This window comes from Lytechinus variegatus, chromosome 8, assembly GCF_018143015.1.
Source record: "Lytechinus variegatus isolate NC3 chromosome 8, Lvar_3.0, whole genome shotgun sequence".
NCBI lineage: Eukaryota > Metazoa > Echinodermata > Echinoidea > Temnopleuroida > Toxopneustidae > Lytechinus > Lytechinus variegatus.
Genome location: NC_054747.1, coordinates 3,200,066 through 3,323,929, shown reverse-complemented (window position 1 = coordinate 3,323,929; position 123,864 = coordinate 3,200,066). Strand labels below are relative to the sequence as shown.

Sequence of the window (123,864 nt, the reverse complement as noted above, 5' to 3'; positions counted from 1 at the left end):
CTATGTCTGGATTGCGAGACACCGACGTACAGATGTGGGGGGGGGTTGAAAACATGGATCCCAAAATATTCACAACCGAAATTGAGAAAAAGCAATAAAAAGAAGGAACAGCAAAGAAATATACCTTTATCTGACAGTATGTAAAAAATATAAGAACAAAAATGATTTTTTTATTATTATTAAACAGGTAACAGAAAACTTGTTAACTCGTACTTCAAGTTGTCTACTTGATATAGGCCTATATATATATATCTATTCCGGATTAGATAGATTAATTCAATGGAAAAGCATATTTGTCTTCCTCCATTTTGTTTCTTTTCCTCCCCAGCCCCCATCGGTATGCCACTCCTCCTCTTCCTCCTTCTATCTCTTCTTCCGCTTCGTCTCTATTTTCCTCTTAATCCTATTTCTCTTTATCTTCCCATCCTCCTCCTTTTTCTCTTCCTCCTCTTCTTCCCCTCTTTCTCTTTCCCTTCCTCATATTCTTCATCCTCTTGTTTTTCATCCTTTTTATCCTCTCCACCCCTCTTTCTCTTCTTCTCTCCCTATTATTTTCCTTTTCTGTTTATATTCCTCTACCCCATCATCCCTCGCCCTCCTACCCATCCCCCTCTACTTCACCCATCTTCTCTTCCTCCTCTTCTTCCCCTCCAATTATTTCTCTTTCCATTCCTCATATTATTCATCCTTTTTATCCTCTCCCACCCCCTCCATCTCTTCTTGTTTTCCCTTTCCTTTCTCTTCTTCCCTATTATTTTCCTTTTCTGTTTTATATCCTCTTCCTCTACCCCATCCTCCCTCGCCCTCCTCCTACCAATCCCCCTCTTCTTCACCCATCTTTTCTTCCTCCCCTCTTCTTCTTCATCATCTCACTCTTATTCTCCTGCATCCTGCTTCTCCTCGTCTTTTTCCCTTCTCCACCTTCTTCTCTTCCTCTTTCCCCTTCGTCCTCAACCTCCCCTGCTCGTCCTCTACCCGACTACTTCTTCCCCATCTTCATTCCAATGTTCTTTTTCATCCTCATTTTTTCCTCTCTCTTCGTTCTTCTTTTCCTCTTATTTTCCCCTTCTCCTAGTGCTCCCCTCTTTTTTCTCTTCCTCCCCTCGTTTTCTTCTTTTTTCTTCTCTGATTGTTCCGCATCCTCTCCTCTCCTTCCTGTGTCTTTTCATTGCACAAGTCTGAAATGCGAAATAAAAATTGGTGGCGGTAATGGATGATAGTAAATCCCTCTGGAGAGCTAATCTAGTGTCTCGTCACACTCCCCTTGGAGTGATACTAGGGACCAATCCTTTTGGAGTGAACTGTAAATCCTTTTTAAAGTCCAGGGCACATGCAGTCACTGTAAAAATAATATTGGGCACAATTTTAACCAGCACGAGGGTAATTATGTATCCAATCAATTTGGGGCAGTATTTTACCCAATGCGGGAAGCATATTGTCCAATACGGTTAACAAATAAGCAGCAATTATTTTAAAATGAGCAAAACTGTCATCACAATGGATAAATAAAAATGCCCCAAAGAAATGCCCTATGTTGGTTGGATACATAATTACCCTCATGAAGCATTTTTACCCAATATTTTTTTTATAGAAAGTAAAGAATTGGTCCCTAGCATCCCTCCAATAGAAACGTGATTAGGGACGATATAGATTAGCTCTTTTGCATTATTTTAGAGAGAAGATAAAATCCTACCATTTTGCCAACAGAAAAAAAGAACTCGATCCAAGCACGGTGACATTTACTACGAGTTACTTTATTTTTTCTGGATTTGTAAAATGTGATCAACTGTGTAACATTATACGACAATTCAAAGGATGGATTCAATTATTAATCATAAAATGTGTGGTGAGATATGTTACCAGGTTTAGAACATTCTTCTCTGAATAACACGTGTTGCTTTATACTACTGTTGTCTCAACTTAGACTACTAAAATTGAATATCATCGCTTTGAGACACCTCTTTAATCATGATCTTATTATGAATTTCTTTATTTTACCAGAAACTCCAATCTGCATTCCTTGTATTGTATTGTAAGATATTTTAATCTATAAATTCCGTCCCTTACATTACTAAGGAACTTAAGCCTGAAATGACAATGAAATATCATTGGTAAAATGATTCCCTTGCTGATATGAAAAAGCAAGTCAAATTACATACAAACTAGTTATATACTGTTAGTTGTAATTCATGGATTTTTATCTTTTTCATAACTGTTTTTCCATTATTAGAATTAGATTTGATTTCCTGGAAGGGAATGCATGAAATAGGGTCAAATAAGTTAAAGAATATTAGTGTCATAATGATTTGTTTCTTTCCAAATTTGAGAGAGTAGAATTAAATACAACCATTTCATTATAATACATACACAATACAAACAAAGACAGGTATCTTGAAAACTAGTCCATACACATCATACACAACTAATTATAATCTCATTATCTATATTCAAAGAAAATAATTGCACAAAACTGCATTGAATTGTCACTGAATTACGAGTACTACATTACATATTCACAGTGATTAGGTAAATGTTGCCATACTCCCACTGTCAGGGATGTAAAATAAATCCAGGAGCCTGTGACATAAAACTTACACAGCAAAAACTGTGGTGTTAACCGGTGAACATAGAGGACCACACCAGTTATTTACACCGGTGTTAAATTGGTGGTGTTAGTTTTACACATATAGGTGTTATTACAACACATATGGTTGTTACATTTACACTCTTTGGTGTTATGTTCAATCTCTAGGGTGTTATTTTAACACCTCAGGGTGTGGTCCTCTATTAACACCAATTGGTGTCAGTTTTTACAGTGTAGCTATTGATAGTTGGACTGACTTCTCTGATTGATAATACACAACAATCAAAGCAATTGATCGTAGAAATATGGCCTATAGTCAATCGCTATGCTTCATGATACAGGGCCCGTATCAGCTGTGAAAAATAGTCTGCTTTTATAGAGCACTTAATTTATATCAGAACAACTGCTCCAGGTGCTTCAAAAATATCATTACCCAAGTCATTGGACTTTTGACCAGTAAATGTCTAAATTAAGATCCAGGCCTTAAATGTCTCGTGTGAAATCTTGACTGATTTTAATTCAAATCGTTTTGATTCAAACCTCGATCCAGATTTATTGGCCACTTTTCACAGCTGATCTGGATTTATTTTCAATCCATGAAATTTTGAGAGTACAGTCACGAGAGGAAGCAAGCGATAAAATGGTATTTCCTTTCACCAAGCAAAATTTACTAGTTCTCAACATACTGATGAGAATGAAGTAGCATGATGTATTGCCCGACATAGCAGGATGTGTGTTCTATTTGGTTATATTACACCAAAAGAGCATAAAAGAATGTGACCTCCCACCCCCAAACCACAAGCAAGTCACCCACAATAAAGTGAGATTATTTATCGAGTTTGAAAAAGCACATCCTAAACTTTGAATTGATATACTTTGTTGAAGTTGATCAACAATAATTCACACAAGTACTTGGCTGAATGCAAACAAAATTCAGAGAGCTTCACAGAATAAAGAGAGAAAAAATGTTTTAAGTTCAGGATTCACTTAACCATGAGATTTGCAGCAGTGTAATATTAACAAAATTTCCAGAATCTGAAAAAGGTATCAAATAAATCTTTTTTTCCTTTTTTTTAACTTAACTCAAAATTTTGACAGTAGAAAGAAAAAGAATAATTCTTTCAGGCGGCTAAATCTTATCATTTCAATTTTGAAGACCAAAATGACTATTCACTGATGAAAATCTTCCCTAATCACTGATGGTGACTTTCTGTTGGCTTTGTGGTGGCTGGTCACGTAATATCATACCGATATATATGACTCAAAATATCTTTATTTATCGCTTGCTTCCTTCTTGCAAACTGTAGAACAGATTACTGTCCTAATATATGAAAAAGAATCTTCAGAAAAAACACCAACAAGGCACTGTTGTCCTTACAATAGGATGTAAAAAACTTTCAGTCCTTTGTACAAAGCTTCTGTCATAGTAAAGAGAATACCATTTATTCTGTTTATGTCATGCCCACCCTCCGTGGAATGGTACTAGGGGTGGACTGGATATAATTTGGGGTGATGTCTCAACAGGAAGTTTGACAGAGCTTAAAGGGATCGTTAACTTTGTGAGCAGTTGATTTAAAAATTCTCAAAACTGAGACGAATCATGTGTATGAGTGCCTGTATTTGTCCTCAAAAACCCTGAAACAGACCACAATATATGATGAAAAACTGTTTAGATATAGATACAAAGCAGCAATTTATTAGCTTGATTTTGAGAACCGTCTAGTAGATGGGTTCAGCTTATGACCAGTTTTCTCCAATTCAAAAAGTCCGTTGGCTATGTTGACTGCCTTCCGCTGTGTGTATCTCTTATACACACCCTATTATTAGCTGCACTGTACATTCAGTGTATACCTTGTACACACTGTGTGTTTGTCATGCTGTGTTCATCTAGAGTTAATGTGTTGTGTTGCACAGATTCGCTTATACACATACCGGGTAGTCATTGAAACCAACTCCCAATTGTTTTCAAACTTTGGTTTACATCTCCAAGGTTGTAAAATTGATCCTGTATATATAATACTTTGAAACTTTGGGGATGGTGTTTTCACACTATAAGCCTACTGTTCAGCCCATTTTCAAGAACCAAATGAGAATTTTTTAAACCAGAACAAAGTGAAATGATCACTTTAATATTTGCAGTGGCTTGCACTTTTTCCCGATTTCTCTCCCACCACTTTAAGTAGGGTGAAAACCACATTAAAAATGTGATTTGCCCCCCCCCCCCATTTCCGAAAATTCATCCGACAAGATGACTCACTGAAGTGATTATGGCCAAATTTTTTTATCAAAAGATACAATTTCTGGCCAGCAAGTGGTTTCTTAGAATAGATGGTATCATTTTCCTTCTTTAGTCTTTAGCACCTGGGTAATATGTACACAATGGTTTATGTATAAAGCTCCACGGGATACAACTAAAGCCTTTGCACTTTTACTACCAGGATATGATTTTCAAAAAAAAGATTACACTTCAAGGGTTAGTGTATTGATTGTTTATTTCACATTATCTAGGTTATTAGTATGATCTATATGCACGAGGTACCGTTTGAACAATCATAATATGCCCGAGGTGTGGCTGAGGGCATTTGTACTGTTTCAAAAGTAACAAGTACGTGTGATTATTATTCTAATGCCTGAGCAAAATGCTGTGCATTATTTGTTTTATAACACAGTGATTTGGATCCTTGTTATTTGGTAAACCATCTTTATCTCAAAACCATGACTGGGCAATAGAACTAGTCATTAGTACCAGTCATTTAGAAATTTGCATATTAGCTAAAATAAATGACTGGTCATGTGACAGATTCCAGCCAATCATATACTGAGGATCTACATCAGCATTTTATAATAACAACTAATCCTTGTTCATTCAATTGTTTTACGAATTCTTCAATGACTTAATAAATACACGTACAATGGCAGTTCCATGTAGTATGAAAGCCTACTTTCTATAAAAATCTGGATTTTATATTTCTTTGCAAAGTCATATTTTTATCTTAAATAGATATTCTAGAATACATTTTTTTCTCTACATGTACATGTATACACAGTTTTATACATGTTAGTCGCAGTAAGTAGTCATGTATAACAAGAAACTCTGTTCTTCAAGTCCTTGCTTTGAAATATGAAATAAACAAATCACACATGATAAGTCACAGATAAAATTAGTGGTGCACGTTCTAAGAAAAACTAGAGTGCAATTTAAAAGTATTAACAGCTAAGGCATGGTGAAAAAAAAATATGTACATTCATGATGAGTAAACAATTATTTCTTTATCAAATAAAGAAAACTATTTCACATCTAAAACACCAATATGTACTCTATGGTTTTTGTTTTTGTTGTGTTTTTTCTTTAACTCTCCTTCTAAACTATTTCAATATCTTGATTTGATATGCCTATTCCCGATAGAATCTGATACTACACATACCACAAGCAAACACATTCATCCAATCTGCAGATAATGGTAGAATTATAAAAATTATCTTTTCTCTTCACATGTTTAGTAGATTTATCCATGGACACCAGTACAGAGGGTTATCTTTTGTGTTGGGGGGGAATGCAACAATAGATGCCCCCCCCCTCCCTGCGAACAAAGGATAACCCTCTTCAATGACAACCATGATTCATCAGAAAAATATCATATCAGCAAGATCCGTCATATTTTCATTTTTAGATGAAATCTCTGTATACCTTACACATACAAAGTAGGCCTATGGTACTCCCCTTTTCTCATTTGATACATGTCTGCAATGGGCAATGTACACACTCACTACTCCCTGGGGAAACAAGGTAGATTTTAGATTTCATCAAGATACTGCAGAATTATGTAAGCAATTTACCTACATCTGGGTGAAGAGTGGCAATTTTGTCCACAATTTGAGCTGAAAATATTTGCTGCAGCACATTGGATCTTTGCATAAATTTGCAAACTAAAATGTATTGAACTATTTGTTTACCCCCTTTTCACTTTTACTTACTTTATGAACTCTGATCAATAAATCTTGACAACTCCACATGAGACTAGCACTACTAGATCATTCTAAGTTAATTCACAAACCATTCATCTAAATATGGTTGTTTATTCCAAATTTGGTCAAAATATTTCAATTCAACGATATAATTTCACTAATATCATTTCTTAGCCATTCAAGAAATTCACTCATGTTATTAAATAACAACACACCGTCTTTACATACATAAATACATTAAATGAAAATAAATAGATGAGAAAAAAACAATTTGTACAAACCTCAGGCGTGTCGGAAACTACAGACAATTCTCAGCAAAATACAAATACAAGATATTCATAAGCACACCATACATCGTCAATCTGGATTGAAAAAAACAGCTTCTATCAAATATTGTCAAACCTATTCCCTCTAAAATCAGAATTGAGGGATGAAAAGTGTCCATTTCTAGTACTTATGAAATATACTTCAATCTTTATTTCAATTGTAAGAATGATGACAAATCTCCATGGAAAGTTTAAACAGAAAAATGCAACAAACATCAGAAAATAACACATGGCAAGACAAACAGGGAAAAAAATTTACACAGATCATTGATTTATGATTTCCTAATTAGATGCCTTTCCATAAATAAGCACACTCTAAATTCCAAGGATTTAAAACAAACTGAGATCGACTGGAAAACAGTGACCAGCCACATATCAGATTTAGATGAAAACCTTAAAATATAAAGCTAAAAGATTTGAATTCAAATCTTTTCAGATTTAAAGGTAAGTGCCAGCTTTGGTAACGATATAAAAATGAGTTCGTACAGAATCTAATAAAATGACCACCAAAGTGTCTGTTTGTGTAAACAAAGAATATGTGCCAAAGGATTCTGGAAGAAATTGTGTAATTGCTGAGAAATTAGCAAATAAGCACAGGATTCGGGTCAAGCGTCGGGCACGATATTCAAAGCAATAGTAATACACTGTCCCACGTGCGCTTATCTGTGTTGGTGATCTTCAGTGTGAATATTTTTTCAGCGTATATTTCAAGATTTCACAAAGTTCAGTTTATGTGACTGTACCAGATCTAGATCCTTGATGATATACTGACAATTAAGCCTGGTTTTACAGACTTTCTCATGAAATCAGTGTTTACTGCAACTCAGTTTATGTGACTGTACCAGATCTAGATCCTTGAAAATATACTGACAATTAAGCCTGGTTTTACAGACTTTCTCATGAAATCGGTGTTTACTGCAACTCAGTTTATGTGACTGTACCAGATCTAGATCCTTGATGATATTCTGACAATTAAGCCTGGTTTTACAGACTTTCTCATGAAATCAGTGTTTACTGCAACTCAGTTTATGTGACTGTACCAGATCTAGATCCTTGATGATATTCTGACAATTAAGCCTGGTTTTACAGACTTTCTTATGAAATCAGTGTTTACTGCAACTCAGTTTATGTGACTGTACCAGATCTAGATCCTTGATGATATTCTGACAATTAAGCCTGGTTTTACAGACTTTCTCATGAAATCAGTGTTTACTGCAACTCAGTTTATGTGACTGTACCAGATCTAGATCCTTGATGATATTCTGACAATTAAGCCAGGTTTTACAGACTTTCTCATGAAATCAGTGTTTACTGCAACTCAGTTTATGTGACTGTACCAGATCTAGATCCTTGATGATATTCTGACAATTAAGCCTGGTTTTACAGACTTTCTCATGAAATCAGTGTTTACTGCAACTCAGTTTATGTGACTGTACCAGATCTAGATCCTTGATGATATTCTGACAATTAAGCCTGGTTTTACAGACTTTCTCATGAAATCAGTGTTTACTGCAACTCAGTTTATGTGACTGTACCAGATCTAGATCCTTGATGATATTCTGACAATTAAGCCTGGTTTTACAGACTTTCTCATGAAATCAGTGTTTACTGCAACTACTGGCATTTCTCTTTAAAAGTCAATGCTTAAGATAAAGAATAAACCCAATATTCTGCCAGTCACTATTCTTAGCAGATCTGGAAATAATTGAATCCTTTAAATTTAGAGTGTAAGGAAATGGACAAGACATTATTATTATTTTATTTTGCAGAATATCAAACAAGTCAAATACAATGATGAAAAATAATTGTTACAATAATACAGTAACACAAAAATAATAGAACACTGGATTCACCCGGATGAGCTGCCAGGCATTGGGCAAAGTTAACCAAATAACTGTAGTCCGCGGACCGCCCTAACCCAAACATGGTCAAAATGATTGTTTTAATAATAATAACAGAAAAACAACGAAATATACTGGTGAAGATTTGATGCAAAACTGTCTCAGAATAAAAGATCTAGATATTTTTGAACATTTTCTGTGTTACACCACAGACAAGCAGCATCTCTATACATCATGTCATTACTTTCAAGTGACCTTGAAATGTGTGGGGGTTTTTATTTGTCTTAGGGGGTGTTGCAAGAAAATATTTTTGATCAATTGCAAATATTCTGTTGCAATTTTACAACTGATAGATAAACGTTAGCTGTAGCAAATCAGACTAAACTTCTTGTTTCATGGAGCAAATTAGCAATCAATCACTGATTTGTAATTAACTACAAGACGTGTGATTGATTTAGAGACCAACAATAGATACATGAAGTTAATGATCATGGGCTTTATTTTCTTTGACACAAAGGGCCTTAAAGAAATGAATGAAATTATAGTACTAGTACAAATCTTGAGAAAAACAAGCCACTAGGTAATGGAGACAAATCGCATCATTTTGTTTTGAAAACAAAGATTTAAACTCCAATAAAAATGAAATATAATACAAAAGTGAAACCATTTTCAAGAGGCATTATCTACACTGGATTTTCCCCAAAAGCAAAAGATTATATCTGTTCTATCATCCAAGAATTATTTTTGATCATTCAGTCCTTCAGTTAGTTTCAGAAAGTCGGGTCCGAAAACATTGTGCATCCACTTCCTGCCTATTCTATTCATTAAACAGCTAAGACATACCGGTATTGCATCAACATCAAGCTATACAGCCTACAACAGAACACACACAGCAAAACATGTGACCTAGATCAACAGCAGGACCCATAATGCATCTGTTCATTAGGTTTCACTTCCTGTTCATGCACGACAACCCCTCAGATACGAGATGGAATACCAGTGTGATCTCCAGTCCACAGAACTCACTGCTCTAGGGTTTATAGTTGGGTTTCTTCTCCAAAATGGGCGATAATTTTCATCAATATGCTATCCTACTGAGAGCCAAGGGATTCAATTTGTGTAATATAACAGTTGCTAATGGTGCAAAGTAGGTTCGTTTTTCTTGGGGGGCTATTTTTTCCAACATGGGGCAACTGCTTAATTTTGGGGCCATTTATTTCATTGAAAGGGCTACTTTTTGTGCATCAGGGGCTACTTTTTTTTTGCAGCAGGCAGGCAGGCAGTGATGCTGTAAAAGCAAATGTCACTATTCTATCCTATGTAGAATATTGATTTCCTAAATGGTCTTGAATATTGCTCAAGGCATATAATCAGGCAACTTGACAAAAGGGTGTCGCCCCAAAGCATTCCTTTTTGGGAATCTAGGAGGCAGTTTTGGTGGTATCGGTTTGGGAGTTACAAAGGAAAACAAATCTCTTACATCAATGACAGGAGTAGCATCCAACTATTACCCAGCCGTCAATAGTGAATTTTATGCCTGCTAATTTGACCAATCAGGGGCCTCACATCTGCAAAAGGTGTACATATCAAAAGCTAAATTTCCCCTATCAATTGACCTCACAGTCAATAGTGAATGTTATACCTCTTAACTTGGCCAAACAGAGGCCTAGAATTAGCAAAAAGGGGTTCAGATTACTATAAGTTATTAAGATAAGACAGAACAAGAAATTGTCCCAGAACCAGCGTGAGAAATCAGGGGATATACAGGAAGAATTGAGGGATAAGTTGTCTCGGGGGCCTCGGACATACGCAGAGCAACACCAGCACTCTAGTGCTCACAGGCCTAATTCATTTCCCATAGACTTGTGTGTTAAAGTGGCACTTAAAAAGAATTCATAAAAAATAAGGAGAAAATTCGAGGGTTGAATGCTTAGTACCAGTGGATAGGATAAATCTCTGACATTCCATATCTGACCAGATAAGGGTACCTCGACCGGCTCATTTTAAAAATAAATCAGCATTTATGAAGACTACACCTGACGGGACCAAATTCATCACTTGAGAGAGTAAAATGACCCTAATTCTTCCGCCAGTAAAAATATAGTTCCATAGTAGGTGATATATCTTTCCAATTTGGAAAAAGTAAGTTCAGTAGGTACCCTCCCTAGAATCAGTGTAGATTGTCAGTCATATTCATTCATTTTTGTCAATCAGCAATATCAAATTTAAAAATTGAGCAATGCCTGTGCAACCTGTATTCAAGAGTGAATTATACAGAAGCAGTTGCATCGTAAACCGAAAGTTTTGTAACTGCGAAGCAGAAGTACACCTCGGCGAACAACAATCACACATTAATGTCTTGCCAACAGACATTAATGACGTGCATGACTTTCAATTCCTTATCCTGTCAACGAACTCATGGCATTTCAAATAAAAATTCAAAAATATTGTTTGTAAACACCATTTGCTGAACCATCCAACATTCACCTTTACATTTAAGGAAGGCATGCTATTCATGGAATTATTTTTCTGTTTAAATATGATTTAGTTGATGATTTCAATCGATATTTTGTTACAAAAGTAGGTTATTCTCCACACAGGGCATTCTTGACAACCATTATCAATTTTTATTGGTCTGTGTGCACTTTTCAAAAATTAACTAAACATCATTGCCAAATATAACTCAAAATTAGTTTACTGGTGAGAATATCCACTATTGGTCTATAAAAAGCTGTTGAAAGTCGACTTACAAATATTTGGCAAAAAGAAAAAAGTTCTAACAAAAAATTATACATTTAACTACCATTGTGAGTTGAAACATTGGCTAAAGTACTCGTCATGTCTTCCTATTTACACACAATTCCTTGGTTTCCCTACTGCAGTCCCATCCATTCATTATCATGTCAGTATTGCTTGATACCTTATCTCTCTCGTATAACATTCTAGTCTAATACGTGGTGCTGATAGTGATCTGATCCACGGAACTCTGCAACGCATTGTTCAGATCCTCGCCTTACTGTTGAGAAGGGGAAATAAAAAAGAAGAAACAAATAATGGACGAAACGATAATTGTTGTAATACTATAAAATCCCTGGACAATATTACCTCATTGTTTTTTTCAAATATAACAAAGACTTACAACAGTTGTATCAAAGTGAATAAAAATTATAAAAAAAAACAATCAAGATGGCTACTGTACATGTACAACTTGCAAAACACCAGTAAACCTTTGCTGATGTGGTTTACGGTACACCATGTGGAGTGTTATAGAAGCAGTGGATAGAAGAAGAGAGGAAGTGGATAGGCGAGAAAGTGGAGATTTTGAGAATAGAGTATTCTTTCTTGAGAATAGTCCTGAAAAGGACTGTAAACCAGAAGGAATGTTGAGTGAGAACAGCTTGAGTAGTAGAGCTGATGAGGAGATGCTGGCTTGCGTCGGCGAGTAGAGATGATGAGTAGTAGAGAGACTCGACGTTTCGGACAGGTTGACTGTCCGTCTTCAGGAGTGTCCTGAAGACGGACAGTCAACCTGTCCGAAACGTCGAGTCTCTCTACTACTCATCATCTCTACTCGCCGACGCAAGCCAGCATCTCCTCATCAGCTCTACTACTCAAGCTGTTCTCACTCAACATTCCTTCTGGTTTACAGTCCTTTTCAGGACTATTCTCAAGAAAGAATACTCTATTCTCAAAATCTCCACTTTCTCGCCTATCCACTTCCTCTCTTCTTCTATCCACTGCTTCTATAACACTCCACATGGTGTACCGTAAACCACATCAGCAATTGTACATGCCACCATGCAAACCTTCAAACAACATCTGACCAGTAAACCTGTATAAGCACAATGAAAATAACCTCATTGTATGGCAAGTTCCCCCAAGTCTGCGCAGTCCCCCTTGTCTGCGCACACGCGTATCTGTGCAATTCTAGTCAAAGAAAATATGCAACGAGCATGAAGAAACACACATAACAACATAAGAAACACACAATAGAAATATAATATTGACACTTTTTGGCTCCCCATAATTTTAGCAGAGTTAGACCATGGTCTAAGTTAAACCTGACTTCAGAATATGGGCCATAGACATAGCGTAAATTGCCACTGAGGCTATACCAACTTTGTGTACTATTGGTTTGGTCTTGGCCCATATGGTCTAATCCTAGCCCTGTTCCTCTCTTAAACCTTAAGTCTAATTGCCAGTTATTCTGTTTACCATTTTGTTTAATTTCCAGATAGACTATACCCCACTTTGTCTAAGCCACTAGGTAACACCATTTAATATTCAGATTAGAAGAACTGCTTATGAATCAATTTTTCAAATTGACAAAGTGCAAAAGTGGAAATCAGACAATAGACTTAAAATAAAGCTGGACATAACCTAAGTAGACCAAATTGATAATTGACAAAGTTGGTTAAGTTTTGGTGTTAGATAATCTGTGAATTAGACCGTCTTCTTATAGACCAAGAGAGTTTAGCCATGATGATGTTTGACAAGCTGGAAATGTGACCATCTTCATGTAGGAGTTTAGCCATGGTGATGTTAGATTATTGGAGAGTTAGACCATCTTCTTTTAGGCCAAGACAGTTTAGCCATGGTGATATTAGACAATATGAGAATTTTACCATGTTCTTGAAGACCAAGTGAGTTTAGCCATAGAGATGTTAGATTATGTGAGAGTTAGATCATCTTCTTTCAGACCAAGTGGGAATAAACTTGGTGATATTTCAAGATCAACAAATTAGACCATCTTCTTTTGACCAAGTGGGTTTAGCCATGAAGGTGTTAGGCAATCTGACAATTTTACCATCTTCTTGTTGACCAAGTCGGTTCAACGATGGTGATTTTAGACTATCAGAGAATTAGACCATCTTCTCTAAGATCAAGTGGGTTTAGCCATGGTCACGTTAGACTATCTGACAGTCAGACCATGTACTAGTAGACCAAGTGGGCTTAGCCATGATCATATTAAATGACCTAAAAATTTGACCATCTTCTTGAAGGCTAAGTGGGTTCACCCATGATGATAGATGGTGTCAAAATTTGACATCGTTTTGTAGGCCAAGTTTTGCAATGGTGGAGAAGATCTGGAATTTGACCACAAGCTAGTAGACCAAGTGGGTTTAGCCATGGTGATGTTAGACTATCTAAGAATGTGACCATTTGCCAGTAGACTAAATGGGTTAAGCCATGATGATGTTAGACGACCTGAAAATCTGACCATCTTCATGTTGACCATGTCAGTTCAATGACAATGTTAGACTATCTCAGACTTAAAACATGTGCGCGTAGACCAAGAAAGTTTAGCCATGGTGATGTTCGTCTAACTAAGAATTAGACCAATTGCTAGTAGACCAAGAAAGTTTACCCATGTTGATGTTAGTCTAACTAAGAATTAGACCAAATGCTAGTAGACCAAGAAAGTCTAGCCATGGTGATGTTGGTCTAACTAAGAATTAGACCAAATGCTAGTAGACCAAGAAAGTCTAGCCATGGTGATGTTAGTCTAACTAAGAATTAGACGAAATGCTAATAGACCAAGAAAGTTTAGCCATGGTGATGTTAGTCTAACTAATATTTAGACCAACTGCTAGTAGACCAAGAAGGTTTAATGACCATTTCTTAGTAGACCATGACTACTCACCTCACATTTTTGATGTGTCTGTCTGTCTGTCTTTCTGCGTGTCACACTGTTGAGATGGGTTGTTGTTTGTCCGCTCTGGAGCTAGTTCCCGATACATTACTCTCTGTATCATCCACTGACGGCCTACGAAGCTCAAACTCGCCATAGATTCCTATGTCCCCTGTAAATCAAATATACAGAAGAAAAATGTCGTCCATTATACAGGAGTGCTCACAAATAAAAATAAAAAGCCGAGATTAAAATAGCTACCATACTTTTGTACAGCAGAAAGCTAAAATAAGCTGAAATCAAAACCAATAAAAGCTTAAAGAAGAAACGACGCCGAGGAGGAATCAAACTCAGCTTGTTTTACGGCGCTTTTATTCATAAATAGCACCATATACAGCACCGGGAATGGTATTGAGTGTTTTTTAAATCATTTTTTCATCCTTTAATCATATTCCATAATTGGTAGCAGAAAAAAAAGTGAGGTTCGTAATTCCTAAGGTTCGTTAATCCGGAAATGAAATGAGATTCGTAATTCCGAAGGTTCGTTAGTCCGAAAACGTAATGATTAACGAACCTTATTTCATTTTTGGACTAATGAACCTTTGGAATATCAAACCTTATTTCTTTTTCGGATTATCGAACCTTCGGAATAACGCCACAAATGTTCGGATTAAAAAACCCTTTTACGTTTTTTCGGATTAACGAACAAAGAGGTATAGGCAATTTACGTGTTTCGGAATTACGAACCTTCAGAATTAAGAAGTGTAACCAGATTTTTCAGGGGATGCGTTCCCCCTTGAAATTGGGTTGATATGCTATACTTTAGAGCTTTGACCCCAATCACCTTCATTGGTGTGAGGAGGAGTTAGGGGCTTTTTTCACTCTCTTGTTTTGTTTGTGAGTGTGTGTGTGTGTGACAAATTTGTTTTATCACAACCTTTTGGTAGGACCTCTTTCTAACTTCTAATCAACTTTTTTTTTTCGAACCAGCACCCCCTCTCCAAACATCGTTCCTAGCCCCCTGAACCTCTTTTGGGTAAGAGAGATGAATACACTTTGTCAAAAGTTGACAGAAAAGTAAAAGCAGAACTGTAGAAGGTTGTTTCATCGTACACACTGTACATTCCAAAGCATAGAATTAGCAAAAATATACAGCTTTTTACAGGAAGGCTAAGCAGATAGCATAGAATACAAATTACAATAATATGTAAAAAATTTAGATATCTATAGAAAAACATGGAGAAGCAAACAGATAAAAACATATTTAGAGAAAAGAACACATTCTGAAAAGAATGCAAAATCACGTTTTTTTTCAAGATAGCTATATAAAAAAATAAGGTTCTTCATAATGAGTATTATAAGTCAATGAAGTGGGATGTATTATTTTCTATTATTATTATTATTTCATTCTATTTTTGCATTTCAACATTTACATGATCCTTTATATCTTCCTTATGGAGCCACAAACATAATTCAAAGCCTGCATTGTTATCCTCATTTCTTGGTCTCCACTGATCGATCCCCCCCCCCCCACTTGACCAGCAAGCTTGGAAAACAAGAATACTGCAGTAATGGCGCAGTCAAATCTCCCCTACGGCAGCCGTACGGCGTGTCAAAAACAACCGTATTATTCATTTTTATTCACACTGTAAATTTTATAGCTGGCACAAAAAAATGTTATGTCATTTTAATTCAAACCTACAAATATGTAGCTGGTACAAAAAATGTTAAAGGAACTGTTTTCGACTCGCCGTAGGATGGATTTGGCTGTGCCATGAATAAGGTAAAAAGAAATTTCACTATCAAGCATCAACACTATAATATAAAATTGTCCACAATAACTTAAACTTTACTCTGTCTGCTTGGAAAAAAACTAAACAAAAGAAAATGCTTCAAAATTTGTTTCAAAACATACATGTAGCCCCATCATGCTTTGATGAATAAGAATCAATTCATGTAATTCATTTGCTAAAACAATTTCATGGTGAGCAAATAAAAATAAAAAAACAGACAGCAAGAGTAATAAAAAAAAACAGAAAAGCTTAATATGGCTGGAAATGGATGTTAGAAACACTCCTCATACTTTTGACAGACTAAATCACTTTGGAAACTAAAATATCACCAACACAAACAATTACATTATACGTGTGTATGCATGCTCAGGAATATCTTTTACACAAGACATGCATGTTATGAATAATGGTGACACCTTAAATGCTTTTCTTTGTGTTTAACGAGTAACATCAATGTAAAGAATAAGCACCCGTATTCTGAAGTCAGGTTTAACTTAGACTATGGTTCAACTCTGTGCTAAAATTATGGGAAGCCATATTGAAGTGTCAAAATTTATATCAAGTTGAATGTTTCTTATGTTTACTGTGCTCTTTCCTGATTCATCGATGGTGGAGACAATCATCTATTTATACTTCCTAGATAATTATGAATGATTTTAGAGCCAAATGAGCTGAAATTTGACATCTCTACCATTAGTGATTTATATAACAATTGGCTATCCATACTTAAACCACAACTTAAAACCTGAGTTTAAGTTTAACCCGACTTCAGAATACAGGCTTCCAGCAGGAATTCTACTCAGCACCTCTCACAACATTTTTCCTGGAAAGATTCTGCTCAAAGAAGCAGTTTGGGTTTTTGACTAAGGTGCCTCAATTTAATTCCAATTCCGTTTGATTTCAATGCAACATAGAGGGCGGTAAACAACAAATGTTCACAACAATCGTCACATTCTGTTAAATGGGGAAGTCAACTGTGGTATCAAGTTTGTTTTGACATTTCTAATCATATGACAAAGTTTCATCGCAATGAAATTTATCACATTATTATCAACTCATTTCATTTCATTGAAATTTATCATTATTACTGCTATTTCATTTCATTGAAAATTCTACCACATGAGAAATACTAAGTTGATCAGTGGTCACATGTGGTAGTACAAAAATATGACTTCAAAACTTGAGTCTCTATTATTCTATGATGGGTTTTTCCCAAAACTATCAATATATCTGTTATATTAAAACAAACCTGATGTTTGAGTGAACTTCCTTTTTAATGAGAGTTTTACTCTGAAATCAAGACGAATTATAGGAAAAGAAAATAATGGCAATGTGAAAGTTGAGAGAGGGGGGTAGAGGTAGGAGATACGGCAGAGAGAGGGGGGACAAGGAGAACTCAAGAAGAAAGAGAGAGATAGAAGAGGGAGAGGGGGGTGAACAAGCGAATGAACAAGAGAAAATAAATGAGAGAGTGGGAGAGATGGTGGATAAGGAGCACCCAAGAAGAGAGTATAGAAAGTGATGAGGAGGAAAGTGGGAAGAGGAGAGGGAGAAAAGGGGGAGAGGGGGAAGAAGAGGAGAGACAAGAAAAGAGATAGGAGAAAGCGGGTGAGGGGAGAGTGAATAGGCAAGAGAGAATGAAAGAGGAGGAGGAGGGGACAGAGGGGGAAAGTAAGGAAAAAGTGAGAGATGTGACACAGGAGACTGGAAGAGTAAGAGAAGAGAGAGAGAGAAGGAAAGAGAAAGAGTTTAATTATTACCTGTATGTGTTCTTCCATCGTTGATACAGTCTTCATGCGGGACACAACAGTCGGGAAGGTTTGAGAAGGGATGGAACACCACAATAAAAACATGAGTTGCAACAAGGCTAGTAGAGTGGCAGCCACGGAACAGAGATACAACTAGGGCTGGATGGTAGACTAATGAGTTGCAACAATAAGCCTAGTAGAGTGATAGCCATGGAATAGAGATAGGACTTGGGCTGGAGGAGAGACTAATGGCATGCTAGAGGTGAATGAACTTTTCACAGGTGAAGAAAGATAGAGCAGACATCTAGCTAGGAATGGGGTTGTTCATACCTCAGTCACTTCTTCTCTAAGGTGGCCGGATGGTGAGTCATTTTTATTCAAGCCAAATTCATATATGTGTAAAATAGCTGGTACAGAACATGTTAAAAGTTAAAACGGCTGTATTTGACTCTCCGTACGACCACCATAAAACAATTGTGACTGTGGTGTTAGGGGAGGGGTTAGAGAGGGGGAAGGGGGTAGATTCAGAGGGAAGGTTGGATTGGGTGAGGAGGGGCAAAGTTTGGGGTTGGTAGGGGCTGGGTTGCTGCGAGAGTAACTGATGAAGGCAAATACTTGAATGTGAGCTTAAATGTATGTGCTTCAGCAGGGTTTTAAATTGTGGGGTGATAACAGGTGACATGAAAAGGAAAAACATGATAAAAATGTGGGATTTTAGTTAGTATATTAGGGCTAGTTTAAATATGGTCAAGATGATGATAATAATAAGAAAAATACATTGCTTGCATAGCACATATCACGCCCATAAGCATCTCAATACGCTTTTTTGATTAGGACAATAGACAAAGAAAGAAGAGTGGATTAAAGCTGTTATGAAAAAAAGATGATGAATCAGATCATTTTTGCATTTTCTTATAGAAAACATTTTTTTGTAGAAAACATTTTCATATAGAAGGAGGTGTGAAAATGATGTGTCTGTTGATAATTGCGTGGGCGCGTCATGGTCTAGTGGTTCTGACTCTCGCCTTTCAAACAGAGGGTCGTGGGTTCAAATCCTAGCCGTGGCGTGTTTTCCTTCAGCAAGAAATTAATCCACACTGTGCTGCGGAACTGAAGTGGCTACCCCAGGTAAATATGCAATCATTATCATCAATATTATTATTATCATATTTAATGCACAAATAAAATTTCCTTCAATATTGTGACAAAATTCCCATTCATAGAATTCATATCAAGAGACATAAGGAGATGAGTGCTTGTGATGCCACAAAATTAAAAATAAAAACATAACTCCTTAAAAACAATTTCACCAAACTTTTGCTAATTAATGCATTTTAATTCTTGATCCGCTTTTATTAAAATCAATCTTATGTCGGTCTGAACTTCCCTTTAAAACAAATGTTTAATGTGGATTGAAGGGGGATAACAAGCATTTTCAAATATCCATTTCAAGGAAAGTGCATGTACAATCAATGTTTCTTTTATCAGATTGTTTGGTAATGATTACCAATGTTGCTTGGCTTTTATTTATATGTTTGCCTGTTTGTTTTACACGACAAATGAAAGGTGTACTATGTAAGCAGCGTACTTTTCAGTGAAATGTGATTGACAAACATGAGCATGCTTTCACCATCGATCACATTATTATGAGCATTTAAGCTTTCTAAGCTGTTTAGTGAAATAACCTCTACTTACAGTACAACAAAATGGTTGAAACTTCACTAGTCAAATTTTAAAGTAAATACACAAACAGAAACTGAGTACTTTGAAATGACATATTTTGATGCTTTTATTTCATTCAATTCTATAGTTCCTTATAAAATGGCCTTGGATCATTATATAATTTTTCAGTATTTTAATCTAAAAATTATCATTGTCATAAAATGCCTACGTACTTCTCACACCAAGGGAGGTTTTCAGAAAGAGATAAGTATGATTTAGAGGCGCAATTAAAATTCCAGGGGGGTGTTTCACAAAGATTTAAGTATGACTTAGGTCGCACATAAATGTTGACGCGTACATGATATGCAACGCGCAATCTTATTGATCAATACACAGAAGTGTGTGTCCTTTTGGCATGATCTGACCAATTTGTCATGCCTTTTATATTGTGCGCAACTAGACATTTAAGTGTGACTCTAAGTCATACTTAAATCTGTGTGAAACACCCCCCTGATATGCGCCAAATGAAAAGGCATCACCACCATTGAGGACGTCCGCCATTGCGATTAATCAATAAGGCTGCAAGTTAAATGATCTCATGTGTGCATCAACACTAGGCATGACTGCACATGTAAAGGCCACCGCACATCTTACGACTGGTCCAGGTTTTGCTCATTATCTAAAAATGTGAATGAAAAGTATCTTTTTATTTGAGGTTCATATAAACTGAAAGAATATTGATATAACAATTTGGATGATTACAAACCTTTATTTTGGAGTAAAGGCCAAATTATGTTTCAAATCGTAACCAATCGTACGATTGCGATGACGTCATTATGACTATATATTAAATTTGCTTTTATTCTGAGAAGGAAGATAGCATAGGACAGATTGGAACATAGGTATTTGTACAATGATTTAGAACATTACACAGTAAGATATTCCATGTTTCAATAATAGCATCAAATTCTACTACCTTTTTTTCCAAAATCGGGTCGCAGACCATTCATAAGGTGTGCGGTGGCCTTCAGTCACACTTAATTCTTTGTGAGAGATGTTTATGAATCACCAAATTAATTCAAGTGATAAACATACCTGCAGCTGAGAATTATTCAAAAGAGCTTTATTCACAATGACCTGAGCCCTGTCTTACAAAGAGTTGCGATTGATCTGATAAATCACAACTATTGAAATCCAATAACACCATCATCTACAATGTCGATACAAGTGCTTTCTATCTATCTTCCTATCGTGAAGCGTCGTGGCCCAGTGGATTAGTCTCCGGACTTTAAAACAGAGGGTCGTGGGTTTGAATCCCAGCCATGGCATAATTTCCTTCGGCAAGAAATGTAGAAATCTTAGTAATTACAGCTGCTAGTGCCAAGCTACAGCTGGGGGTAATAATATCCAAGTCCTTTGCAAGCGCATAAAGACATTATTCATAATTGTGATATAAGCTTTACAAGAACTGTGTATTATTATGATCTACAACTAAATACTTGTGCATGCATCATTTCTTTCACACCAAGTTTGTGTCTCATACAGCTGTCCGTAAGTTACCAATGACTTTATGAACGACTGGTGATCCTTTCTTATGGTAAATGACACACAAAAGATTCACATTGGCATTGATTTAGTTCCTAAGAAATGGACACCAATCGCTCGTAAATTGTTCGTAACTTACACACAGCTTTATGAAACACACATCCGATATGCTCCTCTTCGTTTCCAAGGGACATAGTGCACAGGTCCCATATGAAGGATTATGACATTGATGGGATGTCCATAGGTGAGATTAATTGGATCAATCACAACTCTTTGTAAGACAGGGCCCTGATACTCCATAAGCAGGCACTTTTCCACAGTACATGGAGCTCTATGTACAGTAAGTGATTCAGAAATTTGATTTCTAGTTCCAATAAAGTATGCGAGAATATAAATCATTGATAACAAATACATGTAAAGTTGTGCTCAGAAGTTAATGAACCTCACAACGAAAAAGCACTCCTTTACACCAAGTGTTAAAATTAGACAACACTACATTATTTGGCGAGCACAGGGGGGGGGGGCATTTCATGAAAGGACTTGTCGGACATTTTATCCGACAAGTACCAGCTTATCCGACAGTTACCATAGCAACAGTGCCTCTCAGCCAATCAGAATCAAGGAAAGATGTCAGATCTGACAACTTGTCGGATGAAAATATTGATGAAACTCTCCCCTGAGCTCAGAGAAACAAACTTATTGAATGTAATCATTTTTCACCTGACTTCTCAATGAAATATCTAAAACATGTCAGTAATTGAACACGTTAAATATATTTATTTTCTGGTGGGGCTCACTAACCTTTGAGCCTATGTATGACATTCTTGATTCTTGTATATTTTTTTCACATCAGGGGGGTGTTTCACAAAGATTTGTTGATTATGACTTAGAGTCGTACATAAATGTCTAGTTGTGCACGGTATAAAAGGCATTGACCGCATTGGTCAATCATATCAAGAGGACGCGCACTACTGCCTACTGATCAATAAGACTGCGCATTGCATATCATGTACACATCGGCATTTAAGTGCGACCTACATGTACGTCATACAGAAATCTTTGTGAAATACCCCCCCCCCCCCCCCCGGTTATGAGGAAATGTTCCTATCAGATGTTCAATATAATGACCCTTGCATCCTTTATTCAGAGCTTCTTCCTTCAACATAAACTGAGGTACGGTATTCATCACAGTTAATTTTAATGATTGAATGCAAATAAGAATAATCATCATTATCCCATGTTAAAAACGAGCCCCACCCCACGATCTGGGGAGCGTTTCATGAAAGGACTTGTCGGACGTTTTATCCGACAAGTCCCGTTTTATCCGACAGTTACCATAGGAACAGTGCCTCTCAGCCAATCAAAATCATGGAAAGATGTCAGATCTGACAACTTCTCGGATGAAAATATCCCCAGGTGTTATTTTTATAGCAGGTGTACGGGGCTCTATTATATAAGTCCCATGGATTTCTTTTTTTACGGGATTTTTTTTTAAGGAAAATTTTGACATTAGTTTCCAGCGATAGTAGATTCATCATTCATAATAGGTTTCATGAAAACAGGGCATTAATAAATAGTGTGGGCTGGGCATACATAACATTGCATGAAAGACAATTCCGAAAGATCCGGCATTAGAATAGAAAAAAAACCAACCTTTGGTATACCTTATGAAATTAGATAAATTTAATATAATCAAGGCTTTAAATTTCATTAACATTCATAAAAGTACATTGTTAACTGTACAGTGAAATTGATTAACTAGTTCAGTGTACATTTCCAAATATCACAATTGCTACAATGCTACTTATTACCACAGTTCTAATTTCTAGATTATAGATAATTTCTTATGAACAGAAATAAGAATGATTCTCTTCACGATACGCACAGATTGTTTTACTGCGTAAAACCACAAGGTGTTTAAATTAACACCAGTCAGTGCGTCGAGAGAAATGCATAAAGTAAAAACAAAAGGTGTTAAAATTAACACCAGTAAGTGCGTTGTGAGAACTGCATGATGTAAAAACAAAACTGCACCAACCAGGTGTTAAAATTACACCAAATGTTGAGATTGAACATAACACTAGATAGCAATGATTTAACGAACAGAATGACACCAATTGGTGTTGAAATTGACACCACACTTGGTGCAGTATCATGTCACACAACAATTAATAGTGTAGATTTCAATTAACACCCCTGATTTCTGCAGTGTACACGTTTTCTTAAAAAATCATTAATCGACAATGCAAATTATTTCTGAGTATGATGTTCTAGAATGTAGCAATATCAAAAACTCCCCTACCCCCCCCAAAAAAAAAATGTACACAAAAGGAGAAAAAAATACAAATTATATTGAGACCAGCTCATTTAACTTGCGCATACGAAATGTAATAAATATGGGTCTTCTCTCAGAACATTTACAAAATAAAGGCTTTTAAAAATGTACCTACACCTATAAAATGGCAAAAGATATGAAGCAAATGTAGCATTTTTCTGGGATTTATGTAAAAAAGCCATCAAATTCTTGAATGCTTTTCAACACAGGGAAAGTTCAGTCACCTTATCAATCACAGAATCAGATAATTCACCCTAATTAAGAAGTGTGAAAACAAAATGTATTGATTTGAATCTTCTTTGAACTGAAATCAGTTAATCAGTTAAATGCTACCAGTAATATAATCGAGAGTGATGTCACTAAAAACATTTATACCGTGTATTCAAAAATCAAAGCACATGTTTGAACCTGATTTAATATCTAATATTACCATTTTTGGAAATCTCTCATTTGTAATTTTAGTACCACTATAAATTCATAATTTTGCAAAGCAAGGAATATTGCTTTGTATTTAATTTTATTACTCATTTCAGTTGGCATGATTATCATAATAATAGTGCATATCATTTCCAAGAAACATTCCTCATTTAGCAACCCAAACTGATGACTAACTTAGAAGTCAAATGATGATTTTCAGCAAAGAAATTTACTGATAAATTCCATTAAAATCATTTGATGAAAATTCTTCATTTCACACAACAAACTAAGTGACTTCAAATATGATTTTCAAACATAACTATCTCAACCTAAATTATTTTCAATCATCTATTCACTTTCCATTCACACTCTAAATTCCCAGAATTAAGACTAAATCCAGATCAAAGGGTGAATAGCTAGCCTGCAGGTCCCGGGGGGGCCACTTCCATTCACGAGTGGATACCATGCGCGACCATGGGTCTCGAAAAGCACCCTAAACATGTGATTTCCATATTCAGAAAATGCACCCCTTAACAAGTATTGGCGTGTGAAACCCTACCCTTAACAAGTATTGGAAACAAAACGATACTCTTGGCAAATATTCCCTGAAATGAACTCCTAAACAAGTACAGGAATATTTCATTGTTACGGGTCCTTCGGTCGTCGGCTTACCTTATTTGGTTTAATACGACCCCACTTTCTACACCTCCCGCAAATCGGACTCTAAACACGAAGTGTTGGGGCAAAAAGGACATCCTTTATAAAACATTTTAATTTTGTTTTATCATCCCCGCAAATTCGACCCTAAACACGTAATTTTCCTAGTGAAATAGATACCCTTTTTTCATTATTTTTGTGTTTTTGACACCCTTATCACGTTACGTACGTAACGTGCCCTATCATGAAAAAGACATCCTTTTTACGTGTTTTTTTGGTCGCACATGGTATCCACTCGCCAATGTAAGTGGCCCCCCCCCCCCCGGGCTGCAGGTACAGACCCTTATTTCTGCAGAGTCTGAATTTGATAGTGAGACTACATGTATGTATATTCACGATGTGCTGTGGCTGGTTCTTATTTAAAGAGAAATGCCAGTTGTTGCAGTAAACACTGATTTCATGAGAAAGTAAAACAAGGCTTAATTGTCAGTATACCATCAAGGATCTAGATCTGATACAGTTACATAAAATGAACGTTGTGAAATCTTGAAATCTACGCTGAAAAATGTTCACACCGAAGATCACCAACACAGATAAGCGCACGTGGGACAGTGTATTATTATTGCTTTGATTGTCGTGCCCGACGCTTGACCTGAATCCTGGGTTTATTTGCTAATTTCTCAGCAATTACACAATATCTTCCAGAATCCTTTGGCACATAGGCCTATTTCTTATTTATACAAACAGACACTTTGGTGGTCATCTCATTGGATTCTGTACGAACTCATTTTGATATCGTTACCAAAACTGGCATTTACCTTTAACACAGACAGAGCCTTTTGGTGTCTAGTCTTCACCCTAAACCTGTTATTGGTTAAAGATAAATTCCACTTTTGGTAACGATCTCAAAATGACTTTTTACAGAATCTAATATAATGACCACCCAAGTGTCTGTTTGTATGAATAAAAAATATGTGCCAAAGGATTCTGGAAGAAATTGTGTAATTGCTGAGAAATAAGCAAAATAAGCGCGGATTCGGTCACTTCCGTCGGGTCTTTATTCCAGCAATAATAATACACTGTCCAATGTAGGCCTAACTGTGTTGCTGATCTTCAGTGTGAACATTTTCAGCGTAGATTTCAAGATTTCACAAAGTTCAGTTTATGTAACTGTACCAGATCTAGATCGTCGATGATAAACTGACAATTAAGCCTGGTTTTACAGACTTTCTCATGAAATAAGTGTTTACTTCAACTACTGGTATTTCTCTTTAAAGTGCCAAATATGAGTCTGTCTTTATAAACAAGTGAACAGTACCCAGCCAAATATCAGATGTAAAATAAAACCTTGTGGATTGAAATATAAATGTAAAAGGTTTTCATCAAATCTTTTGAGATTTAATTGTTTAACCTTTGGTTAGAAAATATATCTAATATTTGGCTCATCACAATTAACAGCCAATTTAGATTTTTTTTCAAGTCCATGAAATATAAAGTGTACATCCCACGTAATAAAAGCATATATCATGAATACATATTTCTGTAAATTTCTACAATAACAAATAAAAGAACTCTGTAAAATATCTCTAGTCCTTTACAAGGGCAAATAACTTTTTAGTACAGTAAGACTGTCAAGGTCCAGGTTAGTGTCAATCAAAGAAAAGATGACTTGGTTACCATAATCCTTCCATGTTTTAACAATCTCATGATGATTTCCAGCCTATTAAAAGTAAATATCGTCCGAAGGGATAACAGAAGGAATCAGAGTCTATTCCCCTAATCACACGTTATTGCCAAATTAAGATAACATTATCATTATCGATCTCCATCCGTCACAGATCTAAATACTCCTTTAACTCTAGTGAAAACTAATCAATCATCACTCACGATCTATAACTACTTGAGTCCACGTTGTGCTATGGATAACAAGTTACGATTTTGTTACTGATCATCCCTGATTGTGAGTGGGCAGAAATCGCTAGTATTAACAATGTGCATTGTTCACAGGTGGCATTAACGTCTAAATGACATGTTACATGTACTTAGGCGATAAATCGCAATTGGCAATAAAGTGAACAACATGCGACTGATCGCCTCTTGATATCTCTCGCAAGTGGTAATAATGTCTGAATAACATGATACTGAAAGCCTCTAGCAATCTCCTGCATGTAGTGATAATATCTGAATGACATCACCTATTGCAATATATCGCAAGTGACGAAAAAGTCTGAATGACATAATACTGATTGCCTATTGCCATCTATTGCAAGTGGTGATAGCTAACAGGTGTACATCAATCTACTGATCACCACTGGTGAATGATAGCGCTATCGATCACCAGCGCTGATAATGTCTGAAAACATGCCATGTCATGAGAGATTTAACCGAAGTTTGAAGGTGATTTTCTTGTAAGGGGTGGACATCGGCAGAGGGAAGCGTTTCAGGGAGGGGTGGAGTAGTCACATGGATAATGGGCGTGGTCTGGTATCTATGTTGTCATGGGGACGAAGGTGAACCTCGATATCCTCTTTAATATGGAATGCAGAATGAATGTATGTATTGCATGTATTTCGTCCATTGCAAAGATCCATTTTGGATGATTAAAATGTAAATTATATATGGTTTTTAATTTATTAATCAATGTTGATATGTGAAAGTTTGTTTGTATACATGGGTATGGTTAGTTTATTTTTTGTATTTGGTATACACAATGGATGGGACATTTTGTAAGCCACATAATAAACATAAAAGACAGCATTTCCAATACCATTATAAAAAAGCAAAATCAAATTATATTTTCACGTAAATGTATGCATGAAACGATGGTGAGGAATTAAAGTTCAATGGAAGAAGAAAGGATTTATTAAAGATGTACAAGAATTGTTGATGACGGATGACATGAATAAATTTGTTCATTCGTATTTGATACCGTTTTTATCAGTGCATTAGAATATATTAGAAGCAGGGAGGGATTGTGGATACAGTAAAAATTAATAAATTGTAGTAGAAGCAGGACAAGAGTGATCAGAATGGTTATATATCAGCATGCAGTATGAAACAATATAACATAAATGAACATAAACATTATTAGTTTTAACGTTACCAAGTTAGGAGAGAAAAAACATGACGATTAATAATAATATGGATGTCATATATGATTCATGATGGGTTTTAAAAAATAATTTTAAACAGTGAATGGTACAAGAATGGTAAAACATGGGAAGATGACGGGTTCATGAAGATAGGATGGAAAGATTGACGGGAAGAAGGAAAAAGGTAAGGGGAAGGCAAAGAAGAAAAGAGAAAGGAAAAAAATCACAAAACATGTGAGAAAAAATGAGGGGTCAAATTAATGTCAAACATCAAGAGCATGCATACTGGTGCAAAATCACATGAAGGATAATAATTCTATTCCAAACTATTATATAAAACTTTATCTACAATATGTATGATAAATAAAACCATATTCATACAAGCAACTATTGTGCCAGTCCATAATAATTGCATTAAAAAAGTTTCCATTTACTTCAAAGTTAAGGTCCTACAGCAAATTTATTTCAAAATTCAAAATTATTTCGAAAGAGAGTATTTCATTCTAGAATGTTTACACACTCCAATTAAAATGTGTAATTCAGTCAAAATGCATCTGTATACAACCAACTACACTGTATTTCCATTCACAATTATGCTATTCTCTTTCAAGCATTTAGTGATTTTCAAACTTTTGCTTTTTTTTACTCTCATGGTACAAAACAAAATGCTCTTCCTATCAAAAGATTTAAATGTCATCTCTCTTGCAAACGATATCAGACTAAAATAAGCTAAGATATTAAAGAACAACATTTTCTTATTATTTTCTGTGTCAGTGGGTATATCAGTATTGGGCAGGCAGATGTTTATATAATTAACTCCAGGAACCCGTCTTACAAAGAGGTATGATTAATCTGACTAGCTTGAACTATAAGGAAATCCAACAATGTCTTAATTTTTTTCTCCAGGAAATCTGCATGATGTCGTTTGTAAACACAGAGAAGCACATTTTCAAGGAAACAATGAATGAACGATCATACATCACATCTGGAAAATATTTTGAACAAACATGCATTTTAGATGTTGGTGTGGCTGGCTTTCCATAGTTGGGGATGATCAGATCAATCGTAACTCTTTGTGAGACGGGGCTCTGGTCTCAAATTTGAGAGATTCCTACAGGTGCTGACTACCGTTGTGACAACACTGATAACCATACAACAACAGTCACGGGATCTTTAACTTGGGTGATTGGTCACTGCGACTTGAAGATGCAAACATGCAAAATGGCTTTACCAGCAAGTTTGGGCATTACGTTCAACTGGTATAAGAATCTTGCCTATCTCCTAAAGCAACTACCTTTCTGCCCCCCCCCCAAAAAAAAAATAATAATAATAATATTAATCATAAACGGGGGACAGATAATAAAGATTTTAAAAGTATTATCCAGTCCTACAGTTTAAGGGGATTGTGCATGCACACATCTTTAAATGTGTTTTTGAATCCCTACAAATCCCTACCAAAAAAAGCTAAACCTAAAACCGAATCAAACAGGTCATACGTCTATACCCATATCCAAGCATAATGCTATAATCATAGGCATCCAAAAGAGGGAACTGTTTTAATAAGCTGCAGGGATGTAGTCAAGGCTGGCCTCAGGGTGACATTTTGCTGGCCTTGGTCTAGGCCTTGGGCCAAATCTCTTGTACAGAGTATATGGAAGAAGGTTTCATCCTGCGGCAAAATTACTCAGAAGTACCAGCCTCCACTATAGGCCTGCTAACCTGTCCAAGCTGACCTAACCAATCTCTTTTCTATCCATGTCAAACAAGCATGCATAAAAAAACTAATGTCACCCACAAGAGGGCGCTGTGTAACTAACCTGTGCTAGCTGACCTAGGTTGTCCCGATGGTACTGTAAGATTCTGTCTATGGACGACAGGTTGGGCTTTACCCTTGGCTGCTTTAGGTTGTAAGCTACCCTGTGAGCTGTACTGCCTCTCTTTACTCTTCTGACGCTTCAAGAAACCAAACAGTTTCCTCTTACTTCTCCTTGGTGAGGATTCTGAACGAAAAATCAGTACCAAGAGACGGCGCTAGATATCAAACAATTCAAGATTTACATTTTCACAAGAGTTAATGGCTGAAAATATCTTAGGCAACTAAACTTTCGAAAGAGACGATACTCTTCTGAAGCTTCACGAAACGTGTTTCCTCTAGCTTCTCCTTGGTGAGGGTTCTGAATCATTCAGAATGAAAAATCAGTACCAAGAGACGGCGCTAGATATCAAACAATTCAATATTTAAATTTTTACAGAAGAGTCAATGGCTGAAAAAAAATCTTTGGCAACTGGACTTTTAGAAATGAGGTTGCTCTTCTGGCGCTTCAAGAAACCTAACAGTTTCCTCTTACTTCTCCTTGGTGATGATTCTGAATGAAAAAGAGTATCAAGAGACAGCGCTAAATATAAAAAAAAAACATTCAAGATTCAAATTTTCACAACAGAATAAATAGCTGAAGAAAAGATTTGAAAACAACCAGGCTTTCTGAAGTGAGGTTGCTCTTTCTGTAAGAAAAACAGTACCAAAAGAGAGCACTAGATACCTAAAATTGATTTTTTTTTTTTTTTTTTTACAGAAGAGTCAATGGCTGAAAAAATCTTTGGCAACTGGACTTTTAGAAGTGAGGTTGCTCTTCTGGTGCTTCAAGAAACCAAACAGATTCCTTTTACTTCTCCTTGTTAAGGATTGCTGAATAAAAAAGAGTATCAAGAGACGGCGCTAGATATAAAAAAAAAACATTCAAGATTCAAATTTCACAACAGAATAAATGGCTGAAGAAAAGATTTGACAGCAACCAGGCTTTCTGAAGTGAGGTTGCTCTTTCTGTAAGAAAAACAGTACCACAAGAGAGCGCTAGATACCTAAAATTGATTTTTTTTTTTACAGAAGAGTCAATGGCTGAAAAAATCTTTGGCAACTGGACTTTTAGAATGTATAACCAAAATTCAAGATTCAAACATTTACAGAAGAGTTAATTGCTGAAAAAAAATCATTCGAACTAAAGTTTTGCAAGTGAGGTTACTAGCGCTGCTGGTCACTGGTAATGGTATTTCACTCTGAGTTTCTACCACATCCGGTTGTCTTTTTGCCAGTTTCTTACGACACTGGGTACAGATTTTCTGTGCAAGAGTTAGGTATAAATCAAAGTCATGCTCGGTGCCGATGTTCACATGATGTTTATTAACATGCAGTAGCCCACTTCCTCTTTTATAGCATGATTTGACCAATAATGCCTTTTATTTGGCACGTAACTGGACATTGAAAAGCGACACTAAGTCATACTTATTAAACTCTGTGAAACATCCCCAGGAGGGCGTTTCATGACAGGACTTGTTGGACGTTTTATCCGACAGTTACCATAGGAACAATGCCTCTCAGCCAATCAACATCAGGGAAAAATGTAAGGGCCCCGTCTTACAAAGAGTTACGATTGATCCGATCAATCTCAAGCATATGGAAATCCATCAATATCATTTTTTTTTTCTTTATGAAATTTACTCAATCTCATTTGAAGACAAAGAAAAGTATCCTTGATTGTCTGGAAAACGTTGAATGTATGAATACACATTATTTCTAGAAAATATTTTGAACATGTACTTTAGACGTTGACATTGCTGGCTTTCCGTAGTTGCGATTGGTCGGATCAATCGCAACTCTTTGGAAGACGGGCCCCAGATCTGACAACTTGTCGGATGACAATGTTGATGAAACACTCCCCAGGGGCTTTTCATCAACATTTTTGTCCGACAAGTTGTCAGATCTGGGGCCTGTTGCAGAAAGAGTTGCAATCAATCGCAACTTGATTTTCAACCAATCATCAGCGCCCATTTCGGACTTGCGAGGATATTTTGACTTGCGTTTAAACGCAACTCTTTCTGCAACGGACCCCTGACATCTTTCCTTGATTCTGATTGGCTGAGAAGCACTGTTACTATGGTAACTGTCGGATAAAATGGGACTTGTCAGATAAAACTTCCGACATGTCCTTTCATGAAATGCTCCCAGGTTTCCACAATTAAAACTAGTAAGTACCATAGATGAGAACTTGGTCTAAACAGTGAAAGGACTTACCAGCACTAATAGGTTCATGTGTCTCTGGGCTAGGCACCTCCAATGTATTAGTTCTATGATCAGGTAACGGTAGGGTGGACGTTCCCTCTGAGCTTCGTATAGCCTGCTGGCGGGCCCTGTCCAGATCAGATTCATCCAGGCTAACGCTTCTCATCGCTTTCTCCTTCTTGCTCCGCCGCCTGAAAAGCTTGAAGCCTCGCTTGCTGCGGTTCGGTGATGCATCTATCGTTGAAATATATAATGATTTGGTAACTTGAATGAGCAATCAAACAGCTGAATGTCATACTTATATTTCATAGATAGTTTGCTATGAAGAGATGAAGACCTGAGGAGATACATGCAAATAGCTGGTCCCGAAAAAACGAAATTTGAGAATTATCGGTAATTTAACATACTGTACAGTAAACTTAGTCAAAAAAAGAATAGATGTGTTACCTATCACTGCAAAAGGACAAGTCCACCCCATCAAAAAGTTGATTTGAATAAAAAGAGAATCATCCAACAAGCATAACACTGAAAATTTCATCAAAATCGCATGGAAAATAAGAAAGTTATGACATTTTAAAGTTTCACTTAATTTCACAAAACAGTTATATGCACATCCTGGCTGGTATGCAAATGAGGGACTTTGAGGTCATCCACTCACTATTTTTTTTGCATATAATTATATGAAATATTCTAATTTTCTCCTCATTGTCAAGTGATACAATGATTAATTCCTCCATAAACATGTGGAATTAGCATTGTTTAATACTATATGGTTCAGTCAAGTTGATCCTTATTGTCAAATCTATAAAAAATGAAATATTGTATAATTCAAACAACAACAAAAAAGAAATAGTGAGTGATGGACATCATCGACTGACTCACCTAGTTGTGCATATCACTGTTTTGTGAAAATAAGCGAAACTTTATAATGTCATAACTTTCTTATTTTACATCTGATTTTGATGAAATTTTCAACACTATGCTAGTTTGATTTTTCTCTATTTATTCAAGCCAGCATTTTCCTGGGGTGGACTTGACCTTAAAGCTTAGAATCCCCTTTTCACCTGGTACAAACCAAATGATTCTTCATTCACGCATGAGTGGGTAAAAACAAATTGAAGAAAGGATGCCAAAAAGTCACTTGTCAGGGGGGTAATCTGAATTTCAAAATGAAAATCATACTTCTAAAAAGTTCGATTTCTGCCCACAAAAGACAGATGGAGTACCGTGAAACCCACCACATTCTCTTCGTTCATTCATCTTCAATCAAAGAAAATGGTCAATAAATAACAGTTATGTCTCTCTTAAGTAATGCTTGTATTTGCATAATTTCATTAAACAAATGTGTTTTCACAGACTCCCCACCGTCACTATCGATTGGTTAACAAAAAAATATAATAATAATACTTAATATTTGTAACATGCTTTTCCCACATGGCCCAAAGCGCTCACAATTTCTGTTAACTTATTTATACAAAAAAAAAAATCAGAATGACATATTAAATGAAGGCAGTTGACTAGAACAAAAAAGGTTTTAAGGGAATTCTTAAAAGACACAATTGATGGGGATTTTCTTATTGTGAGAGGGAGTGCAAGTAATGCATGACTGATCATCAACAAAGCAGTGTGTAAGTAAGTCCGACAGCCTGCCTGTAAAACGTCTTCATTTTACAAAATCATTGACCTTCTCAAAGATATGTAGATCTATGGGTTACATGAAACAAAGAGCATAGCCAAGAAAAGCACTTACCTCTCTTGAAATTGCTTTCTGTTGGTTCATCGCTAAGCGTTGACAGATCCACATTTGGAGTCTAAAAAAGAAAAGAAATACTGAATAATCAACATCTACAAGTAAATATAAAGACACTGATCCGCAATGGTTCATCTGCGCCAGCGAGTTTGAATTGTTTTTCATGATTTCACTTAGTTAGGTTTTATGTAGATGTAGATGTACTAAATCAAGATATTGTGACAATTTACCTTGATTTTAGACACTCACTTAAAATCATAGTACATTCATTGATGAATAATGACACATTTGGATTATTTGACATACTGAAACATACAAGAGATTTCGATGAATAATCGTAAGTGCAGTTTTGTGAAATATTAACCAATCTTTGGTCTTTTCAATCTTCAAAAAAGCCTTTGCCTATAATTATTAGAAGATCAGGAATTCGCTGAAAATGATGCCGTGTTTTATTTACGAGAAAAAAGTACCCATAATGGTGAATAAGAAAGCGAACCCCGACATGTTTAAAACTGGTGAAAATGCAGACATATAAAATATCTGGATGTAAAAATGTTGAAGAGCTTGAATTTTTTTTTTTTTTAAAGAAGACAGCACAATGCAATAAACTTTGAAAAGAAATGGACATATTCAATAAACATACGAAATCAAATGAAATCGATGAAAAGTCAACACATGATAGCACATGTATGAAGAAAGTTTATTTCCAGGAATTGGATTAAATTGTATTAAATGTACTTTTTCAATTCATGGCTGCATCTTAAGCATTTTTTTAGAACTACACATCACAGTGATATACGAAAGCAACAAGATATAGATATATAGTCATCACCACCACAAGATCCACAACCACTATCACCATCACCATCAACGTCTCCGTTGACATTAATTTCAGCATTATGTCATCATCACCCTCATCATCATTATCACCATCATCATCATTACCATCATCATCATCATCACAACCATCATCATCATCACAACCATCATCATCATCATCATCACAACCATCATCATCATCATCATCACAACCATCATCACAACCATCATCATCACCATCATCACAACCATCATCATCACCATCATCACAACCATCATCATCATCACCATCACCATCATCACAACCATTATCATCATCATCACCATCATCATCATCACCACCATCATCATCATCATCACCATTATCATTACCATTTACTATCATCATCGTCATCATCGTCATCATCGTCATCATCATCACCACCATCATCATCATCACCACCATCATCATCATCACCATTATCATTACCATTTACTATCATCATCGTCATCATCGTCATCCTCATCATCATCACCACCATCATCATCATCACCATTATCATTACCATTTACTATCATCATCATCATCATCGTTATCCTCATCATCATCACCACCATCATCATTATCACCATTATCATTACCACCACTATCATCATCGTCATCCTCATCATCACCACCATCATCATCATCACCATTATCATTACCATTTACTATCATCATCATCGTCATCCTCATCATCACCACCATCATCATCACCATTATCATAACCACCACTATCATCATCGTCATCATCATCACCATCATCACAACCATCATCATCATCACCATCACCATCATCACAACCATTATCATCATCATCACCATCATCACCACCATCATTATCATCATCACCATCATCACCACCATCATCATCATCATCACCATCATCATCACCATCATCATCACAGTGCGAAGAAGTGTCATCACCATTATCATCACTATCATCATCACCTTTATACACTCTACATGTATTTAATTCCATTATATCTACATAGCGTGAAGAGCATACAATGTAATCAGAATGACATACATGTAAATGTAGCAGCTTCCAAATTAGGAATATTTGTATCCTTTAGAATGAAATTTGCATCTTGAAAAAATGAACAAATAAATAAGATAAAAGCTATGAACATAGAGATGGAATGCAAGAAATTTCACTTTTTGTAATTTTTGTTTCTTTTCAAAAGGAAAAATTCCTGAAACAATTACCTTAGAAACAAGAAATGTAGGTTGTGATTTTGCCTAAAAAATAAAGAGAAGTTAATATCCTTTTCCATCATTAACGTCAGGAATAATAGAATGTGGTAGGAAATCTGTCATTTTTAATTGGATGAAAGTGTTACCTTTCTCTACCCCATCCTCTTATCAATGTATCAATCCACTGCATCTATGTAACAAATGCTAAATTTCTTTTCAGAATAAAATCTGAACAAAAAGCATTTAATTTTGTTCACACAAGGAATGCTAAATTACACTTGACCCCAAATCTGTCTATAAAACCATTATGAAAACCTATGAAATGCTCAAGCTTAATCGATTATCATGAATAAAATGAATTTGAATTGAATTGAATGATCAAGAACAGATACAAATTTTGCCTTAAGTGGGATCTTATTCTTGAAGATTATAAATTTCAAGAAATACCAAGAGTAACAAACAAATTTAGAAAAGAAACAAGTGGAATGCCTCTGGCCGTCTCACCTGCATCATGCGGTTCAATATAGCAGCAGTGCTGACTTTGAATACTACTCTAACTCGCACAAGATGTTCAGTGATACATGGTTACTCTTATGTCCACTTATTATGAACGAGACCAATAAACTTACAGAGATATGATGGTTATTCAACAAAAAACCCCAACATGGCCAAAGTTCATTGACCTTACATGACCTTTGACCTTGATCATGTGACCTGAAACTCGCACAGGATGTTCAGTGATACTTGATTACGCTTATGTACAAGTTTCATGAATCAGATCCATAAACTTTCAAAGTTTTGATGGTAATTCAACAGATACACCCAATTCGGCCAAAGTTCATTGACCTTTGACCTTGGTCATGTGACCTGAAATGCGCACAGGATGTTCAGTGATATTTGATTACTCATATGTCCAAGTTTAATGAACTAGACTAATAAACTTTCAAAGTTATGATGGTAATTCAACAGATACCCCCGATTCAGCCAAAGTTCATTGACCCTAAATGACCTTTGACCTTAATCATGAGACCTGAAACTTGCACAAAATATTCAGTGATGCTTGATTACTATTATGTCCAAGTTTCATGAATCAGATCCATAAACTTTCAAAGTTATGATGGGAATTCAACAGATATCCCCAATTCGGCCAAAGTTCATTGACCCTAAATGACCTTTGACCTTGGTCATGTGACGTGAAACTCATGCAGGATGTTCAGTGATACCTGATTAACCTTATGTCCAAGTTTCATGAACTAGGTCCATATATTTTCTAAGTTATGATGACATTTCAAAAACTTAACCTCAGGTTAAGATTTCGATGTTGATTCCTCCAACATGGTCTAAGTTCATTGACCCTAAATGACCTTTGACCTTGGTCATGTGACATGAAACTCTAATAGGATGTTCAGTAATACTTGATTAACCTTATGGCCAAGTTTTATTAACTAGGTCCATATACTTTCTAAGTTATGACGTCATTTCAAAAACTTAACCTCAGGTTAAGATTTGATGTTGACGCCGCCGCCGCCGTCGGAAAAGCGGCGCCTATAGTCTCACTTTGCTTCGCAGGTGAGACAAAAATACTCTTCAGTGAATCCCCTTTACTCAGAATTTTGTGACAGCAACTAGGTTGAATTTTTTTCAAACCAAACTGAAAACACAAGTTTTCAAATCAATTTTTATGTCGATTATTACCTTGTTTTTCATTATTGCCACCCCATGGGCACCTGGTTAATCTCAGTTCACATATGAGACGCCTTATAAATCTCAATTTTTATCACGAAGCTTCAGCTTCGCGATGATTAAACTCTCAACGTGGAGAAGGTTTACGGTTCACCATGTGTAATATGAAGAAGGGAAGGAAATATAGACAGAAAGATTGGAATTGAAAGACGGGATCGGATGAAAAGAGGAAATTAGAAGTATTCTTTCTTGAAATGAAGTTCTAAAAAGGACTGTAAACCAGATGTGATGAGCTGAATATGGCTTGAGTAGCGATCGTTTGAGTAGTTGCAAGATGAAATGAAGAGAGGTTACTCGACATTGTGGGCAGGTTGACTGTCCGTCTTCAGGAGTCATATTACTCATTCTTCATATTACACATGGTGAACCGTAAACTTTCTCCACGTTATAAACTCGACCATGCAAACCTACAAAGATCATATGATTAAAATCTTCTATCTTCAGAAACATAATTGACTGACTACACCACACCAATGGAAAGGTGCCTGCTAATATGTGAAAACTAGTGCAATATCATAACTATACAAAAATAGCTAAAGCCTGGCTCATACCTTTGGATTTTGGGTTCCCAGTCAGCAACGTATTGCCCGAAAACAGATAAGCGCAGTCAGAGGCAACGCAATGCGATGAAATGAGCTAATACACAGTCAACACGCAATCTAACGCAGACGCCTAGCATTCTAGCTCAGTAAGGCAGTAGATTGACGCCTTTTCAAACATCTGCAACTGAATGCAACTGAAATTCACAAGGGAAAACACAAGGAGCAATACCACGTGGTAGCCAGCAACTGCCACCAGGGATATGCCACCACAAGCAACAGCAAGCGGCTTGCAATTTACCTCATCTTACCTCACTTTAGCTTGCATCACCATGCTTTTCTGCGTGCAAGTTTGTACCAGCTCTGACGAGCTCGTAGGTAAAATTGTGATTTGCAACCCAAAATTTTGCTGCGCATGACTGCGTATGACTGTTTTTCGGCTAACGCAGCAATACCTAGCTTAAAACGAAAAGGTGTGAGCCAGGATTAACAGAGAATTATCAAGATGATGGCAAAAAAAGAGAGACATGAAAAGTGTCTTGCTGAACATCCAAACAAACCTCTGATTATAATGCTTGGACCAGGAGTTTGAGTAGCTGTTATTCCATGATGCAAATGGAAACATTATTATGAAAGTTAGATGATATATTATAAGAAATGATACGAAACACGGCAAACAAATTCATAGGTTATGAGATGTACGAAGATGCATCCACACCGGTATTAGATTGACATATCAACAAAGTCAGAAAATTATTTGAATTTAGGCAAATTCTAATCACAATCAAGAACTTTGATTTTAACCTGTGTTGTTGTTTTTCAAGGCAATTAATTCCACCTAAACATAAAATTCAAATTTTGCTAAAAAATGTTGTCCATGTTTTTTTCTCATATCTCCTGCTTTGGACTGAAAACATATTGATACAATTAATGACTTTCTTATTCATAACGAAAACTTGTAAATCATTTTCGATTGGGAAAATTTCTAACGTGCACTATAATTGAGGTCCCCTGCAATAGTAGGTGATGCAAAGATGGCCAAAAAGGAGATGATTTTAACTAAAAAATTAAAGCAGAATCACATGTTCAACAAAGGATACAGCCTTTAATCTATAGCTGTGGATTCACTTTGGACAGCCTGCAGTTTAACTAGTATGGATAGCAAATAATTGCATTAATCTCTAATAGTAGAGGTTTGATTGATCAGCAAATTTGATGCTCAATTCTATTATGACTGCTTATGAATAATAAATGAAACGGTAAGGTTTCTTCCCAATTGGACATTGACAAAATAACACTGTTTTACAAAAAAAACACCTATAATGTCGAGAAGGTTTTAATATTTCCATACTTCAAATAATTTTAGCATTAATAGACCCTGGGGTGTTTCACAAAGATTTAAGAATGACTTAGAGTCACATTTAAAGCCTGTGTAAAGCTTTGGTAAAGGGTCAATAATGTGATTGATAATCGAATATCATCTAATATGACAGTCTTACTGAAGCGTAGAGACCGTTAGATATTTTTCCAACTGCACTTCTCTGAGAAAATTTCAAATATTCAAATCTTGGATATATAGCGCCCTCTCTTGGCGATGCTTGTTTTAAATTTAAAAAATGGGCATTCAAGCACTTATCTTATAAATTTAGTGATTAGATATCCAAAAGTTACAGACAAAGAACATATCTTGAAAGTTTCAGCCCATTCCATGATTTGGAATAGGATTTAATTGAAAGACAAAAACACACAGATATTTTAATTTGATCGGGTGACCCGATCAAGTTAAATTTCCATGTAAAATCGCAAAATTTATCCTGTAAAACACATTTTCATTTCATATCCTCCACATCATAACTGTTATAGGGCATATCCATTCATATTAGCTAGCAATGAATTGGAATAGTGATAGGTGCATTTTGGTGGATTTACCAAAATTACACACAATTATTAAATACCGACGCACACACGATATGTAACGCGCAATCTGATTGTTGGATACGCTGTAGTGCGTGTCCCGTGCACATGATCTGACCAATGTGGTGATGTCTTCTATACCATACTTAGCCATGAATTTAAGTCACACTTAAATCTTTGTGAAACACCCCCCACGGCTTAAAATGAAACAGACATCAGAATGCGGGGTTATGGTTAAACCAGGCAGCAGAATCCAGGTAGAAGGAAGCAAATTTCAAAGGTGGAAACAACTTTCATGAAATGTTCTTAACTCATTTAACAGTTCCATATAACTCCAGCAAACTTTGCGACACAGAGGAAGGAATTCAAATGTCAAAGGTCATTCATTACCTGAAGATGTTCTCTGCCTTGGTACATCCAAAGATTGAGTTCCGGTAGAATGATGAGATCTGTCCATCCCGCCCTCGCCGTCCGGATATACCCCCGGTCTCTGGGGGGTCGGAAGGGATGCTGCCGTTGTGACAACCCTCATTGGTGCTTCTATCAAGATAGATGAAAAACAATGAAGACTAGGATAGGTTAAGGTAATGTAGTTATAATAGTGGAGGGTGTGACTGAATAACTGATGAGACCAGACTGCCGGTCCTCAACACTAGGGTATACCTCTGGTCTTTGAGGGGTCGGAAGGGATGCTCCCATCGTTACAACCCTTATTGGTGCTTCTACAAATATAGATTTTAAGAATTAAGTCTACAGAAGGAAAAAATAAATTTTGCTTTAGTTAAATCGATACATCAATTGCAAATTAGACACAGAATGAAATATCAAGTTTGCTAGTTACAATTAATACATCAATTGCAATTTAGCTAAACGAATATGCAATCGACTGCACATTGCAACATTCCCCAAGAAACAACCTTAAAAAACAGTCCACGGCACAATCTTTCTCTTACCGTTAGATCCAGATCTCCTCTCCCCAGGCTTGGGTTTGGCTGTTGTCGTCGTTACCATGGTGATAACTGTACCGTCAGGGGCGATGCTTCTTGACGTCTCTACTCTCTTGGTGGGTGAGACGGGTTGTCTAGGTTTGATCTCAGTATTCTGCTCTGCAGACTCCATGAACAGGAACTAGACAAAAACACAAAAAAAAAGCATAGACAGACTTAGGAATTTGTCGTGTTGGTGAATGGACGCCCTGAACACCACACTTAAGTGCACCACATCAGACAGCACATTACAGAGCAATTTAGCTCTCCATCCCACTTTACTCCACTTAATGGTAAGATATGACTTATCAACCACACACCTACAAATTAACACTAGATAGAGTCTGTTATCCCACTTACCCATACAGAAAAAGACTCTTTGACAGTCTCTCCATCCCACGTCACTCCACTCAATGGTAAGATATGACTTATCAACCACAGACCTACAAATTAAGACTAGATAGAGTCTGTTATCCCACTTACCCATACAGAAAAGACTCTTTGACAGTCTCTCCATCCCACGTTACTCCACTCAATGGTAAGATATGACTTATCAACCACAGACTTACAAAGAACACTACACTAGATAGAGTACATTATCTCACTTACCCATACAGTAAGAGACCCTTTGACGGTCTCTCCATCCCCCGTTACTCCACTCAATGGTAAAATATGTCTGCTACCTCGCATGTGCTCCAGAGAATCCACCGGCACCTGAGCCTCACCAAAGAACAAATCTAAAGAGAGAGAGAGAGCTTGATTATAAAATATTGAATATTACAATTTCCCAGGGATCTCACTATGAGTACAACTGATAATCCTGATTTTTTTCTGTACGTGGGATTCCTTTCTCAGTAATGTATCATCTGAATTTATTCATTCTAATTCACTGTGAAGGGTTTAAAGAAATTTTGTAAAGCAGGCTTCTGTGTTAGGGATTCCTTGTTCAGTAATTTATCATCTGAATTTATTCATTCTAATTCACTGTGAAGGGTTTAAAGAAATTTTGTAAAAGTAGGCTTCTGTGTTAGGGATTCCTTGTTCAGTAATTTATCATCTGAATTTATTCATTCTAATTCACTGTGAAGGCTTTTAAGAAGAAATGTAAAAATAGGCTCATTAAAAAGAACAAATGGTTTACTGTATTTTAACTGTTTGTATGTGTTTATATTATGTTATTACTCTTTATTCAGTAAAGCGCTTTGATAAAGACTGATTTTTATTAAAGGACAGGCCCACTCCAACATAAAGTTGTCTTGAAAAAAAAGAGAAAAATACAACGAGCATAAAATTTTATCAAAATTGGATGTAAAATAAGAAAGTTATGACATTTTAAGGTTTTGCTTAATTTCACAAAACAGTTATATTCACATCCTGCTGGTATGCAATTGAGGAAACTGATGACGTCATCCACGCACTATTTCTTTTGTATTTTATTACATGAAATATTCTAATTTTCTCCTCATTGTCAAGTGAAACAACTGGTATTTTCTCCATGAACATGTGGAATTAGCATTGTTAATACTATATGGTTCAGTCAAGTTAGTCCGTATTGTCAAATCTGTAAAAAATGAAATATTGTATACTTCAAACAATAGAAAACAAAAGAAATAGTGAGTGATGGACATCATCGACTGTCTCATTTGCACGATACTGGAATGTGCATATCACTGTTTTGTGAAAAATAAGTGAAACTTTAAAATGTCATAACTTTCTTCTTATACATCCAATTTTTTATAAAAATTTTGGCGTTATGCTAGTTTAATTTTTCTCTATTTTTTACAAATCAACATTTTTTTGGGGTGGACTTGACCTTTAATATGAGTACTGAATAATGTTAGCATAATATTATCATTTAATCTTACCATCACTTCCTTTTTCACTTCCCTTGTCCCAGACTTCAAAGCGCAGTTCCCTTGAGTTATTATTTAGTTGACTGTGAAAAATAATAAAGGGAGATTTTGAGAATACATCTCTAGCCTAGGTTCATTAAGTTTTTGATTGAAAGTATATAAAACTGTTGGAAGCCATTTGTTGATATAGCTATCATCTACAGTATCAATACTGCTACTATTATTGTCATCGTCATCATCTTCACCAGTAACATCAGCTCCTCCCAATCATCATCCTAATCCTCCTCCTCTTCATAGAAACTTGCAAGAAGTTTTCATCCAGGAATGTTTATCATCTACCAACATCTATCTATCACCACAGTCCAGATTTCAAGATTACCACCACCATCATCATCATCACTATCAAAATACTAATCATCATCATCGTTATCATGATTATGGTCACCATGACCATAATCATCATCACCATTGTCATCAACACTGTTGTCATGACCATCATAATCATCATCATCACCATCATCATCTTCAATATAATCATCATCATCATCATCACCATCATCATCATAATCAACACCACCACCATCATCATCATCATCATCTTCAACATCATCATCACCATCATTGTAATCATCATCATCATCTTCATCATCACCACCACCACCATCATCATCATCACCACCACCACCACCACCATCATCATCACTTACAACAAGAAGTGTTCATCCCAGAATGGATTGGTAGTATTAACGATGGTGTTTGTCTTGTATCTCTGTGGCGGTTGATCTAGCATGGCGATGCAATATGGGTCGCTGCTGCTGCTGCTACCTCCACTCCGAACCAACAAACCATTGGCTTTGATCACTGAAAAACAAAGCAAAATAAACACATCGGGTAAAATACATTTATTGATTCACTGCGGAAATCAGTCGATGCAAACAATCATAGAAATCATATATATAGGTCTGCCTGACGATCAGTTGCTAAGAATTATGTTACACAACCCTGGTTTCATTATCTTCTCAAAACAAAGCAAAAAATATTTTCCTTAAAGACATTATGAATCATTTCCATAACATTGTTATTACAGGGCCCCCGTCTTACAAAGAGTTACGATTGATCCAATCAACGTCAACGCTATGGAAATCCATCAATGACATAATTTTTTTCCGGAAAATTCGCACAATGTACTTTGTGAACAAGTAGAAGCACGCTGAATTGTCAAGAAAACAATATTAATGTATGAACATACATCATATCTAGAAAATAATTTGAATAAACATGCATTTTAGATGTTGACGCAGCTGGCGTTCCATAGATGTGGTTGATTAGATCAATCGTAAGTCTTTGTTAAGACAGGGTCCAGGTAATAGTGCAAATTAAAAAGGAAAAGTGATAAACATAGATGCTTGCAGAGAATAGAGTAAATATGTGACATCGCCTCACAGTCTAAAACATTTGGAATATCATAAAGAGCTGCGTATGGAAAATGCAGAGTTATGGTGCAGCCACATTTCCCCTACTGTGCCTGTTAACCCTATCTTAGCCGGGGTATTCTGGGAGTTCATATGGCCGGGGAGGGCTCCCAGGCCCCCCCCCAAGATCTCGGCCGTCGACCGCGCGATCGTGCCGAATATTGGCATGCGGGTTGCCTGGGACATAATCTACAAGATTGTATAGTAATTTCTTTCATGCGAGTCGCTATTAAGTGATTATGCTAAATTATGCGTAATTAGTATGCGAAATCATACTTGTTCCTCTAACTAAATAATGCTCCAAATGTACTAATCTTTGGGAAAGAAACTCTTTGTGGTGTTCTTTAAGTGTGCATGAAAAAAATTGCAATATCAAATCATTTTCTTATGCATTTTATTGTTTTTGCAATTTCTTATGTAATTCTTTGTTTTTCATTGTTTTTTCAATGAAATTTGTTGGGGACTCTTCTCTGATCATAAGAAGCATAAAATAAATACATTTAGACCAGCAAAACTAAAAATTATCATACATTTATGAATTTTGGTTGAAAACACAATTTGCATTGACTTTGTACACAAAATCACTTTTTTTAGCAATTTTCGGTCTGACATGCACTTACATAATGTTGCGTAATTTCCGAACCAAGTATCCGGGTGACGCAAAGTTGGTCTCAAAAGTTGCACAAGACTTGAAAGTAAGAAGTCAGTGAGCGGCGCGGTCAAAAAATTTCGCTCAGAGAAAATATTGCGCGACTCGTTTAGGGGGGCCTCCAAGGCCCCCCCCCCCCGGCCTCGATAGGGTTAAGCAAGTTGAAAAAAACAATTTAAATAATTTCTGTACCAGGTGGTTTGCAAAAAATTGCATAAAATGACTGTTTTTGGCTTGCTGTGAGGGCGCTGTAGGGAAAATATAACTGCAGCAAGAGAGGAGAGTGTCATGACTGAGTTTGGCTGCCAACCTGTCTAAACTGTACATAGGCAAGAACCTCTTAGCAACCTCAACAGTACAGTAGAAAACCACTTCAAAGCCTGATAAGAATCTAAGAGCCATTCTCGCTGGAATACGGATTGAGTTTACAGACCAAATGTATTATACATGTTGTTGAATCCCCATACGGTCAGATAAAGTGATAGGGTATACACAAAAACCACTCTCACGTTGGCGAGTAATTTCCAAGTTAGTGAATGACATTAAATTTTGAAGTGAGATTGGATGCATTATTGCATCCAGCTACAGGTTTATGCAGTCATTCCAAATCTAATTACTTTTCATAATTTCATGAATGGGAAAAGCAAAGTTCATTTCGATTTCCTAGTCCTTACAGCACACTTGTTTCAATTCACATTTCTTGAATGATTTTTACACCTTTCATGATTCTTATTGTGAGTTAAACATGTATAACAAAGTTCCTTTCATTATTTTATTGGGGGGGGGTAAAAATATTGCTCTTTTTTTTCTATTGAATCAAATGAACTTTCCTCTGGGGTGAACTTGACCTTTAAGCTGTACTTCATGTATGACAAGATGTACACTACGAGTGCCTAAGTCATTATCAAATATTGTAATCACAAGTGATGAGAATGCTACACAAAATGACAAAATTACGAAACTACTCATTGAACTGTGAAAAGGAATTAATGTGATGTGTACAGCATGATATGAACAATAACTGAAACCGGATTTCACTCTTCTCTTAATTTTCTTTTCTCTATCAATACATGTAGTATAATAAAATGTACAAGTAGTGCAATTAGAGGTATCCTGTAACCTATACGTTTATTTAATCTCCAATTTTTGTTTTCAAATTTTTCATACATACATGTACATTGTGGGATTTTATACTGGACATGGCATCGATTTATTGGTACAATATTTTCTTCTTTCTTATCTCAATTCAAGTACCCGCTAAAAGGTCTCTTTCGGAGGAATGGGTTAAAAAGTGTCATCGGTGTGCCATACACATGTGTTTGGGTATACTGCAAATCGTGTGCGACAGAGTACGCAAAGGTGTATAAATATACAGAATGAAATGTGAAACGTTGAAAAAAAAAAGATATGGCGACAGTCTGAAGGAAACAAACTAATGCTGACTCAATCAAAAAGCTGGACGGTATCATCAATTAAATATTCAATAAAACTCATAAATGAAACAAAATAAACAGGAACAGGACAAAAAATAATGAAAAACTAATGAATCACTAAAAAGCAAGTAAACCAAAAATGAATAATGACTAAAACTCAAATTAATATCAAACAAATACATAAACTAATTAGCTAATTTATGGTTTGATCAATCAATTGTTAAATAAATCAAGTAATAAATTTATCAATTACTTAACAGACAAAAAAATCAGTAAAAGAATACAAATAAATATCAAATGAAAAATAAACTATCAAATAATAAATAAATGAATGGATGGATGGATGGATGGGTGGGTGGGTAGGTGGATGGATGGATGGATGGATGAATGAATGAATGAATGCATGAATGAATGAATGAATGCATAAATCAATAAAAAATAAATAAAGCAATAAACTAATCTGCTATTAGGAAAATCAATGAATCAATTAAGTAAATAAATTTATCAAGAGTAGAGATAACCCGCTTTGATGACCAAATGGTTAAACTCACCTTTGACTACAAGGCACATGTTAGAGGGGGCTTGAAATAACATGAAATAAATCAATCAATCATTAGGAAGTCCAGTCTTAAAGTCATCTGACCAAACATGTTAATGCATGATAGGAAAGCCTGGATGCATTTTGTTCATGATGCTCGAGTTGGCTTCATATGATACTCGTAGTACATGTAGGAGAAGTAATGGGCTCGCATCAACTACAGTTACATGAAAGTGCTATGTTGCATGCATATATTCTTAATATTATTTTGTTAGATGCGATCAACCCTTTGCGCACTGATGCTGCAATTTTGCATATTTGTACAATTAAATTCAACAATTTTAATAATTAGTTTTCTCCCTTAGTTTTATCTTCAATTTAGATAAACTAATAAAAGTCAGTAGTTCTTTGATAACATCTATATAATAATAATAATAAGTATAATTGGTGCAATATGGATATCTTGAATCAAAGAAAATAACATGGAAATGTCATTATTATTCCCCCCCCCCAATTAATTCAGCGTGCAAAGAGTTAACAAGTGGAATGCCTCTGGCCGTCTCACCTGCATCACGCGGTTCAATATAGCAGCAGTGCTGACAATGAATACTACTCTAACTCGCACAAGATGTTCAGTGATACATGGTTACTCTTATGTCCAAGTTTAATGAACTAGACCACTTTTTATGAACTAGACCAATAAACTTACAGAGATATGATGGTTATTCAACAAAAAACCCCAACATGGCCAAAGTTCATTGACCTTACATGACCTTTGACCTTGATCATGTGACCTGAAACTCGCACAGGATGTTCAGTGATACTTGATTACTCTTATGTACAAGTTTCATGAATCAGATCCATAAACATTCAAAGTTATGATGGTAATTCAACAGATACACCCAATTCGGCCAAAGTTCATTGACCTTTGACCTTGGTCATGTGACCTGAAATGAGCACAGGATGTTCAGTGATACTTGATTACTCTAGTGTCCAAGTTCAATGAACTAGACCAATAAACTTTCAAAGTTATGATGGTCATTCAACAGATACCCCCGATTCGGCCAAAGTTCATTGACCCTAAATGACCTTTGACCTTAATCATGAGACCTGAAACTTGCACAAAATGTTCAGTGATGCTTGATTACTATTATGTCCAAGTTTCATGAATCAGATCCATAAACTTTCAAAGTTATGATGGGAATTCAACAGATATCCCCAATTCGGCCAAAGTTCATTGACCCTAAATGACCTTTGACCTTGGTCATGTGACGTGAAACTCATGCAGGATGTTCAGTGATACTTGATTAACCTTATGTCCAAGTTTCATGAACTAGGTCCATATATTTTCTAAGTTATGATGACATTTCAAAAACTTAACCTCAGGTTAAGATTTCGATGTTGAATCCTCCAACATGGTCTAAGTTCATTGACCCTAAATGACCTTTGACCTTGGTCATGTGACATGAAACTCTAATAGGATGTTCAGTAATACTTGATTAACCTTATGGCCAAGTTTTATGAACTAGGTCCATATACTTTCTAAGTTATGACATCATTTCAAAAACTTAACCTCAGGTTAAGATTTGATGTTGACGCCGCCGCCGTCGGAAAAGCGGCGCCTATAGTCTCACTTTGCTTCGCAGGTGAGACAAAAATGAGTTAAACAGAAGTGATGACTGCCAAAAATGTACATACACCATTCAGGTAAAAAGGTGCTTTTTAGTTCCTAAAGTTCCAAATTAAAAATTCTATAGGAATAGTCATTTTTGGAATATTGCTCCAACGCTGGCCTTGACTTTTGGTCCCTACATTGTACAGGGAGTTTGCTCTGAAAGGGGTAATTACATGCATGAGTATTCTTCAAAAGATCTACCTACTGTGAGCTAAATAAAACTGTTGGTAAAACAGTTCCTGAATGACATTGTTCAGACTTTTCCAGGATGCCAAATTAGATCATTCCCAATTTGATCAAAACAATCAGACACTTCCAAAATGTATCAAAAAGTGAGCTGAATATGTATAATATAGTTCCATTCAAAAATGTGAACAGCTTTCAAAACTTTCAGCAAGTGCACATGTCGCCTTTCGGTTTCGTCTCATACCATCATGAACTTGGCATTTAAAGGTCAAGTCCACCTCAGAAAAATGTTGATTTGAATCAATAGAGAAAAATCAGACAAGCACAATGCTGAAAATTTCATCAAAATCGGATGTAAAATAAGAAAGTTATGACATTTCAAAGTTTCGCTTATATTCAACAAAATAGTTATATGAACGAGCCAGTTACATCCAAATGAGAGAGTCGATGATGTCACTCACTCACTAATTCTTTTGTTTTTTATTGTTTGAATTATACAATATTTCAATTTTTACGAATTTGACAATTAGGACCTCTTTGCCTGAAGCACAAAATGTTAAAATAATGGAATTTCACGTGTTTAGGGAGGAATGAAACTTCATTTTACATGACAATGACGAGAAAATAAAAATATTTCATATTTCATATAATAAAATACAAAAGAAATAGTGAGTGATGTCATCAACTCTCTCATTTGGATGTAACTGGCTCGTTCATATAACTATTTTGTTGAAAATAAGCGAAACTTTAAAATGCCATAACTTTCTTATTTTACATCCGATTTTGATGAAATTTTCAGTGTTGTGCTTGTTGAATTTTTCTCTTTTTATTCAAATCCAGTTTTTGTTGGTTTGGACTTGTCCTTTAACAAGGGATTCAAGATGCTGAAGCTTTTGGTCACTTCAGATGCCAATTTGCATCTATTTCCTTTCCTCTTGACGGATTGTTCTGAAGAAGGTTTAAAACTCCCAACTACTTTCGGATGCGCGGAAGGCACATTTACATTTTGATAGTGTAAAGGATATGAAGGGTTCTATTTAGTGCAGAATGTCAATATTTTGGACATTGTTTGAAGAAGCTAACGCCCATTCAGCTCTTTCAGCCTGTTATTCACATCATTATATATCATAATGATCATTTTACTCACCAATATCCCACTAAGGCTTGGTCCCACTGCACTTGCGGATGCAGAGAGGATGTAAGAGGGAAAAGAATCTTGCCATCCGTTGGAAAATGAAATGTATCCATTGTGTACTCTTTGCATACGTGTTTCAGACGCTCTATATCGATCAAGCATCCGTCCACTGTGATTTCATTGTTCTCCAATTTTTTCTATTGTCTGGAGCGGATGAAAACGGATGGAGCCACCCCCGAAATTTTGCTTGTCCACTGTATCCGTTTTGAATACTTTTGTGTCCGTCGGCCAGTGGGACCAGGCATTAACAAAGTAGTACTGACAGTTGCACTATGAAGACACTCCCTTCTTGAGCATCACTCCATGTTCAGACTGCGTCCCTATTTCACCGCTATACACAATGGCTAACTTAATGTGTGAACACACCAATGATTTTACACTGTAATGTCAATGTAATTAGGAGCCCTATTTACCTTTGACTAAGAGGCGCGTTTCTGCCATGGCAGGCGGTTTAGATGACACGTGGTTGGTACTGGAGGGTACGATGGGTGTGTGGTGTACGGCTTGAGGCATTCGATTTGTGTTGTTACTCTAGGAAAATGAAAGGAAAAAATACTTAACATTATCTTGTTAAACCCACTAGAAACCTGGCTGATTATGTTATCATTTTGCACAGACCCCAACCTGCATGCAGGCTAAGTATTTATCTGGGGGTGTTTCATAAATGTTGTCAGCACTGACTAAATGTCGTTGCTGACGATTTCAGTGAAATTCTTGGTTTTAATTGGCTGTGAGGCACCTGCCTCCGACTGTTACTATAGTAACTGTTGGAGAAAGCCAACTTGTCAGTGCTGACAGCTTTCATGAAACGCTCCCCTGATTTAATTCAAAAATCAGAAGACTGCTTTAAACGCTATCTTTTCTTGTTTAACTTCTTGACAACAAGAATACCGTTTCATGAATGTTGCCAGCAACGAAGAGTAATTCTATTAACAGTGAAACACTGAGTGATTCCAGGCAAATCAGACTCCTGGAAAAGTTCTTAGATCCCCCTGAAAAATTTCCATGAAGACAATAAAAATATTGAGATGAATTTCAAATAAAACAAAAACTGGGGTGTTCCACAGGGAATTCAAATTGGGGCTATACTATTTAAAAACATTAAAAACACATCCCATTTCTCGCAACCAAAAGATATAAGAGTACATCGAAAAAGATATTCTCATCCCTACACCAAAAGTAGAAACTTGAGGGAACAGAATCCTGTTATTTACTGAACAGACAAGCTTTCAAGTGATATAATGAAAATTCAGCACTCCTAAAATAAAAATCTCTCCCTTAAAGGTAAATGCTAGTTTTGGTAACGATATCAAAATGAGCTTGTACAAAATCCAGTTAAATGACCACCAAAGTGTCTGTTTGTATAAATAAAACGTATGTGCCAAAGGATTCTGGAAGAAATTGTGTAATTGCTGAGAAATCAGCAAATAAGCACAGGATTCGGGTAGAGCGTCGGGCCTGACATTCAAAGCAATAATTATACACTGTCCCAAGTGCGCTTATCTGTGTTGGGGATCTTCAGTCTGAACATTTTTCAGCTTAGATTTCAAGATTTCACAAAGTTCAGTTTATGTAACTGTTCCAAATCTAGATCCTCGATGATATACTGACAATTAAGCCTTGTTTTACAGACTTTCTCATGAAATCAGTGTTTACTGCAACTACTGGAATTTCTCTATAAAGAAGAGAGAAAACAAATCATTGTTTGATGAGTAAGTTTTATACCATGGAAGGATATGTTGGTCTGGCTGTGTTCGTATGGATGGCATTGGTGGCAGTTATGATATCTCTAGGTAGCGCCCTCATGGGCAGCGAGAAGTTAAAGGTGGCGGCCATGATGGCATTGCGGAGAATCTCCTCCACGATGACAAGGTCAACTCCATCATTTTGCTGTAATATAAAGATAACAAGAATGATTAGCAACAATTATAATAGTGATATTATTGACTTCCACTTTATACATTGAACAGTGATAAATCAATTAAAACAGGGATTTCTTTGCAAATATTTAGGTCTGTCTAATATCAGTGACTACTACAGAAGAGCACATCTTAATTTTGGAGAAAAGATCACTGCTCCAAAAGCAACGGATGGAGTACTCATAAATAATGATACTCAATAAAAACCATGATAAACTTTTTATAAAGAAAAAATCTGTTATCACTTCATGTTTGTTGTATAGAACCAATCATGTTTTGAAGAAATGCATATTTGCGTAGACAGCTAAGATCATAAAGTAAAATATTTGCCTAATATTTTGTTTCTGAATAGCAACCAAAGGAGTTAAGGTTCTTAAATCACACATCATTATGACAGTATTTTCATATTTGATTCTTTTTAAGCCTTTACCAACTGTATACCCCGGTGGGGTCACTCAATATGACTTGGGGACCGCATGACCGTTACCAAAATCGCGAGAAAAGGGGTCAATTTCAAGGAACGTCCGCGGACAGAACACTCCTCGAAGTAGTGAAAATAGGGGTGCTCACCGTCCTCGATCTGATGGAAATAGGGGTCAGGAAAAAGGGGAGAGCGATAACGGGAAGTAAAATCCGTCGCCGAGTCACCAGCCGCAGAGGGCGCGCGCATCATGCTCTGTATCTTTATATGGACAACTCTACATTTATTTCTACAAAGAATTCTACCGTTACTTTTCTTATTTTTCAAGAAAATAAAGTTCTTTTGGATTATTGTATCAGTATGACTTGGCTATGGGTCATCTTTAAGGACTGAGCACTCTGACGCCTGTGTTGCAATTTCCTCTAATGAGGAAAGGGTGTTAAATACCCTGTCCTTGAAATACGGTAAATAGGGGTAAATTTGCGAAATGGGCATAAGTGTCCTTACAATCTTATAATTAGGGGTGTTTCAAGGTACCATTTTACCGCAATTTTGTCCTTGTTTTGCGTGAAAATAGGGGGGTAAATTTCACAAAATGTCCTTGAAATTGACTGCAATAGGGGGTCACTTGCATTTGTGGTAACGGTCATACGTGTCCCCCTCTGCGGCTGAGTGACCCCACCGGGCTGTATACAGGCAGTCACTGTGCAAAGCCAATGGGAATTACAGAATTCAATAGTCAACAGGTTCATCCATTGCATACCTGAACCAGGTGATCCCTGTTAACCCTATCTAGGCCGAGGGGGGGGCTCGGAGGCCCCCCCCTCAACGAATCGCGCAATATTTTCGCCGCGCGGAATTTTTTTACTGCGCTGCTCGCTGACTTTTTACTTTCAAGTCTTGCGCAACATTTGAGACCAACTTTGCGTCACCGCGGTACATGGTTCCAAAATTACGCAACATTATGTTCGTTCATGTCAGACCGAAAATTGCTCAAAAACATGATTTCGTGTACAAAGTCAATGCAAATTGTGTTTTCAACCAAAATTCATAAACGTCGGAGGCCCCCCCCCCCCCCGGCCATATGAACTCCCAAAATACCCCAGCCTAGATCAAGTGAAAAGCCTATAGGAATCACAGATCTACGTAGTCAACAGGTTAACCCATTGCTTACTGGAAACATGTGATCCCAGTACAAAACCAAATGTGAATCACAAAATTCAGTATTCAAAAGGTTAACCCATTGCCTACTAGAACGAGTTGATCCCTATACAAAGCTCACTACCTAATGAAATGGAGTGATCCTGTACGTAGTCTACATGTATATGAATTATAGAATTCAGTAGTCAAAATATTAACCCATCGCCTACTGGAACTGTACAAGCCAATGAGAATTCCAGAAGCTACATGTAGCTTACCCTTGTGTTTGAATTCTTTTGTGGTTTGATGTTGAGTTGAAGATCAGGTCTTCTGTCCCAGTTTGCTGTCAGGTGCCATTCCTCACCAAGTCCACGCACCTGACAACGAACCTAAAGAAACAATAGAAAATATCATATATATCATTTTAATATAAAAATAGATTTAAGTATAATAATGATATCTTCATAAAGAGTAAACCTTAAGAAATAGAAATGGTTATAATATTATCATTATAAAGCATTCGTCTATTATACCAAGGCAACAAGTTTAAGTATCTGGAATATTTCACACCCCTTTAATAATGAATCCTCCTCTTCTTCCTCCTCCTCTTCCTCCTCCTCCTCCTTCTTCTTCTTCTCTTTCTTTTTCTTCTTCTTCTTCTTCTTCCTCTCTTCCTTCTTCTTTTTCTTCTTCTTCTTCTCTTTCTTCTTCTTCTTCTTCTCCGTCTTTGTCCTCCTCTTCCTCTTCTTCTTCTTGTTCTTCTTCTCCGTCTTTGTCCTCCTCTTCTTCTTCTTCTTCTTCTTCTTCTTCTCCTTCTTCTTCTTCTTCTTCTTCTTCTTCTTCTTCTTCTCCTCCTCTTCCTCCTCCAATATTATCATGATAAGGCATTCGTCTTTTATACCAAAAGGCAACAATTTTATGTATCTGGAATATCCCACACCCCTTTAATAATGAAAATATAAAGTTGTTAATAGTGACAGGTAGCCTATATTATAGGTCCATGCCTATACATTGCAATTATCTATTCAAAGGTTTAGGAGGAAAGACACCTGTATGAGGTACATTACCTTTGAGTCAAAATTTAGAAAATTGATGTTTGATACAAAATTGGTGGTATTACATGTATGATTGTCGGGTATTTGTGGTTTTTATGTGGTTAGCATTATGGGTTTAGATGAAAGAATGATTACAACCACAAATCAACACAAAGTTCAATACGAAACAGAAACACATTGACTGAACATACAAAGACAAAAATACAGGATGAATAAAATATATAAACGATTTTGAAAAAAGACATCGGCCCCATTGCATGAAGTCACTTTTATCAGGGTTCCCACAGAAATTTGAAAACAGAATTCTACGACTAAATTGCTGCTTTCCATCCCGCGATGTCCAGGGAGTTATGTAGAATTTGGGACGTCACAAAACTGGGGAAAATGGAATGAACACCAATTATAATAGCAGAGTATGATCACAGAGTATGAGAGTTGCGAGACAAGAAAGACTGGAAAGCTACCATAGCCAAAAGGTATCAAATGCAATTCCATGACTTTTCACAAATTTTCCAAATTCCCTGACTTTCCATGACCATAAATTTTTCCATGACTTTCCATGACTGTGGAAGCCCTGGTTATACGGGAACTTTGCCATGCAAAGGTAACTTTCATTCAATCCTTGATTTTGATAGGGTGTTGATCAAAAACCACTGAATGGCAAAGTTACCATGTAAAAGTAACTTTTATGCAACAGGGCCCCGAAAAGACAATTGTACTTGCACAATATCCATCTGCCAATGAAAGTTTACTGATGAGCACAAGAAAACAAGAATTTCAAAACAGAACATGAAGATTAACAAGCAAGAATATCAGGGAGATAATAACTGTATTTCCAAGCAAATAAATGGAATATGAAATTTTATACTGTGATGAGAATTCAATTTGTATACTTGGGATACAAAAGAATATCGGAAGATATTTCTTGATCAAACCTTTGGTGTGAAACGAACAATATAAATCATCTCCAATTATTTTCAATGGATGATCATATGCGAGTGATAAAACAGTTTTCAGTAACACCAAAAATGTAATAGTTTATCTGACTTGGACATAGGCTAGCTGGGCTACACCTTTGAAGATAGAAATCAAAATAACTGTCCCCTAAGTGAACTTGAAAACTGAATTGAATTTGAATTCATGAATAGACGAGGCTAAATAAAGAGATAATTCAACTCTTTCGGAATTCACACCATTGGTTGAGTGGATTGAGTATGTAACTGTAGTGTTTGACCTTAGCCTGGGAGAATATAGGTATTCACACACAGGCTATTGCTTGCCCCCCGGACCGGGGGGGGGGGGCACTTCCATTGACAAGTGGATACCATGCATGACCATGGGGTTTCGAAAAAGCACCCTAAACAAGTATTTTCCACCCCTTCACACAAGTATTGGCATGTGAAACCCTACCCTTTAATACTAAGCATTGGAAACAAAACGGTACCCTTGACAAATATTCCCTGAATTCACCCCCCAAAAAAAAAAAAAAAAAATTAGAACGATGTCTTAATTGTTATGTCACGGACGTCGGCTTTACCTTTACTATCATAAAGTTTAGTACCACAACACCCACCTCGCTCAAATCGGACCCAAAACACGTACTTGTTGGGGCAAAAAGTACATTTTCCATTATCCTTCACTATTTTAGAGTTTTTGACACAATTTTATTACAACATTCCCTGTTTTTAGTGCAACTTGGTATTAGGTTCAATCCCCATGATGCTAAAACTACACCAGAGTTGAATCCATGGTGTAATTCCAACATCAGTGGTGTTATATTATATCACATTCTATTTTAGAGTGGAACTTGGTGTTATATTCAATCTCCAGGGTGTAAAAAACCACATTTAAGTTGAATTCATAGCCCCGTATTCTGAAGTCGGGTTTAACTTAAACTCGGGTTTAAAGTAGTGGTTTAACTATGGAAAGCCAGTTGTTACATAAATCTCTAAAAGGAGAGGTTCAATGTATCAGCTCATTTGACTCCCAAAACATTATCAACTGTCTGGGAAGAATAAGTAGACAATTGTCTTCACCATTAAAGAATTACTAAATAGCACAGTAAACATGAGAAGCATTCACTGTAAAAGAATTTTGAAACATTTGGCTTCCCATAATTTTAGCACAGAGTTAGACTGTCCATGGTCTAAGTTAAACCTGACTTCAGAATACAGGCCCATGTGTTTGCTGAATACCACTACCAGTTGCTGATATATTACAATACATGCACATTCTCTATATCATAAAATAGCCTTAAAACCGGACAGATTGAATTTTTTCAACATGCACTCATCGGAGTAAAATCGAACGAATTACTAAAACGCTAGAGCAAAACAATGCATAATAGAACCAAAACTAGACAATGGACGTTAAATGGCTACCGATAGCCATGATTTGCTGTCAAGGTAAACAACCTCTTTTTCTCTTTAGCATTTACTTGTTCAATCTCTATGGTATTAAAATTACACCAGTGACTACATTGTAAATGGTGTTATATTACATTTTATTTTAGCACTACTTGGTGTTATCTGTAATCTCCATGGTGTATTGTTAAAACCTGAGGGTGTAGTCCTCTCAGAACATCGCTTGGTGGTGTTCTTAACACTAGCACTACTAAACACCAGTCATTGGAACGTTGTGGCCCAGTGGATTAGTCTCCGGACTTTGAAACAGAGGGTCGTGGGTTCAAATCCCGGCCATGGCGTAATTTCCTTCAGCAAGAAATTCATCCACTGTGTGCTGCACTCGACCCAGGTGATGTAAATGGGTACCGGCAGGAAGTAATTTCTCAAAAGCTGTGTGCGCCTTTATCGGTAGCCTAGCTTAGCCGGGGTAATAATAATAGCAGTGCATTTTTAAAGCGCCATGAGCACCGAAAGGTGGACCTGTGCGCTATATAAGTAGCCACCATTATTATTATTATTATTATATTACAGTGTACACACAAATCAAATAGAGCTTTCATTTACCTGGAGAGAGTCGACTCAACACCCACGGATGCGGAGTGGATTAAATTACTGTGGTATTGAAAATCAATTTAACCACATTCAATAGTGCATGATGTATGGATTCATTAATACGGCTTGATTACAAATATACCACGCATAAACCACAGAGTGTTTAAGGGAAAGTATAAACACTGATATGATATAGAGCATAGAGGGCAATACAGGTTTGACAAATGCAGTTGAAGAGTATTTCAATTTTTTTTTTGGGGGGGGTCTTAGCCTTTTCTTTCCTCGGATCTCTTACTTCTCCTCTTTTTCCAAAATGGTCTTTCCATTCGTTTTTATATCTCCGTTTCTTCTTTCTTCTGCTCACACTCCTTCTTATTTACCTTTTCCTTCTCCTTTTCTCCTCCTGTTCCTTCTTTTTATTTTGATTTTCCTGCTTCTTATTCTCATTTACCTTCTCCACATTCAGCTTGTATATTTCCTCCTTCTTCCTCCCTCTACCTCCTCCTTCTTCCTCTTCCTCTTCCTCCTCCTTTCTTGTTCTTGTTTTTCTTCTCCTTCTCCTTCTTCTTCTTCTTCTTCTTCTTCTTCTTCTTCTTCTTCTTCTTCTTCTTCTTCTTCTTCTTCTTCTTCTTCTTCTTCTTCTTCTTCTTCTTCTTCTTCTTCTTCTTCTTCTTCTTCTTCTTCTTCTTCTTCTTCTTCTTCTTCTTCTTCTTCTTCTTCTTCTTCTTCTTCTTCTTCTTCTTCTTCTTCTTCTTCTTCTTCTTCTTCTTCTTCTTCTTCTTCTTCTTCTTCTTCCTCTTCTTCTCCTTCTTCCTCTTCTTCTTCTTCTTCTCCTCCTTCTTCTCCTTTTTCTTCTTCTCCTTCTTCTTCTTCTTCTTCTCCTTCTTCTCCTTCTTCTCCTTCTCCTCCTTCTCCTTCTTCTCCTCCTTCTCCTTCTTCTCCTTCTTCTCCTTCTTCTTCTTTGTCGTCGTCTTCTTCTTCTTCATTATCATCACTATTACTATTATTATCATTATTATTATTCAGACGCAATATTATACCAAAAAAATGAAAGCGGGGGAATGAGTCAGAGTAAAGAGAGGAAAAGGCATATAAAAATGGGTATCAGCACGGTGGGGGTAAAAGAACAAATGAAAAACAGAAAAAAATGTTTCAAAACAGAAGGAAGGGAAGATATAAAGAAAATGAGAAACAGGGACAGAGATAAATGGAAGAGAAGAGATAAGGATTTTATAAAGCTTCAGAAAAACTTTAAGGGAAAAGACAGAGAAGAAAAAAGAGGAAAATGGAACAAAGAAAAGTGACAGGAAAGACATCTCTAGAAGCAAGATGATGAAGAGGGAAAGACAAAGAGAGGTGAGAAAGAGAGTTAATAATATTTCAGAAAGGTGTTTTCACTATAAATATCCGCAAGTTGATGCATTAATAATAATCATTTCATTCCAAGCACCAAGACGGGGGTAGGCATACAGATGGCTTATTGAGCTTTGCAGGTAAGGGGGTGAGATGGCATGGCGTTCCTGCAATTCTTCTCAGCTTGGCACAGTCTGTATCAAATTACTGAATATGATTCACAGAATAAATAGAGCCCCAGGCTTCCGTACACTGTATGATTGGCTATAGTATAGGGGTCTATATCTCCAGTTTCACTTTATTCTGTTCTCATAGAATAATAATAGTAATGCGCATGGTACGCATGATTTTACGAACTGGCTCAACCCCGTTTTGGGGAAAAAATTAGCAGAGCTCTTCCAAAATGCATACATGTACATGCACTTCTTTTCAAATATTAAGAGAATGAATACGAATTGCGGACAAAATTCTGCACATTGTAAAAGAATAGAATTAAGCTTTAAATTGGTATAAATAATTGATCTGATTTATTTCAAAACATGAATTATGAGGGTCTAAAAAACATTTATACTTTGAACGCCATTATCTCGAAATCATGTTTTGGAGAGAAGAAAGTGAAAGCATACTAAAAAGAATTATAAAAATAGCTGTAGAACTTTAATTCTACAGTACCAATTAAAACCATGGATTAAACTAGTGTAAAACTTGTTGGCTATAAGAACTCCAATAGTTGTTCAACACTATAAACAACCATAACTAATTTATTTAAGATTTAATATTAAAACTAAACTTTTTAATAAGACTTTATACATTCATTCAAAATCTTAAAAATCTAGTCTTAAGTTAATATATTAAACATTGTTGAATAGCAATTATATCTAAACAGCAATTTTACTGAGTACATGTGATAGCAGCCTCCATTCACATACATGTAGACGATGTAGTAGACATTACCTAGAAGCTAACAGCATTCTCCTCAATTAGAAGTACAGTAATACATTCCACAGGCAATGAATGTAATAAACTTCATTCCATCACATACTCACTCCTAGTCTACAGTTACTGCATTACTGAGTACAATGAATTTGAACAGTATGTTCCGAAGAGTAACCATTAGTTGTATTAAACCTTAAATCTTTTATTCAAAAAGTGACTAACTCCTCTAATATGGGACAACATGGTGTGATATCATTAAAAAAGCATTTTGGTGGTGTAATAAAAAACACATTTTGGTTTGCATGATATGCCTGCAGTGCGATATAAGAGCATATCGCACGATGCACTGAAATTTCACAAACTCCCGAAAGCCTAAATGTTCAAAAAGTTTATGTGCAATATTATGGCATGTTGCATGGTCAGATGAATAATTATCTTATTTGCACATAGAAAGTTTGCGGTATCCCAATCTATGGCTTACAATTTAAGACTTGAATACATTGTATTCTTGTACGAGTTGTATGTCATAATGATGTGTGCTTAGGTTCCCCTCTCTTCCTCTCTCTCCTTCTCTGTTTCATACTCACCAGCAGGCAGCAGTCACCTCTTGAGCACACATTCTGTAATATCAAATTATTTCACCACCACACTTGGTAGCCTACTTCAACTAGGTCATCACAGCAGCACTGCTCTAGGCAAAGCCTCACTTACCCTCCCCCATCCCATCCCCTACCTCCTTCTCTCCCCCCCCCCCTCCACCTCCACCTCCTCTTGCACACATCTTGTCTTCCATGACAACTCTCTAAAGGTTCCGTCTGCACCATCCCGAGTTTTCAAATCAGCGCGTTATTTCTGATCCGGCAAATTATCCCGATCTGAACAATCTTGAGATTATTTGCAATGGAGACGCAATTATCGCGCTAGTTCGTAGGATTAATCTCGAGATTGCAATCCCAAGTCAACTTGGGATTATTTGCAAAAAAAAAACGCTATTTCACGAATTATCGCGCTAATTCGTAGGTGCAGACGCACTCGGGATTATTTATTCACGGCGTCAGACCATGCATCGATGCCTCGCTCGAGCAGGAATTGCTCTTCTTGCGATGGTGGAGACGGGGTTTCTTGAATCTCGAGATTAATCGCTAAGAGGGCCGATCGGGCTAAAATCTCGAGCAAACTCGGGATGGTGCAGCACCGCCTTAAATGCTTAAGAACTAATCTAGTCCCCAATCACTCTCCCCTTGGCGTGATACTAGGAACCAATCCCTTTGGAGTGAACTGTAATCCTTTGAGAGTGCAATTATGACTCCTTTTGAACTGCATATGCCTCCTTTTGCAGTTCACTCCAAAAGGAGTCATAATGCATTCTGGAAGGATGTACGGTTAATGTAAAAGTTAAGTTGCTCTTAACTTACGGACAGTTTTACGAAGCACCCACATGGTAAGGTGCCTTCAACTCTGCACATGTATTAAGGCCTATTTTCTAAATAATAAACCCTTCACAAAGCATCTTCCATTTTATGATGGTCATATGGGTGAGTTCATATCTACTCCTGATGAAAGGGGGTTACAAATTAACCAATCAAAACTCACAGGGTCATACCAGGTCAGACATCATACCGGGTCAAGGTGGTTTGATATATTCAAAATTATTCCTAGCAGTGAATTGTGATGTACAGGTAGTTTTTTTATCTGACAAAAAGGGGTCACTCACCAACCAAAGAAATCATGGGGTGATTTGAAATCAGAGGTTTACATGTAGGTCAAAAGGATTCCAGATGATAAGCGCTGCATCAATTTTAAGTATCTATCACAAACATTCACGACTCCACCAATCAGACACAATTCATGAGGTCATGTAAGATCACAGGTAATACTAGGTCAAAGGTAACATTTTCTTTTTTAAGACACTTTTTGAGTACTGTACCAATTCCCAACAGCTATCGGTAGTTTCATGTCCACTCCTTATATTCTAGGGTTACAAATTGAACTATCATAAAAGATTCATGAGGTCATATCAGGTCAGAGGTCATCAGGTCAGAGCCAGAGGTCATATCAAGTCAATTTAAAGGAAATATACTCTGAAGAGAGCTACCTATTCCAGGGGAGCGTTTCATGAAAGGACTTGTCGGACGTTTTATCCGACAGTTACTATAGTAACACTGCTTCTCAACCAATCAGAATCCAGGAAAGTTGTCAGATTTGACAACTTGTCGGACGAAAATACTGATGAAACGCTCCCCAGATCTCTATGGATAGTTTCATATCTACTACTGATCTTAATGGGTCACTAAATAAATGAAACAATCAGACACAATGTGTGGTCACACTAGGTAAGAGGTCATACCAGGTCGAAGGTCATATAATGTCACTGTAGAAGATGTCCTTTGATAGTGTTGCATCAATTTCAAAAAGATAACAAAGGGTCATTATTTTTTTTTCCTTCACATTTGACCAGGAAAATATGATGTGTGCCGTTAACTCCAATTTTCATAATTTTCTCTACATTCATTATTTACGGTTATAAACTCATGAATGGTGTCGTATTTATGTGAGGAGCAGAGCCAGGATTTCTCAACCTTGCACTCGAGGAAAATTAAACCTTGGAGATTGAGTACACACCTTTAAAAAAATGGCAACCAGAACCTTTATCAACCCTCTTTCCTTCCACTGTTGTAGTTTCAAAACAAACATCTTTTATTGCTTTACTCAATTTACATCCTTTGAAGTGGGACAGTTTTAAGGGTTGGAAAGTGATGGACTCATCCCCTTTAAAGATACCGTTAAACCTCATACTTGTAATAAGAACCGACATCCATGACGCGGCGACATATATCATACACCTACACTTAGAGAGTGTGTTCACATATCAATGGATGACCAAATCGCCAAAGGATGTACTGTGGTATGAACAGATTCAAATTTTCTGCATTCCTGTATAAATTATTTACAAGACATTCTAGTTGTGCAATGTATAGCAGTTGAAGAGCACTGTGGACGAGTGTTCTAGTGTCTTGGGCTTTGAAACAGAGAGCTGTGGGTTCAAATCCGAGCCAGGGTGTAATTTCCTTCAACAGGAAATTGATCCACCATGTGCTGCACTCAACCCAGGTGAGCTAAACTGGTACCTGGCATGAATTTATTTCTTGAAATGCAGTGCATATGACAGCTGCTCTGATAAAGACAGGGTAATTATGATGCATAAATTGGAGCGCTCAGAAACTTCTCATAAGGTAAAATTTTGAAGCTGTATACATGATCAGTCAGATAACTAAACACTATTACCTGTAAAATCCAGAGAAATATATTTTTTTTCAGTTGACTAAATGTATTATTATGTGGTTTATACAAGTAATAGTGAGTTAAAGATATCTGACTGGAGTGTAAGCAAACTACAGTTATCAACATAAGCACATCATCACATAATTATCCATAACATACATGTGCTTACAAAGGAACTTGGATATTACTACCCTGTCTTCAGCCTGGTATCCCTTTTATCATTCTGTATTTCAAGAAATCAATTCCTACCAGGTACCAATGTCCCTCCCTGGGTTGAGTGCAGCACAAATGAAGATAAATTTCTTGCTAAAGGAAATGATGACATGACTGAGATTCAAACCCGCAACCCTTACCCTTACCCTCTATTTCAAAGTCCTGACACTAATCCAGTGAGCCACAACACTCCACGATATTGGACGTTGTTCTTAAAACCAAAACAAAACTGCTTGAGATTTGCTGGAGTTTTGGATTGTGATGCGCAATGGATTCAAAAAAAAAAATGCCCATCAAATGTCAATGTCAAAGAACAGCTGCGAGGTCTTTGTAAAAAAATGTATGAACCGAAACGGCATTTTGGTACCAATTTTCGGAACTGAACAAAAATTGCAAATATGTTTTTTGTCCATAGTTCAAGAAGAAACTGCTGTTATGATTCACCACTTTTTGACCAAGACTTTTTGGATTTGCTTTGTCATAAAAGGCAATTGAAAATACATTTTCTATGTTGTCAAATCTGTTGTGGGTCTTGGAGCAAAAAATCCCTGTCTCTAGAGCTCTAAGGGTCACATGTGAACAGGGCTTCGTGGTCTTGAACTCCTCACAGAGCATACAACGCTAAATCAATGTCCCTCTAAATGTCACATGGAATGTGACTGCACCATGCCGCCATCTTGAAGCCAACCCCGGCGGACAAACACTAGACAGTTTGTTTACGTCTCTTCATTAAACAACGCCCGATCATTAAACATCACAGAGTGAAAAGGAACAGGCAAGAAGACTGCCTGAAGATGGTTGAGTTTGCTGTATCACCTCTGCACGCATCAATTTCCAAATTACATATTCAAAACAAAGAAACCAGCAAGACTTCAGTGTACACAGAGCACTGTAATATTAGGTTATCAGACTTTGCTAATCAAATTGAGAACCAAATACTGAAGAAAGTGTAGTCTGTGTCACAGGCATATGTATAGTACATTGTGCACCATCTTTCATTTCAAATTCTCAAATTATTGAATTATGCTTATTGTTTTCAGTCTCGTCCTTCACACTGTTCACGCTTGTCAGCAACAATATTCTCTGACAGTTACCATAGCAGCGATATTCTCTGACAGTTACCATAGCGATGATATTCTCTGACAGTACCATAGCAACAGTCAGAGATCAGAGCTTCTCGGCCTGCAATGAACAGCCAAAGATTTCACTGCATATGTCAGATCCAGCTGCTAGCAGCATTGGTAAGTGCTCACAACTTTTATGAAACAGTGCTCTGATTATGTGAGCATTTTACCCTGTAGAAGATGTGGGGTACTACCTTTCTAGGTGATCAACATATGAGCACTTGCGACTATCATAAAGAGGCAAGTGTTGTGGCCCATCGTGGCCCAGTGGATTAGTCTACTTCATAAACTTGGAAACAGAGGGTCATGGGTTGGAATCCCAGCCAGGGCATCACTTTCTTCAGCAGGAAAACGATATAACAATGTGTTGCAGTCAACTGAGGTGGGGTAAATGAGTACTGGCTGGCAGGAAGGAATTCCTTAAAAACCTGTAAGCGCCAGAATCGGCAGACTTAAACTTATCACCATATTTTAGTACTGGTCATTCAGAATCCCCTCAAAATTTGGCGGGTGGCAAACCGCGGCATCAGCGCCAAAGTTATTCAGCTTCATTTCCTATTTAGAGCTTCTACATGTTAGCAGTGCTCGGTAAGACTACATAACTGTCATCCCCTATATCACCTTATTCCTGGGTTGATGACTCCCTTTAAAGCTTCTTAGCAGTATTGGTAAAGCTTGCTAAAGCTGATGAAAGCCACTCACATCACGCTATACACATTAGGCATGCCTAATACGGCTAGCCTGCCAGCGTGGCTGCCAGCCTGTCTGTACGGTCTAGCTAACTGGCACTATGAGGTGAATATACATGAAGACAGTCACTGATTTATTGTTTCTAAAATCAGGCCCTTGACTTTGATCCCTTGGAGTCATGTACAGCTAAGCCCCCTTCATATTCAGAAAACAACTTTAACAAAATAAAAATCAACTCCTTTCACACTCAGAAAATATATAAACAAACAAATAGGCCTATCTCAGTACTGAAAAACTAAATTTTAAAAATGTAGTGACATATACAGTATGTTTTGATTTATTATTTCAGGCCCTTGACTTTGCTCCCTCAGAGTGATATACAACTTACCCCTTTCAGACTCAAAAATAAGTTTTCAGAATAAATTTCAAGACTTTCACATTCAAAAAACAAGTGTCAGGAAATAATATCAACTCCTTTCACACTCAGAAGATATATAAACAAACAAATAATATATAAAGGTAATGAAAAACGAAAATAGAAAATAAAAAAGACAGAGTGATATGGACAGTATGAGGATTGCAGAATAAAGACATATAACAAAACAAAAACAGTCAACAAATTATGGATACACATAAAAGCACCTTACACCATTAAGCAACATTGAAAGACTTGAAAACTTAAAGTAATATACTGTATATTACTTTCACAAAAATATGAAATAGAAAAATATATTTAGCTGTTGGAAAAAAATTTTACATGTATATTGAAACTTTTGAATGTGCATGAAGTGGCATGTGACGTAGTGCAAACATTATGAAACATTTCTGAAAGAAATGTGTACTACAGTGAAATGCACAATGATAGCTTAAGCTTTTTCTTTTGCTTTTAAGAGTCATATTAAAAATACATATAGATCACAAATAAAATTCAAAATAATATAGTGGGTACGATTTCACATTACAGAGAGGATTTAAAACCTACCTTAGTTTTAAGCTGTGGTTACATGGCAATTAGTAGGGGGAAAATTATGGTAGCGTATTAGTATAGAATTAAGGGATAATAGAACATTATCTAAACAGGAAACATGGACTGTCCACTTTTGGAACCATCTACCAAGATGCCTTATCGGGGGGGGGGGGACTTTATAGTAATTATTTTCTTAAAAAATAAGAGCTTCATGACATTTTCTTTTCAATCTATGGTAACTGTGGTGCCTGGTTTTCATGAGCACTCATGATGACTACAGGTTTGGTTTTTATGATTAGTAACCAAGTTTTCGGTTGGATCTTTTTTTTTTCAAAATGGACCCCTACAAATAAGCTCTATGACATTTTGTAAGGTAGCAATCCTTCCGATGGAAAATCTGCAAGCTAAGCCAAACCTTGAACCCAAGCTCCAAAACTAAATAAATCCTTCTCTTTACATTGTTCTAAACAAAAAATCTATTACAATCCTAACTCTAACCCTTTGCCATCTGAGATATTAAAACAGAAGCATATGTTGTGTCACCATGAAAAACAGCATTTGCCAACAGTGTTCCAAAGTGGTAAATGAATAATGCCAATAAAACCAAGGATTTTAGTTCCTTCATCAGAGCTGACTATTTAGTCAACGGTGATAATATTGTTTCTTACAGACTTGTGATAATAACAAATTCACAATTTCTATAACAAATTTACCATCAGCCAATCAGATTGAAGGATTTCAGTAGCTTTTAACTGTTATTGTGAATTTATTATGAATATCATGATAAGTTTTATGAAATCAATGCAAAGGAGAAATCAATGGTAGATGTGAAGTTAGTCAAGTCCAAAAAAATAATAAAATAAAATTTAAAATATGATTACAAACGTGCATGCTGTTTAACAGGGATAAGGATTAACCACATTTTGAATGACATTCAAAGTTTCTTATTACGGATTAAACAACTATGTGGATGCTTTCTTTCTCCACAATTGTTATATTACTCAATAACGACCAAGGTAAAACTAGTTTTTAAAAATTCGGTCCATGATTACAACAAAAAAACATGACTTAACTTTAATATTCCTTTTAATATATATTTTTTCAATGACACCTTTCGAAAAGACTTGTTTATACTGAGACCAGAGATTATAATGGTCAGGAAAACTCCAAGATCAGAATTTCTCTTTTACTATACAAAATCCAAGGATTCGAACTAAATCTGGATTGGCTGAAATACTACATTCAGATATAAGCCTTGTGGATTAAAAAAAGCTGTATGATTTTAATTCAAATCTTTTCGGGATGTAAAAGAAAATACTTAAGACTAAAATATAAATGCAATATATTTAGCAGAACACTTTTTGCAGCTAGTCTGGATTTATTTGAATACAGTGGAGGATAATTATACTTTTTTTCTTTCAAAAGTGGCAAACAGTGAACAATACATACTCCTTACCATCCTTTCAAATATAAATGCATAACTATTATCTTTCCAAGTAAATTATCATCCTTCAAAACTGAATACAAAAAGGTGATATAAGAAATTATTACCTTTTAAGGTGAAATTAAATTACCATCCATTCAAATCTAAATACAACAATGTTATATAAGAAATTATTATCTTTACAGGTAAATTACTGTGACTTCAAATCTAAAAAAATAAAAGAAACTACTTTTTTTACAGGTACATTACCATCCCTTCAGATCTAAATGCAAAAAGGTGATATAAGAAACTATTACCTTTACAGGTATATTACGATCCCGTCAAATTTAAATGCAAAAGGGTGATATAAGAAACTATTACCTTTCCAGAAAGTCTGTTGACACTGACATCACAGGTAGATAGTTTGACACTGGCAGCTGTTTGCTGGGTTGCAAACACTATGAAACCAAACCCAGTTGATTCTAACTGACACGTCACTATCTGCAGAGTAAAAAAACAACGTCTGTTTAGTAACTTTGATTATCAAAACTGATTTAAAATGTATTCTGCATTTCTTGACCAGAAGTAAATCAAGGCACTATAAAGCATTGTCCTGGTAGACTGAAGGGCCAACACTTCAAAAAAGAGTTAGAAATTACAAACTAGTAACAACTATATAAAATGTCAGCTACATGTACCATGGCAACAAGACTCAACAGCCAATCAAAATCAAGACTTCCATGATGTTTACAATGTTGGAAAAGTTATCAACTTACCATAGTTGTCCGTCATTACGAAATGGGTTTACTGAACTGAACTATGTATACAGGTTAGGTACCTTAAAATATGCCACTTATCTAAGCCCTTAATACATTCGAACTAAGCACTTTACAAACATACATGTATGTAATACCCTGAACATTGGATTCTTTTAGTTTCTTCTACATTCAATAAGTAGTTATGTAGGTGAATATGGGCGGTACTCGGTACATGTATGCAGAGCTACCAAGTCTCACGCCTTATGCGTGAGACTCAAGCATTTTGGACTCTTGTTCATCCCCTCAAATCTCTGTCTCACACAACTATCACAGCCTATTCCCATATACATTGTACACAATGTCTGTGATCTCACTCCGATTCACAGAAAAATCTCACGCATAGCTGGTCTTTGAACTTGGCATCTCTGATGTATGATACGTTGACACCCCCATTTTCAGCCTAAATTTCCGTTCTAGAGCATCACCAATTCAGAAAGCCACAGAAATTCCAATTTTTCCAATTCCGGAGGCCCTCAAATTTGTGATTTCTCACTCCATAGAGCGGCGAGCTCAATCAGTGTGGAGCCATTATGCCGGCCTGCCAAAGCTCCCCGCACCAGCAGTTCACTTGTGCTGGCCCGATATCAATCTAGCAAGACGAGAGCATTTTGGGCCCAAGATCTAACGAGTTCTGGAGACCCCCGTTTTATATGTAGTCCGTTACAGAGCATTGCATTTTTAGTGATCGTTGATCCAAGAGCGGTTCCTGAGACCCCCATTTTAAGACCTATATTGAGTTCTAGAGCCCCCTATTTTTGAGTTGACAGAGCACATTTATAGGTATCAATTTATAATTCAAGTACCACCCCCCCCCCCCCCGGGTGAAAATTGTATATCGATTTTGACAAGTTACATTGTAAAGCTTTTAAGATGTGCTTTTTTTCAAATCTCCCAATTCATTTTGGGCGACTTATTGTTCATTTCATGTAATTAGTTTGTATAGGTGAGAGTAAAGACAAGTTGTTGGTCTGAATGTGTTATGAGAAATGTGTGTTTGGGCAAGAGTGTGTGTGTACATCTAGTGGAATTGAATGTGCATTGGATGTAAGGGGGTATGTCTATATGTGGAGCGAGGGAGAAAGTGTGTATTGGGGGGTGAGTTTACAGTTGTGTGTATTTCTGAATGTGGGGTGGGAAGTGCATATTAGTGGGTGAGTGAGGGTGTGATGTCTGTATGCGGGATAATAATAATAATAGTAATAGGCATTTATATAGCACCATCTATCTAGAAATATTCTATTCCGAGGCACGTTGTTATTATTATCATTACCCGGCTTTAGCTCGAGCTGCCTTTCAGCGCTCATGCATTCAAGGAATTAATCCTGCCGGGTACCCATTCACCTGACCTGGGTCTAGTGCAGCACAATGTGGATAAATTTCTTGCTGAATGAAATTACGCCATGGCTGGGATTCGAACCCATGACCCTCTGTTTCTAAGTCAGAAGACCACTGGGCCACAACGCTCCATAGGGACAGGTTGTAAACACATATTGGTGAATAAATCAATAGTGTGGTATGTGTATATCCATATGTGGGTTGGGATTAAAGGGAAGTTCACCCTGACAAAAAGTTTATTGTAAAAATAGCAGAAAAAATAATAAAAAATATTGCCGAAGGTTTGAGAAAAATTCATCAAATAATTGAAAAGTTATTAGAATTTCAATTATTTGATTTGTGACGTCATATGCGAGCAGCATTCCTACATAGCGAATGGTAAAAAATCAATGAAATGTCATTTTCTCAGAAAATTGAAAATGGTTTTCACTGTAACTTTTGTATATCAATAGACAAATCATTTCACACCCGATCATGAAAAGAAAACAAAATTAAGTCATCAGGAACCATACAAAATTTGAAATTCATACATTTTATATTATGTAACACATGGGGCAGCTGCTCGTTTATGACGTCACAAATCCCAAATTTTGAACTCTAATAACTTTCTTACTCTTTAACAGATTTTCCTCAAACCTTCACCAATATTTTTTTACTATTTTTTCTGCTATTTTTACAACAAAGTTTTCTTCAGGGTGAACTTCCCCTTTAAGTGTGCCTCTATGTCTATATGTGGGTGGGGAAATCAGTATTGGTGGGTGAGTTTAAGAGTGTGTGTCTGTATAGTTGAGGGTTAAAGGCCAAAATTCACAACTTAGGTGGTTTTGAAAATCCACGGTTGAATCCATGGTTTATCCAGATTTCCTGTATAAATTACGCTTAATTCTGCACATATCAGGCGCGTGTACAAAAAATTATCCAGTGTTGATGTGCGCATTGCCCACAGTGTGCCTGTTACCATGGTCGGGCGCGTGTATAAAAAATTATTCAGTGGTGATGTGCGCACTGGCCACGGTGCGCCTGTTACCATGGTTAGATACGCTATTTCATTCATGAGTCCACTGTTTAAAGAGTGAACTCATGAATAAAATAGCTTGGATAACCAAGGCAGCAGGCATCAATTTGGCGCACTGTGACAAAAGCGCGCATCAGCATTGGAATTTTTTAATATACGCCGTAAAATAAGCGCAATTTATACAGGAAATCTGCATTTAACCATGGACCCAAAACCACCTTTGTGAATTCGGGCCATAGTGTTTACTGGTGGGCGAGGGTAAGGATGTGTCTATAACTGTACATGTATAAACGATGGGCATGTTGAAGTGTGTGTGTGTCTGTGGGTGTGAGTTAAGTGTGTGAGTATGTGGGGTTGACAGTAAGTATTTACTGGTATATGAGTGCAAGGATGACAGTCTATGACTGTATGTGGTGTGGGAAATAGGAGTGTAAGTGTGTGTCTGTCTGTATGTGCGATGGAGATAATAATAATAATAGCGGTGATGTGGAAGAGGTTCATCGTGGTGAAGGATTGAGTAGAAGAAATAACCAGTTGTCTCACGATGTAGCAAACGTAGTTTGCTACATCGTGAGACAACTGGTTATTTCTTCTACTCAATAATAGCGGTATTTATAAAGCGCCTTTTGCCTGAGGATACAAAGCGCTGCTATTATTACCCCGGCTTTAGCTCGAGCTGCCATCACCGGCGCTCAGTGCATGCAAGGAATTAATCCTGCCGGGTACCCATTCACCTCTTTTGGGTCGAGTGCAGCACATTGTGGATAAATTTCTTGCTGAAGGAAAACATGCCATGGTTAGGATTCGAACCCACGACCCTCTGTTTGAAAGGCGAGAGTCAGAACCACTAGACCACGACGCGCCCGTTGTTGTGGGTAGGTGTTGTATGTGGGTGTGTGTGTGTGGTAGGGGGCGGAGGTTTTTAAAGCATAAGGTCACTGGACTGAACCCACTTAAATCAGATGGGCAATCCATCCCTGATGAATGACCATGTGAACGACTTCACAGGCATCTTATTGAACAAATAGATGAAACTGGTAACAAAGTACCTCTATTGCTCAACCGAGACATCTGGGTCATGTCGATGGTTTCCCCAGCTCCCGCATACCTGGGTATCATACCAGCATCAAGGCACGTATCACAATACGTGGGACTACAGCCATATCTCATATGCCTTGTTAGTGGGGTCATTTAGCCTAGGGAATGTGTGATCACTCTTTACAAGCAAATCTTCGTAACATTTCATGTTTGGAAATTTTAGGTAGACAGGGGTGGAGGCTAAGGGCAGTTTGCCCCCATGATTTCCAAAAGTCATGAAATAAAAAAAAGTCTGAGCTGTAAAAGAGCTCTTGCATCTTGCTGTCATAAACATGCAGTAAGGTACTGACTACAATGCACTAAGGACAGACACTGCTTCAATGCTGTAAAAACTAGATGATACAAATCAACAAATTATCATACCTACGTTTATGATTTGCTTCGAAAATAGTAATTTGTTATCGTATGTTTTCATTAAACAGCTTTTTTACCCAAACAGAGTTGACGAAAATACTATAAACGCTTTCAAAGGGCTTTCCACAGTGTAAATCCAGTTCTCAGACCTTGGCTATTAATGGGCCATTCACTAATTGGCTTAGTACATATACATGTATCTGTACACTGAATGTGAGCAGTGCATCCAGTGCTCGGGGATGAATTCATTATGCACTTAATTAGTCTCTTTTTATAGCTTTCATCAAACACTCCCAAATGCTAGCCAAAACAAGCAACCTTCCGTAGTTGCAGTTGTACCAAAAATGTGTTCTTGTTGTTGTCCCTTTTTAAATTAGATTTTATGCTGCTTGCATTACTGTTACTAGATTTGTAGAAGAAAGACTTTAATTTGTATTATTTGTTATATTGTAGCCTATTCCAATTGATTCATTGCTTATATTTTAATGTATATTTTTTGTTTGTTAGTCTTTTCAATTCTTTTGGGCTCCATATTCATATAGATACATAATTTGTGCTATCGATTATGTAAATATTACTGATTCAATTTAATTTATTATAATTTCATGACAGGGCCATTGTGGAAAGCAGTTTTGAAACTGAGAATGCCACCCTGAATAAATAAAACTACAAAGAAATATAAATAAATAAATATATATTCCATCTTTACTAGCCATTAACCAAGGCTCCACACTAACTTTTTTTCTTGGTGGCCCAAACAATCTACCAAAATCATCAATTTCATATTTTTGGTGGCCCTAAAACAATAGAAAACATTACAATTTATCAAAACTTTGGTAGCCCAACCGGGCCACCAAGTGTTGGCTTTTACAAAATTTTGGTGGTCCGACTCTCATTTTTGGTTGCCCCGGGCCACTGCTAATGTCGAGCCCTGCATTAACCATGGTAGACCAGCAAATTCTTCAATCTTCTTTACTCATTACCAAATCCTTCTGTCATTTGGTGATAAGCCTGTGCAATGTACTGCATCGTGGTCAGTGGCCTGCATACCAATTAATTTACTTGTAAAACCCTCCGTCACAGCTAATCATAATCAATAGTAATATGATTATAGTTAGTTAAATTGCCAGTAGACGCCAACTCTATAACTGTACATACAAGGATGTTGATTGCAGAGGAAACCCCAAAGCGGTTGTTACATGTAGATAACCCTTTGGAACTTTATTCTGCAATGCCCATAGGATTTACACAGGGAACTCCCAGTCCTGGTGTAAAGGGTCCATTAATTCCATTACAACTGAGTAATTTATGTGATTCCCAGAGGATTTGAATAGGAACCATCAAGTTATATCAATTGTGTATGGATCCATAATCCATTAATGCCTTTACAACAGAAATCTGTCTGTGATTCCCACAAGATTTGTAAAAGAAAAATCAAGTTACATTGGGCAAGGGGTTCATTCATTCCTTTACAAATGACTTATTCAATTCCCATAGGATTTGCACAAGGAATATTCTCTTCCAGAGGACAATGGATCCATTAATTCCTTTACATTTTACAACTGAATTATTTTCATTCCCATAGGAAATGCAAAGGGAGCACCCACTTCCAATGGGCAATGAGTCAATTAATTCATTATACCTATAGGATTTGCACAGGGACCAGGGAACTGTCGGTGAGACTTCTCTGCGGGGAACCACTCAGTTGGCATTTGGGCTACATTGCGGTAATACGGGGCTCAAAGCATTCTTGTAGTCTTGGGGTTAGCATAATACAAATCCACCTAACAGTAATTAGTAATGCTGTATTTTAATGGCCCTTAACACATTGTTGGTAAATAAAGTACTGAAAATAAATAAGAGAGTGATCAGAATGGCCAGGTGGTGTTCACCCACAAGGATCAATATCTAGAAAGTGAACCTGATTTAATTTCACAAATTAAGCAAATATTTTGTCACCGTCCTACAAAGAAGGTTCTGATAATAACATTACTCCTGTTCAAGTCTTCATATTCCTGGATCTTGAAATCTGAATATATCATGAGTAGGCCATATCCAGTTGTTCAAAAATGTCAAATGAAAACGTTATCTGTAAATCAAACTTCTTCAATGTTACAGAAAATCTATTGTTTACATAAATGTTGATAAGTAATATGGATCTAATTACAGGAAATCCTTCCCGTTTTTAAACCTTTCAAAACTTCCAAAAACTATTCTTAACCTTCTATATGGTGTAAGTATTTTCTCACAACGTTGTTTACTCTTCTCATAAGAATGTTAAACTGTTCATTAGTTAGTCACAAGAAATCTCTTTTCCAAGCTGGATATTTTTTTTCTCCAAATTTACCAAAAACTCTTCTTTTCAAATTTGAATTCATATTTTCCTAACATCTCATAACCTTGAATATCATCAAGTAGTCACAGGAAATCTATTTTTCAAGCTATTTAACCCTTTTAAAATAAGATTTATTTCCAAAGTTACCGAAAATCTAAGTTGTATATTCTCCTGGATATTCTTCTCAGTCATACGATGTCGAATGTTAAACAGTTAGACACGGGAAATCCTCTTCAAATGACCTACTGGCTGTGGCTAGGAAGTCATCAATTGAAAACATAGCATATGATGACTGTCCCTAGGAACGGCCTAACACGCACATTGCGGTATGGCACAAGGATTGTGCAAGAACAAGACAGTCAGGGACTCTCAATGTCAATTTGGGATGAATAACAATCCGCAAGATGAAGTCATTCGTTGGTATTCAGAAAAACATTTCCTCGTCATTGCGACATGCACAGAAGGTTCCATGACATTTGCCCCAGCAACAACTGCTCCGCTGTAAGTTCCACATACTAAATGGAAAGACCGACTTCAACCCTGGATTAGCATTATTCCCTATCCTATAAAACTAAACCCCAAACCTTACATAAGCCCTTACTGCAACCCAGACCCTAACCCTATATTAGATGAACTAAAACCCAGAGCAATTGTCAGCTGGGCAAATTTCAGCTCACCGTACATCAACATGCATGTTGAATTGTTCAGCATCCACTACTTGAGAAACGAATGTAGTATTGATGTTTCCCGCAAACTTATATAAATCTCAACGACAAGTGATACTCGACAGTTTTGGTCACGGGCTACAAAATGATTTGTTGCCAAATAAAAACGTGTATATATTCTTGGTCCAAATTGGGGTACTATAGTACTCGAGCATATTGCTAAAATGTTTTCAATTATGAAATATGAATATGATATACAACATGAATATGGAATGTACATACCAAATGATCTTTTTGACCTGCAACTGCTTGGACATTCTGGAACTTTGGGGGCGTGCTTCCTGGCTTAATCCTGTCAAAGGTCACTTGTACAGAGCTCTGTATTAAAGACAAAACAAAAAATAAATAATTTGATTTGATATTTCAAATTCATTCACATCAATCATCATTAAAATATTAAAAACAGCACATATCACTTCAAAATTACCATTTAAAAATCATAATTTTTTGGGGGGGGTAAAGGTGTTTTGGTAAACTTAGTGCATTTGATTTGTACTTGAAACTATATGAAGTTTGCTTAAATTTGTAAAAATAATCAATTCTTAATATCGATCTTTATTTCTGGAATTCTTGAGGAAAACACACACAAAAATCAGGTCTTGTATATTTCTGCTCTTTTACTATCATTAAATAACATTTTTCTCTCTCACTCTCTCTCTCTCTCTACCATTTAAAAATCATAATTTAAGGGGGTAAAGATGTTTGGTAAACTTAGTGCATTTGATTTGTACTTGAAACCACACCAAGTTTGCATTTTGAAAAATAATCCATTCTTTATCAATTAATATGTATTTCTGGAATCCTTGAGGAAAGCACATCAAGTCTTACATATTTCTAGTCTTTTGATACTATCATTAATATTTTCTCTCTCACACTCTCTTTCCTCCTTTCTCTGACTCTTCCATGAGCACTCATCTGTCTCTCTCTCTCTCTCTCCCTACCTCTCCTGCACACCTACAGACACACACACACACTCACCCACACACACAAACACACACTCTCTCTCTTATCATTTCTTTCACTTTCTATCTCTCTCTTCTCCCCTCCTCAACCTTTCTCTCATGTCACACACATCTCAATCACAGCTAATCATTATTTTATTTCCATAGAATATCAATATCCTCGATGTATAGCGTTGCCATGGTTATTATGCATTCATTCCTGCTCCCCACAGGAATGAAATTATTCAACACTTTCCGTCCACTACTCAACTCGGACTGCAACATAATTTTAATGGGATATGTACATGTACATGTAAGGCCAAGCTAAGGATGTCAAATACACCTAGACCTACATGTATGTACTGTAAATTAAAGGAATTCTGAATTTTAATGGTTAGATTAAAGGCCAAGCCACCATGATAAAATATATCAAAATACACACAGAAAAATGAAAAAGAACAATGAACATTTGTTCAACAAAAATTTTGCTTAATTTCTTATTCTGGTATTGGTATGCAAATGAAGGAACAATTATATCACCTAGTCTATTTCTTTTGTATAAATTACTATTTAAATATGAAGTGTTTTGTTATATATAAGAAGAATTGTAAGAGCAATTACATTCATTTATTTGGTTATTTTCTCTTTTATAAGGATGTTCATGGCATAGAATGATTAAGAATATTCCAGTATGTGTCACTGAAGATTTGTTAGGCATGTTCTTTGATAGGTCAAGAAATTTTGTTATTTCTGAATAGAGAGACAATAACAGAGTAATGCAGACAATATATTCCTCAGACAGTGGAATGTGGATAATAGACTAGGAGCAGTGAAAAGAACAACTGTCTTAACTATTTTGTTGACATTGTTAATTTCACTGAGGTCATTCAAAAATGTTCTAGCAGCTTCCAGAATAGTGGATAATTTATATAGCTGGCAGTTTCTTCAAAGAGATTATCACATCACATCATATCAGATCATAACTCAGAGTTTCACACCAGACTTTATGTCAGAGTATAGTTTATTTCCAACTGGAATATAACATTTATCTTCTGGAGAATTATTTCCACGCCATCAATGAACTGTTTGCAGTTACTTTGAGAGAGGAATTCTCAGTTGCCATCGAGATCATCAACCTGTTTCAATGAACGCTTTTCAACCCATGGATTGCAGAAATTGACTGTTTAAATTTCTGCAATCGCCCCAACTCCGAGAAAAAAAAGACACCCCCTTAAAAATGATTTCCGATCCTGTGTACAAGTACATGTGCGTGGGTGGGTGTGGGTGTGTGTGGGTGCGTGTATTTATCTGCTAATACGAGGATGTCCAGGGCCTCATCTTACAAAGAGTTAAGATTGATCCAATCAATCGTAACTCTATGGAAATCCATCAGTGTCATAATTTTATCTACAGGAAATTTGCAAAATGCCCTTTGTACACAAAGGAGAATACATCTAATTGTCAAGAAATCGATGAATTTATAGATATACATACATATCTAGAAAGAAATTTGAGCAAACATGCATTTAATATGTTGACTTTGTTGGCTCTCCATAGTTGCAATTGATCGGACCAATTGCAACTCTTTGTAAGACCGGCCCCGGGTGAACAGGCGCATGGTGTGTATGTACATGAGTAGGTCCAATGTCTGGGTAACTCCCGTCATTCCCTTATGGTCGCATGTCATAAGGTGGTCCAATTTCGCGAACAGGGTAAAAATGGTCAAAAATTTAATTTTTTGATATGTTATAGCTATTACCAATCTCTAAATAATGAAAAAGTTTTAAGTCTCGAATACCTTTATTTTTCCTTAAAATGACTAATTAACAGATAATTATTACATAGACGTCAATGTAAATGTGAATTTTGAAATGTGTTTTTCTCAAATTGGACCTGCTGCACATAAAATGGTGTCAAAAGTTAATGCAACGTTGGATCACCCTAGTATTTTGCAGTTATAATCTTTAAACATCAATAATTAAATCTGTACCAAAAATTAAATAATTATCTATTATTGTATGCATATTAATTATACTAATTAATTAACAGTATTTACTTTCACATTTTTGCCCCCAAAATACCTGTCACTGTATTTATATGCTTGGCAAAATGACAATATCATGGGTAGAAATGTTTGTTGCAATGATACACAACATTTGTACTAAAAACTAAGATTACAAATTAGATAATTAACCAAATCTCTCCGGTTTACTAATTGATTAGGTTGCAGATCAGAGCTGACATACACATGTATTCCATTGCTGCATATTTTCAAAATTGTCAAATTTTTATGACATTTAGTTGTTCCCTGCTGTAAAACACCCAGAAATATGAGGATAACAGTCATATTACATATTATAGTAAGTTGTTAATTAGGTTTAATTAATATTTTATCATTTACCACATCCACCGGCTCCGCATCCACCGGCTCCGCCACCCCTGTTACTTCAAACTTAATGTGCTATAGTTTTTGTTCCTGATATTGTATTGATTTAATTCATAGTAATATATTTAGCCTATAGTTCTAGCTTCAAAATGAGATATTACTCAATAAATTTGGTCAAGATGCTGTGATGTAGCAACAATTTATCCATGGCACTGTGTGGAAAATTGTTCATACGCCACCCTTTTTGCATACCCAACTTATGAAATGCGACCTTATTCATGTCGTGGTCCTTTTCACAGTCATGTAAAAGACACTGAAATTTTTGCCATCAATTACAGATGAACACATCAGATAACTGAAGGCATTAGTAACCCCCTCCCTCTCCCCCCCCCCCCCCCCATTAGGGCCGTCTGCACCATCCCTAGTTTTCAAATTAGCACGCTTATTTCTGATCCGGCAAATTATCCTGATCTCAAGATTATTTGTAATGTAGACACAATTATCGCGCTAGTTTTGTAGGAATAATCTTGATATTGAAATCCCAAGTCAACTTGGGATCATTTGCAAAATAGCGCGCTATTTTACAATTTATCTCGCTATTTCGCAGGTGCAGACGCACTCTGGATTATTTATTCACGGCAGCAGACCATAATGCATCAATGCCTCGCTCGAGCAGGAATCGCTCTTCTTGTGATGGTGGAGACGTTGTTTTTTTAATCTCTAGATTAATCGCGAAGAGGGCCAATCAAGCTAAAATCTCAATATTGAGCAAACCCGGGATGGTGCAGCACCGCCTATTGAGAATTTCAAATCAGTTGCATTCATTCGAGTGAAGATATGCCAAAAGTCAATCCAATAGGTGCAACAGATACTTCAAATCTTCATATTGAATGCAAAATTACCCTAATTTCCTAATCCCATATCTTTTTTTTCAAACTGCCTTTCTCAACCCCATGCTAATTGCTTAGCCAGGGTTAATGCCTTAACCCCGGACTATCGCACAGCTCATGAATATTGATGATTTTGCCCACAGAGCGTGATTAACGTGCAATTTCGACTTCTGTGATTGGCTAATGCTTAGCCCCACTTTTCCTTAGTACACTTTTGTTTCACACTGCATCTCTTAGCACCTCATTTGTGGTGATAGCTAGCACCACGATAAACCGGCTAACCCTGCTTTTTTGCAGGGCCAGATAGTACTGTACTATTTACCGTGTGAGCATAGAGCTAGCTACATGGTGCGAGCCCACTTTGCTAAAACATAAAATTGAAACCAAAGTGGGCTGAGCTTAACTCCGGAAAATTGGTGGGGCTACGACCCCTCCCCCCCCCCCCCCTTTGCCCCACCAATTTCCCTGGGTTAAGGAAAATATGTGCAGTGTGAAAAACATAATAGGCCTACAGTATTTCTACCCCCTCTGAAAAAAATCCCTCCATATTGCTTCATATGGCCTTGTCCTTAATAGAAGACGAGACACGGTATTTGGTTTGATTACCCAACAAGCTTTAGGGTTGAACCGTAGAATCAGTCATCATGACATGACTGCCGGGGAATGCAACATCACTATACTCTGACGTAAATAGCTCAGACTGTGTTCACACACTGCCGAAAAAAGGACAATTTTCAACCAACATTGTACTATATTCTATTGTACATTTGAAATACATGTAGTTGGCTAGAAAAAAAATTACCAACAAGGGTTGGTTGAGACCAAGATGTTTACCATCAATAGGTGATTTGATCCAAAATTATAATAATAAGTTTGACTTTAATATTCATTCACTAAAAATTAGTCACAAAATCAACTTTTTTTGGAGGGGGCAGTGAACTTTTATTTTACAATTAAGACATGACAAAGAATAAGCCTGTATGTCTTAGAGCATACAATGATAAAAATTAAAAGCTACAGTTCTTTAGCTATCAAACTAACATTTTACTCATTTTTTTGTTTCTTGTGTTTTCTTTTTTTTTGTCTTTCTTTTCTTTCTAGTACTGACCTTCCAAAATTTTCTCAAAAACGTTTTTTAACCAACCTACCAGGTTGGTTAAGATATGAACCTACCAACTGTTGGTTAAGAAAAATCTCCATTTATTTTTTTTATACATGCTATTATATTTTAAACCAACATTTGATAGGTGCACATGGTAACCAACAACCTAATGGGGTTTTTTCTAAGAGTAAAGGCTATGGTGGTACAAGCGCAATGTGTGTTTTGTGTTATTTTGTGATTTGTGGCCCTATGGTAGCCAATGAAATCTACATTGAAATTTGCATGCATTCCAAAATTACCATGAACTGCATTTTCGCTGTTAAAGTCTTCAACATCCGGTGGTCTAATGGTTATGACACTGGTCTAGTAATCCAGAGGTCATGGGTTCAAATCCCACCTGGTCTGCCTTTTTACAGGCAAACATCACGCTTGTGGTATTGTTGGAAAAACATGAAGAAATTATTTTTTATGTTGCTACATGTTGTATACAAGAAAAAATAAAAAGACAAACTAAATGTGTACTACAACTATGCCATCATTATTCATTTATCAAAATTCTTTTTAAGTACTTACTATAATTAAATGAAATGGAATTGAAAATAACATCATAAAAACCAAATCTATATAAAAAAGTGCATACATTTAGTTATGGATAAAACCCGAAAATATGAACACAGCCTCAGTGTATAAAGCCAAGCCCTTATTCATAGGCCAGCAGGAAGGGTCTTAATTCAAGACTAATAGATATCATTAACAGCCATGTTACAAGTGAACATGAACGAACAAACCCCTAAAGGTCATCAGTGAAAGCCATGGGGATACTTTGAAGTTCATAGAGACAGTCAAGGAAGGGAAAAAGACTAGCCCCCCCCCCCACACAAAAAAAGGAACTTCATTCCTCAGCCATGTTACTACTCGTATAAAACCTGAATAAATATTAAGAAGGCAAAAGCAATTTTGTGTCTCGCCCACTTATGAAAATAACCAGAAATATCGTGATTTGCGAGGGCACGCAAGAGAATTATATCGAAACTTCATTATGAAATGACTAAGATGGAATAACACTTGTCATAAGAGCCTTGCACGTAAACTTTAATGTTGACCTGAAAATGACTTTTGACCTTACCATGTGACCTCCGACTGCAGCATAACATGCAGGTCGCCTAAGTTCATCTACCATTCAAGTTTTGTTGAAAAGCGACTTACGGTTGTGGAGTTATGTGTCCTTACAGGTTTGTGACGGACGGACTACGGACGGACGACAGATGGACGCCGGACGACATTTACATGTAGATCCCTAAGTCTCGCATTCACCTCTGGTGGGTGAGACAAAAACCAAAGGCCAAGTTTAGAAGCCATGGAGATACTTTATACACATGAACTGTGATCCAGTTGAAACCCCCCCCCCACCAAAAAAGGGGGGGTCTTCACCACAGATTTTAGGTCATTTCATACCCCAAAAAAAATTGTCAAGCTACAAAAAAAAGGAAAGGGGAAAAACCAGTCAAGAGAGAAAAACTCAAACAAGAACATTGACCATGTTACAAGTGAACATGAATGAACAAACCTAAAGGCCATTCACAAAAAGACAAGAGTATGCTTTGAGGTTCATAAATTCAAGGAGGGGGGGGAAGTAGACGTCAGAGGGGAGATCCTCAGCCATGAAGCAAGAGAACATGAACAAGCAAAGGAAAAGGTTATAAGAAGAGGCCATGGCGATACTCTGAAGTTTACAGAGTCAAAGAAAAGGAAGAACTATATTTACATCTGAAAATATGCTTCAACCATTTTGCAAGTGAAGGCTTATACCCCTTTCATAAACCCAATTATGCGGCTAATAGCAGCATAATTTGGTCGTAAAATTGGAGGAGGACCAAAGTTATCCGCATTATTCTGATGCTGCTATTATCCGCATAATAGCAGCATCGGGACAAGATTTTGAGTTTATGAACGCATTTCCAAATAATGCGGATAATTGCCATGGTACGGTCACAAGGTCACCCTTTTCCAACACAACCGCATCGGAGGGGGCGTGTCCAGTTGTCATGACAATTATCCGCCTTTTTCAGGACGGGCGCTCGTAAAAATAATGCGGCTTATTTTCGGAGTTTGTGAACGCAATTTCTATTGAATTATCCGCATTACTCTTGGGCAGCTAATTGGAAGATAGGGTTATGAAAAGGGTATTAAAGAACACAGGAAAAAATAAAAAGGGGTTCACTGTGATTTTCACCAACAACATGGCAAATAGAGCGCTGGAAGTTCCAATTGGGTCTTATGTAATCTGTAAAGTGTAGCAAATTATGGGTGGTTGGCTTGGAATGTAGCCCCAGATTTTTTTTCTTAATTTCCACTGATCAAAATTAACCAAAAGGCCAAGTGTAGTAGCCATGGGGCTGCATTTATGTTCATACATGTTTATTTCCAGCCAACAAGGATGGGGGGAATACATGTAGCCAGAGAAATAAAAATTTTATTAGGGAACATAATCATCATCAGCCATATATTGCACATGAACATTAATTATACCAACCAAAAGGCCATGGGCAGAAACCAAGGGGTTTCTTTGAAGTTCATCAGTCAAGGAAGGGGAAGATCTAGGACAAAGACAAAACGTTAAAAGGGAACATCATCCTCAAACAAGTTGAAAGTTCCACCAAACAAATTGACCAAAATGCCAAGTATAGGAGCAATGGGGATGCTCTGAAGTTCATACAGTCAAGGAAGTAGGAAAATACTAGGCCTTAAAAAAATGTTAAAAGTGAACACCATCATCAGCAATGTAGGTACAGAATGCTGGTATGACAACATAATCAAGCAAACCAAAAAGCCAAGCTTTAAAGGACAAGTCCACCCCAACAAAAACTTGATCTGAATAAAAAGAGAAAAATTCAACAAGCACAACACTGAAAATTTCATCAAAATCGGATGTAAAATAAGAAAGTTATGGCATTTTAAAGTTTCGCTTACTTTCAACAAAATAGTTATATGAACGAGCCAGTTACATCCAAATGAGAGAGTTGATGACATCACTCACTCACTATTTCTTTTGTATTTTATTATATGAAATATGAAATATTTTGATTTTCTCATCATTGTCATGTAAAATGAAGTTTCATTCCTCCCTAAACACGTGGAATTCCATTATTTTAACATTTTGTGCTTCAGGCAAGGAGGTCCTAATTGTCATATTCGTAAAAATTGAAATATTGTATAATTCAAACAATAAAAAAAAGAAATAGTGAGTGACTGACATCATCGAGTCTCTCATTTAGATGTAACTGGCTCGTTCATATAACTATTTTGTTGAAAATAAGCGAAACTTTGAAATGTCATAACTTTCTTATTTTACATCCGATTTTGATGAAATTTTCAGCATTGTGCTTGTCTGATTTTTCTCTATTGATTCAAATCAACATTTTTCTGAGGTGGACTTGACCTTTAAGTCATGGGGATATTTCATACAGTCAAGGAAGGTGAAAAAAAGGCAAGAGAAAAAATGTTTAAAGGGAACATCATCATAAGCCATTTTACAAGTGAACATGAACAAACTGTAACCAAAACGCCCGTTGTACAACCGTGGAGAAGCCATGGGATGCTTTAAACTTCTTTCCTTCCAGGACAATAACAAAAACAACACTCTAAAAACAAGAAATGTTAACTTAACATTTGAAAGGTTGGAGGAGTGACAACATTTTCTAAATGTTGCATTTACCAATTTAAATGGTTCTACCCAACACTTAAAATGTTGGATTCAGCTTTATACAAGGTTGGATGTAACATTTGGAAAAGGTTGTCACTCCTCCAACCTTTCAAATGTTGATTTAACATTCTAATTTCTAGAGTGAATTATAATAAATTTGTTGATAAGAACAATTCCATTATAATAGGGACAATAATGAAAATAGTAAATCAGTGTAATAATTGAATAAGAGTCAATCAAGAAATGGAAAGATTTGAAGAAATATGAATTGTGGATTACACGTTCACACAATGAAAGCTAATAATTGGAATAAATTGAAATAATTGAAATGAATGTTTATTAACTGTTAAAAGATATTCTTACAGGATACATCTTAAAATGCACGAAAGTAACCTTTGCAAATCCCCCTTACTCTCTCTCTCCCCCTAATCTCTTACACGCAAAACACTCACGACTTCGAAACGAAAGATGATCCCATAAGCGGCTCAGTTACACTCGGTACAACACGCCTTCGATAATAAGTCGTGCTAAATCCATCAGGATTAGTCCATAATCCCAAGATATAATCAAGACTTTAACAAGAGGCTAAATGAGTACATGTAGTTCAGAAAAGGGCTGTGTCAAAAATCTATACAATTTCAGGGAGTGTGCGGGTAAATCACCTTGAATCAACACTCGGTAGTGGTCAAGAAGTTGATATTAGAGGTTGGTGACCAGAATAAAATAGAGGGGTCTGAAGAATGACGTCCACGTGAATATTTAGAACCTGTAACACTGTAGTGCTCAGAGGAAAAAATATACAAGGGCTCAGGGCAATTTCACCCCTGAAATGCTCAATTGATAGAGGCCAGGGGGCCGTTTCATAAAGCTGTTCGTAAGTTAAGAGCGACTTTAAGAATGATTGGTGATCCTTTCTTACGCACAAAACCATCGTTAATGAATAAACCATTCGCCATAAGAAAGGATCACCAGTCGTTCTTAAAGTCGCTCTTATCTTACGAACAGCTTTATGAAACACCCACCTGGATACATTTTTCACTACAATCTTGGTCCAGCTTTGTTCATTTGATTTTATAGGGATATAGGCTTTGCTGCTATTATTGAACTATTAATAGGGCTATTTTTTATATGGGTGCTACCCTTTTCAGACAACGCAGACAGTCATTCATGTATGTGCAAACATGTTTCTTGGACTGTCTCACTGGCCCAAATTCACAAAGGTAGTTTTGAAAACCGCTGGTTGAACCCATGATTTATACAGATCTCACGTAAAATTACTGCATTAATTATAAAGAAATTGTGTGTTATTGCATGCTTATGTGACTGTGCGCCAAATTGATGCTTGTATAATCGTCGAACACGCTATTTTATTCATGACTCTACTAGTTTGAATCAATGAGTCCACTGTTCAAAATGGTACACCATTAATGAAATAGCATGTTCAACCATGCGAAGATTGCTTCCCAAAGAAGAGTTGTACCCTCAAAGGGCAAAGAGATCTTGAAAACCACATCACGAGTGACCAGCTTTCTTAAAGTGATTAGTTAACATTGGTTTGACTTTTTTAAAATCTGAGCTAGAAGGTCACACTTGTCACCTGTATCTGTGATATGTCCCAGAAATGAAGCCCAGAAAAAATTGCATTCGAAAATGATTATTTAGTGCTTCAAAAAGTGAAATATAAAGTGACCGGAAACACCATCTTAATTTCATCCCATACACTTATGTGTACTATTTAGGCGTCTATAAGACGCCTATTTACAATATCGGGGTTTGCCTTGTAGTTTTAGCTTTTCATTCTCAATAATGGTTGTTTTCAGGGTTTATTAGTTCTAATACATGCACTTGTACACATGTTTCATCTTGGTTTGAGAATTTTTTAAATCGGCTGCTCACAAAGTTAAACAATACCTTTAACTTCACATCGAGTGTTCCAATTACATATTAAACTGGTTTCCATTAAACTAATTTAAGAGAGTAGATGACAACGAGGTCTAAGTCTCTTATATTTGAAATCCAGCTTTATGATAGCAAAAAATATGATATGGGGGTGCTGCTAAAAAAAAAAACGAAAACTGAAAGGAATTTACTCAATTCTTTATTCAAAATGACTGACATATCACATAGCTTCACCCTTATCTTTATGCAAGACAACAATGTCAGACTATCTACCGCCCACAGTTTCTGGTTGGTGCTAAGTTTAGATCCAGTTCTAAAAGGGAGCGTGGGGGAGAGAGACGACCCTGGATTTATTCATTAGCAAATGAACGAAAGATTCTTGACAGTCGTAAACACACAGCAATAAATCTACAATGTGTGAGGCCGCGCATGAGTGAAATGGACGTTTGTCTGAGCGTTCATGAATAGACGCACACAATGTCAATTAATAACAGGAGACCCTTTCTCACTGTGGTTTATGTGTTGGTATGCACAGTCTGAGATTGCATTGATGTTACATGTCTTCATTATGTTAAAAGGGAAGAGGGAGGCTATTTTTAGTAGGTTTGCTTTGGGGGAAGAGGGATGAAAATGTAAAGGAAAAAGAAAGGAAACATTTAATTACTGTATCAACACATATCACATATATTTATAATACTAATAATACCAACATGCTTTACATGTAGTACATAATCACTGCCAAATGCATCCCTATATTGAATATCATTACCTTGGCTTTAGCCCCGCAGCCTTTTACAGCGCGGTGGCATTTCAAGGAATAAATTGCTGCTAGGTACTCATTTACCTCACCTCTGGGTTGTTGAGTGCAGCACAATGTTTAAAATATGTGTTGGCTCAGTTGGTAGAGCGTCCATCTCACAACCGGGAGGTCGGGGGTTCAAACCCCGGCTGCGTCAGACCAAGACGTTTAAAGATGGGAATTGTTGCTGCCCTGTTTGGCATTCAATGAAAAAAAGGGATAGAGCCTCGTCGATCTGGAGCTGCAGAGTGGGCTGCCTGGCCCACGATCAATAATTGGGCCAAGCAAATTTTAGTATTTCATTTCATGTCTATATCTAACAATAAAATATGGATTTTCATCATTTTCATCCTATACTGTACATGTAACAATAATCGAAATTGCCTAAAATGAAAAAAGCAACACGCAATTACAGAAATCTAACATTTACTGTGCTTTTTCCTTAACATTCATGCATATGAGCATAAAAATTCTCCCCTAGAAAACACATAGGATCGAGTACAAACAGTGTGACACTTGGTCATTAATCCTCGTCAAATAAGCAACACGACGCCCATCAAACACCCTCCACATAGCTAATTATAAAATGCATGAACACACTCATACTGACTGTGAATCCAAATTGGGACATCGCTTGATAATTATTAATCAGACACTGCGAAACACAATTTTACATAATTGGGAATGGATTACCCCAATTTTTATCAACCAAAGAATTATTATTGAATCTGGCTTTCATGAATGAAACTGCACATTTGGCATAGTACAATTCCACCAAAATATATCTATAAAAGTGTAATCATAAAGATTTTATGGCATAAAAACTTTAAACAAGGCATGAAACAATGTGCTATTTTATTTCACTGTGTATAAAATCTGGAAGCATCGTGGTCTTGTGGTGTATAAGACTCTCGTCTTTCAATTTGAAGCAGGTGGGTGTTTTTCTTCAGCAAGAAATTTACCCACATTGTGCTGCACTCGACCCAGGTGAGGCAAATGGGTACCGGCAGGAAGTAATTCCTCAAAAAGCTGTGCGCACCGGAACCGGTAGACTAGCTTAGCCGGGGAAATATAGGAGTGCCTTGAGCACCTAGCAAGGTGGATACATGCGCTATACAAATCTTATGTCATTATAATTGTTATCAAATAAAGCTTTTATATGGAATGAGTGAATGATTTTCTAGGGGTCTTTTTTTAATATTTCCAAGCCTCATTTAAGCAGTCCAGAAAAAAGGGTAAATGCGAATAGAAATGCCGACAGCAAAAAAAATGCAGTACAGAGGTTTAGTGACATAGATACCTTTATCCCGTTATAAAAATGGTATAATTTTTCTTTCCTTGTGAACATCCTGATGCAATACAATTGAAAAGAGAAGCTGGAAGAGAAGATTTCATCAATTATCATAATGCATCATTTTTAGATTGCTTCTGAGGCAAGGAAACCTACAAGTAAATCAGGAAAATGATAATTTTTTCCAGGGCTCTTTTGCGCATTGCAGGAGCAATATTGCCCAGAGCTCAAGCTTGATTTTTCCCCCAAGATTTAAAGTGCATTTTATTTCCCTACATGTATCTCCCAATCCTTCCGTACGTTAATAGATCATAGGTTTATTCATATTTTCAAGACATTGGCAAATACCTTTCAAATTTATAGCAACAAGCAAATTAGATTTAATATTCATAATATAGCATTGGTGTGACTTCATAAGATTACAACTCAAAAAAGCAACGAAACTCCTTTTTGTTACTGTTTGATTTGAAATTTGATTCCAACAAAATTAATTGAAACCACCAACTTTGTTATCAAATTTTTAATGGGATTCGGCAAGCTTCAATGAAATAGCTTTTTGTGAATGCTCCCCTTCTAAATAGGATTCTTTTAACGAGATATATCAAAAGTGATTATTAATATCAATATTGGATTGAAATATCATATTCATGGAAAGATTTTTGACCCTTGCTTCGAACAGGATTATGGGTTAACCTATATTTCTCATACTCCCATTCTTTCTCCTTCTTCTTTCACCATTACTTCCTATATTTTTTTTTTTCATATCCCTCTCATTTATTAAAAAACAAACTGTAGTCTTTATAAGATCATCCTATTCCAGTCATTTAATACAGAATATCTTTTGGAATATAAGATTTCCAGCAGGAAACCATATGCTCTACTTTCTGTTCAATGAAAGTCTTTAGTGTGAAGAATCCCTAGATGATCTCTCATAGTATCAAGCAGGTGTCAGAGTGTGAAGTGTTCACACCATACATGTCTAGAGGCTGTAACATTTCTCACCGTGATTTCCTACTGTCTCGGGTAGATTGAAACTTAGTCTGCGAAAGTCGTCTGTAATAACTTTCTTTGTTGACCCATTTCATACTCTTTGCATCATTAAGTTCACTCTTACCATTTTTTCATTCTTTTGAGAATGCACCTTTTTACATTTACATATAGATGTACAGTGTAATTTTCACGCACCATCCCTTGTTTTTTATTTTTCTCTCTTTAAATTCATCTATCCGTATCTGTCTTTGTTCCTCATCTTGAGTCGCCTCTCTCTTTTTTCTTATTCTTCTTCTTCTTCTTGTACTACTTCTACTTCTACGACAACAACGACTGCTTCTTCTTCTTCTTCTCTTTTTCTGAATCCTCTTCCTCATTCTCTCCTCTTTTCCTTATTTTCCTCCTTCATCTTCTTCTCTGTCTTAGTGCATATATTAGTTTAGTACTTTGTGCACTATTCGCATAGAGGCTGAGAGCAACAGCACATTAAACACGCACAGAGCGCTGTCTCGGGTAGATTGAAACTTAGTGTGAAAAGCATTCTTCACTTTCTCTGGGAAATTTGTGTGTTATAACTTTCTTTGTTGAGCCATTTCGTACTCTTTGTATTAATAAGTTCACTCTGTCCCCCTTTTTTTTAAATTCTTTTGAAAAACCACGATGCAGTTTTCATCTCCTATCCCTTGTGTTTTATTATACATGTACCAATATCTGTGTTTTTTTTCTTATTTTTTCATTAAATTCTATCTATGTCTCTTTGTTCCTCATCTTAAAAGTCTCCTCCTTCTCTCCTCCTCCTCCTCCTTCTTCTTCTTCTTTTTCTTTTCTTCTTCATCTTCTTCTTTTTCTTTTCTTCTTCATCTTCTTTTTCTTCTTCGTCTTCTACTTACTACTACTACTACCACTACAACTACTTCTCCTCCTTCTTCTCCTCTTATTTTTCGTCTTCCTTTTCTGAGTCGTCCTCTTCCTCCTTCTCTCCTCTTTTCCTTCTTTTCTTCCTCCATCTCCTTTTATGTCTCTGTGAATATCAGGATCTTTACATCAGTTTAGTACTAGTCCAATATTTGCATAGAGGCTGCGAGCAACAGTACATTAAACACGCAGAGTGAACTTCTACATGGAGTACATGAATGTACATCAAGCAATGCACTTGTGGAGTAAAGCTTCTAGCTAATGGAAATTAATTAGCATCGGTGAACCAGCGACGATGCACAAGAATACAACCGGCCCATGCATTTGAGGGAGGTTTAGCGCTGCTAAAAACCAAGCTTGAATTGAGTCGACAGCTTCCAACAGAGAGTACAAGAGGGTGTTTAAGCATGGAATTACCAGTGTGCATTGACGATTCACTAGCTTACACGTGTACCCTGTAGTACGCTCATTTTAATCATACAGTTTCTTCTTTTCCTTCACACCTACATGCATACCTGTTGCTCTACACTATCTGAGTAGTCTTCAGGCACAGACCCTAATTGACATAAATCAACAAGTGGGTCTAGATGAAGACTAGTATGAATGCCGAGTTGCTGTATTAAATCAGATACTCTAGGCAAAGTTTAGTTCACAATACTATGCATCCCCAGTAAGCTGAATAATTAAATCCACATTATCATACTTCTGACAACCCAAAATTTGTGTCTGAACCTACATGTACATGTAGACTATGATTTTGTGTGTGTGTGTTATATTTGTGGGTGTGCCTTGGACAGTATGTAAGTCAATAGTAGTTACATGTAGTGTGGGTGTGTGCCAACATGTTGTGAGGGATGTAGGGGTGTGTGTGTGTATGAGTGTTTTGGGGCGGGTGGGCCTGGGAGAATACATGTTAGTCAATAGTAGTGTGGGTGAGTCAAAGTGTGTGTGTATGATATAAGTGTGGGTGTGCATGGAAGCACACATGTATACATGTGAGTCAATAGTATTTATACAGTGCGGGTGTGTGTCAACAGATGTGCCTACATGCAGGAGCATACATTACATGTAAAGTCATTAGTAATTAGTGTGGGTGTGTGTCTGTGTGTGTGTGTATGTATGTGTTATATCTGTTTGGTTGTGCCTGGGAGAATATTAATGCATGTAAGTGAATAGTAATTAATGTGGGTGTGTGGATGTAGGTGTTGAATCTATGCAGGTGTGCCTGGGAGAATACATGGCAGTGAATATTAAGTAGTGTGGGTGCGTGTCAAGGCGTGTGTGTGTGTGTGTGTGTATGCTGTGCAATCGTCCTGGGTTTTATAAAAGCCCTTGTGTTCACAGGGATGTTAATAATTTATTATGTCAATGCGTCGGCCAAGGTGATATCAATAAAAAATATTATACTGACAAAAGTCTCTTCTATTTTGTCATGGCCTTCAAGCTTTCATTTTTCTCGTGAGCTCTTCTGAATGGCTCGCTCTCTCTCTCTCTCTCCCAGTTGCCCTTGACCATTCAAATGTACAACCGTAGGTGCCATCAGCATTTCTAAAAGGCATTGAAAACTCAAATCCATGAATCTAAAACCAGCAAGAGCAAACGCTTCCTACAGTATAAACAAATTGCCAAGATTGAATCAATGAGCACAATCACTTTGATACACGTTCATATCAGGGATACATGTAATTGGCTGTTTGAAGGGCTAAAAATGAATACAAACTTTTTTCAAGTATATAAAAACCTATATTTACTCATTCAAATTTAATCTTTATTTAAATGAAGAAAGAAAAGTACATGCGCTGTAAAAACTGCAGTGTTAAACTGACACCAATTGGTGTTTATATTAGAGGACCACACCCTGAGGTGTTAAAATTAAACCCTAGAGATTAAACATAACACCAAAGAGTGTAAATGTAACAAAAGGTGTTGTAATAACACCTATAGGTGTAAAACTAACACCACCAATTTAACACCGGTGTAAAATAACTGGTGTGGTCCTCTATGTACACCGGTTAACACCACAGTTTTTGCTGTGTGTACTGTACATGTACATTCTTGCTGCAATAAACATCACATACTTCAGGAAATGTTGACAAATGCATTGAAGTCAAACCACCAAATAAAGTGAAAAATGATTGAGATTAAAAAATTTAAATCTTTTATGATCACTGATTTACCTAATTTTCTATTAAATAACAATCCTCTAATTTCACAAAGTTATCACAATTTGAGGTCTATATGAGAATACAAAGTCAAAAAGCTGGTGTGGGTTGTTGTTTTTTTTTATTTTCTTCTTATACATGTACATAAATAGTACTTGAAGTCATTTAAACTTTCAAATTCAAAGTCTTTTATTCACACACAAAGAAACAATGCTGCTATTAAAAAAATCATCAAATCATTCCATAATTTTTTTTTAAACAATGTCAATTATACAAGCAGAAAACTGCTTAAATGGCCTAGATCATGGCTGCTTCATGTACTACTTGTACAAGTGTATTCATTAAATAATAATGGAATAAAATCCTCCAATTCACAATTGGGACTGCACTAAAAAACTATATCATGAAAAACCAATAAAAGGACAAGAAGCTTTGAACAGAAACAAACACTCAGTAACATGTATAATTCATGAAAATTCAGCTGATTTGCTTTCGCCCTCTTCTCTTGCTCAATGCATTTTCTTACTTTTCACCAAGCGGTGACCAAAATAATGCATGCTTGAAGCAAGTACATGTATGTAGAAGAGCGTAATCCACTGTACAGTATAGTGTGCTGACTGGGTCAGCGCAAATGCCACGCATTCTTTCCAGGTTAACCCCTGGTACTGTACGTGGGTACTATACCGCCCCCCTCCGGAGCACGTCTGAATCGCTGACAGGGTCAGCCGTATGACGCGATCAACGACGGGTGGAATAATAGCATAATGTGTGACAACAGATCGCTGTAAACAAGAGCACAGCTTGGATTACCAGATCAGATGCCAATCTTAAGAAGATAAGCCTACTGAGAACATGCTTCAGGTACATACAGTAGGTCTGTTGCATTGGTAATGGTATTTGACATACATGTAACATACAAGTTACTACAAAGTATGTAAAGTATCAAGTCATATTCTGGCAATTGGGTTGACCAACATAATTCATGTAGCTATTAACGCGTCATACATGTATTTACTATGCAGTTTTATTTTTAAAAGAAAATTACCACAATGGGTACATGGATCTGTGTGTTAATGGTGCCCACCCATTGCCACAAAACCATTACATTGCATGGGACACACATGAATGCATCATGGTACTCTATTATTATCATTGCAGTGTAAATGATCTATTATGTTCATATTCTGAATTTCCAATTGTAAATAGATAAAGCATTATGATAAAAAGTGTTGCTCTTATTGAAAATAAAACAAACATTGTAAATTTCATTAATTTTGAAATAGTTCCCACCTACATATGTAGAAGAATGTAAAGACCAAATTGATATTTTCAAGTACATGAATGAGAATGGAAAATTGCCCCCATTTTGGAACTGACCCATATGAACATTGCCTACCCGCTGTTAATAGCAGGCCAAATTAAAGAGAGTATGGGCGCGTCGTGGTCTAGCGGTTCTGACTCTCGCCTTTCAAACAGAGGGTCGTGGGTTCGAATCCTAGCCATGGCGTGTTTTCCTTCAGCAAGAAATTTATCCACACTGTGCAGCACTTGACCCAGGTGAGGTGAATGGGTACCCAGCAGGATTAATTCCTTGAATGCACCAAGCGCCTTTAGCAGCTGGAGCTACAGCCGGGGTAATATATAGTGTGCCACTGAATAGGCAACTAGATAAATCGGCGCCTCATTATTATTAGTGTACAGTGATGTGATCTTCTGAGTACTTCATTGTAGGCATGTTGTCATCCACTAATTCAATTGACTGCAATAATATTTCGGACTTCCATTTTAATTTCATTTTCCAATTGATGAAAGTTGCAATGTATGGAGGTGATCGCTTTGAAACCGCAAGAAAGAGACGCCGTTCCAAATACTTGTACAGTATGATCATGTACATGTAGATGAATTTGGATTGGATTGGAATATGATACTCATAATGCATTATCAGAGGACAGTTTCAGTGTGCATGTTTTTAAAACCTGTTCAGGGTTTGCTTAAAATTTTACGGCAGAGCAACGGGTAATTTTATTATGCAGAGTGCATTCTTTCACATTAATAATATTTTTAAAAATTACAGTGTGCAATGGAAAACATTAAATATACCACTTTTTAATACACAAGAATCATTTACAGGAATTCACATGATGTCTTATGAAGCTAATTAAAACCTCAGACAATTTTTTTGCTGAAAAGTTATGAATTCCTAATTGCACGAAAAAGTGTGCACATTAAAAGTTGTGGTGTAAGGAAAAATCATTGAATTATTTAAAGTGACTGGGAGCAGTGTTTAAAAAAAAATCACTTATTTGCATGTTATTGGCACAATTTAGTATCTGTATATTGCTCTTCTGAGCTACAATCAATTTATTTCAATCTTCAAGGAATTTCATTGTACTCCTCACCAAAAAATCTTTCACCCTATGTTAATTATAAATGAATATCTCCAATGATATATACATGTAAATACCCCGGTACTGGAACAAACAGAATTTTGAAAAAGGATCACACCATTTTACAATGAACCCAGTAATTCCACATCTACCCCTGATGAGTAAAAGGATATCTGACAACATATAAAATACAATTACAAGGTAATACAGGGGATTTCTGATCTTTTGATAATTCTAGATTTTGTCATTTTTTCTTTGTACAGAAACCCCTATGGCATTGATGAAACTTTAATAGTCTGAAAGCACAGACTCATTTGACACTTCAAACAACGGGTCTATGGTGAAGACTACATGTAGACTCCAAAGACTCTGTTTGAGTCAAATATTTAAAAAGAGCCAGCCACAGTACATGTACATTGTGAATTTACATGTAGTCTCACTAGTTCAGACTCTGAATTATGCACAACGCAAATTGCAAAAACCACGGGTCTGTGCCTGCAGACTAGATCAGGTCAAATGAAACCAGTGTACAGTGAAATTCAATGCTTCTACATGTCTTTCCCTCTGGTTTTCTTTGATCCATAGACCTGTATCAACTAACTTCATTTATGAATCTTATATCTTTTTTTTTTACAATTACATAGCATGTTACCACTTTCTTTTTATCCTTCTTTTTTGGTTTTGCAGGTTGTTCATGATATATTCTATAAATTCACTTTTATGATCATCCTTGTCTTCTTTATTTCTTTTTACTTCTTCTCCTACTATCTTCTTCCTCCGTCGTATATCTTCTTCCTCCTCCTTCTCCACCTCATCTTTCTTTCTTCTTTTTTTTCTTCTTCTTCTTCTTCTCATCTATTAACATTATTATCATCATCATAATCTGATCACTTTATTATTACTAATTTTCTAATATCATTATCTTTATCCTTTTTTTCCTCTCCTGTTTTAAGATTACATTATTCCTCCTTGTGTACCCTTTTCCTATTTCTTTTTTAATTTTGTACATATAGGCTACGCAAACCTATCTTTTAACTTCATTAATTCATTCTTTCACATCTCTTTCTACCTATATGCCTGATACACATTTTTTTCTTAAATGGAGTATCATACATGTACACGTCAATGTACCTTTTCCTCTTTCTTCAGTTCAATTAAATCCCTGATACAAGGTCTAATAGCAAACGTACAGACATAACAGAACAAAGCGCTTATTAAGAGGACCTATTCAAATGCTCACTGCTACTGCTCTCCATAGAGCAAGAAAGCAAGCATCGTGGCGATGCTTTGAGCGATCACGACTGCAGCTACAGGTGAGATGCGGTTGCCATGGATACTGGCTCTTAGCTATGGTGGTAGAAGATGAAGAGAGTGATATGAGAGTGGTATTCAAGAGAGCAAGCAGGCTAATGAAAGGGTGGTGTCTGCTTCTAAAGTCTACCATTCTGTAACAGTATACAAAACATGTCTTTAATCACATAAACTACAGTATGTTGGAGTAGACATGTTGTACAGTAGGCATATAGAGCATGATCGGTTAAGGGTTCGCATTGAGGTGAAAAAAAAATTTTAAGGTACTTTTATCAAATTTGCTTTTAAAATAATCTTTGATATCTCAGGTTTCAAAAAACTAAGTTTCATGAAGATTGATGATTCCGAAAGTACCGGAATAGTCCATTTTATTCATGGGGGTGCTGCTACCTCTCATCACGGACGGACATTTTTACTCAAATTAAATTCACTCTAGTTTTATTGTTTTTAAAGTTACTCTAATTTGGTTTGGATGTTCTTGCACTCTGAACATTTCTCTATTATCAGACATAATATAGTAGAAAAAAAATATTGGGAACTAATTTTTTTTGGTAGGTGTTAACATTTCCATTTTGAAATTTCCGTCCGTGATGGAAAAAAAGATGAAAAGTTTTTTTATTCTTTATCAGAGTAGAAATAAAAAATAAAAAGGTTTAGAGGTATCTCTCTAAACACTGTACATTATTTTATTTGAACATGGCTAAAATCCATACATTTTATCCATATCATAAAGTCAGTCAAAAATGATCACGGACGGACATTAATTTGATCACGGACGGACAAAGTTAATTCACTCAAATTCATTTCACTCTAGTTTTATTGTTTTCAAAGTTACTCCAATTTTTTTAATGGTCTTGCACTCTGAACATTAATCTATCATCAAACATAAATTAGTAGGAAAAAAATATGGGAAGTAAACTTTCCTTGTAGATGTTAACATTTCCGTCCGTCCGTGATGAAATTAATGTCCGTCCGTGATCATTTTTATTAGGATAATGTCTATGGACTCAGCTTTTTATTCTTTATCAGAATAGAAACAGAAATAAAAGTGTGTAGAAGTATTTCACTGGACACTGTTCATCATTTTATTTGAACATAGCTAAAATCCATACATTTTATGCATTTAATAAATCAATGAAAAATGATCACGGACGGACATTAATTTCATCACGGACGGACGAGTGAAATACTTGTGGAAAGATTCATATATGCAAATGAGAAACTTTGCTGAGCAGATTATGAGTTTAATTTTAGCTTCTAATTGCAGTGAAAATGGCTCTGAGAATTATTCAGAACTCAAATGGAATAAGCCTACAACTCTTCACAATTTTTTGTGATATCTTTGTTTGGCCGTTATTGGGGCTATATTGTTGTCAGGAAAATTGTTAAGCATTATTGGAATGCAGATAGAGTTGAAAAGCTGCATGTACATGTATATGCCAAAAAAGCGGGAAACAAAGTATGGCAAGAACAAGTCCAAAGCTGTAGATTTCATCAATTCAAGCTTGCAGAAAGTGATGGAGAAGAAGTAGAATGCAATGCATAATCTGATAAGCAGAAAAATCAATTTTTCCATGTACAAACTTATGGATTCACAGTGCTTCTAACAGAACATAGGTTTGTGAAAATTACATGAATACCTTTAAGTCCATTTTGGAGCTAATTTTAAGCAAATCGCTTATCTGGTAAACTGTGAAAATGCATAAAGCTTGCAATATAGTGTTTAGAAGTTAAGCTTTGGATTGGAATATCAATTTCAATTTTGGATTCGGTCAGGGCCTAAATACATGAGGGCTGTTGATGTTATGGGGTGTCTCCGCTTTGATATATGCAAAAGATGGATTTAAAGAGAGCCCCTGACAAGTGTTGATCCAACAAACAAGCATAAGGATCAGTGACCTGTTAATCTTTTAGATTTAGTTTTTGGACCTTAAAAAACATCTTTGCTCTTGGAAAATTAATGCCTAAAATCATCATGATCATAAAAATACTTGTATCAACATGATCAATAATCAACTAGCTGTTGATTTTGAACCTACTTGTATTCTACACTTTAAAAAGACAATAGGGGAAGGCGGGGTAAGTTGTGACACTTTTTGCATTTTGCACGTTAGAATTGATATGACTAGTAATATTGTAGAAATAAGTACCTTACCTTTAAATTTGATTCTTGGGAAATATTTTTCACCTATATATAACTTTCTACCCCCACGCTGAATGTCATTGTGACCTTTGAAAAAAAAGGATGTCAAATTGCTCAACTTGCCCCATCTGTGGGGTAAGTTGTGCCATCGTCTGGGGTAAGTTGAGCCACAAAAACTATGTAAAAAATGTATGCGGGAAGAACCAGGATGTCAATTTTTCATTTAAAGTCTTTTCACTTGCTAATTCTCTATGAATACTAACATCTTCTGAAAGTAAAAGGACTGTCATGTGAATTTGCTCCTTTCTGCCTGCATATCAATGGCTTTTTACATTTTTTTTTTTTATTATACAGTTGTACATCACCTATTCTTTACGTTCGATTTTGACAAGAAATGTGTTAAGAGCAATCGTATGTCTAGATTATACTGTGCGTCTAGCATAGAAATCAAGTTGCTACATCTTAAATCAAGTTGCAGCAACTTGATTGAAGTTGTAGCAACTTGATTGTGCAACTAATACTGTTTAATATTATTAAAATATGTACAAATCATCAAAACAATTGCATTTGTTTACCAAAAAAGTACTAAGAACTTTTTACAGAGTACTTCCATTGTATTTTAATTGTGTCCGTCCGTGATGTCCGTCCATGATGTCCGTCCGTGATGGAAAATATTTGCAATTCTCTCGGAAGTTTGATATTGGTTAAGAATTCAATATGCTGAACATAGAAGCTAACATACCCGAGTGTTAGGTGCATTAACAATAATTGGTCCATGTAAAGCTGTTTAGATAGAAACAATAAAAATGTACAAAAATTCTAAAAACCACATTTCTATCTTGTCCGTCCGTGATATGGCACATTTAGTGGAAACCTGTGTTTGTAGGTAACCATGGCAACAAACTTTTTTAATCATTCAGCATACTATGTCCTACCCTTCACTATAAAACACAAAGGAACCTTGTTCATCTTATTCCTAATTTGTTACAAGCCTTCAAAACTTTCAAAATCTATCAAATGTCCGTCCGGGATGAACCGATCATGCTCTATATCTTTTCATGCATTTTCAAGTATTTTTTCAGAGACAGAATTTTTCTCAATCTGCCAAACGTCCAACTACAGTTGTGTACAACATGTAATGTGCTTAGTATATGTCTGTGTACATACAATACATGATCATCATGACTTCCTACATCCGCTACATTTTCTTTTATATTTCTACCATTTTTATTGCTTATACTGTGATTCAAAACTCTTTTAATCTTTTGTTGTTGTTTCATATTGTATGTATATGTTTGTATATTTCTAAAGGATGTAAAATAAATGAATTGAAATTTAATTGAATTACTAACCATTTGTTCAATTCTTACTCCATAAAATATTTACATGTAGTGGGAGAGGTGGTAAATAAACCAAGCATTGTGTGGTTAGAGGCAGAAAGAATTCAACAAATCAGATTGAATTGCAATAATCTGTCAGTTAAAACTACACTGTACAACATAGACGTGTATGGTGTACTCTGTACATACGTGTATGCTTAATGGTAGATGAAGACACCTTGCTCACTACATGTACCTTCCTGCATGTCTGAAGGAGAGCAGCAATAGACATTTCTACTTTGATCGATGAACAGGCTTCGTCCTACAACATCGTTGGAGTAAACTAAACTAAACTAAAACTAGTTTACTGGAAACTACATGTACATTGTAGTTTAACGTGTAATGAAAACGGTCGAAGTGATCTTGGAAGCGATCTTCCAAACCGTCTAATAAAACCATTTTTCGACGTTTCAAGATCACTCTGCCTTGTTAATCTGGTTTTCGCATTTAAGTGAGGACACAATGGTTCTTCGGGAAAAGATCTTCCTACATTTTGAGCGCCCTGCTTGACACACTGTGTGTAGAATGCCTACATGTACACTGCGGTTTTAAATTTCGTGCAAAGCGTGTCATCCAAAATCCCACTGAGAGCGTTCCCATAGCAACAAGATTGCTTTACGTGAAGCGATTTTCAAAACCAGTTTCGTGTGATCAGATAGGTACACTAGCAAAGCGATCTTCAAATCTGGTTTCCTGTAAACTAGTTTAGGAAGTGTAATGCAGAATGACACCTATTGTAATGATTACATAATCATAATGCCATGAATACAATTAGCATTAAAGCACAGAGGTGTTTACTGCTGCTTTTGCAATGGTACATGTATATTCATAATACATCTCTATTTCCTCTGAATATTCTTTTTCCCCCATCCCCCTTCCTTTGCATTCCTACATTTAAATATATGCAATATTTTGTGTAAGACAATAAATTATGTGTGAGGGCAAATGCCTCCGGGCAACAGTGCTGAATTTCACTTTTGTGCCCCCTGACCCATTTGCTGCTCCCATGTTTGTAAAATTGTAATTGTTTTTCTGATGTATTGTATTTGTACTTTTTACACTGGTCAAATAAATAATAATAGTTAACAGTAAATTACCCAACTCTTTGGATAGATTTTGTTCATCAAAATACTTTAGTCTCCTTGGTTTTGTGACTTACACTTTATGACTGTGATTGAATCTGATGTAATAGTTTTATTTCAAAATTTGTGGCCACGTTTGTACACAAGTCATATGGTCCACACTCCATTATGAAACTAGAGATGCTTGGCGGGTCGCGCAGCCAAGCACATGTATCCCCCGAACAAACCGCATCATCCGTCATTGCGATATATAGAGCTCACACAGAAATTGACAAATAAATACCATACCCTTGGCGACAATGATCCTGCCCACAATTTGCCTGTGGGTACCAAATTTGATGACAATAATGTGACGTAGCAGTATGACTCTGCAGAACCTAAAGTATTGTCCAGTATCACCTGTTGGGAATACAATTATAGAGTAATCTGGATATATTTTGTAAACCTAACCCTAAGAGTAAGACCCCCACCAAAAATGATAGGCAGAGCTTTGCTCCATCTTCTACATATTGCTTCTGTGTGCCAACTGTTAAAGACAAACTGGAAAAAAGGCAGAAGTTACAGGTTTTACCAAATTTTCCACAAAATATGGTTACCATGGCAACCATGTCTCCACCCACTCGGAGACTCCACAATCATTAGGCAGCTTTGTTTTAACATAATGGACCTTCATGACAAATTTGAAGTTAATTGGAGAAGAAATGCAGCTGGTAGAGCGCTCACAAGGACATCTCTGCTATTTCCTCAAAAACTCTTGTTACCATGGCAACAAAGTCTCCCCCACACCAAAATCAATAAGCGGCTTTGCTTTAAGATATTGGACCTTCATACCACATTCAAAGATGATCAGAGTTAGTTTGTTGACCTCGATCTTGGCTTAAGTAGATGCGTGTCAAGAAACAGGCCAACTGAATTTTTTTCTAAAAACACATCACCAATTCGCAATTTGACTTTTTTTTAGACCAGCATGTTGCTTGTTTGCCTATGATCTATGTGGAGGCAGCAGATATTGTCTTTGCCACATTAGACGTATCGCATGGTTCAGCATACCAGCAAAGACAATAACTGCAGCCTCTGCCTATATTATAGGCTATAGTCGCCTGTAGGTCACCTGCAAATGTGAACAGTATCTCGCATGCAGTTGCCCACAGGAGCACTCGCATGTCTGATTTGCTCGCAGAACATTGCTGCACCCACAGGTGAGTTGTGGGCAATAGCCCACAGGTGAGTTGTGGGCAATAGCCCACAACTCACCAACAAGGCTTGCACAGAATGTATCTCTACTAACATAGGCATCTAGTAATCATCACCAATTCACCATCAAACATGATTAACAACATCGTCATCATCATGGTCATCGTCACATCATCTCCATCATCATCACCATCCTCGTTATCTTCATCACTATCATCATCACCATCAATCATCACTATCATCATTTATCATCACCAGGGCCCAGGCATCATTATCAATATGCACTGCACTGTCAATCAGTAGAGGCGCACTTTTAAAGTGGACGGTGAATCTGCTTATCACATTTTTATTTGCCGCCAAGTTAATCCTTTTTTGTAGCAAATGTAAAGAAAGGAAATTGGTCTCCAAAACTGGAAACTGTCTCTGAAATTGGATACCCAAATTCTTCACAAAAGTCTCTGATATTGGAGATAATCTGTCTCATGGGAGACAGTCTCCCATATTGGCCGTGTGCCTCTAGTACTAGACCCTACCACTTGTTCACTGCTACCACCCTGCCTGTGGGGAATCTACAGGTAGGATTATGGTATGCCAATGTTGTCCAGAGCACACACTTTAAAAATTCATTAAAATATCACTTTTGTGACCAAAATTACTAATTTTTGTACAGTTGCAATTTATTTTTCATTAGTAACTTGGGAATAATTTTTGTATTCACCAGAGCGCTCAAAAACTTGAATTTTGGGCATATTTTTGTGTACGCCCTCTATTGGTGGAAAGTAATATGGCAAGAAAATTTTCATTTTTTTATCTCTATTTTTAATTAAGAAAAAAATGATTTAAAGTATCAAATTTAAATAAGAGCCAAGTTGTATGAATAATAGGTGTAATGGAAACTGTCAGTGTAAAAACATCAAGCATTTGCCCCAAACAAAAAGAGAAAATTAGCCAAACATTGCTACCCTTATTTTGCCACACATGGAGATATAACTGAGAACAAGGTTATATTATAACCTTGTTCATTGAATATGAGTGGACCCTACTGCAGTACAGGCCTACTGATGACTGTCAATCTCAATGTCATCATCACCATCATAGATCTAGAGAAAAATAGATCATTAACTTACGCCATGTTTCTTAGATTCATCGTTGAGTGCTTTAAGCCAGGAAGAAGCAATTTGGCCTGGGGACTGCTGAGAATGTTGAGTGAAAAGCCAAGCAACCACCGAATTCAGCCATTCGTACTGGTCACCACCATCTGTGCTATCTCGCCCTGCCGACGGTAGCCCGCTGTGTGTCAAGGAGCTCCCCGCTGAATTGAAGACATCTCCGCGGACACCATTACTTATTCCTTGTCTTTTCCTGCCCTTTTGGTCAAGTTTCTCCTCTTTCTTCTTGCTATTCTCGTAAATTGTAAATCCAAGGAACACACAAGTGGCTAAAACAAGCCAAGCAATCAGTAAAACATCCAAAATATCAATTTTTCCCGTACGTAATGCCTCACTAAAATCCCAAACCGCCATCACCAAGCTATCGCACGCAGCAACGACCCGCCCGTTGATATTGTTACTTGCGCTCGCTGTCGACTGGTCTTCGCTCAGCGACTCGGTAAAAGATGTTTCCTCTTTCCCCATCGTCTTTTTTGGTTATATACCACCCAGCTGCGATCAAAATGGATGAATCACTATGTCCGTGACAACTTGATAATATAAATATATCACAAGGGACAGGGTTGCCGGAGAAGGGCATTCCAAAGCGATCGGCGAGAGTCGATGCTTGGCGATCCGCGCATACCAAACCCACTTTATGGCTAACGTACACAAATCAATGGGAAATGACAATAATACACGTGTCCCCATAGAAAGACTGGTAACACACTTGCACAAAATCAATTGCAAGCTCTCGTCTACCACTATATAGTTTACGTGATCACAGTCAATAAGTGTCAAATGAAAATGATCCAGAGAGGGAGACAAACTGAAAATTCATGTTTGTAGAATCAATTTTCAAGGAAAAAAAAATCCTTTCCTTTCAGCTTTTCTTTATTTTGAAAGCAAAGAATAAGGCTCGTATTCTGAAGTCTGGTTTAACTTAAACTCAGATTTAAGTATGGAAACACAATTGTTACATAAATCATAAACAGTAAAGATATCATACTTCAGCTCATTTTGGCTCTCAAATCATTCATAATTGTCTAGGAAGTATAAATAGATTGTTTTCTTCACCATGGATGAATCAGGAAAGAGCACAGTAAACATAAGAAACATACAACTTAATAAAAATGTTGGTACTTTTGGCTTCCCATACTTAAACCACAACTTTAAACCTGAGTTTAAGTTAAACCCGACTTCAGAATACGGGCCACTGTGCCGTCAAGAACTTGCGAAGTTATAAGGATAGATTCCTGTTGAAAATACCCTACTCCGAAAACCAAAGTAACACTTGGAGACTGTGCATTTCACTAAGCAGCTCCGAAACAGTGGAACGTACTTCCCCTTAGAATTAGCCAAATCTGTACCTGCTTCCAAAACATTATTGAAAACACTCAGTGTGAAGTAGTGTAATGATAATAACAATAATAATGGTATTTTATTCCAAGACTGTTCGAAGCAAGAGCTGAATTTTACAGAACTTTTACATACACAGTGCGTCCCCCAAAAAATATACATTTTTGAAATGGTTGCCAAATAAAAAATGTATCATTAAGGGGAAAAGACTTATATAGAAAGCCAATAAAGTCAACTTTCAAAATCAAATGACACCAAAAAGTTGGAAAAATATTCATGCTTGAGCGAGCACTGCCGACTGAAACAAAGGGTATATAGGGTAGGGCAGAATTAAGACTTCCAATTTCTTTCAGGTTTTTTGTTTGATACTTGCAAAGCTGAGGGTTATTTGGTGAATTAATGATCAGTTGTGATCAGTTTGGTGTTTGTGAAAATATCATGCGTTATTACATTGAATGCATGAGTGATCAGGAATTGCAATTTTCAGTAGAGCATTTTGACTTTATCATGTGGATCTCAGCAATGTGTTCATGAGAATCAGGAGAATAGGATGTAAAATATGACTTGAGTAGGTGAAGTATACGTTGATGGGATAAAGGTCAACAGAACATTTAGCAGCCCCTCCCTCCATCTCTACCCCCCCCCCCCCTTCTCTCCTCCTGAGAGAGCTCAGCTAGGCTGGGCAGGAATTATCCTTACAGTTTTATGAGTGGTTAGTATTTGGAACTTGCAAAGCTAAGGGTGTTAATCTAAATTAATGAATGAGATAAGTTTTGGTTTCTTAGGCAAATTTCATGAGTTACTAAATTGAAATTTAATGCATGAGCGAACAGGAATTGTAATTTTAGTGTAGCATATTCATCTATGGACCTCAGGCTCAGAAGTGTGTTCGTAAGAGTCAGAGTAATGTGATGGTCCCTGTTACAAGCAAGAGAGCGAGATATGCTAAGACTTGGTAAAAAGGGCATTCCTCTTCTTTTTGTCCTTTTACATAAATGGGAAGGCTAATTCGAGCCCACCCTTATATTCATACCTTTTGTTTCAATGGGCTGTGCTTGCTCAAGCATAAATAGTTTTCCAACTTTTTGGTGTTATTTGAAAGTTGACTTATAATTGGCATCCATATTATGTATTTTGTCCCGAAAGTGCTATTTTTTTATTTGGCAGCCATTTCAAAAGTGTATAGTTTTTTGGGGGGACGCGCTGTAGAAAAACAATATAAAACATAACTACAGTAATACTTAATAAAGGAAAATTAAAATAGAATCATACAAATGAGAGCTCTTTTGCAAAAAGGGTTAGGCTCATTTTTCATCAGATTTGATTTTTATATCTAGAGTTTTAGTAATTCTACAAGATGATACCAAAGAAAGGTTGAAATTCCTATTAAAAAGTGAACTAAGATCGAAATGAAAAATCACCTTTTTTCAAAAGGGGTTATATAGGTCCATAATTGGGAACATTAGGTTATCTAAAAGGTTCTAAACAGCCACTGGGAAGCTTTCATGCTCTCAACAGAACTTCAGCACGTAAATAATCGTTTTTGGGAACCCCTTTTCTCAAGAATTCCAAATACGGAACAAAAGGGTTGCAAGTCGCACCTTCTTTTTCTAAAAGTGCTTCTTTTTGCATTTTTGTTTCAATAGATTTTGATGTTTTTTGTTATTGTTCATTTGTTTTTTCTTTTTTTTTGTTATAAACTCCCCACGTTCGGCTCGTTCAGGCGATAGTGGTTTAGTTACTTACTCATCGTGAGATTATGCATAGGCTTACCCTCTTCATGAGTAAAATAATGCACACAGTCCTTATTAGGTCCCTTTTCAGGAAAGAATATAAAAAATGTTAGCACGCGCTTCGCGCTCGCAGTAACTTTTCAGTTACATACGAATCTTGTACATCATTAATTTAACTATCCTTTTCAATGTTAAATTTTCCAGTCTAAATACACGAAATTAAAAAAAACATTTGAGGCCGCGCTTCGCGCTTGCTTTATTTATTTAGGCATTAGGAGATACCTTATCTTGTTTATAAGAAAAAGCTAAGATACTGAGAATTTAAGTTTTTATCAAAATATATATATATATCAGGTTTTAGCAGCCGATCGGGGGAAAACATGTGGAGTCAACGCCCCCCCCCCCCCCATTAGCGAAAGCTGGTTCCTCCCCTACTCATATGCTGTAGTCTAAGGCCTATGAGGGAAAAATCTTTTGTTTTTATTCTTTAAGAGGAATCTTCCCGCCCTAGTATTTCAATGTTTGTAAATTGTTGTCTATATGACAATTTTTTGCCAGTTACTCAAATACGTCCAAGGCCAAGAAATAATTTTATGGCATAATTACGTTGGGTACCCCCCCCCCCACCCCTTCATTGTTTCTCGAAATTCTTAAGCTCTACCAATTACTCCCTAATATATTTTGCTTCTAGAAGGAATGCAAAACAAATTAGAGACAACTTCATAGAGACTTACGATTAAAAAATTATTTCTGTAAAATGATGACAAAAAGAGGCATGCTTAAAATGCTTGCTTGAATGCTGCATTTTTCGGACTCTACGTGATATCCCAATCTGTGACCTGGTGCTGGTATTAGACCAAGGTCCTTGTAATTGAAGATGCTTGGGGTGCCGAAGTCCCCCCTCCCCCATGATTTGCCTGAGGATGGTGCATGTTTTATTCACAATCATTATACAGCACCCCGTAGAAATGAGATAGCTATGCTAAAAAGTAGAAGTCCCCTTCATTTTGTACAGAAAACTTTTTTTTTCCTTGTAAAATTATTATACAAAACCCACGCCCATTGTATTTATAAAATTCGTTCATGACGCTGTACAAATGCTCTATATTCGTTTTCGTCAAAGTCAACTCCCCCCCCCCCCCCATCCCGAGGTGGATGCAGGGTGTCATAAGTCAATCTGAAATGCTTCCCCAAAAAATATTTGACAATCCGAAAAAAGGGGAACTGGGTTTTCCGGCTTCCAAAATAGAAAGCTCTCTCGACGAAGGATTTCACCTCTATAAGGGGATAAAAGTGGTTATTACTCCCTAAAATAAATGCACACTAATAATTCCCCTCAAAATTAGTTTGACCAAAAACAGTTATTCACCTTAAAAAAATGGTTCAGCTATGCATTCTCATCACTTCACAAGAGGCCTTTATCGGGGAGTGATAAAAGTACTTAAACCAAAAAGGGAGGGCAAATACCCCATACATCCCCTTTTTTGGTCCAGGGCATAGACCATGTAGACCAATAAAGTTTGAACGATTCCCCTCTTTAGTTTATATGTTTGCTAAACTTCGTATTTATCATTTTATACATCACTTACGTATTTGCCCTTCTCAAATATAAACAGGAGTGTGTTCTGTTAAACAAATCTTATGTTTAACCCGTACTTAGCCTGCATTGATACTGAGCGTTATCGGCATGAGTAATTATTATTACGCGTACCAATGTGAACATGAAAATGATGTCATAATCAAGGATGGCGGGAAATCGACAAACATAAATGCATACCGCGGTAAGGTTGGGTTCTGTAATGCATACCTCACGTAGGTGTTGTCATTAATATTAAAACGAGAAGTATAGAGGTTATACTCTCCTGATTTTCGTCTGATGATCAGCCAAAGTCATTTTACCAGTGGTAAAGGATTCAGAAGGGAGTCATCTTTAGCTGAGGTTTTAACATGTTTAAGACCAACGAGCTCCCACCGAGTGCACTTCATTCCGTAAAAAGTTGGACGGCTAACTTTGAGGTAAGTCTTTTGTCTTGTTCAAGCCAACACGTAAGGACCACGAGTTTCTTGAGGATGTGAGTTCGGGTGGGGTAATACCTACGATAAATGGATTTATAATCTTTCCAATGAATAGATCATAGTAATGTTGTGATTTTTGAATTGACAATATTTTGGTCCAACCAATATGACGGGGATCGATGAGTGCAAAAACCTTTAATAAGAATTATTTATTTTCAGTGATATTATGAATATAATTTACTGCGTGTGGATTTATTGACTGTGCGATATTAGGATCTGGGTTGTTTTCGCGACACATTTCGGCAACAAGCTATAACCAGTGTTTTAAGCCTATAAGCAACACCAGTAAAACAGATTCCAAATATTAGCACATCAAGATATACCGATAGAATATATTGCAATATTAATAATACATCTCGCATTATAATACCATTTTCTTAAAATACCCCTTCACTTTCTAATCATTCTATTTATGAACATTTTGTGCCTAATCATAAGAAAAGTTTCATACTCCTTATGAAGGAATCGTTTGAATTAATTCTTTTTTTTCCGCTTTTTTTTCTAATCGTTCGACTCGTTTATTCAAGCGAACTTCCATTTACGGTGGAGTCTCCATATCGATAACGCTGTATTCACATCCATACATGTACGTGCATTAATGTTTACTAAGCTCCAAAAGGCATGGGAGAGAATATTTGTTTAAGTCATATTGTTAGCTCAGTTCTATTTTTAGACAGTCATGCTATCAAATATGAAAATAATTTCCAGTAGATTAAACTAGGATAATCCGATAATGCAATATTAAATTCACCTTGTTAAACAATTAATGCAGAGAATTCTTTCAGACATTTTTCTAATAATGCAAAGATTTCTTTTCAACATTTTATAAATTATAAAAATGTCTAAAAGAAATCTTTTGCATTATTTGTTTAACAAAGGAATTTTTTGTGGTGTTATTCTTATAAGGGCATTATATTCCAAAATAATAACGGTAGGACATATTTTTATTTAGGGTTTCTTGAAGTTCACTTTAGGCGAAATTAGCAACCAACTCATTATTTATCTTCCTTTCTTTCTTTCTTCTTCTTTTTTTTGGGGGGGCTGCCTTCCTCTTTTTTATTGTTTCTTTATCCATTTCCATCTTTCTTTCATTTCGTTCGTTTATTTTCTTTTTTGTTGTTTCTTCATCCATTCCCATCTTTCTTTCATTTATTCCGTTTATTTTTTTCTAATATTTTTTTCATTTTTGCTTGCTTTATTTCTTTCTTGCATTCACCTTTCACTTTGTCTTTCGTTCTTTTTTATATCTTTCTTTCTTCCTTCCTCCTTTCTTTCGTTCTTTCTTTCTCAATCCTATCTTGATTTCTGTTGTGCGATAGATTAATGATTAAGCACAATTATAGTGTTAATCATTATGTCGATAAAATCAGTTTGTGGTGAAAACACTATAGACCATTCTTTGCTCTTTGATGTAATGATTAAGCGTCGTCTAAGCTAATAGCGTATTTTAGCATCCACGTCTCAGACGCTTCCTGCACCACAAAATCTATTGGAAATTCCCTTCAAATCTCAATGACAGATTATAAAGAGGTCATTGTCGAAAGTTGGTGGATGGCACAGCACATTGTCTTAAGATTCACACAGGACAAAAAAATCGGAAATATGACGTTTGTCCAGCGTCCAGGAATACGACGACGACACGGCTGTTTTGATTCACCTACACTGTAAAAACTGTGGTGTTAAAACTGACACCAATTTGTGTTAATACAGGACCACACCCTGAGGTGTTAAAACAACACCCTAGAGATTGAACATAACACTAAAGAGTGTAAATGTAACAACCGTAGGTGTTGTACTAACACCTATAGGTGTAAAACTAACACCACCAATTTAACACCGGTGTAAAAAAAACTCGCTTGGTCCTCTATGTACACCGGTTAACACCACAGTTTTGCTGTGTATTTTCGACAAAGGCTGCTTTGTTATGAAGGGCTTTTGACAAAAGATTCGCTGCGTTATAGAAAGCGTCTTCGAAGTGATTGCTAAAATGTCCTAATGTTTCTTCCTGGGCGACCGATGCTCTATTCAAAGTCACGCATGGGTTTCAAAAAAAAATGGGTTGTTACTCTCGGGCGTTATGTTCAATCTCTAGGGTGTAATTTTAACACTTCTGTTAGGCCTAAAAGGTCTTCGAGCGACACCGACAGGTGTTGATTTTAACACCAAGTTTTAAAGTTCTCTCTCCAGTGTTGCTGCCACACCAAACGGAGGGAGGGGTAAGGGACGAATGCAGTCTGGATTCCCTATGACACTGACAAAACTTCTCGCTCGCTCGCTAAGCTCTCTTGCATACCTATTATCATGATTATTGACTATTAAGTTAATTGATGGCTTGAAGGACAACATCTTTGAATTTCAAGTTTTCAACATTTATTGATCAAAATCCGCACATATTAGATCATTATCATTTGATGAAAATCGTCCTGGGTTAACAACAACGGAGGGTGATGGCACAGAGGCACCGTCACAAGAAGGTCGCGACCGTCTTGGCGACCGCCCGTGTGATTTTCCAACAGGTCCAAGTATAATTAAGGGGAAAATATGAATAACAATAGTCAGTTCTTAGAAACGCGCGTAATAAAATAGTCTCCAGGGGGCCACATGGAACCGGTGGATGGGTGGGTTTCAGCCATTCCCCCCCCCCATCTGATTTTAATTTTGCATGATAAGCCCCCGCCCCTCACACACACACACGCACCCTCACACACGCACACACTTTCAAAACCGTTCCGGTCTCTATCATGCATGTGGAAGGTTTGTTTTCAAGGGGGAAAGGGAGAACAGAGAAGAAAGAACCAAGGGCGGAAATCTCTCCCCAAAGGTAGGGGGACACATGGGGCTCAAAAATTGAGAAGCAAAAATATTAAAAAAAAAAGGTTATCACTCAAAATGCAAGGTCTTTTCGACCCCCAAAAAAATTGACAACTAAAACAAAGAGGGGTTATCCCCCGGAAGGTCATCTCGTCCAAAATACATGTTTTATTGCGATTTTGAATGATGTATTTCTTTCCATCATACAAGACCTAAAATAGAAGGGGAGCGTTGGATATTGTGTCCCCCTACTATTTTGAGTAGGGGGACGCGTCCCCCCCCCCCCCGGGCCCCCCTGGGATTTCCGCCCATGGAAAGAAGGATCGAGAATGAGCCAAGGAGTGGTTAGGGCTTGTAACTCTGCATATGACGACCTTTAGATTGTCTGACCCCATTATCGAATTATCCTGGCGCCACCTTTGTGATGGCGTATAGGGGGAAACGTGGAATGCCCCCACCCACCCACTCGCTCCCCACACGCACTCACACACGTTGGAGATCATGATTTTGTCTCACGATCTTCTCTCAATGTTGATACTGCATAATATGATTCAACCTATTGACATCCACATGTTTATAGTGTGTCTTTACATGGACCTATAATAGGTCCATGGTCTTTGTAAGAAAAGACTAACAAAGAGGGAATCGGAAACAAAGTATTTGCAGATCCTCAAAGGGTCCAAGGGTCGTTAACTCCTTATCAGATGATCAGTGATTCGTCATCTTAAAACCACAAGATTATGATGTTGATATGTTGTCTGAACCTCATCTTGTCTAAAACTATCAACTTATTAGAAAAAGCTGCAGACGTCAATACGTTCCCATGGATTCTTCTGATGCTACACTGTAAAAACTGCGGTGTTAAAACTGACACCAATCGGTGTTAATAGAGGACCACACCCTGAGGTGTTAAAATAGCACCCTAGAGATTGAACATAACACCAAAGAGTGTAAATGTAACAACCATAGGTGTTGTAATAACACCTATAGGTATAAAACTAACACCACCAATTTAACACCGGTGTAAAATAACTGGTGTGGTCCTCTATGTACACCGGTTTACACCACAGTTTTTGCTGTGTATATGGGTTTGGTCACGCGACAAGTCGACTTGACGACCCGCGGGCTCAATGAGCACTTTTAGAAACGGACGTCGACATAGTACGTCTCTTGACGTCATCAACTGGACGAGGTTCAGAATATTTTCTTACCCGTCCTTGTTAGCCGATTTTGCCAGTACAGGAGATAGGAGAGAGTGAGGACCCGGGCTATAGGCCTAACAATAGGGAAAGAAGGGCGAAACAACCCGCTCCCATTATCAGTTGTACACAAATTTTCAGATTTTCCCCTTTATTTTACATATTTCACATTATCTCCTCCTGACCTTGAAATATGTGGTGTGAATAATATTTTCCCATGACATATATTGTGCTCAGAAGGAGGCAAGATGCAATTTGAAAGATAATGAGGAAAATCTGAAAATTTGTGTACAAAACAAATGGAGAGTTGTCCACAAAATCAGCCATTTTGAAGCACGTTTGCCAATTTGAGGATCCCCATTGAATGTACAAAATGACTTTTTAAACGTCCATATATAACTTGCTTATTTCATAACCGAATTTGATGAAACTTTTTTTTTAATTGTTCCTCTTAGTTTACTCTTTCCAATAAGATTACTTCTCTTCTTGGGTTTTGGTTTCCTTTAAGGTTTATAAATTCAAGAAAAAATATGAATATACTTCAGTGACTGACAATGTCAAAGATACTGATTTGTTTGCTTCGTTTTCAGATGTTGCTGTTGGCTATAATCCCCGTGGAATGATGACGCTATTGGACGGTCAACGTGGGTTCCGACGCGAATCTTCTTTAGAAAGCAATGACCCCGCGGAACTGGAAGCACTTACAAGCACTGATATGACGTCGAGCATTAGTCAACATGAAACGATCTCCAAAGACGACTACGATGGCGATGTCGAAGATGACACGGACACCGAGTCGTATATCCAACCGACGATTGCAAATCGAATCTCTCTCGCGCGAACGTACGCGCTTTGTATCACATTGGGATTCCTGGGAGCGCATTACTACTATCTGGGCATGCGCACACAAGGTCTCCTCTACACTGCTACTCTGGGCTTCTTCGGGATTGGTTGGTTGATAGACTGGTTCCGGTTACCATCTATTGTTGAGTCCGTTCGAAGGATACGACGCGAGGAGGCTGAGAATGGATACGCACTCTATGCCGTGCCGTATGGTGCATTGGAAGAAAGATCTCTGGTGAATGCATACCTTTATGCTATCCCACCTTGGGGACTCTTTGGTAAGATTGAACCCCCCCCCAAAAAAAAAAAAAATGCAACAACTTTTTTCCTCCATAGTTACGTGTAGGACCCCTATTTCCATTTTTATTAAACATATACGCTATTATTATTATAGACGTGCATCAGCTGCGATCATTCATTTTTCCTTTAACGTTATGTTTCTCTTTATTTTATAGATGCATTAAGGCTTTATCGCCATCATCGTTATCATCATTATCATCATAATCACCATCACTATCACCATTGAGACGATCATCATCACCATCATCTTCATCATCATCACCATCATCATCACCATCATCATCATATTATCATCATCACCATCATGACCATGCACCATCATCATCACCATCATCATCTTCATAATCATCATTGACGATAAATTTTCTAATGTTCTTGAATCCGTCATGAGTCTTATACCTTTCCTTTCACCTCATTTTTTAATATCCGAACTTTTCATTTCCATCTCTTTAGCCTTGGTACATATTTGTCGTTTTGTTGTTTTAATTGCATTAAGCGTAACATAGCTTTATTAATTCAAGGAGAATCCCATAATTTGCTTGTTTCTAAATCACTTATGGGAAATATGTAAGTTGTCAACATAGCCTCGTAACGTCCATATTGTTTCCAATAAAGAAAATTAAGTATGTTAGTAAAAATTTGAATAATCGTCTTGATTTAATGTGACAAAATTCTCCATTTCTTCTTTCTTTTATTCCCCCCCCCCCCACCCTCCCACTAGGAATGCACCACATGTACCTCGGAACTTTTCGGAAAAACGACGCATTTAGCCTGATATACACAGCTACACTCGGCTTCATTGGGTTCGGCTGGCTCTTCGACCTTTTCCGTATCCCGATACTTGTCCGAAGAGCGAACGAAGACATCCGAGACCTCCGTTCGGGAAAACCCGTTTCCTCGAGTCCTGCGTGCACACTCCACCTTGACACTGCTTATTCTTTAGTCTTTCCTCTGGGCTTTTTTGGACTTCACCACTTCTACATGAGACGGTATTTCTATGGATTTGTTTATCTTTTCACCTTTGGAATGGCTGGTGTCGGAGTCTTGGTTGATATTTTACGATTGCCGGTTATCTTTAAGCGAACAAAAACAGAACTGAAAGACTTTAGATTTTCTCTATATCACTTGGACGATACATATTTCCTGTGGTTTACTCCTTTAGGCCCGTTTGGGCTTCATCACTTCTATTTACGCAATTGGAAGATGGGCGTGGTCTATTTATTCACATGTGGGTTCCTTGGCGTTGGTTGGCTAATTGACGCGTTCAGGATGCGCTCGTTGGTTGAAGAAAGCAATAGTCAATTAGACACAGATCTACTCTGGGATCATCATTTTGTTAAAGAAACAAAGAGTAAAGGAAATATGAACATCTTTATTGATAGTAAACTATTCAATTATCCAATCACCGATGAGGATTCAAACATTCAGGTTTACGCCTTCCCTTTGCGGCCAAGCGGGAAGCCATCCTGGTTGCTAGGATGGGCGTGGTCACCTACACCATCAGACCCACCGTTGGCCAATCAGAATGTGTTTACCACATCGGAAGAGGAACCGAGCCAAACTGAAACAAGAAACAAAACCCCATTGGTCGGGGAAACTTTAGGAGCCGTGGGTTGGACAATAGATGCACACGAAAATTATGAAGTTACCATTGCTTAATAGTGAGGTGTCTAGTGAAATACTATGTCAGTAATCGTCTGTAATACTATTAGAACGTTCGAAGTTTTACCACTGAAATGTAGGGTATTAGCCTCCAACCACAAATGCTCATCACATCCGAATAATTTCTGACATGCAACATGGAGAATCACGGTACACGACATAATTATTTATGACCTTTGTGAAGTAGGAAATTCCGAGTATAAACAAGAGTGGATCGAAATAGGCATTTTTTCGGAATGGGGAAAGAGATGCATGAATGTTCTATTTTAGGTCGGTCCATAAATGTCATATTTTTATTTTACGCTATCGAAGAAAATTCAATTCTTATTCAAAAACTTGATTTTTTTTATTCGACTTATGTAAAATGTTAGTGTGGTACATGTCTTATTATTTATTTGCATGGCACTTTTAGTGATAAAATTACTGTTCGCGGAAAGTATCCATAATATGCACTGTTTAAAAAAACGATTTTACTGAAAAAAAGGAAGATTTTGCAGAAAGCATTAACGGAATCATTCTTTAGATTCATAAAACATGAATTTTTCCTGCAATTTAACGGAACAGGTGTGTGTAAAAAGGCGAGAAGGGAGTTTTGTTTAAGGAAATTTGTAAGGTTACACACACCAAATACCGATTTCCTGTAATTCTACGCAATCGTTTTTATTTTAAGGATAGATTTTCTAACAGTGTGGGCTCCCGTGGTTTATCTCCATGCAGGATTTTCTTTGACAGACATGGCACATTATAAATATTTACTATCATTAATCATTATCGTTATTGAGATGGTTACACTTCGTAATTCCGAAGGTTCGTAATTCAGAAACACGTAAATTGCCTATACCTCGATGTTCGTTAATCCGAAAACGTAAAAGGGTTTGTTTATCCGAAAATTTGTGGCGTTGTTCCGAAGGTTCGATAATCCGAAAACAAAATAAGGTTCGTTGTTCCGAAGGTTCGTTAGTCCAAAAACGAAATAAGGTTCGTTAATCATTTCTTTTTCAGACTAACGAACCTTTGAAATTACGATCCTCATTTCGTTTCGGACTAACGAACCTTCGGAATTACAAACCTTCGGAATATCCGAATTTCGGAATAACGAAGCTTCGGAATTACGAATGTATGCGATTAAGATAACATTAAACTATCTCCCTTGATATTTCAAGACAAACCTGAAATAGAATGACATATATGTTTTCTAAAACTTCTGGAAATGTGAAGAAAAAATTGTTTGCTTGACACAATTTGGTCATGATAAAAATAATAATCCTTTTAAATGATATAAATAAGGAACATCGTCGTTTATTAAACATGATTTTACTTTTGAGCTTTATTGGATTTGAGACTATACAGGACATTGAATAAGATCATTTTATACACTCCGCTGATACGTGTGCCATACATGTATATGCATTACTTAAATTGTAGCACAATATTTTAAGCATTACTAACCTGATGATTATGATTAAAATCTAGTTTGCAACTTTCTACGACTTTTTGGTTCTTGCAATTTTGCTCTTCCTCTGGTCAGAGTAATGTTATCGAACCGTAAAGAACAGATTCTAGAATATAGAAAATGTATTATCAAAATACCTTTCATGACAAAGAACAGCCAAAAAGTCTTTGTCGAAAACAGCAGTGTCGTCCTCGACTCTGGAAAATTAATTTTGTCTATTATCGTCAAAAGCGCTCTGAAATTTTGTCATTCGTTAGGATCGATATGCCCCCAATGGTTCGGTTGCTATATTCTTTCTGTCCGAGGCTAATTTAAAGCGTACACTGTAAAAACTACGGAGTTAAAACTGACACCAATTAGTGTTAATAGAGGACCATACCCTGAGGTGTTAAAATTACACCCTAGAGATTAAACATAACACCAAATAGTGTAAATGTAACAACAAAATGTGTTGTAATAACACCTATAGATGTAAAACTAACACCACCAATTTAACACCGGTGTAAACTAACTGGTGTTGTCCTCTATGTACACCGGTTAACACCACAGTTTTTGCTGTGTAGCTTAGAGTCAGGGATGTAGTGTTTCATATTGGGGGAGGGGTTCAGGGCCCTGTGGACGATTTTTTTTATTCAGTGGGGGTGCTGACTTGGGCTGAAATTCCTCCTCAAAGGTGCGAGGGACACAATTGAATTTTTCATTGTTCTTTTTTAAATACACGTAACACACTTTTTTTAAACAACTGCGCGACCTATTCACCAATAATGCATATAGCATTTCTATTTGTTTTAAAGCAGGATAAAAGAGCATTGTAGATTAAATGCCTTGCTCACGGGCACAGGTGACGCGGCCGGGGATCGAACCCCGGACTTTCCATGTGTAGCCAGGCGCCTTAGACGAGTCGACCACGGTACCTCCACACAATAAGTCCCCCCACACACACACACGCACAGACATTCCGACCTAAAAACTGAACATTCTAATTACTTTTTTGTAATCTTGAATGGGATAGGTGATACTTAAAGGGGAATCCAGCCTTGGCCATAAAATGTTGTGTCGGGAAGGAGAAAAATAAATTAAACAGAATGGTGAAAGTTTGAAAGAAATTGGACAAGAAATAAGAAAGTTATAGCTGCTTTAAAATTGAGATCACTAATACTATGTAGATTTCAAATTGGCAACTCAGTAAGTAAATTATGACAAGGGGCAAGGACAACTTTCTCATAGGCCATGTACTTTATTATCAGGGATTTGTGGTTTTCTCCAAAGTACCCATTCCCCTGGGGCAGTAATCTAAATATAACCCAGGTAGTATATTGTTTTATGTCCTCATGAAAGAAAAATATAATTTGAAATAAAACTTTTGGGAAAAATGACATTTTAGCCAAAATATGTATTGGAGTACATGGAGGAATAGTCCTTGCCTTACATCACTATGACATCCCATATGCGGCCAATTTGAAGTCTCCATGGGTATAGTGATTACCAATATTTACAACTTTTAAAAATTCATAACTTTCTTGTTGTTTGTCCAATATTGTTCAAACTTTCACCTATCAACTTGTCTGATTTTTCTTTTCCTTATAAAAACAATTTTTTATTTGGGTTGGATTCCCCTTTAATGATGCCATAACACGAGCGGAAACAAAATTGAGATTTCAGACCTATTAACCATTTTTAAGCACTTTTCTAATCATAAACAGCTGGTATAAAACTATACAAAATTATTGATGCTAGCGCGAGAGCGAAAACAAAATTGAGATTTCAGGCCTAAAATCGGGACACTCTATTAATGTGTAAATCATGAAAAGGATGGGTAATTGGGTATCTTCTTACATAACAATAAAATTTTTGATATTCGGATCTGAAACTTTATATTTGAGCACGTTTTAAGTAAAAAATAAGAATAATAAAAATGCTGCGTATTGAAACACGCGTGCGCATGTTTAGATAGGGCATGCTAAATACCTTTTTTTTAATTACGAAAATCAATAATGCAAGCGAGGAGCGCGAGCTGAAAATATTTGATAATTTGACCTGAAAAAGGGTGACTTTAAGCACTATTTCAAGCACTGTGTAGGAAAATTCTTAGGGGCCGGGGATCCTACAAAACGTCTGTCCTATTCATTAAATTTATATCATTCATCATACCTACCTGATTTTCAGGGCTGCTGCCTATGGAAAATAACACACGCAGAGCCTCCAAGGATAAAGCACCCCCGCTTCCCAGGACCATGGAGGGGTTGAAAAAAATATTTTAAAAAAAATAACACAGAATGTTGCATAAATTATGAAGAGCGCCGAAAACTTGATAATTTAATATATTCAGTAGTAATTTAATGTCGGTATAAAGGTTAGACATGTATAGTGCTTTCCGATGCTTTTCAAACAGATTTTGCCTTAAATATGACTCATTTTTTAACGTTGTCAAAATATTGGGGGAGCAAATCGGGAGCAAATGTGTACTTTTTTTGCGCACTCGTGGTTATGCATGTTATATCTATACACGCATCCAGCCCCGGTCATGGAATTTGAAGGCATTCCACACGTTGAATATCCCAATATAGAGATTTTTGGATTTCCTTCTTTTTTGTGAATTTCGCAATTTAAAGTGCTAGAAATGCTAGGTTTCAGTTTGAAAATTTCATCCCCGGTCACCACATTTGCTGGCACGTGCCCCCCGCCCCCTGAAAAAAAAATTGGCCGAGCAAAAAAAAGAGAAAAAAAAAGGATAAAGAAGAAAAGAAAAAGACGGAGAAAGACAGAGGGAAAAAAGAAAAGGAAATAAGAGGAGGAAGATGAGTAAATAAAACGATGTGAGGAGAAGACGTGAAAAAAATCTGTCATGATACTATATAAAATTTTCGCTTGCGCTTCGCGCCCCAATTGCCAATACGATAAAATGTATATCTTGCTCAAAAGGCTGCAGAACACTTTCTGCATTTTTTGTTCAAATGAGGGGGCCAAAACTTAAGTATACAGATTAAGTCAATTCTAATTGTATTTTCCACCTGTCCATTGTGTTGTCAACCATTTATTTTTTTTTTTCAAATTAGATGTTATTTGGTTGCCATGACAATGGCTTTAGATGTTATTTGTATGTTAATAGCAAACATATCAAATCTTACCCTAAAAGTAGGGGAAAATAAAGAAAAATCAGAGTCCACAGTTCTTTTTCTAATCAAAACTGGTACTTTTCTTGTGTGAATGATCCTTTGCTATGGCAACAGGCTATTTGCAACATTGATATTTATCTTTGAATTCAAGTATTACCAAGGCAAGATCAATCTGCATCATTATAATTAGTTCATGTAGAACACTCACTGTATTATTTCCCCTAAATTAATTGAATAGGTCAAACCTTATGCATGTACATATAAGTTAATTTTCATTGTATTTTTCACCTATCCATAACATTGTCATCTCTGTTGTTGTTTTTTTTTAAATAGATGTTATCTGGTTGCCATGGCAATGGCTTAAGATGTTATGTTTATAAATTTAGTCACAACCATATCTCGATTAGTACCTTAAAATTATTGAAAATGGAATAATGATCATACATGCAGAAAGAAATAAAGGTTAACAATTAAACCCCGAAAGGTTGATGCAAAATCAGCACCCTATGGGTTCAAAAATTGAACCCTGCGGTTGGGGTTCATTTTTGCACCCTGCGGGTTCAAAACTGCACCCCCTATTGGGTTCAATTTAAAATTTAGGGGTGCAGTTTTAAACCCGCAGGGTGCAAAAATTATCCCCAACCGCAGGGCTCAGTTTTTTAACCCCAAATCAAGGGTTCAATTTTTGAACCCATAGGGTGCTGATTTTGCATCAACCTTTCGGGGTTCAATTTTGAACCTTTATTTCTTAGTGTGTATTTTGCATTTTTATCAATATTTTTACCTTTCTAGAGGGAAATAAGCTGTTGCCATGACAACGGGATCTTTGCAACTTTTTTTTATTTAATTCAAGCATTACCAAGGCAACATAATGTTTTATCTTCATAAAGAACTCCTGCAGAACACTTTCTGTATTTCTTGTTCAAATGAGGGAGTCAAAGCCTAAAGGACAAGTCCATCCCAACAAAAACTTGATTTGAATAAAAAGAGAAAAAATCAATAAGCATAACACTGAAAATTTCATCAAATCGGATGTAAAATAAAAAAGTTGTGGCATTTTAAAGTTTCGCTTCATTTCACAAAACAGTTACATGCACATCTCGGTCGGTATGCAAATGAGGGAACTGATGACATCACTCACTCATTATTTCTTTTGTATTTTATTATATGAAATAAGAAATATTTTTATTTTCTCGTCATTGTCATGTGAAATGAAGTTTCATTCCTCACTGAACACGTGGAATTCCATTATTTTAATATTTTGTGCTTCAGGCAAGGATTTCCTAATCATCAAATTCGTAAAATTGAAAGATTGCATAATTCAAACAATAAAAAACAAAAGAAATTAGTGAGTGAGTGACATCATCGACTCTCTCATTTGGATTTTAACTGGCTCGTTCATATAACTGTATTTTGTTAAAAATAAGCGAAACTTTTAAATGTCATAACTTTCTTATTTTACATCCGATTTTGATGAAATTTTCAGCATTGTGCTTGTTTGATTTTTCTCTATTGATTCAAATCAACATTTTCTAAGGTGGACTTGACCTTTAAGTATACAGATGAAGTCATTTCCAGTTGTATTTTCCACCTGTCTATTGTCTTGTCAACCATGTTTTTTTTTGTGAATTAGATGTTATTTGGTTGCCATAGCAATGGCTTGAGAAGTAATTTATACATTTAGCAACCAAAATATCTTTGTTTAACTCTGCAAAACTAGGGGAAATTAAAGATAAATCATATTCTACAACGTTTTTTTAATCATTTTTTTTCATTTTTCTGGGGAAAACAAGCCAAAGAAAAAACAAATATAAATTTTATATGTATTCAATTGGGAGCTTGAAAATTATCATTTTGGTCATCTATTTCATGTTTATTTACCATTTACATGGGAATGTATGTCATTTTTCAGAAATTAATCCGTTGCCATGGCAACGGCCGAAAATGGCATTTATAAATTTACCTCCCATCTTTAAAATAAATCTTACGGCATATACTAATACTTGTGAAAGTTTCATGCTTTAGTCATAATTTGCACAATTGTTGGCTTATCCGCTCTATTTGGTAATAAAGAAATTCGAAAAGAGGGAAAAAGGAAACAGAAATTGTGTACTTATACGGAAAATATGACTAGTTTTTTTTATTTTCTTAGCATTATTAGCATCATAAAGTATCTTGTTTTTGCACATTATTTTGACGATAATGAGATTGCCAAATCACGGTAGATGCAGCAATGGTAGTGATGCCATCGCTTTTCCCAACTATAAAATCTTAAATGTCATAACATTTGTACATCCAATTTCAATAAAATTTTGGCTTTTTAAAAATTATGCTTGTTCGATTTTTAAAATCTTTTTATTCAAATCAGTCTTTTTTTTAAAAGATTTCTCATATAAATGATAAGTATGTTATTTTCAAAATAAGTAGAAATTAAGTTAAAGAAGACCCCCCCCCCCCCCGCCGCTTAGGGCTCCGATCAGACAGAGGCAAATAGAATATTGAAAAAAAAAACAGAAAAAAGGAAGAAAGTTTCCAATGGATTCAAACAGGTGGATGTGAAAATCAGAACGCGTTCGAAAAAAAAGAGAAAAGCACAAAGGTACAATAAATGAGAGAGAAAGAGAAAAGACAACAGTTAACTTCATCAACATAACGAACCTCTAATCTCCGATGCAAATACTTTTAGCATTATTTTTCAGCAAAAATTCTTTGTATTAAGATCGTGGTGCAGTGCACCTGCAGCAGCTGGGCTCTGCGCTGAAAGCCAGCAAAGTGAAGAAACACTGCGCGCTAGTAGAAAATTTTACGTTCTAAGAGCGCATTTGATTGGCTAATTCGGCTCAGTAGGGGAGTGGCCGAAACTAAAAAAGGGAGTTAATTGGACGCTAATATATAGAGTTTTCAGAATACGAATTTGGAGGTACATTAGCGCTCCATTAAATTGGTAACTTATGAAGAAACTTAAGTTGAAACTCACGAGACTTTTCAGAATACCCCCGCTGCATAAAATTGGTACAGCTGAATATGGGTCATGCAACCGTTTTAGTCTATAAGTTTGGTCTTTAGTCTTTCCTCTTTTAACTTCTTTAGGCCTAGCATGTTTTAAGCATTTTTTTTCTAACCAATGTTTAGATTTTATTTCATTATGAATAATATATGTTACTCTTTGTGTCTCTTTACATGTATAAATTGTTGTGTATTTTTATGACGGAAATGAAATAAAAACAAACAACGGCAAATCTGCGTTAGAAATGTTGGTAATATGCCTCTCAAGGGGAGGGGGGCACGGGCCCGATGTCCCCCCCACCTCCCTCCCACCCTGGATCCGCCAGTGCTATAGGATAGTATTTATTTTCCGTATAAAAAAAATGCAAAACGGATGGATAGCCCATTTTCAGTTTAGTCGACATGACTATACTGTTCTTCCATGGGGCCCATGTACAATACAAAGTAAAAAGGAAACACAATCGTATGACAGAAGCATTACATAACAAAATAACAAAAGTGGCATGATGTTGTTATATGAAAAGATCCCAAAATTTAATATTTTGGCAAAAATTTACACTAGATATTTTATAAAATGAATGAATTGAATGAAATATAGGCTGCTATCACGTTAATGACAAAGGTTTTCACAAGGAGCAAGGAATAATAAAATGAACAATATGAATGTACAATGAATAAAAATGAATATGTAATGAATGTAAACTGTCATAATAACACAAGATTCTGGTTCAGTGCTGGGGGTGCTGCGTGTATTATTCTCCATTGGCAGCACGCCCTGGAATTTTGCTAGCTGTGGCAAATTCGAAAAATATGAAAGGAAAATTATAAACATTTTGCGTTGAAACCCTTTATTTTATTTGCTTGTCATTTTATGTGACCAAAATTAACGACTTTCATTTTGTATATAGGACCCCCCTTTTTTTCATTGCCAATTTACTTCAGCACCCCCCCCCCCCCCTTCCATGAGCCCAAAAAATCGTTCAAAGGGCCTTGATAGGATGGCATGATATGTTTTGACCTCGTATACATTCGTAATTCCGAAGCTTCGTCATTCTGAAGGTTATTCCGAAGGTTCGTAATTCCGAAGGTTCGTGAGTCCCAAAATGAAATGGGGCTCGTAACTCCGAATGTTCGTTTATCCGAAAACGAAATGAGGTTCGTAATTCCGAAAACGAAATAATTAACGAACCTTATTTCGTTTTCGGACTAATTACGAACCTTCGGAACAACGATCCTTATTTCTTTTTCGGACTAACGAACCTTAGGAACAACGAACCTTATTTCGTTTTCGGATTAAGGAACCTTCGGAACAACAAACCTTATTTCGTTTTCGGATTAACGAACCTTCGGAATATCGAACCTTATTTCATTTTTTGGATTATCGAACCTTCGGAATAACGCCACAAATGTTCGGATTAACGAACATCAAGGTATAGGCAATTTACGTGTTTCGGAATTACGAAGTGTAACCGTTTTAACATTATCTTAAATGTGAGAAAAAGGTGCGAGCCGATTTTTTTTCTTTATAAATTGTTATGGAAATGTTATGTTTTTAGAATTCATAACGAAGTAAATTATAGGCCCAACTCACTAAAACTGCGAGTGCGCATGGCTAGCTGATACGTTTGACAATCTCCCTCTCTCTCTCTCTGACTCTCTCCTGTGTTCTTCCTCCTTGCAATCGTGACCTGAAAAGGGATATTTTGTTAAGTTTATGGAATACACGAATACTTCACAAATCAATTGAATAATGCGAGCGCGCAGCACTATATAGTTATTTTTTTCTTTCTTTCTTTTTTTG

General features: G+C 36.6%; 2 protein-coding genes and 1 non-coding gene across 3 annotated transcripts; 2 read left to right on the top strand and 1 right to left on the bottom strand.

The window, feature by feature from the left end:
- Positions 1–14,367: 14,367 nt before the first annotated feature.
- On the bottom strand, positions 14,368–103,185 carry LOC121420585 (phospholipid transfer protein C2CD2L-like). The gene is made up of 20 exons (XM_041615250.1): positions 102,485–103,185; positions 75,006–75,101; positions 67,485–67,604; positions 65,696–65,707; positions 53,382–53,492; positions 51,349–51,513; positions 50,037–50,154; positions 46,581–46,610; positions 43,183–43,336; positions 42,488–42,558; positions 41,232–41,359; positions 40,590–40,764; positions 40,027–40,176; positions 38,214–38,318; positions 37,541–37,590; positions 33,406–33,466; positions 31,668–31,889; positions 29,416–29,598; positions 17,903–17,932; positions 14,368–14,521 (listed from the first exon to the last, which is right to left on the bottom strand). The coding sequence occupies exons 1-20, from the start codon at positions 102,989–102,991 to the stop codon at positions 14,403–14,405; spliced, it is 2,607 nt and encodes an 868-aa protein (XP_041471184.1). The 5' UTR covers positions 102,992–103,185; the 3' UTR covers positions 14,368–14,402.
- On the top strand, positions 80,436–80,507 carry TRNAT-AGU. The gene has a single exon. It is a non-coding gene; the product is annotated as a tRNA-Thr (tRNA).
- A 4,149-nt stretch (positions 103,186–107,334) lies between the features above and the next one.
- Positions 107,335–114,485, top strand: LOC121419826. The gene is made up of 3 exons (XM_041614292.1): positions 107,335–107,613; positions 112,274–112,804; positions 113,548–114,485. The coding sequence occupies exons 2-3, from the start codon at positions 112,303–112,305 to the stop codon at positions 114,483–114,485; spliced, it is 1,440 nt and encodes a 479-aa protein (XP_041470226.1). The 5' UTR covers positions 107,335–107,613; positions 112,274–112,302.
- The last annotated feature ends 9,379 nt before the right edge of the window (positions 114,486–123,864 follow it).

What these genes read in the sequence shown, in the direction of transcription:
- LOC121420585 (XM_041615250.1), bottom strand. Translation starts at nt 102,991, where the DNA reads ATGGGGAAAGAGGAAACATCTTTTACCGAGTCGCTGAGCGAAGACCAG. An exon ending in CATGTGCCTTGTAGTCAAAG is followed by an intron (nt 43,337 to 46,580) that starts GTGAGTTTAACC and finishes TTTGTTTTTCAG; the next exon opens with TGATCAAAGCCAATGGTTTG. An exon ending in AAGTGAAAAAGGAAGTGATG is followed by an intron (nt 41,360 to 42,487) that starts GTAAGATTAAAT and finishes CTCTCTCTTTAG; the next exon opens with ATTTGTTCTTTGGTGAGGCT.
- LOC121419826 (XM_041614292.1), top strand. Translation starts at nt 112,303, where the DNA reads ATGATGACGCTATTGGACGGTCAACGTGGGTTCCGACGCGAATCTTCT. An exon ending in CCCACCTTGGGGACTCTTTG is followed by an intron (nt 112,805 to 113,547) that starts GTAAGATTGAAC and finishes CCCTCCCACTAG; the next exon opens with GAATGCACCACATGTACCTC.